We start from the raw sequence: 144,179 nt of genomic DNA, 5'->3' as shown, positions 1-144,179 counted from the left end.
CACCAGATCTCAACCCAGTAGAGCATCTTTGGGATGTGGTGGAACGGGAGCTTCGTGCCCTGGATGTGCATCCCACTAATCTCCATCAACTGCAAGATGCTATCCTATCAATATGGGCCAACATTTCTAAAGAATGCTTTCAGCACCTTGTTGAATCAATGCCACGTAGAATTAAGGCAGTTCTGAAGGAGAAAGGGGGTCAAACACATGTAGCGAATCAGCTCTACATTCTTCCACCATTAGGTAGCGAATCAGCTCTATGAAATATTAATAATCAATCATAACTTGTTATAATCGATTATGAATATTTGGATCAGTTAATCGGGTTAACTTGATGTAGCTACATTAACATTACAACCAAATACTCGGTTCATCCCGTGAACACTCAATTTTGGTTATTAATTAATTAATTAATAGAAATGTACATTTCCGGGCAAGGGAAATGTCTTTCTTACTAAGTATTAAGAGCAAGTAGTCAAAATCTATGATTAGTGACTTTAGATATGAGCTTGAGACACAGACAACTTTACATGTGACATGAACAAGACTTTATTAACTAGACTAAACATTTAAACTACTCTAACATACATATACATACATGCATACAGTTTACCAAGGGAAAGAGGGTTGAAGCAGAATACAGGAAGGCAAGAAGTTATAGCATTGTTTGAAATTCAGCAGATCAACAGCCTGAGCAAACCATCATATTAGTTCTGACACGCCCTTTTTAGAAAGGGGTGAGGATACTTAATGTATCAAATAATGAGACTAAGTTTGATACTTGCATGTCCCATTTGAATTAAACTGTCCTGATGCAATTTGTTGATGGCTTGAGTTGATCTTTGATGATGTTGTCTTGATGAGAGAGAGAACCAGTGGGAGTCAGAGACAAGGCCGTAGCCTGGCACACGCTTGGGAGTCCTTGGGGGCCTCTAGTTCAGCATCATCTTCATTAGGACTTCTCCGGAAGGCCCAAGAGAGTAAGAGAGCACAAGGCTCAGAGAACCAGAAAGCAAGAGATAAGAGACAAGAGAGGGCTAAGAGAGGGCTAAGAGAGAGCGAGGAAGTGGGCGCAGCAATTTTATACCCTTAGAAACATGTCCCACCTCTCATTGGCTCGACCAATAAGAAGGGTTTGAGTTCTAGGCGGGAATTTGGTTTATTGCTCTTTGTTATAAAATTGCCCATTGCATGTGCAAGAAAGAAAATAGGAAATATACTTGTAATACTAATATGTTGTTGTTATCGACATATCATGTACACAGTCATTTCAATCTTCAAAATACCAAGTTATAGAGACCAAATATGCCACACATATGATTTTGGTTAACCATAGTATGCAAAGTCTGAAACATTAACCCATTAGTTTGCAAGAAAACATAGATCAAGCACATTTAAGGGAAAATGTGAGATGGCACATTAGATACATGTCAATATTTATCACATGGATATATAGAATATATATATATAGGATTAACAGGGTTCATTTCTCTTTCTCAGTAAGAGAATGAAGTGAGGGTCAGCACTTCTCTGAACATTCCTTTGGAGGTCGTAAAATTCTCCTTCCATTGGGACAGGAGAATGATTCCTTTGTCAAGGCTCATTTGCATGTTTATGACAGTAAGAGATTTTGGGCTGAATGACTCAAAAGATAGTAAAACATCGCGTAATATCATTCTACAGAGATCTTATATTTGAATTCAGCTCGGACAAATCGTAAGGTTTAATTTGATACCAAGAAAGGTATATTTGGTACCTTTAAAAGTGGGTTTAACATTCTTACACTCAGGCTATTAAATATAAAGCCTCTTATTAGATATAATGAGTTCTCCTACACTACTAAACAATTCTACTAATTTTGATCTACACCAAAATACATAGCACACAGGGATTACAACATATTTAATTAAAACTAAGCTCTTTTAGGCTTTATAAGAAAGACACACATTTTTACGTTCAAAAGTTTCCCCCTTCCGGTCCACACGATAAGCACGTGGTGAGCATGCGGATGTCACATGCGGTTCTCTGTCAATGGTTCATTGTCTCTTTGTCAATACATTTATTGTGCTTGTGGAGACTAGTTGGCGCTATTTCAGTAATTAGGGGCGTTTCAACAGTAAGTTCTTGTTTGTTCGGAACCTGCCGAGTTAATGATTCCTTCATTGATTCCCCCAGTCGCTACACACAGTATTAGTATGGTGTTCCTAATAATCCTTTAGGTGAGTGTAAGTGAATATTTATAAATACATAATGTTGTTCATGTAAAATTGTATGCAAATCTAATAAAATCTATTGTACACAAACTCAAATAATAACAACAAATTTCATACAGATTCAGATTTTTTTATTTAATGCCATATCAGCATTCAAAGCTATTTTCATGGCAAAAAATCAATTACAAAAATACAAATATCATATAAATACAAAAAAAAAAAAAAAAAACCAGCAAGTCATATTATACAAGATTTTTTTAATTAAAGGTTGTATCAGCGATTTCAGGCCCAAAAATAAATGATCACATTCATCTAATCTTTCCTAACGATCCGCTATCTGCCCGCCCCATAAGCATGCCATCCAAAAACGCGTCTCTGTAGGCAGCATAGGCTCTTTTTTGGGCCTGAAATCGCTGATACAACCTTTAACATATGGCTATCCAAAACCATTTCAGGCCAAATTTCATACAAAGCGTAAATATAAACAGTCAAAAAATAAAAAAGGCAGCGATATGATATCAATATGAAATATACAGGAGCAATTTATGTAGATGTGTAAAGTTTGTGTGTGTGTGTGTGCCTGCGCAGATGAAACTACAACCTCAGAACACCACTGTTGTCACTTATCACTCACGGATGAGATCACCCCTTAAGTTGGCGAGGGCCGCACAGATTCGGAGGATTTTTTTCAATTTTGGGGGTCATGTTAATTGGTATTACTTGAGACAAGATCTTGTATACTTGTATACCTTGAGATGCTGTGACTTGTTCCTCAGTTAGCTGAGCACCCCCTCTAGTGAAAGCAGGCAGAACCAATTTGACCCTTTTTTCAAACAGCAAATCACGAAACAAGAGCCCATTTTCTGCCATGACTTCGTCTCCAGGCTTTAAATAGTCCAAGATACCAGAGTTCATTGTGATATATTTGTTCATTGTGATATAAAAGTGGCTTACCTGTCGCTTCGACATGAACAATTGCACGTCTCTTCTTCACCACTGGTCTGTCATATCCAAGGTATAATTCCGGGTTGGGATGGTCATCCGTGGGGCGTTTGTCAACAAAATGGTGCGAGCAGACATACACCTTTTTCGGTGGATGTTTCAGTTTTAGCGCAGCTAACCACTCGAAACGTCTACTCTCTGGCATTGAATGTAGCTGATACGGAACCGGACATGGGCATTCTCCTTCTAATCATATGATCGAAGCACTCAGTTTCTAAAAAGTTTTTTTATCTTCTTTGAATTGTTAAAACAACCAACAACAGCACATGTGGAACCTGAACTCATTCTCTCGCTGCTAGTAACTTACTGGTTGATCGCTACGAACCGGAAGTTGACAACCGGCGTCGTCGTCATGGCAGCGTGCATTGTTTAGAGTAGAATAAGGTGGATAGTCTCCATTTCTGGGCTGAGCCAATCATGGGTGATGAGCAACAGGTGGGGGTCATCCTGCCTAAATGGAGAGCGAAAAGGGACAAGGAAATACACAGGGAGACACAACACACAATAAACCACATTAAACATATCACTATCACAATGATATAATATACGTCCCTCAGGACGTAGCACCCCCACCATTAAGTTTACAACCATAGGTTGTAAATTTTACAAGTACAAATGTACCACAAAGAGTAAAAGAAAATATGTGCAGATATATACCACCTTAACTTAACTTGATCAACACCTTTGCAGTCCTCTTGCAACAACATGGCACCAGCGCCTGAAGAGCTTGCATCTATATGCAGTTTAAACGGCAATTCAGAATTAGGAGCAGAAAGCACAGGGGCGTTACAAAGCAGATCTTTCGAAGCTTCAAATGCCCTGGTACATTCATCACTCACAATCTCACACATCAATTTTGCTGGAACTCAGTAGGTCAGTAAGGGGGGGAGACTACCACGGAGAAGTTTTTACAAAAACCTCTGTAGTACCCAGTCATTCCCAGAAATCGACGTAACTCATGCTTATTACGTGGGGTCGGGAACATAAGGATGGCTTCTACCTTGGCAGCAACAGGTTTCATACACCCCTGACCAACTTGCCCAGATATGTGACAACAGCCTTACCGAACTCGCACTTATTGAGATTCAGAGTTAGCGAGGCTTCAGCCAAGCGGCTAAATACTAACCTAAGGTTTTTGACTTTTTGTATAAGTCTCTGAAACGTTGCGGGTGCGTTTCGCATCCCGAAAGCGAGTACCTTATACTGCATGAAGTGATCGGGTGTTACAAACACAGAAATTTCAGAAGCACGGCAGGTAAGAGGCACTTGCCAATATCCTTTAAGAAGGTCAAGCTTGGTAACAAACCTTGAGGATCCTACCCTATCAATATAATCCTCCATCCGTGGCAAGGGAAACGAATCTGCTTTAGTTATTTTATTTACCTTACGATAATCAGTACAGAAATGAAAAGAGGAGTCTGGTTTGGGAACTAGCAGACAGGGGGAACTCCACGGGTTTTGGCTGGGCACTGCAAGGTCATGATGCAACATGTATTCTACTTGTGCTTTCATAACTTCTCTCTTTCTGGGATTCACTCTGTAGGGGTGCTGTTTTATTGGCGTACACTCACCTACAACAATATCATGAAACAACACGGTGGTCCTACCTGGCACATCCGAAAACAGAGAGGGGTAGGTGTGCATTAAACTAATTACCTCCTCTCGCTGACTGTCAGATAAGTGAGAAAGATAGTTAGGCAAATCTTTCAATATCACAGAATTTTGAAAATGTTTGTCAGAATTTTGAGGGTCTTTGTCAGTCAACCCATCATCATCTAGACAGTAGTTAACAGAAGAGGGTGTAGCAGCAGAAACTATAGCTACAGGCAAAGATTTGTCAGCACGTACCAGATATCGCTTTAGCACGTTTATGTGACACTCTCGTGTTTTTCGATGGCAATCAGGAGTACAGATCACATAATCAGTGTCACTAAGTTTTCTCTCGACTTTATAAGGTCCAGAAAACTTGGCTTGGAACACGGAGCCAGGAACTGGCAAAAGAACAGCATGATCACCTGGTTTAAATTCTCGTTCAACACTCTTTCGATCAAAAAGAATCTTCATCTTGGATTGGGAATTAGTCAAGTGTATTTTTTCAACCTCCCAGGCCTTATGAAGTCGTTCTTGGAAGGAGCTAACATAGTTCAAATTAGACACAGGTGAGGAGTTTTTAGCCAGCATATGTTTACTCAACATTTTCAAGGGTCCTCGAACTGTTTGACCAAACATGAGTTTGGCAGGACTAAATCCCACAGCATCCTGCACAGACTCTCGGGCAGCGAACATGAGTAAAGGGAGACCCACATCCCAATCTCCTCCAGTCTCAACACAATAAGCACGAAGCATGGACTTTAAGGTATGGTGGAATCGCTCAAGCGCACCCTGCGACTCAGGATTGTAAGCACTCGACAACCGATGTGACACCCCAAATGCCTCCAAAGTCTGTTTGAAGTTTTGGAAGTGAATTTTGAACCCTGGTCCGTTTGGAATTCTCTCGGCAACCCAAACATAGTACAAAACTTGACCAGTTCTTTAATTACAGCTGGAGCTTTGATTGTTCATAACGGAACTGCTTCAGGGAGCCTAGTTGTGGTGCACATGATTGTTAATATGTATTGATACCCTGATTTAGACTTAGGCAACGGTCCCACACAGTCTAGAATTAACCTTTCAAATGGTTCATTCATTACATAGGTTGTAAAGAGGCAACTGGAACCTTATGATTTGGTTTACCGGCTAGCTGACATACCGTACAAGTTCTACAGAACACTGAAACAGATGATTTGAAACTGGGCCAGAAGAAATATCTGGAGACATGTTGAGATGTTTTCCTAACCCCCAAATGACCAGAGAGTACATGCTCATGAGCCAATTATAGGACTTGTGAAGGGTAACCAGAGGGTAATACAATTTGTTGTACGTTTCGTCCCTCTGAGTCAGAGAGCTGAGGTTTCCATCTACACAGGAGTATGCCATCTTCCCAGAAATAAGCTACTCTAGCCTCAGGCACATGAGTAATGTCTACTACCGCATTGATGCACCCGGCCAAGGAAGGGTCTGCCTTTTGTGCGGCATCCAGCTGCTCTCTTCCAACTTTAAGAAACAACTCTGGTTCTACTGATGACTTACCAGAGCCAGCAAGCACTTCAGGTTCTATCGTTAACTTACACTCAAGAGGTTCTGACGGGATGCTTAAAAACGTGTCAGAGAGGTCAACAACATCTCCAAACTTCAAAGACTGTGCAAGTGTCACTGCACATGCAGGGAATGCTAAAGAAAACTGAATGCAAAAGGTTGTACGGTTTGTCTGCATCAAGCTCACTTGTTACTATTGGTCGGGTAAAAACCTTGCCACCTGCAAAATCATTACCTAATATAAGGCCAACACCATTAATAGGTAACTGTGAACACACTCCAAGCTTAACTGGACCAGTCACAAGGACAGAATTTAGATTATTAACGTTATGAAGTGGTACATTATCACATCCCATTTCAATTCCACGTATCAAAACATTGGTGCCAGTGTATGATTTTGTAGAAAAGGGCAGCAGTTCCTCTAAAATGAAAGACTGAGCTGAACCAGTGTTCTTAAGAATTACGACAGGTCTGTGATCATTGTCAGAAAAGGAAACTGTTCCAGACAGGAGAAAAGGCTGCATTGATGCATCCTCTACCCTACATAAACTAGGCACAATCTGGACAAGCGCAACATTCTTAGTTTCGCATCAGCACCAATTCTGTTTCCAAGCCTGACACTCAGCAGTCAGATGATCCGGTTCAAGGCAGTAAAAACAGACACATCTGTCTCTTCCACATGAGGCAGACTTACTGTCTGAATGAACATTGTCTTTTGACACACGCGAAAACATACGCGTCGCATCTCATGTCAGTGTTTTTATTTGGAAACGACGCATTCGATGGCCGGACAGATGGAAATACATTTCGGTGTGTCAAGACAAACTCATCTGCAAACACTGCAGCATCCAGCAGTGAATTTACTTATTTTTCATTAAGATGAACAACAACACCTTCAGGCAGACAACTTTTGAAGTCCTCCAGCAAGAGCAATTCCTGTAACTGCTCAAAGGTCTTGCTGGAGAAACACCATTTTTCAAACAGTGCTCTTTTCTCTCATGCAAACTCTACTTCTGTTTCACTGATTTCGACTGTGCTCTAAACCTTTGGCGGTATGCTTCGGGAACCAGTTAATACGCTCTGAGAACAGCAGGTTTGACTGCATCATAGTCGATGCTCAATTGGTAATGATGTGTAAATCTCTTGAGTTACCTGTGAAAAACAGACGTTAAGAGAGAAAAGAGAAATTGTACACACCGCATCAATTTTTGTTCCCTTTACAAAAAGCTTCACTATGATGCTGCGCTTTGCGAAGCGCTTTTGGGAACAATACTAGTTGTGACCAAGCTGTGAATATGTGTGTAACACATCAATGAACATTGACCGGAATTTATAGCCTCGGCTGATGTAATCATTAGATGCACCTGTGGCCAGGCTATAAATGGATGTGTCACCAGGTGTTGTCAGATCCTCTTTTTTCAGAGCGATTCTGTGTGTCTGTTTTACAACCCTGTCAAAACTTTCTTTCCTCTGCTAGGAGGTAGAATTTGTTTTTTTTTTATTTTTAAAAAGAGAGAGTGACTGATAGCCGGGGCAAACGATACAAGTTTTGCTCTGTTTGTTTGGGGGAAGAGCACGCTGCAGTTGCTTTCTGGCAAAGTGCTTCGCGCTCACCTCGCTTGCTTCCAGGAGTCAGCATCCACGCTTAGTTTGTGGGGCTCTTGCATGGATTTGGCTGAGGAGCAAGAGACGGGTTTGTCCCTTTCTCTCGCTCTCTCCCCAAACCCAGCTGGTCCTTCACATGATCTAAAAGCGTGTTCCAATGCCTCTTTGGTTCATGAGGGGGACCGCAATTCTCTTCCCGCCTCCGAGCTTTTCGTCCGCGATAATAAAATCAGCGGAGGAATTGCTCAATGTGGTTACTTGTGCGGTTGCCAGACTCCAGTTGGACTGGCCACGCCAAAAAGAGACTCCCAAACCCTCCAAATTAGGGGATAGATATTTATCTAGCAATCTGGGTAAGGGAACGCCTCATCAGTCCCTTCCCTTCTTTGATAACCTCCATGAAGAGCTTTCTCGCTCATGGAGGAACCCCTAATCTTCCCGTGTTCACGTACCCTCGACGTCATTATAATCAACTATCGTGGGTGCTGAGGCATGGGGAGTTCACTTAGTTCATCTGGTTTCTCTGGGTTTGAGGCTCAACGCAAAGAAAAGCATCCTCTCTCCCACTCAGAACACTGTCTATCCTATGGAGTTCAGTCACAATGCGGGCACAACTGTCTCCTGCTAGAATTGAGTCCATTCAGATCAACCTGAGCAAAGTCAGGCTAGGTCAAGGTTGCACTGTTATCAGTATCAACGATTTACAGGTCTCAGGGTGACCGCGTCCTCTGTGATCCCTCTGGACCTTCTGCATGAGACCGTTTTTGTTGTGGCTCAAAGCCAGGGGATTTCTTCTAAGGGCCAAAACCCCTAGGCTAATAAGGGTTATGTGCCTCGTGCTTCGTTCCCTTTCTATGGGGTTCAGACCCCGTTTTGTTTGCCTTGGGTCCCACTCTAGGTGCGTCTTGTTGTCGCAGGCTGCTAACGACAGACGCCTCCCTGACGGGCTGGGTAGCGGCCTTAAGTGGTCATCCAGCTTAAGGGGATAGGAGGGTCGTCAGCTCGGTTGTCACAGTCACTGTCGAGTTGATGGCTGTATTTCTGGCCCTGAAATACTTCATCCTGAGGCTGCCATGTCTTGTGCGGGTGGGCAATACAGCGGTAGCCTCTCACATAAGTCATCAGGGAGAGCCACATTCTTGTCAGCTGTATTTCTGACGCGTCGGATTCTCCTTAGGGCCCAGGGTAAGCTCCTGTCACTCAGAGCAGTTATATCCCTGGATGCCCGTATGTGGGAGCAGATTTACTGTCCAGACAGAAAATACCAACGGGGGAGTGAAAACTCCACCCTAAGGTAGTAGTTGGCCAGAGTTTGCCAGCAAGGGTCTTGCTTCTTACTGATAGCACCACGCTGGCCAAACAGGGTTTGGTTCTCAGAGCTAATTTCTTTCCTCTGTGGCTCGCCTTGGGCGATTCCGAACAGGAAGGATCTTCTATCTCAGGCACAGGGGACAGTATTTCACCCCTGCCCCGAATTGTGGAATCTTTCATGCTTGGCCCCTAACGGTTCCAACTGAGGGACACAGGGCTTTCTCCTGAGCTTATCGAGATCATTTTAAATGCGGGCTTCTTCCACTTGGAACAAAATTGGGTGAGATCATATAGGGCAGAAGAGGACATCTTCGCCTCTATGAACAGCGCAATGTCTCTACTTCTCCCTGAGTCACCCAGCCCCCTTGGGTCTGGACGTAAAGACACATGCATGACCCAGAATGCATCTGTATGCCTTGGGCGATTCAGAACAGATTCAAAGCATTCTTTGCACCCTCACCCTGACTACCTGCCCAAGGTGCCTTTCTCGACCCTTGGCCGGTTATTTTCTAAGCCTTCTGCTCCCTGCCATTTGTAATGCTGGAGCAGCTAAGACTTTTCAGACTTTGTCCAGTCTGTACCCTTCAGACTTATGTCCACCACATTTGCTAGTGGCGTAAAGTCAGGGCAGCAATTCTTCACTTGGAAGCCATGACCAGGTGGTGGTCACCTCCTGGCAGACTATGTCACTTTGGGTGAGGGACATTACTGCTCGGGCCTACGAGGTGCGTGGTCAAGCTTCGCCAGTAGGGTTTTGGGGCGCGCACTATTAGAGGGCTCTCCTCTAAAGCCTTGGATAGAGGTCTCCCTCTGCAGCAAGTTTATGGTGCGGCAGGTTGGTCCTCTCCGCACACATTCATTAGACTTCTATAGTTTGGATGTTCTTGCCACTCCGGGCTCTTATGCCCTTGAGTCGACATCTCAAGCTCATGTCTGAGACCTTTCGCGTTCTTGTGAGCACACTTCACAACTGTAGGGGTGCGGAAAGCCCCAGTGCGGCCGCGTGGGTATTGCGTTCCCAAAAGCGCTTAGGAATGCGCAGCATCATAGTGAAGCTTTTTGTAAAGGGAACGTCTCGGGTTACGTATGTAACCCTTGTTCCCTGAAAAAAGTGGAACCAGGTCAAAATCACCAGGTCAGAAAGCTTCCTCGCTCCTCCGCTCTCGCTACCGTCGGTGGTAGAACGGTACCAGAACGCTCCCCCCTGCATGCCATGGCCCCATCCTGCAAGTCCACCGGGCCAAGACACTTCAAAATCTGCACTTGGGTAGTCCTGTTCTTGACGTGCCGCAGGAACTGCACTCAAACAGGCGATGGCCACCCCCCCGTGGTCCAGAAATGCAACGCATGGACAGGACCTGGTCGCAGTACAGGAGGCAGACAAAGCACGCTTTCTCTAAACGCCCCCGTCTCCCAGCTCCGTCCATTCGGCAACACCACTTGACGACCCCGCCCAGCAGTCCTCAGTGGTGAAGAAACAGACGGAGGCTATTTCACACATCTTGCCCTGCCGCAAACCTGCCGCCAGGGGCCATGCCCTGTCTGCTCGCTGAGGGCGTCCTCCTGCAGCTTTCAAGAAAGAAAGAAAGTGGTGCTCTGCCTCAACTAACAAAAGAGACAGCGTCGAGCTCCCCACAAAAGTTGGACGCCCCTCGTCTCACGGACCCCCTCGAGGACACGGAAGGCTCCCAGGCGCTCTTGAGATGACCGACCCAGTAACTGAGATGGTAGCTCCAGAGCTGGTAAGTTCCCCGGTGGAGGGCCGGGAGGAGAATCTTTCGTTAAATTCATTACATTCTCAATAATAGAGCTATTTCCTTTTGTCTCTGGGTCACCTGGCCCGCAAATGCCGTTCTCACGGCACTTTGCTTCCAGGTCTCAACAGTTCCGGCATGCTGGACGTGGCCACAGCCCGCCTTCAGCCCCACGATTGTTCCCCGGCCGGCCGGTTTAGACGAGTTCAGAGGACGCCAACATCAGACCTCCTCCTCAGTCACGAACCCGCCCCCTGCCGGGTGCGCAGAGCAAGGTAAGTGCTTTGAGTCTGTTCTCAGCACCAGAGCCTCGGGACGCTTAACTGCCTCCCGACGCCGTATTACCTGTTCCGCCCGGTTGCGAAGCCCTGCCGGGTACGTCCAAAATACTCGTCCCCTTGGTGCCCCTAGCACGGAGTTTAGAGGTGTGGCTTTCACTGCCCAACCCGTCACGCTGGCTGCACCGGAATATTCGACTCGGTTACGCAATTCAGTTTGACAAGCCTCCGCCCCCCTTCGCGGGTGTCCATTTTTCCGCAGTATACGGCGAACATGCCAAGTCCCGGCGCAAATAAATCGGCTCTCTGCTAATCAAAGACATGATAGAGCCTGTCCCTCCAACCGAAACGAAGAAGGGTTTCTACAGCCCTTACTTCGTTGTACCCAAAAAGGCGGCGGCTTATGACCGTTCTTGGACCTGTGAGTTTTCAACCGGGCTCTGCCCAAACTCCCGTTCAAAATGCTCACCCAGAAACAAAATTCTGTCTGGCGTCCGGCATCTAGATTGCTTCGCAGCGGTAGACCCGAAGGACGCGTACTTTCATGTCTCGATCCTGCCATGACACCGACCCTTTCTATGGTTCGCGTTCGACAGTCGGGCGTATCAGTACGAAAGTCCTCCCCTTCGGCCTGTCTCTGTCCCCTCATCCTGGCCCCCTCACGAGAGTTACTATGCACGCACAGAGACCGGGTGCTTAGGCACCTGTTAGAAATAGGTCTACATCTCAGCTCTGTCCAAGAGAGAAAATGCTGTGTGTGCATTCTCAAACATCTGTTCCATATTTAGAGGGAGCTGTGGAGGCCCCCTCCTTACTTTGTCTGTGTATATACATTGTCTGTGTGTACTTTGTACGATTGTGTATGACATTGGTCCGACAGGCTACCATGGAACTTGGAGCCTTTTCCATATGAGTCTTAGGCTCTCAAGCAAGAGAGGAGCTTTTGCTGTATGGAATTGTTATCTGTATGAGGTAATGCGTGCTCCTATTGGATAATACTGTAACCCCCCTTTTCTTATTGCAGTATATCCTTGCATGTTACACTGTAGATGAGTGAGCTATTCTTTATCCGCTCCCCAACGTTGGATGCTTTGTACTGATTCATTCACGACTCAAAAGACGGAGAGAAAAGGCACTGCTATCGTTTGGAAGACTCTTTATTTCTAACAATTGAAGGCTCGTCATCGGGAATCTCCAAACGGTAAGAATCTAATTTTCAGGGTTGATTCTTACTGTTTGCTGAGAAATAATTTTAAAGTATATGATTATAATGTTATGATAGTGCCGTATTGCGTTATTGCAAGACCGTATAGGTCATCAGAGATTGGTGACTTCTCGTGTTTTAATTAATGCGGGAAGGGTGATAAAGGACATGATCAAGTTTATTTATCGTTAGTAGTGTACGGTCTCCTCGTATTTTTGATAAATGCGGGAAGGTTATCCTCGTGTTTCTAATGAGACGCGGGAAGAACATAAAAAGAGACATGAATTCCCTCTTTTTTGTTGTGAGTAACCTCGTAAGTTTTTGATAAACTACGGGACGAACGTAAAGAAAACGTGATCAATTTTCTTCGTTGTGTGATTTCCTTACTTTTGTAAGAAGGATTGTTGCGAGATATTTCATAAAAAACCTCCGTCGTTTTTTGGGGGTTTGTGAGTGAATCAATGCACAGTTTATTTAGATTTTTTTTTTCCCCCTCTTTCTCTATTCTTCTTCTTTCTTTGCTTCCTTGACTAAAATGCTTTACTAACAATTGACACTGCAGATTTTTCTTCTTTGTTTTCTATTTGAATTTTGTTTATTCTGAATTGGAGAACAAATTTTTGTGTGGTTTCAAAAATGGGAAATAAAATAAATCCACCTTTATTTAATGAATCTCCGAAAGATTTTATGGACAGAAATAATCAAGCCTTTTTTACGGAACCATATCTATCAAATTTAGCTGGCTGTCAGATGACAAAACACAATTAGATACATTTCCGCGTGAAGGATCGTTTAAAGATACAGATATGACTGCAGCGAAAGACAAAACTTTTTTGAGTTATGATTATCTTCAGGCTCCTTTAGCGTGTGAGCCCGTGAGAAATACACTGTATCCTGATTTGAAGGCTGCGACTGCATTTCCGTTCGTGGAAACTGCAGAAGGATTTAAGGTTCATCCGTTGCCTTTTGCTGACATTATAGCTATCACTACGAATAATTTTTTAACGATGTCAATTGATGACCTTGACAAGCGTTTACGTGAGCTTTCCTCTGCTGGAGCCTTTGCTTCCTCCAAAGGAAAAACTCTGATAATGTTACAAGTTGATGCTGCGGCTCAGAAACGTCCGTTCTTTCACACAAAAAAGCCTGTTAAATGCTACTGCTGCGGTCGCTTAGGACATGTTGCAAAGTTTTGCAGACAAAGGGCTCATCTCAGTGCACAGTCAGTCTCACAGCCGGAGGGGAGAGGAAAAAGGCAGCAGCTTAATACAAACCAGATGTGTAAACGCTCAAATGTCTATGACAAAACACCCCCTCCTTCGTTTTCTCCTACTCAGAGACAGAGTGTAACTGATTCAGGGAGATATCCAACTGAATGGAATCGCGCCTGACGGTGTGAGAGCAAAAGAGTCTGAATTGTCACAACTTTCGATGCAATATCTAAATAAATCAAATGTTTTGCCATTCCTTGAATTAAATGTTGACCATAAACCATACATGTTTTTAATCGATAGCGGCGCTTCGGTGTCCTCGTTATCTTCCGATGTGTACTCAGGCTCCATCACGGGAAAGAAAATTAATTCTGTAGGGATTAATAATGTTCCTGTGAAATGCGAATTGACGCCCACCTTACCAATTACTTCTGAGGATGTACCAACATTGTTTAAAATGCATTCATTTGCAATCATACCGAATTCTCCATTCTGCCTGTTAGGTAGAGACTTGATGCATAAACTTGGTATGAAAATTGAATTTTGATCCTAACTCTTTGACACCTCTGTTTCCTTCAGTTTTTTCCATTACAACCGACACAGGAAGTGCTCTTGTTGAAGATTCGTCTGCAACTGTGCTGCTACCAGAAATTTCGGGAGTCAACCCTCAATTGTGGGCGGAACACAAGGATGTCGTAGGGTTAATAGATATCCAGCCCTACAGGGCGAATTTGATAAATACTAGGCCTGTGTTTCAGAAACCATACCCGCTTTCAAAGAAATAAGAGGAGGGGCTTAAACCTCTCATTGCTCGATTTTTGGAACAAGGCATTATGGTTCGAACTCATTCACCTTATAATACACCAATCAATCCAATTAAGAAAGCTAATGGTACTTGGCGTTTAATGCAAGACCTGAGAAAAATTCATGATTTGATCAAACCACTTGCTGCTATTGTACCAGAAGTTCAGGCTATAATTAATTATATTCCTTCAGAACATACATTTTATTCTGTTATTGATTTAAGCTCCGCATTTTTCAGTATTCCTGTTCATCGTGATACTCCGCCACTATTTTGCATTTTGTTTTCAGAATTGTCAATGCAGTTGGACACGTCTCCCTCAAGGGTTCAGAGATTCTCCGGCTGTTTTCTCCGCTGTAGTGCACGATACACTGAAAGATGTCAAGCTTCCTCCAGACACCTGTCTGCTCCAATATGCTGATGACATTCTTGTCACTGGTGCCTCTGAGGACATGTGTGCTGCTGCCTCAAAGATTGTTTGCAATGTTCTTGCAGAGGCTGGTTTCAAGGCATCTAGAGACAAACTTCAATGGGTGCAGAGAAAAGTAAATTACCTTGGACATGAACTGTCACAAGGCCAAGTTCGTCTGTCTGCGGACAGGATCAAAGCCATCGCTACATTTAAGCATCCATCCACATGGAAGCAAATGCAAAGCTTCCTGGGACTGGTAAATTACTGCCGCCTGTGGGTGCGTAATTGCTCCATGTATGACAAAATCCAGCGAGAAGCTACGCTGGGTGACAAAGATTATATTACATGGACAAATGAGATGAATCAAGCATTCAAACATTTGCAATCATCACTCTTAAGGCCGCCTGCCCTTGGCCTACCCTGTTACACACAAGACTTTCATCTATACGTGTACGAAAGTGGTGGCACAGCCGCAGCAATCCTGGCCCAAGAGCATGGGGGCACTTTCCGTCCAATAGCTTATTTATCTAAGACCCTTGATTCGGTCGCTAAGGGACTTCCGGCTTGTTTGCATGCAGTGGCTGCTACAGCAATCATGATACAGGATGCTGAAAAGGTTGTTTTGTCACATTCTCTCATTGTACATGTTTCTCATCAGGTAGGAGCCATTATGCATAATATTTCGACTCAACACATGACTGCCCAACGCCGTTCTGGCTATGAGGCTATATTGTTAGCTACTGCTAATGTAACGTTGAAAGTAACTTCTGTTATTCATGGCCCTACTGTACATTTGCATAGGTTGCTGACACAAGGTGAATTTGAGAGCGACGACCACGACTGCCTGAACAGGATCCAAATTTCGACTGCTTGCAGGCCAGACGTTTCCACGTCTGTCCTGGAGGAGGGAATCCATTGGTATATTGATGGATCCTGCTTTAAGCCAAACGACAGTACATATTTGTGTGGTTATGCTATTGTTGAATAGCCTAATAAAGTAATTGAAGCATATTCACTACATAAATCAACACAAGTCGCAGAACTGATTGCTTTAACAAGAGCTTGTCAATTGGCAAAAGGTCAATGTATCAACATATATACTGACTCCAAATATGCGTATGGCGTAGTCCATGATTTTGCTAAATTGTGGGAGGAAAGAAATTTCAAAACCTCCGAAGGAAAACCAATTTCGCATCACAACATTGTGGCCGAGCTGACTAGTGCAGCACAGCAACCATCGAAGCTTGCTGTAATTAAAGTAGCTGGTCATAAAACAGGTGAATCTGACGAGGCCAAAGGTAACAGATTTGCGGATGAAGTAGCGAAATGGGCAGCAAAAGAAGCAATACGTAGTCCGCATGTAAATGAACAAACTAGTGAAGTGCCGATGATGAATTCATCGTTGATTAATGATTTGGAAGTTAAAATCTTACAAGCGAATCCTACTCAAGATGATTTGACTCATTGGGCAGCCAATGAAGTAAAACCAGATCAAGTTGGTATTTTAAGAGATAAACAAGGTAGAATCGCGCTACCAGCATCTACTGTTGTAATGCTGTGTAGGCATTATCATGGTGCATCACATGTGTCAAAAGAGAAAGTGATACAAAATTTGAATGAATCATACTGCATTGCAAACGTTCGAAGAAATACTTTGTTGATATTGGATGCTTGCCTGGTGTGTGCGCGAACAAACAGGCACAAGGCAATCAGCCATGATGCTTTACCGCATCCTGAACTTCCTTTCCAATATTTACAGATCGATTTTACACACATGCCTCCATGAGGAAATCACAAGTATTTGCTCGTGATTATTGATCGATTTACTAAGTGGCCTGAGGTTTTTCCGTGTGGAAAAGAAGACGAAAGACGGTAGTGAAGGTTCTTGCCAAAGAAATTATACCGCGTTTCGGTATTCCAACTGTTATAGCAAGCAACAATGGAACTCCATTTGCTTCTAAAGTAACACAATTATTAGCTAAAGAACTTAGTATTAATTGGCATTTTCATATCCCGTATCATCCTCAGTCTTCGTCAAACGTGGAACGTTTGAACAAAACAATAAAAGAACGTCTTAATAAAGCGTGTTTAGATACGGGCAGAAATTGGGTTGATTTATTGCCGCTGTACTGACGGAAATGAGAATGTCTCCGTCAGCCACTACAAAAATGTCTCCCTTTGAAATTCTCATGGGTAGACCTTTCCCGACCCCTTGGGTCAGAGGTCGCGCTGGCAATCTTTCCACAGGTGACATGGAGGTGATCATCGCGGATTATGTGGATTCCCTAATTAAAATATAAAATTACATAAATGATGATATCTCTCTCCCTCTGCCTGCAGAAAGTTCTACTCATTTGTTCCGAATCAGCAGGTTCTGTTGAAGTATCTGAAACCAACGAAGGTGGGTGAGCCAAAATGGGCCCAACTACTGTACTGCCGGTGACCCGAACGGAGGTGCTGACTGATCTTCAACCACAGTGGATCCACGCAAGCCGCGTGAAGCTTGCTCCAGAGGAAGGCCTTACTGATTCAAGGTGAACGGTGAAAGCACTGGAGGAGCTGAACACGCAGCGCCAGTGCCCAACCGGAATCTTTGAATTAGGAGGACCTGAGGAGGGACTCCGAACAGTCAACATGAAAACACTCCTACTGACACTCTGCATAGGGCAGGTGTTCGTGCTTGCCTATGCCCGTCCAGCATCAACACAACAGCAAGGAGTCACAAGAGTAATTCTAATTCATAGAAATAATGTATGATGGTTTATGTTTTATGGTAATGTTAAAGGAAGATGTTTTTGTTATGAAGGTACAGGTAAACACCCGGAAACGAAGGTACATAGAATGTGATGCCTCAAGTGACCCTGAAGTATATCTAGACAGTGTTGGACAGCCAAGAGGTATTAAATGTTTGGATTAATTCTTGGCTAAAGATGGAGTAGGAATATGTAAAATATTTGGTGATAAATGCTATACATACATCCTGGGTCACATTGATGATGATGATGGTGAATTCATGAAGTTATGAAAGGAAAGGGATAAGTTGAATAAGGAATTAGCTGATAACATCAGGGAATATGGGGACATTTTCCAATGTGTTTGGGTGGTTCGCACCCTGGATGTCTTCCATTATATCGATTGCTATATGCATTCTACTTATGTTATTATCTGGCCCATGTGTGCTACAATTACTAATGCAAAAGAGTGACTGTTATGTTTGTACATATATACCAGAAAATGATGAAGATGGTCATATCATAGCTGAGGGTATAAATAATATGACAAAAATTGTTGATGAATTACAGAGAAGACAAGTGGATGATAGGAGTGGGTTTGGAGATTGGATTACAAGTTGGAAACAATTACTTGTATCTTCTTTAATACCAATTGGAGTTATACTGTTAATTCTTTCATTTATTGTTTGCTGTATTATTCCATTCATTAGGATGTTGATTTATTGTTCTATGAATACTTTTGTATCGTCTCAATACTCCTTAGCAACAGAACTATCAAGTACTAATGATTTTGAAAGAAATGTTTGATTGAAATATGTTTCATGTATTATTCTGTAATAATGGACATGCTGAGAATAATGTAATGTGATAATTATGTTATATTATAACTGTCATTATCAAAGGGGGCACTGTTAGAAATAGGTCTACATCTCAGCTCTGTCCAAGAGAGAAAATGCTGTGTGTGCATTCTCAAACATCTGTTCCATATTTAGAGGGAGCTGTGGAGGCCCCCTCCTTACTTTGTCTGTGTATATACATTGTCTGTGTGTACTTTGCACGATTGTGTATGACATTGGTCCGACAGGATACCATGGAACTTGGAGCCTTTTCCATATGAGTCTTAGGCTCTCAAGCAAAAGAGGAGCTTTTGCCGTATGGAATTGTTATCTGTATGAGGTAATGCGTGCTCCTATTGGATAATACTGTAACCCCCCTTTTCTTATTGCAGTATATCCTTGCATGTTACACTGTAGACAAGTGAGCTATTCTTTATCCGCTCCCCAACGTTGGATGCTTTGTACTGATTCATTCACGACTCAATAAAAGATGGAGAGAAAAGGCACTGCTATCGTTTAGAAGACTCTTTATTTCTAACAGCACCGCTTCAGGTCAGCAGGGAAAAGAGTGAGCTCGCCCCGGTTCAGAGCATCTCTTTTCTCAGCATGGAGTTAGACTCAGTCTCAATGTCAGCACATCTCTCCAACGAGCGTGCACAGTCGGTGCTGAAATGCCTCGCTTTTCAGCAGCGACTCAAGTCACTGCGCGACTCAAGTCACTGCGCGCCACTCACATCCCCGGCAACCTCAATGTGATAGCGGATGCGTTGTCATGACAAAGCTTTCCCAGCGGAGAGTGGAGGCTCCACCCCCAGTCGGTCCAGCTGATCTGGGACCAGTTCGGCAAGCCCAGGTAGACCTGTTTGCCTCCCAAGAAACCTCACACTGCCTGCTCTGGTATGCCGGGACAGAGGCTCCCCTCGGGGCACAGCTGGGCAGTAGGCATTACCCCCTAGTGAGCCTTCTTGCACAGGTGCTGTGCAAGGTCAGGGAGGACGAAGAGCAAGTCATTCTGGTGGCCCACCCAGACTTGGTTCTCGGACCTCACGCTTCTCGCGACAGCCCCTCCCTGGCGAATTCCCCTGAGAAAGGACCTCCTTTCTCAGGGACGGGGCACGCTCTGGCACCCGCACCCAAACCTCTGGAACCTCCACGTCTGGCCCTTGGACGGGATGCGGAAGATCTAGCCAGTCTACCATCAACCGTCATAGATACTATCAACCAAGCCACAGCCCCCTCTACCAGGCAACTTTACGCCCTAAAGTGGCGCTTGTTCGCAAATTGGTGTTCTTCCCGGGCTGAAGACCCACAGAGGTGCGCGGTTAGGTCAGTGCTTGTGTTTCTACAGGAGAGGCTGGAGAGGAGGCTGTCCCCCTCCACCCTCAAGGTGTATGCCATTGCGGCTCACCACGACACGATAGACCGCGAGTCTCTAGGTAAGCACGACTTAATTATCAGGTTCCTAAAAGGTGCCCTTTTGGGTCCGCAGTTCAGCGGAGGAACTCGCCGACCCAAGCCACTACGGGTACTCAATCTACCCTGTACTGGAATAGATGCTCCACAGGTTAAGGCCTCCTGTTCGGACTCCCCCTGTGTGTAATTCCACGGTACTGTCCCCTCACGAGCGGACTCCCATGTCTCCCTTAGGCAGTTCCAGCTGCCTCGGTCACCGTGCTGTAAGCTTCCCCCTCTACGAGGCTGGATCTACCACCGCGCCAAATTTCCCACATAGGTCCTAAGCGGCCATGTGATGTATTCACCACTCTTCGCCTTCCCTGCAGGGTAGGTGTGGTCTCTGCAGGGTCTACGGGGTAAGACCCCCTTCCCTTAATGCATGTAAGGGCCCCGGCCGCATTTTGCTCTATGCGAGAAACATAGAGAGAAAAGAGGCCCAGCCAGGCTCGGCCCGTTCCCAGGTTGGCAAGCATCGCTTTGTTCCCCTGTCTAAAGTAACCAAAAGGATTCCGATGACTTTTTTGGGGCATTGGGGAAGGGTACGTGCAGTCTGACACAGCTGTTCGCCTGTGCACGTAAAATACATACTCGGCTCAGGGCATGGCGTGATTTAAATTGGACCCCTAGTGTCACTTCTCCGACACAACGTCGAGAGAGCGAAAGACGAGGAACGTCTAGGTTACGGATGTAACCTCCGTTCCCTGATGGAGGGAACGAGACGTTGTGTCCTCCCGGCCACGTCGCTGAGCCGAGCCACTGTAGTTGCCGGACCATTTCCGGCTCCTCAGAAAATCCTGAATGAACTCTAGTATTTCCTCGCCTTTATACCCGTATGTCCAGGGGCGAGGTATAAAAATACTGTCTGCCAACTTCTCATTGGCCTTTTTTCATAGATCAGAAGCATATTTGGCACTCAATAGAGACCCCTAGTGTCGCTTCTCTGACACAACATCTCGTTCCCTCCATCAGGGAACGGAGGTTACATCCGTAACCTAGAAGTTTTCAGGGTGCTTCGAACTGTGTCAAGTTTCAACACATTCAAAATATATAAGATATTAAATTAATTAATGTCTGTTTTTCCAGCCTGTTGTATTAGTATTTATTTATCACCCCTTATTTATTTTAGATACAGTTCCTATATATTGTTATTTACACAGGGCAAATATTTATTAAATCTACTTTTGTTATGTATCATATATTAATGGAACAAACAAGGTTTTAACATCAACCTTAACAAGATCAATTGAATTGTTCATGGCTTTTTAACACTTCTGTGTACAAATATGAAGGCTGCTTATTGGATAATACAGGTAAACGTCATATTATGCGTCTACACTTTACGGAGAGTTTATGACCTACTAGTTAATTCTTACCTTAAGAACAGGTGGTGCAACCAAATTAAGCAATGACTTAGTTTCAAACTAATTAGTAGTTACTAAGCCCTTAGTGTGAACTTGTTGTAGGATTTTGCCTTAATCTGTGAAGAATCACTCTCAAATTCTTTTGATTTTGATTCCAGAAAATTAGACTTTATTATTACAACCAATGAAGCAGAGTCAGTCTGCAGAGCAACTAACCAACTCTGGGTTCTGTTCACTTAAATACATCTCCTCAAACAAGGTGGGGCTTATCCTTTTTTAAACATGCATTATCTATCATCCTCAGACTCTGGTCTGACCATATTAAGAAGTAACAGAACCACCTTTGAAAGAGATAAATTCTCCCAGTGGTCATGAGAGCCCCCATGTAATGCTTATTCTGCACACACCTTCAAATGTCACACATATATGGAGCACACATTCCATTACGACCTCAGGCCTTCATGCACACACAGTAAACTGCATGTTTGCCTGTCAGATATAACTGTGGTACAAATCAACAATGTTTACATTGATTATACCTGATAAAATCTCCTTTGACTTTTTAGAGTCACAGCCCTGAGTGCAGTTTCATAATTCAGCCGCTTTAGCTATGCTATCTAGTGACTCAATTAAGTCTCACCATTGCACTACCAATGACCCCATTATGCAACCGCACTCCGGTGGAGATTACAGAACCAAACATCTCTACTCAAATTGTTTCAAGAGCAGAGTAAAAGATTCTGTCTCCATTTTCTTTTAATATATAAGCTTGTTATAATCCTAAATGTGCAATTGGTTCAGCTTTGATTGTGATGGTTCAGCTCTAATTGTGTTTGCCATAGTCTTTTGGAGTACATAATCAAAAAATTCATCATATCATTAAAGTGTCATGTAGATGTCTTCAACCCAGATACTTTACATATCGTAGAGGATCACCCGTTGGGGAGAGCTTAGGCTAGCACTTTCACCCAGGGTATGGCTCATCTTTATTCATCTTCTTCGTCTTCATTGGAGGTACTTGAATCCTCATCCAATGTTTGTGAATCCCAATTTGGTTTTTTAATCCAACCCTGATGCTCTACTATAACTCTCCCATTATCTTGACATCTTAACAATTCCATTTGCTTAACTGTGGCTTTAATAACTAGTGACCTTAATAAAGGCAGCATACAACAAAATACTAACACTCCTATTACTATTGCAATTCCCAAAAACATTCCTAATTTAGCAAACCATGCTCCCCATGCTCCTAACTTTAAATCAAACCAATCCCACATTTGATTATCTCTTCCAGCAATTGATTCAACTTCAGTTCTTAAGCTTTTTAACTTAATCATGACTTCACTAAATGTTCCTCCTGGTGCGGTATTGTTTGGTATGAAAGTACAACACTGATCTCCAAACATAACACATACACCCCTTGTTTTGCCAGTATCCAATTTTGCCATATCATTCTACTTGTTTCATGTACTTGCTCTCCTAAAGCAGATAAAGCATCATCAGTGTAATTAATAAATCTTTGTTGATTATAGTAAATATAATTGATCCACTCTGTATTCTTATTTTGTGTATCTAGCCCTGCTTTGACCTCATATCTAGCCTTAAATTCATTAGGTATACCCCTAGGTTGACCAATTGAGTCTAAAAACACTTTAGGGTCTGTTTTATATGCTCTTTTCATTCTGTTCCTATCTTCCTTTATGAATTGTCCTGCTTCCCACTGTGCCATTGTAATTTCCTGAATCAACCGTACTCTAACACATATCCCTTTCCATCCTAGTGGTAAAGACGCCATAAGTTGTTCTTTTCCACAGACCCAGAAAAAATCTGCCACCACTAATGTTTGATCTTCATATAATTCTATTGACAGTAATGCTATAGTTTGATTTTCACACTTTTCTTGGTATATTTTTATTCACTTTCTCAATCCTTGTGCTTGAAGTTCTGGGGCTCTTACAGGTACATCTGAGTTCCAAGCATTTGTTTTATCTAGGTTCCATGTAGTAGCACATTTTCCCATAAATTCTCCCAAATCATGATCTCCTTCAGGTTTACTATAACACTCATACTCTTGGCTATAATCTATGTCATACCATTTTGTGATTTCTACCTTTCCTTTTTTTATTTTAATGTTTTCTTTTATATCCCCATATCTACACCAATCTCCCCAATGTGGTTTATTGAAGTGATCCTTAAGAATGGAATTTCCCAGAAATGCCAAACATTCTGCTGGGCAGTATGGTCTAACATGCTTTCTTAAATGACAAAAGTTTCTATTAAAGTTGGCACATTTTTGATAGTCATGCTGATTTGTAATTACCGTTACCTTATTTAGGGGTGATTTGGAGCATAGTAGGCAGTTTTCCATACCTATCTCTTTTGCTGTAAAAGTTGCCCATTCATACCATTCATTATTTTGCGCTGTTTCCCATATCTAATTTCCTAATATTTCCATTACTATTGATCTTATTTTCAATGTTTCTACATTGTTTTGATATCTTTTGTGTTTTACCTAATTCTTGATTTGTTTGCGTTATTTCTGAATTGCTACTAAGTTTGACTGAGGGCTGAAAAGTCAATGATAGGAAAGTCTGGTTGACTTCCTTAGTAATAGTGTTGGCTGTGGCTTGAGCTTGCATTGCCAGATGCAATAGGTATATGATGATCATCACGCATGTTATTGGATTAATTTCTATTGCTTTCTTCATCTTCTCTGCTTTGCTCCACTCCCTGTGTAACTCTTTCTGAACTTTTGACATTCTGTACCTTTTCCTCTTGTGTCTCTGGTCTTACCACGCTTTCTTTTGTACCATCGGGTTCAAATTTTTCTCCTTCTCCTTCCTTCCTTACTTTGGGTACCCTTGTACAGTGGTTCAAATGATACCAGGTGGTACTTCCTTCCACTTGGACTGCTGTTGGAGTAGCTGTCACCACTTTGTAAGGTCCCTCTCTCCTGGGTTTATTCCACTTTCTTCTAAATACTCTCAAATAGACTTGATCCCCTGAAACGACTGGACAAGATGTCTCTGTCTCTTTTTCAGGCTCTTTTCTCTTTTCCTGTAAATAGATAGCTTTATGTATTGCAGTTAGTTTTTTTCATATATGACCTCAGTTCCATTTGCAATTGCTCTTTGAAAGGGTCCTTTGTACGGACCTCTGCAATATGGCACAGGCATGGGTCGACCCATAAGCATTTCATGCGGTGTTACATGTGTGCTTCTGTTAGTTTGCATGCGATAACTCATTAGCGCAAGAGGTAAAGCATCAATCCAGTTGAGTTTAGTACTTTCACATATTTTGTTAAGTTTGGCCTTGAGGGTACCATTTACCCTTTCCACCATCCCTTGGGATTGTGGGTGATAAACACAGCCTAACCTCTGTTTTATTCTTAGTTGCTATAAAACTTGCTTTACAGTTTTTTGAATAAATGCTGACCCGTTATCTGAACTTGTTTCTGATGGTATTCCAAATCTAGGGATTACTTCCCTTGTTAGAAATTGAATAACTGTTCCTGCCCCCTCATCTGCTGATGGTATTGCTTCTACCCATCTGCTAAATCTATCTATTACCACAAGCATGTATCTTTTGCCTTGTACTCGCTTTATCATGTCCACATAATCCATTACTAAGTGCTTGAATGGTCCTTCTGGTATTGGTATGTGGCCTATTGGTGTGGTTGTTCCTTTCCTGACATTGTTTTTGGCACAAATTTCACATGTGGACAGAAATTCGTCTACCATTGCATGTAAGTATGGTGACCAATATCCTTGCTGCTTAATTTTTCTTACTACTTACCCCCTTGCGCAATGGTCAAATCCATGCACATCTGTAGTAAGTATGTTTAATAGTGTAGTTGGTGCTACTATCTGTCCTTCATGTGAACGCCAAATATCTTGTGTGTCTTTCTTGGCTCCTCTATGATGCCACATGGTCTGTTCATATGGACTTGCTTGTTGTTGAATTCTGATTATATCCTCTATCTGAGGTTGTGGTTCTATTAAAATTTCTGGAGCTAATACCGCCACCTTACATCCTGATGCTTTTTTAGTTTCTAAATCAGATGTGTTGTTACCCTTAATGATATAATTGTTTCCTTTTTTATGAGCCTGACATTTGATAACAGCTAATCGCTTTGGTAACATCATAGCAGAAATTAACTGACCTATGTGTGTTGGATGGGAGTTCCATCACTCTTTTTGAAACCTCTTTGTTTCCATACAGCCCCAAATAGATGACATACACCATGAGCATAAGCTGAATCAGTAAAAATATTTGCTATTTGTCCTTCTGCTAATTGGCATGCAATTGTGAGAGCTTTTAATTCTGCTAATTGAGCAGAACATGGCTGTACACAATGTTGGGATATTACTGGTATAAATTCATCCTTGTCTTTCTTTATTACTGAATAGCCTGTATGAGTTCCTATATAATATCTAAAACTGGAACCATCAACAGAGTAAATTACTTCTGCTTCAGAGATCGGTGTTGATCCGGTCGTAACCTAGTGAATGCCAATGAAATTAGCCACACAATCATGTGGCTCACCTTCATAAGCCAGAGGAATCAATTCAGCTGGATTGATTGTATTACATCGTTTAATGGTAACATCTGGATACGTCAGTAGTGATGAGTATGCAAAAATACGGGCTTGCATTAAAACAAATTTTCCTTGTTCTAGTAACTCTACAATTTTGTGATGCGTGTAAATGATTACTGGGTACCCCATAGTCAATGTGGATGGCTTCTCATAAGCAAAATATAATGCTGCAAGGCCTTGTTGGTAACATGGTGGGTAACCTTGTGCTACATTGTCCAACTTAGTGCTATAGTACGCTATGGGTTGTTTTTTCATGCCACTACATGTCTCTTGCATCAATACAGCTGATGCATAGCCATCAGTTCTGTTTGCCACATACAAGTGAAATGGTATAGTGTAGTCAGGATTACAGAGGGCAGGTGCCTGTTGTAATTCTTTTTTTATAGATTCAAACGATATCATTGCATCTGAATTCCATTTTAATTTAGTATTTAAATTTTGCAATCCTGCTTGTTTCATGATCTCTCTTAGTGGAGCTGTTTTTACTGCATATCCCTCTATCCAATCAGAACTGAAGCATGTCATTCCTAGGAAGGTCATCATCTGCCCTACTGTTTGCGGCAATGGTGTTTTACTTATGCCTTCTAAATGATGGAACTATAGCTTTTGTGCCATATGAGATCAGTCGTCCTAAGTATTCCACTTGTGGCTGGCAATACTGTAGTTTTGTTTTGGATGCTTTATGTCCTCCTTGTGCTAACTTAGTAAGTACTTTAATAGAATCTCTATGACACTGTTCCAATGATGTGGAGCAGATCATTAAATCATTTACATACTGCAGCATAACGCTGTCTATTATTAGGTCTTCTAAGTCAGCTTTGAGAACTTGATTAAATATATGTGGTGAGTGTTTAAATCCTTGTGGCATTCGTTTGTAAGTATACTGTTTTCCAGCATATGTGAATGCAAATAAGTATCTACTTTCCTTTGCATCGGAAACGCTGAAGAAGGCAGAACATAAATCATTCACGGTAAAGTATTTGGCATTAGGTGGGACATTTGTCAGCAGTGTGTGTGGGTTTGGAACATCAGCTGGCCAATCCTCTACTATATCATTTATTGCTCGTAAATCATGTACTAGTCGCCACTTAGATTTGTTTGCTTTGATTACAGGAAAAATTGGAGTATTACAATAACTGTTTGTTTCCACCAATACTCCTGCTTTTACTAGACCATCTATAGTGTCTTTTATGCCTGTTTCAGCCTCAGGCCGCAAAGGGTACTGCGATTTTCTTGGCAGACGTGCACCTGGCTTAAGTCGTATTCTTATTGGACTGGCTGACTTTACCAGTCCTACATCTGTGTCATGCTGAGACCATATCTCATTTGGTACCTGACACTTGTTGTGGCAAAAAAATTATCAACCAACCATTATCACTGCGTAAGAGACTCTCTGACTCAAACAGTCTTTTAAAATAAATGTATTCTTGCAAGAAGGACCCAGTCATTACACAGCAAACCGTCTGTGTCGTGAGAGAGTGTTTTTTATCAGGCAGGGCTGCCTTTCTTATACATTCCAACCCCCCTTCTTTCACTAAAATGACTGTACATCTCTCATAATGCATGCAAAAATGTTGCAAGGGTTCATTTTGTCCCCTCATGCACTTCATAGCTGCATTCATGTGAAAATATTGAAAAGTCATATTTATTGAAAAAGTAGTTAATCTTAGTGAGATATGACTCCAAAAAGCTGCCTAATCTTAAAAAGACGTATTTTGGCAATTGAGATCTAATTTAAGATATTTGCACATATCTTACAATACACTGCTATCTTCATTATAATGACTGTACATCTCTCATAATGCATGCAAACATGTTGCAAGGATTCATTTTGTCCCCTCATGCACTTCATAGCTGCATTCATGTGAAAATATTGAAAAGTCATATTTATTGAAAAAGTAAATCTTGGTGACATATGACTAAAAAGCTGCCTAATATTAAAAAGTGTATTTGGGCCTTTGAGATCTGATTTAAGATGTTTGAACATTTCTTACAATACACTGCTATCTTCATTATAATGACTGTTTATCTCTTATAACGCATGCAGACATGTTATAAAGATGCATTTTGAACTCTCAGTTACTTTCATGTGAAAATACTAAAAATGTCCTTTTTTTTTTTTTTTTTTAAAGTTGTTCATTTTAATGAGATATGACTCCAAACAGCAGCCAACCATAAAAAGTTGAATTTGGGCTTTTGAGAGCTGTATTAAGAAGTTTGCACATTTCTTTCTTAAAACACATATTTATTTCTTCATTATAATGACTGTACATCTCTCATAATGCATGCAAACATGTTGCAAGGATTCATTTTGTCCCCTCATGCACTTCATAGCTGCATTCATGTGAAAATATTGAAAAGTCATATTTATTGAAAAAGTAGTTAATCTTGGTGACATATGACTAAAAAGCTGCCTAATATTAAAAAGTGTATTTTGGCCCTTGAGATCTGATTTAAGATATTTGCACATATCTTACAATACACTGCTATCTTCACTACAAGAACTGTATATCTCTTAAGACGCATGCACACATGTTGCAAGGATTCATTTTGACCTATCATTTACTTCAAGGCTACTTTTTGAAAATACCTAACAGTCATGTTTTTTGAAAAAGTTGATAATTTTAATGAGATATGACTCCAAACAGCAGTCCAATCATAAAAAGTTGAATTTGGGCCTTTGAGAGCTGTATTAAGAAGTTTGCACATTTCTTTCTTAAAACACATATTTCTTCATTATAATGACTGTACATCTCTCATAATGCATACAAACATGTTGCAAGGATTCATTTTGTCTCCTCATGCACTTCATAGCTGCATTCATGTGAAAACACTGAAAAGTCATATTTACTGAAAAGTAGTTAATCTTGGTGACATTTAACTCTAAAAAGCTGCCTAATATTAAAAAGTGTATTTTGGCCTTTGAGACCTGATTTAAGATGTTTGATAATTTCTTTCAATACACTGCTATCTTCACTATAATGACTGTTTATCTCTTATAACGCATGCACAAATGTTGTAATGATGCATTTTGAACTCTCATTTACTTCATAGTGAAAATACTAAAATGTCCTCTTTTTTTAAAAGTTGATAATTTTAATGAGATATAACTCCAAACAGCAAGTCCAAACAAAAAAGATGAATTTGGGCCTTTGAGAGCTGTAGTAAGACGTTTGCACTTTTCTTTCTTAAAAAAAATATTTCTTCATTATAATGACTGTACATCTCTTATAATGCATGCAAACATATTGCAAGGATTCATTTTGTCCCCTCATGCACTTCAGAGCTACTTTTATGTGAAAATACTTAAAAGTCATGTTTTTTGAAAAAGTTGATAATTTTAATGAGATATGACTCCAAACAGCAGTCCAATCATAAAAAGTTGAATTTGGGCCTTTGAGAGCTGTATTAAGTAGTTTGCACATTTCTTTCTTAAAACACATATTTCTTCATTATAATGACTGTACATCTCTCATAATGCATGCAAACATGTTGCAAGGATTCATTTTGTCCCCTCATGCACTTCATAGCTGCATTCATGTGAAAACACTGAAAAGTCATATTTACTGAAAAGTAGTTAATCTTGGTGACATTTAACTCTAAAAAGCTGCCTAATATTAAAAAGTGTATTGTGGCCTTTGAGATCTGATTTAAGATGTTTGATCATTTCTTTCAATACACTGCTATCTTCACTCTAATGACTGTTTATCTCTTATAACGCATGCACACATGTTGTAATGATGCATTTTGAACTCTCATTTACTTCATAGTGAAAATACTAAAATGTCCTCTTTTTTTAAAAGTTGATAATTTTAATGAGATATAACTCCAAACAGCAGTCCAAACAAAAAAGATGAATTTGGGCCTTTGAGAGCTGTATTAAGACGTTTGCACTTTTCTTTCTTAAAAACATATTTCTTCATTATAATGACTGTACATATCTCATAATGCATGCAAACATGTTGCAAGGATTCATTTTGTCCCCTCATGCACTTCAGAGCTACTTTTATGTGAAAATACTTAAAAGTCATGTTTTTTGAAAAATTTGATAATTTTAATGAGATATGACTCCAAACAGCAGTCCAATCATAAAAAGTTGAATTTGGGCCTTTGAGAGCTGTATTAAATAGTTTGCACATTTCTTTCTTAAAACACATATTTCTTCATTATAATGACTGTACATCTCTCATAATGCATGCAAACATGTTGCAAGGATTCATTTTGTCCCCTCATGCACTTCATAACCGCATTCATATGAAAATACTGAAAAGTCATATTTATTGAAAAAGTAGTTAATCTTGGTGACATATGACTCTAAAACGCTGCCTAATATTAAAAAGTGTATTTTGGCCCTTGAGATCTGATTTAAGATGTTTGAACATTTCTTACGATACACTGCTATCTTCACTATAATGACTGTTTATCTCTTATAACGCATGCACACATGTTGTAATGATGCATTTGAACTCTCATTTTCTTCATAGTTACTTTCATGTGAAAATACTAAAATGTCCTCTTTTTTTTTAAAGTTGATAATTTTAATGAGATATGACTCCAAACAGCAGTCCAATCATAAAAAGTTGAATGTGGGCCTTTGAGAGCTGTATTAAGTAGTTTGCACATTTCTTTCTTAAAACACATATTTCTTCATTATAATGACTGTACATCTCTCATAATGCATGCAAACATGTTGCAAGGATTCATTTTGTCCCCTCATGCACTTCATAGCTGCATTCATGTGAAAACACTGAAAAGTCATATTTACTGAAAAGTAGTTAATCTTGGTGACATTTAACTCTAAAAAGCTGCCTAATATTAAAAAGTGTATTGTGGCCTTTGAGATCTGATTTAAGATGTTTGATCATTTCTTTCAATACACTGCTATCTTCACTATAATGACTGTTTATCTCTTATAACGCATGCACACATGTTGTAATGATGCATTTTGAACTCTCATTTACTTCATAGTGAAAATACTAAAATGTCCTCTTTTTTTAAAAGTTGATAATTTTAATGAGATATAACTCCAAACAGCAGTCCAAACAAAAAAGATGAATTTGGGCCTTTGAGAGCTGTATTAAGACGTTTGCACTTTTCTTTCTTAAAAAACATATTTCTTCATTATAATGACTGTACATATCTCATAATGCATGCAAACATGTTGCAAGGATTCATTTTGTCCCCTCATGCACTTCAGAGCTACTTTTATGTGAAAATACTTAAAAGTCATGTTTTTTGAAAAATTTGATAATTTTAATGAGATATGACTCCAAACAGCAGTCCAATCATAAAAAGTTGAATTTGGGCCTTTGAGAGCTGTATTAAATAGTTTGCACATTTCTTTCTTAAAACACATATTTCTTCATTATAATGACTGTACATCTCTCATAATGCATGCAAACATGTTGCAAGGATTCATTTTGTCCCCTCATGCACTTCATAACCGCATTCATATGAAAATACTGAAAAGTCATATTTATTGAAAAAGTAGTTAATCTTGGTGACATATGACTCTAAAACGCTGCCTAATATTAAAAAGTGTATTTTGGCCCTTGAGATCTGATTTAAGATGTTTGAACATTTCTTACGATACACTGCTATCTTCACTATAATGACTGTTTATCTCTTATAACGCATGCACACATGTTGTAATGATGCATTTGAACTCTCATTTTCTTCATAGTTACTTTCATGTGAAAATACTAAAATGTCCTCTTTTTTTTTAAAGTTGATAATTTTAATGAGATATGACTCCAAACAGCAGTCCAATCATAAAAAGTTGAATGTGGGCCTTTGAGAGCTGTATTAAGTAGTTTGCACATTTCTTTCTTAAAACACATATTTCTTCATTATAATGACTGTACATCTCTCATAATGCATGCAAACATGTTGCAAGGATTCATTTTGTCCCCTCATGCACTTCATAGCTGCATTCATGTGAAAACACTGAAAAGTCATATTTACTGAAAAGTAGTTAATCTTGGTGACATTTAACTCTAAAAAGCTGCCTAATATTAAAAAGTGTATTGTGGCCTTTGAGATCTGATTTAAGATGTTTGATCATTTCTTTCAATACACTGCTATCTTCACTATAATGACTGTTTATCTCTTATAACGCATGCACACATGTTGTAATGATGCATTTTGAACTCTCATTTACTTCATAGTGAAAATACTAAAATGTCCTCTTTTTTTAAAAGTTGATAATTTTAATGAGATATAACTCCAAACAGCAGTCCAAACAAAAAAGATGAATTTGGGCCTTTGAGAGCTGTATTAAGACGTTTGCACTTTTCTTTCTTAAAAAACATATTTCTTCATTATAATGACTGTACATATCTCATAATGCATGCAAACATGTTGCAAGGATTCATTTTGTCCCCTCATGCACTTCAGAGCTACTTTTATGTGAAAATACTTAAAAGTCATGTTTTTTGAAAAATTTGATAATTTTAATGAGATATGACTCCAAACAGCAGTCCAATCATAAAAAGTTGAATTTGGGCCTTTGAGAGCTGTATTAAATAGTTTGCACATTTCTTTCTTAAAACACATATTTCTTCATTATAATGACTGTACATCTCTCATAATGCATGCAAACATGTTGCAAGGATTCATTTTGTCCCCTCATGCACTTCATAACCGCATTCATATGAAAATACTGAAAAGTCATATTTATTGAAAAAGTAGTTAATCTTGGTGACATATGACTCTAAAACGCTGCCTAATATTAAAAAGTGTATTTTGGCCCTTGAGATCTGATTTAAGATGTTTGAACATTTCTTACGATACACTGCTATCTTCACTATAATGACTGTTTATCTCTTATAACGCATGCACACATGTTGTAATGATGCATTTGAACTCTCATTTTCTTCATAGTTACTTTCATGTGAAAATACTAAAATGTCCTCTTTTTTTTAAAGTTGATAATTTTAATGAGATATGACTCCAAACAGCAGTCCAATCATAAAAAGTTGAATGTGGGCCTTTGAGAGCTGTATTAAGTAGTTTGCACATTTCTTTCTTAAAACACATATTTCTTCATTATAATGACTGTACATCTCTCATAATGCATGCAAACATGTTGCAAGGATTCATTTTGTCCCCTCATGCACTTCATAGCTGCATTCATGTGAAAACACTGAAAAGTCATATTTACTGAAAAGTAGTTAATCTTGGTGACATTTAACTCTAAAAAGCTGCCTAATATTAAAAAGTGTATTGTGGCCTTTGAGATCTGATTTAAGATGTTTGATCATTTCTTTCAATACACTGCTATCTTCACTATAATGACTGTTTATCTCTTATAACGCATGCACACATGTTGTAATGATGCATTTTGAACTCTCATTTACTTCATAGTGAAAATACTAAAATGTCCTCTTTTTTTAAAAGTTGATAATTTTAATGAGATATAACTCCAAACAGCAGTCCAAACAAAAAAGATGAATTTGGGCCTTTGAGAGCTGTATTAAGACGTTTGCACTTTTCTTTCTTAAAAAACATATTTCTTCATTATAATGACTGTACATATCTCATAATGCATGCAAACATGTTGCAAGGATTCATTTTGTCCCCTCATGCACTTCAGAGCTACTTTTATGTGAAAATACTTAAAAGTCATGTTTTTTGAAAAATTTGATAATTTTAATGAGATATGACTCCAAACAGCAGTCCAATCATAAAAAGTTGAATTTGGGCCTTTGAGAGCTGTATTAAATAGTTTGCACATTTCTTTCTTAAAACACATATTTCTTCATTATAATGACTGTACATCTCTCATAATGCATGCAAACATGTTGCAAGGATTCATTTTGTCCCCTCATACACTTCATAACCGCATTCATATGAAAATACTGAAAAGTCATATTTATTGAAAAAGTAGTTAATCTTGGTGACATATGACTCTAAAACGCTGCCTAATATTAAAAAGTGTATTTTGGCCCTTGAGATCTGATTTAAGATGTTTGAACATTTCTTACGATACACTGCTATCTTCACTATAATGACTGTTTATCTCTTATAACGCATGCACACATGTTGTAATGATGCATTTGAACTCTCATTTTCTTCATAGTTACTTTCATGTGAAAATACTAAAATGTCCTCTTTTTTTTTAAAGTTGATAATTTTAATGAGATATGACTCCAAACAGCAGTCCAATCATAAAAAGTTGAATGTGGGCCTTTGAGAGCTGTATTAAGAAGTTTGCACATTTCTTTCTTAAAACACATATTTCTTCATTATAATGACTGTACATCTCTGTAGGGTATGCAGGTCAGGTTTGGGGAAATGTATAATTAATTTCAATGATCGTAATCAATGATTAATCAGACGATTTGACCCGGATACCCATACACATTGTAAAAACGCCCCAAAAAGGGCTTATAGTGGTCTGCTTCAAATATATATAGATAATTAAACACCACAAATTATAATTAATTAGGAATATACATTATATGCAGACAGGCTATATTAATTTAATTAGACCCTCAATGGAATTGACCCGTAGGCTACTGCAACCAGTCAGTTCGTCCAGCGAACGGCTTTGCTAAATATTCCTGATCAATTCCCTTGAAGGTCCATTCTTAGTTATAAGCATACTCATCAAAGCACGTTAACTTACTTTGATAATATCAGCTCGTAGCTTAAAATCGCACATTAAAGAGGCTTTGTCTTATGATCAACAAACACAAACAATCAAGCATATAATTGGGTTTAATACAATGAACTAGAATATATCACTACACTTGACAAACAGACACTCAACATGTAACATAAAATAAACATAAAATAAACATAAAATAAACAGAGTAGAAGCAATAAGGAAAATAAAGAGATTATTAAGGATAGCAACTTATTACAACAATTAACCCTTTGAAGCCACCAAGGAAATTACACACTCTAACGCGTTTGAATTTCAGGTGAAATAATACTTGCATAAAGGAACTCTGTGTGTCGCTGAGCAAGTCTGCACGTATGTCGGGTCCTCGTGGCGTCCTTTGAGACGGAGGATTTCGGTTCGGTGTTTCCAGAGCGTGGAGTTGAAACTCACTTGTTGAGAGAGAGTTGAAGGATTGTTCCGAGAAGTTGCAATGTTCAGCAGAAGAGAAGAGAAAAATGTAAGATGGCTTGAAGAGATCCGGGAGAAGTCCAAGGGAGGTCCAGAAGTGAAGTAAGAGGAGAGGAGTTGAAAAGGAAGAGAGAGGAAGAAGATAAGAGCTAAGAGGAAGAACTAAGCTGTAAGGAGATGAGGGAAGTAAGAGAGCGAAGGTCCGTTGTTGGTGCAATTTATGCCCTTAGAAAACGTGTCCCACCTTTCACTGGCTCGACCAATGAGAAGGGTTTGGGTTCCAGGCGGGAATTTGGTTTATTGCTCTTTTGTTCTCACATTTCTCATTGCATGTGCAAGAAAGAAAACTAGGAAATATACTTGTAATACTAATATGTTGTTGTTATCGACGTATCATGTACACAGTCATTTCAATCTTCGAAATACCAAGTTATAGAGACCAAATATGCCACACATATGATTTCGGGTAACCATGGTATGCAAAGTCTGAAACATTAACCCATTAGAGTTTGCAAGAAACATAGACCAAACAACATTTAGGAAAATTATGAGATGGAACATAAGATACATGTCAATATTTTTATCACATGGATTATATATATATATATATATATATATATATATATATATATATATATATATATATAGGATTAAAAGGGGTAATTTCTCCTTCTCAGTACGAATTTGGTGAGAATCAGCCCTGACTGAGCCTTCCTTTGGGGGTCGTAAAATTCTTCTTCCTTTGGGCAGGAGAATGAATCCTTTGTCCCGTCAGGCTCATTTGCATGTATATGACTGTGTTTATGACGGTAAGAGATTTTGGGCTGAATGACTCAAAAGATGGTAAACATAGCTGAAATACCATTCTAAGGTGACCTTATATTTATTTTCGGCTAGGACAAATCGTAAGGTTTAATTTGATACCAAGAAAGATGTACTTGGTTCACTTAGACGTGGATATACACTGTTAGGCTATTAAATATAAGATCACCTTATTAACTATAACAGGTTTTACTACACTACTAAACTAATTTCAACTAGTTTTGATCTATCATCAGACAAATAAACACACAGGGATTAAAACATATTTCATTAGACATACATTTCTAAGTTTAAAACTGAAAAACACACACATCCTCTGTTGCCAACTATTCACGTGCCCTTTTCTCACGTGGTGAAACACAGAGTATCACATGGGAGGGGGTTTTTAGAAAGCACCACGAGGATCCTCTGTCAATAGTTCATTGTCTCTTTGTCAATACATTTATTGTGCTCGTGGAGACTAATTGGAACAGTAAGTTCTTGTTTTCATGAACCTGCTGAGTTAATGATTATCCTTCATTGATTCCTCCAGACACTACATCTCTCATAATGCATGCAAACATGTTGCAAGGTTTCAATTTGTCCCCTCATGCACTTTCATAGCTGCATTCATGTGAAAATACTGAAAAGTCATATTTATTGAAAAAGTAGTTAATCTTGGTGACATATGTCTCTAAAAAGCTGCCTAATATTAAAAAGTGTATTTTGGCCCTTGAGATCTGATTTAAGATGTTTGAACATTTCTTACAATACACTGCTATCTTCACTATAATGACTGTTTATCTCTTATAACGCATGCAAACATGTTGTAATGATGCATTTTGAACTCTCATTTACTTCATAGTTACTTTCATGTGAAAATAAAGAATAAACCTCTTTTTTTTAAAAGTTGATAATTTTAATGAGATATGACTCCAAACAGCAGTCCAAACATAAAAAGTTGAATTTGGGCCTTTGAGAGCTGTATTAAGAAGTTTGCACTTTTCTTTCTTAAAACACATATTTCTTCATTATAATGACTATACATCTCTCATAATGCATGCAAACATGTTGCAAGGATTCATTTTGTCCCCTAATGCTCTTCAGAGCTGCTTTTATATGAAAATACCTAACAGTCATGTTTTTTGAAAAAGTTTATAATTTTAATGAGATATGACTCCAAACAGCAGTCCAATCATAAAAAGTTGAATTTGGGCCTTTGAGAGCTGTATTAAGTAGTTTGCACATTTCTTTCTTAAAACACATATTTCTTCATTATAATGACTGTACATCTCTCATAATGCATGCAAACATGTTGCAAGGATTCATTTTGTCCCCTCATGCACTTCATAGCTGCATTCATGTGAAAACACTGAAAAGTCATATTTACTGAAAAAGTAGTTAATCTTGGTGAGATATGACTCCAAAAAGCTGCCTAATCTTTAAAAGATGTATTTTGGCCATTGAAATCTGATTTAAGATGTTTGAACATTTCTAACAATACACTGCTAGCTTCACTATTTGACTGTTTATCTCTTATAACGCATGCAGACATGTTGTAATGATGCATTTTGAACTCTCATTTCCTTCATAGTTACTTTCATGTGAAAATACTAAAATGTCCTTTTTTTTTTTTTTAAAGTTGATAATTGTAATGAGATATGACTCTAAACAGCAGTCCAATCATAAAAAGTTGAATTTGGGCTTTTGAGAGCCGTATTAAGAAGTTTGCACATTTCTTTCTTAAAACACATATTTCTTCATTATAATGACTGTACATCTCTCATAATGCATGCAAACATTGTTGCAAGGTTTCAATTTGTCCCCTCATGCACTTCATAGCTGCATTCATGTGAAAATACTGAAAAGTCATATTTATTGAAAAAGTAGTTAATCTTGGTGAGATATGACTCTAAAAAGCTGCCTAATATTAAAAAGTGTATTTTGGCCCTTGAGATCTGATTTAAGATGTTTGAACATTTCTTACAATACACTTCTATCTTCACTATAATGACTGTTTATCTCTTATAACGCATGCACACATGTTGTAATGATGCATTTTGAACTCTCATTTACTTCATAGTTACTTTCATGTGAAAATACTAAAATGTCCTCTTTCTTTTAAAAGTTGATAATTTTAATGAGATATGACTCCAAACAGCAGTCCAATCATTAAAAGTTGAATTTGGGCCTTTGAGAGCTGTATTAAGAAGTTTGCACATTTCTTTCTCAAAACACATATTTCTTCATTATAATAACTGTACATCTCTCATAATGCATGCAAACATGTTGCAAGGATTCATTTTGTCCCCTCATGCACTTCATAGCTGCATTCATGTGAAAATACTGAAAAGTCATATTTATTGAAAAAGTAGTTAATCTTAGTGAGATATGACTCCAAAAAGCTGCCTAATCTTAAAAAGACGTATTTTGGCAATTGAGATCTGATTTAAGATATTTGCACATATCTTACAATACACTGCTATCTTCACTATAATGACTGTTTGTCTCTTATAACGCATGCACACATGTTGCAAGGATTCATTTTGTCCCCTCATGCACTTCATAGCTGCATTCATGTGAAAACACTGAAAAGTCATATTTACTGAAAAAGTAATTAATCTTGGTGAGATACCCAGATAGCAAAAAATGTCCGCACGGCTTCTTTTTGCCGCCGTCCCCAAGCTGTCGGCTATAGGTGCGTCCCACTGGCGGGGATGAAACGTTTGCCGCCGAATTCGTCACTCCCATTTCTTGCGAGATGCCGCCGGCGATCAGACGGCGGGCTACCCGCTTCATTTTCTCTGGCGGTTGCCTCGCGGCAATCGACCGCGGCCGGCCGGCGGCAATCGACCGCGGCAGGCCGGCGGCAAGCCGCTTTGAAATACAAGGACAGCTTAGACTCTCAAAATCGACCAGCCATGTTGGCTATTATTATTTTTTGCTCCAAAGCCATTAGGGTTTATAACAGATCCTTGACTCTTGATTCCATGATAAGGTAAGGTTTAGGAAATGACATTTAAATTACTTTGAAACTCTGAAGCGATTATACAGTAATATATGTAAAATATATTGAATTATTTATGCACAGGTGAAAATTGTTTACATTTCTTTGATTGATGCACATTGAGACATGCACCAATAAACCAAAAATAATTCCTTTTTGTAAAACTTAAGCTACTTGGCAATAAATATCTTTATGATTCTGATTAGGTTTTAAAATAGATATTTAATACAGGGTATGAACAATTTAGCAGAATAAATTGATGAAGTTAGACTTTTCACCAATGCCTGTATCAGTGAACAGTGAAAGACATCTGCAACATGGCCAAAATATCGGGTATACTTTAATTAGTTTTTATTAATTTGTAACCATGGTGATATCTATCATAAACATGAAAATCCCTGTTTTGACGTGAAGGATAAACTCAATGAAAAAACGAAATTATCCTCTGGTTTCACAGTTGCGCAGAAATTTCGTTTATGTCTACATTTTTTCCAACCTCAATTTTTTTTGTTATTTTACCTTTTACAGGTTTTGCAATAATGACCTGTACAAATGTTTAAGAAAGTGTTAAAGTCCCTGTAAAGGCAATAAAAAAAATCTAAACGCATTATAAATGTTCAAAATGTATTGCTAAAACACATGACAAAGACTGAACTGTGAAGTTCCGCTGTCGCCATATCTGTTTCCGGTTTACTTGCGCGTCGCCCAAAATGGCTTTTTACTCGATGTCTCCAGAATCTTCCGAAAATACGCGTCAGCGATGTTCATCGCATTGTTGATGCCTGGTCCCCTGCTCCGACAAGAGGGACAAGGGCTTTAAACTCTACATATCGAGTTATCTGCACAAATACAAGGGTAAGTATTTTAATCTAATGTAGTGTGCCGGCAGATAGCGGCTAAGCTAGTTCGCCACGTGTTCATTTTTAATGTAACGTTAGTATAGAAGCTTGTTTTTTCTTAGTTTTAAAGCAGACTGTTTGTTAATTTTTGTGATAATTGTGATATCAATTATATTAACTTGGTCTCCTCTCAGTTTCTAATAAAGTTCAGGACACCGGTGAGTCACTGTCAGGGCATTGTGTTACAGGTCCATGAGAAAAGCAGATAAACCTCACAGTTTGAGTGTATGGTGAAGCTAGAATTAATAAGACCGCAGTTATAGGCTTGTTACTTTAATAGCCCGTTGTTCCTGGGGACTCGGCTAAGGTTATTCATGTTTAATGTAACTCAAATCAAATGAAAACAGTTATTGTAGGCAGGTAAGTTTCCCTAGCTGGTCCCCTCTGTGTAAAATGCGTTCTTATTCAAGTTTTCAACTCAGTCATTCGTTTAAGATGCAATCTTGTGTTATAAGTATTAGGCTATCATGATTATACAGTGAGCAAGCTATATAAATAAGTATTTAATATAATAAAAGTGTAGAGCAACAACCGAGGGTGTAAGGTAAAGGCTGAATATTGTAGATTTATTACAATATGTTGCATGTTTGAATTAAAATACCTGTGGATATGCAACTTCCCACTAATAAAAGTTTTATTCAAAAGGAGCACACTCTACAAAGGCCTGACTGGAGATTTGCCTGATCTATCCGTCCTTCAGGTGAGTAGGGATATAACAATAGCACATTTCACTGTACAGTATGATATATCAACCAAAATCTGTATACCAATATTTCATTTTCTTTTTCCTCCCTTTTACAAACAAATATTCTGCTTCAAAGAAAAAAAATGAAATTGATGTTATCATAAGGGTTCTTCATTATGAACTTGTATGCCATGCATAACATACTGTGGATGGAAATTACAGGGAAAGTTACTGGTATGATAATTGTGGTTATATTATATTACTATTATATTTAGTGTATTGCTAATCAATATATTTTTACTTCCCAGATGACAGCGGCTCGCTTCAAGAGCAGGTGAAGCAAGTTGGGACAATGTTGAAGACATTTGCTCGCACTGGGCAATCAGGTACAACTTGCAAACAACACCTGTGGTTGTTGGTTTAATTCCCACTGGGTCCACCTGTACATGTAGTACACCTAGATATAAATGTCATAGTTTAGTAGTTGAAGGACCAGGACTGACTACTTTATTCTTTTATTCTGGGAACCCCTGTAGGTGCAGATCAAACCCTAATGCTGCGACGTCTTGGAATTTGGCGATGTTGTACGTAGCATGGACGACAAAATGCTATGCTGCAACGTTTCAGTGCCAATGTGTCTGTTGGAGAGTTTTCCCTGCCAGGGGATCTGTTACTGCCCCCTAGACACCCAGGAAGATTTGGCGTTGTGTGACAACAGTTTGAGGCAGGATAAAGAGCTACAGCAACGATTTGTAAGTGTGCCGATTTCGTTTATAACGCCATAGGGTAATCTAAAAAGTAAAATTAAGATCGTACACTGCATATTCTACAGTCTGAATCCACAGCCTGTCACATTTTAAATTTATGAGAAGCTTCAGAGAAATGTAATTTGTAACATGTTTTTTTTGTATTTTCAGCTTCGGTTTTTGGCAATCAAATGTGGGAGGGACCTAAAGACAACCGTGTGGCGAATGCTTCAGAGTATCTTCTCTAATCACCTTTCCATCAATACAACCTGGACTGGTGTAGGGGATAAAGCATGTTTTAGAGACATGTTCCTGAAGACCATTGTTCAAAGTAAGTTGGATATTTTTTTATATTTAAGTAGATGTGTATGACCTTATTACCATTCAAATGGAATGACAGATCTTTATTTTCTACAGGAGCCATCCGGAAGAACCCGGCAACCCAGGATTCCACTGATGAGGCGATCCGGGTTAACGTTACGCGTTACCTGAAAGGAGCATCTGAACATGAAGGTGGAAAAAGGCGCCGCACAGCTGAGAGGGACCCACAGCCGACCCCTTAAACCTAGGCTGACTACTGACACCCCAGCATCACTGACAACTGGAACCCTTTCTTTATCCTGCAGTCAGTAACGTCAAGACCCCTAAAAAAGCCTGCTAAAAGTGTCAGACTACACTCACCCAATCCACACAGTTCACTGTGGAAATTGCTCTTTTTTTTTCTCTCTCTCGTGTCCCTGCTTTGAGGGCAGCTCCTTGGATGAATATGGGATGGTTTGTGCTTTTATACAGGCGCACGAGGAATCACTGAAGATATGCTAATTTGCACTGCCTCATTCTGGAGGTCGGGGAAAACCGGTGATTCTTAGCCCACTATGCCACACAGTCCCCAACCTCTCCAGACATTCTGATTGGCTGTGTTCTTTATAGCCAGATTATCTGCTGTTAATTATATTTATTCCCACTTGTTGGCATGTGTAAGTTGAATGTCAAAATGTATATTATACCTGTTATCCTGCACATTCCTTGATACCAAAGATCTCAATTATTTCATATACAATTTGCTGCTTATTTCATTGTTACAGTGCTTAACTATTCTATTTTTAAATATAGCTTGTAAATCCTAGATTATACATCTAATACTTGATATTTGCACATTATCTGGTATCAAATATTCTACTTACCGTGACTTTAGTATTGGCTTATTTCATTCCGTCAGTGCTTAACAATTCTATTATAGTTTGTAAATCCTATTTCATACCTCTGATACTTGATATTGCACATTAACTAGTACCAAAAATTCTACTTTCATTCCATCACAGTGCTTAACTGTTATTCTATTGTCACATATAGCTTGTAAATCCTTGTGCCACAGTCAGCATTGCAGTTGGTATATTCTACTCCAGAGCTTTACTCTAAATTATTACCACTTAACCTATTGTTAGAAATGAGTTGTAAATATGATGTTATACCTCAATTTATTTGGTATCCTGCACTTTCTTTGGTACCAAATATCCTCATTGCTTGTGTTTACTGGTAATTCTTTTCATCCCAGAGCTGACCTCTTTATATTATTAACAATTATTGTAAGTGTTACAATAGTGTCTTTAAAAAAAAAAAAGAAATTGGAAACCTGCATGTTCTTTTGTGTGTGTGTGTATAAATAATGTTTGTATTTTTCTGTTGTTTATATTTCAGTGATCTGACATCTTGTTTCAATGACAGTTACTGTACTTTGAAATGTGGAATTAAAACGCCAAATGGAAATTTGTCTGGTTTGATCAATCATTATTCTTGATAAACTGCATGCTATAAATATATATATATATATATATATATATATATATATATATATATATATATATATATATACAATAAGCGGCGGCAGATTGCTCGAAAAAAGCGTTTGCCTCCGACGGTCCGCCTTCGATATAACGGCGGCGGCTGGCCAGCGGGCCGTCCGCGTATCGAAGGCGGTAGGAAGGCGGCTGCCGCTATTTAAAAGCGGCTGCCGCCGGCGGACCACCGTCAAAACGTGTTTGCGATATCGCCATTCTGCCGCTTCTACTGCCGCCGGCGGACCGCCGACTTATTGCTATCTGGGTATGACTCCAAAAAGCTGCCTAATCTTAAAAAGACGTATTTTGGCAATTGAGATCTGATTTAAGATATTTGCACATATCTTACAATACACTGCTATCTTCACTATAATGACTTTACATCTCTCATAATGCATGCAAACATGTTGCAAGGATTCATTTTGACCTATCATTTACTTCAGAGCTACTTTTATGTGAAAATACTTAACAGTCATGTTTTTTGAAAACGTTGATACTTTTAATGAGATATGACTCCAAACAGCAATCCAATCATAAAAAGTTGAATTTGGGCCTTTGAGAGCTGTATTAAGAAGTTTGCACATTTCTTTCTTAGAACACATATTTCTTCATTATAATGACTGTACATCTCTCATAATGCATGCAAACATGTTGCAAGGATTCATTTTGTCCCCTCATGCACTTCAGAGCTGCATTCATGTGAAAATACTGAAAAGTCATATTTATTGAAAAAGTAGTTAATCTTGGTGACATATGACTCTAAAAAGCTGCCTAATATTAAAAAGTGTATTTTGGCCCTTGAGATCTGATTTAAGATGTTTGAACATTTCTTACAACACACTGCTATCTTCATTATAATGACTGTTCATCTCTTATAACGCATGCACACATGTTGTAATGATGCATTTTGTACTCTCATTTACTTCATAGTTACTTTTATTTGAAAATACTAAAATGTCCTTTTTTTTTTTTTTTTAAAGTTGATAATTTTAATGAGATATGACTCCAAACACCCGTGACCCTGTACACAGGATAAGCGGTTGACGATGGATGGATGGATGGATGGATGGATGGATGGATGGATGACTCCAAACAGCAGTCCAACCATAAAAAGTTGAATTTGGGCTTTTGAGAGCCGTATTAAGAAGTTTGCACTTTTCTTTCTTAAAACACATATTTCTTCATTATAATGACTGTACATCTCTCATAATGCATGCAAACATGTTGCAAGGATTCATTTTGTCCCCTCATGCACTTCATAGCTGCATTCATGTGAAAATACTGAAAAGTCATATTTATTGAAAAAGTAGTTAATCTTAGTGAGATATGACTCCAAAAAGCTGCCTAATCTTAAAAAGATGTATTTTGGCAATTGAGATATGATTTAAGATATTTGCACATATCTTACAATACACTGCTATCTTCACTATAATGACTGTTTATCTCTTATAACGCATGCACACATGTTGTAATGTTGCATTTTGATCTCTCATTTACTTCATAGCTACTTTTTTGTAAAAATTCTGAAATGTCCTGGTTTTTGAAAAAGTTTAAAATTATAATGAGATATGACTCCAAATAGCAGTCCAATCATAAAAAGTTGAATTTGGGCCTTTGAGAGCTGTATTAAGAAGTTTGCACATTTCTTTCTTAAAACACATATTTCTTCATTATAATGACTGTACATCTCTCATAATGCATGCAAACATGTTGCAAGGATTCATTTTGACCCCTCTTGCACTTCATATCTGCATTCATTTGAAAATACTGAAAAGTCATATTTATTGAAAAAGTATTTAATCTTGCTGAGATATGATTCCAAAAAACTGCCTAATCTTAAAAAGATGTATTTTGGCCATTGTGATCTGATTTATGATGTTTGCACATTTCTTACTACAGAGCTATCTTAACTATAATGACTTTACATCTCTTATAACGCATGGATACATGTTGTAATGTTGCATTTTGATCTCTCATTTACTTCATAGCTACTTTTTTGTAAAAATTCTGAAATGTCCTGGTTTTTGAAAAAGTTGAAAATTATAATGAGATATGACTCCAAATAGCAGTCCAATCATAAAAAGTTGAATTTGGGCCTTTGAGAGCTGTATTAAGAAGTTTGCACGTTTCTTTCTTAAAACACATATTTCTTCATTATAATGACTGTACATCTCTCATAATGCATGCATACATGTTGCAAGGATTCATTTTGACCCCTCATGCACTTCATAGCTGCTTTTATGTGAAATACTGAAAAGTCATATTTATTGAAAAAGTAGTTAATCTTGATGAGATATGACTCCAAACAGCAGTCCAATCATACAATTCTTTATTTTTGTCTTTGAGAGCTGATTCAAGATTTTTTAACATTTCTATCTTATTACACATATTTTCATTATAATGACTGTACATCTCTCATAATGCATGCAAACATGTTGCAAGGATTCATTTTGACCCCTCATGCACTTCATATCTGCATTTATGTGAAAATTCTGAAAAGTCATGTTTATTGAAAAAGTAGTTCCCCGTCTGTCGCTCTCTCGATGTTGTGTCGGAGAAGCACCACTAGGGGTCTCTCTTTAGTGCCGAATATGCCTCTGATCTATGAAAAAAGGCCAATGAGAAGTTGGCAGATAGTATTTGCATACCCCGTCCCCGAACATATGGGTATAAAGGTGAGGAAATATTATGAGTTAATTCAGAAATTTTCTTTGAAGCTGATGGTAGTGCATGCAGTCTGCTGCGAGTCACACACCAGTTCCTGCTTTTCGTTTAACGCTCTGCATGCTGTTTGATTGATGGCGCATAACAGTTGCTTTCTCCTTCTCTGCACGGCAGTGCAGCTTTTCCCCTGGGTGCTTTGACAGCGCAGACAATAACTCTTCATTGAGTTTATTTAAAGAGTGATTTCCCTTTTTGTGTAAAAGAGTATTTCCTCTAAAAGTTCAAAACACAGCAGCGTTGAACGTCCTTTTCAAGACTGGTCTTTTTAAAGAAGCCTTTCCTATACTGTCTGCCAACTTCTCAGTGGCCTTTTTTCATAGATCAGAGGCATATTCGGCGCACAAGAGAGACCCCTAGTGTCGCTTCTTCGACACAACGTCTCGTTCCCTCCATCAGGGAACGGAGGTTACATACGTAACCTAGACGTTATATTCAAGCAAATGGCAAAAGAGGACTAAAGAGATGATAAAATAACTAATAAGAAAATTATATTTTGTAACTTATGAAAGTAAACCTTAAATGTGAAAACTTCACATTCATGTGTCTGTTTTATGTTCTGTTTGGTCCAGTTTATGAGAGAATGCTATTTTAACATTATTAAATTAAACACTAGAAAGTTGTTTTTGATTTTTCTATGATTTTAAAAATGTCTGGAGAACAATTTAAATGCGAGAGCAACGTTATCAGTGCAAACTTGATCAACTAACAAAAGAAAGGCAGAGATTTGTATTTTTGTTAGGGACTGTCTGATGACGGGATTGAGGATGGCGGCAATGATACTCTGCTGACTTTGAGGGGAAATAAGCCTCTCTTGATGTCTTCAGACAGACAGAGATGGGCCCAACTTTAGAAAACGATAGATAGCAGATAGATAGATATTTTATTTTCCTTTTATTTATTTTTTGTTTGGTATACACAGAATAGGCCTTGATTGATCATGGGAAGCTGCCTTTGAGACTAAAATTAAAGGAAAATCAACTGAAGAATGATTTGGATCATTTAAAAATTGATCTTGGGGGCAGGTGAAGCCCATGGAGAAAGGTTAAGATTAAATTGTACATCATAACTTCCTCAAATATGAATGTTAATAACTTCATATTCATGTGTCTATTCTGTGCTTCTTTTGTCATCATTATGTGTATGTTGTTTCACTCATTCTGGTACTAGTTTCTCACCACTGCAGACAGCTGGGCAAGATGATTTTATATAAGTTACTAATACTGCAGGAGGAAATCCGGAGACAAAGAAGACTGAAAATGATGTTGGCTATTATCTGATTGATCCTCCTGTGCTCATTACTGCTGGTAATCATTACTGATTTGCCACTTATAATGTGGATTAAATTTCTCTGGAAAAGTTGATGTCAGTTGATACGATCACTTTATGATTTTCTAGAATGCCATCAATGGGGTTCAATGCCTGTGTCTAAATTGTTCAGAGGGTCTAAATTTAAATCCAGCAGCTAACCACTGATTTATTGATTTGAAGAGTAAATATTACAAACTCATGACAGTTATAGAGTTGCCTATTGGGTTGGTTACTCCCCTAAATTTTCCAGAGAGTACCCTCGTAATAAAAAAATGGAGGTTAGTGGGTGCTACAAAGAGTTGATTGAGTGTCTATTTCTATTACTACTATTTCCATTTGCCATAGTTAATACGTGAAAGTATCATTTTAGAGGTATAATAATGATTACTGTTAAATGATGATGAAACATTTGGATAAAAAAATTTAAGCGTCATGAGAAATTAAAAGTACGTAGTGTATTTTACTTACCAATTATTTCAAAACACAAGAAAAGAGAATTGTTTGAATTTCCATTGTGCCGCTTTACGACTTTATTCTGTTTAAACTTTTACTTACTTTTCTGTTAGTTTAAAAAGTTGATTTATATTATTTTATTAGATAGAATGGAAGTTCCTTCACCTGAGAAAGTGTAAGAAATGGAGAAAGTAGTAATAATAAATGATTACTTAATAATAATAAAAAAAAAGGATTATAATATTTTAATAATACGATAGGTGTTGTAAATGTAAAGCTCTGCTTGAACAGGAGGCTAAAAGAAAGTTGTATTGATTATATAGAGAATGTCGAAAAAGAAAGGTAAAGCTTGTGTTTTATTAAAGATTTGAAGGTTCTATGTATGATGTTTGAATGGACAGAATCCATTAATATAATCAATTATTATAAATATCACTATTTTTACTGTTGAAGAATAAATTCAATATATTACTGTAAGATTCTAAAATGAAAAAAGAAGAAACAGCTGTAATGAGATTAGAAACAGCTATTCAAACCCCACCCCAGTCTAAAATTGATAAGTGTCTGCTTGAAACTGAAACACAAGAGCAGATTTTGAAGGAAAATGTTTTGTTTTATTTTATTTTTATTTGATTTGATTTTTATATGTAGAATTATGTGCTTTGACAATAATGTTAGTGCGATATGAAGGAGATGTTCAAACAGCTCATCAGTTATTAAAGATTTAATATATTCTGAGGCCAATCTAAAGTTAAGGGTTTAGACTAAAGATAAGCGTATAAGTTGAACATTCATCTGAAAGAATAAATGTAGATTCAAAAACTATCTAGAGACTATTATTGAATTAAGGTGATGTTTTTAAATTAAGCTTCCTTGACAGGGCTTTGTTCTGATGTTAGTTCCCATTGTCTTGGTTGATTCACCAATTACATAATTAAAGATTGGGTGCTCAATTGAAGACTTTGAGATTAACATTTCACCCTGCTGAGAAAAGATAAAATTGTTTGCTGGTTTAAGCTGGACTCCCTGCCTGGCCAAGCGGGTGCTCAAGTGGTTTAGCTGGGAGGCAAGCTGTTCTACCAAATTGACCTGCTAAAAATGGCCCAGAACTCTTCAAATCTGCCAGCTGACACCAACCAACCAGTTTATATATATATATATATATATATATATATATATATATATATATATATATATATATATATATATATAATATGTCACAAATATAAGGTGTATTGTTGTCTGTCGTGACTCATGACCACATTCATAAGATCTCAACACCTGTATTATATTACATGATGTTCTCTTCCGCATTCGAGCGAAAGCATTCGAGTCCTCCGCTGCTTTTTTTTTTTTCTTATTGTGAAGGCAAAAAAGTTATAATTATCACTGCTTAAACAAAAAGGCAATAATAATAATAATAATAGAAAAAAAAAGAAAGAAAAAAAAACCCCAGACAAATAAATAAACATAAAAAACTTAATATTTGTCCTGGTTCACGGCTCATACAAAAATGTATTCATAATATCTTAAAAAAGAAGAAAATGTATTATTATTCATAAGCTATTTTAAAGATTTAACTGAGTCCTCCACTGCCCCATCGTGCAGCTGAAGACATGACGTGTCTGTGCAAGATAGTATGCTGCTACGCAGACAGCAGTTGTGCTAGCTCTTCTGCTTTCGATGTCACCGAAAGTGAATCTGAATTTTGACCGACATATCTCCCATTTCACGCATGTAAATACTTCTACAGAATTATTAACCTGTCGGTCGAAGCAAAATGGTTGTGCTCCACCGTGTCCGTGTTTTTTTGTTGCTGTTTTTTGTGTGTGGATCGCTACGGGACGCGTTGAGCTTTTATCTTCCTGGTTTGGCCCCGGTCAGTTTCTGCGAGAAAGATGCGAGCGGTAAAGACAGCGACGTTCCCGACTGCAAAGTAAATATACACATTTCTCACAGTAATGTGATTCATGTTAATTGTGTGCTATGTGCTGTGTTTCTGTCCTATTTGGTTTCATCATGCGTGATGTAAGCTCGACATGCGGTTTGTGTATGTCAGACTAGGAAGCCCTTTATAAACATCAGAAATGTGTTTATTAACTGTTTGTACTGCCGTAAACATAATTTGTACAATCTGCGTGCCAGCTAGAGAATAGTGTTTTTCATTATCATATGTCGCTCTCTCAAACTGAGGTTTGACTTGACCTTCATTTAGATCAGCGTTTCTCAACGGGGGCGTTTTGACAGTGTTGGGGGCGGTGTGAACGAGGCAGCAGAGAGGGGGGCGTTACTCAGAGGTACTCAACAGGCGGCCTGCGCAAAAATCTTTTCAGCTCTTCTCCTTAGCCTATGTCTTCGTCTTGCTCGGAATACATAATTAGGCGCAGTTTACGCTTCCCCTCCCATCTATTTATGTGACACTCCCACTTTCCCCTTGTCCATCCCATGAATGCATATGCATGACACGAAAAGCGCATTTTGCCATTTTCAATTGCGACAGGCAATCTGCGCTTTCATCTCGGTGCGTCCCGTTTGTACATACCTCGTCATGGTTTTATGCGCACTTTGCGAAACAAATACGCCTGAAGTGGGCGCAAAAGCGTTAGTACATCTGGCCCTGAGAATTTTAATTGTAATGTGATGATCGGGTGCGGATATCTAATCGGAGAAAATCATTGGTGATGGTGAGTTTGTTTTTAACAGCTGATTCGGGTGACGTTAGAGCTGATCCGCGCATCTCTACTCTGCAATGTGTAATTGGCCGATGGGAATAATAAAGTCATAATAATATAAATATTGATTTTATATTATTTGTCTTTTTGCAGTTATTCACCTAGTATATTAATATTAACTTAAGTTCTCTCCCTCGTGTCCCGCAAAATCAGGTCTGCTGACCTGAAACGAGCAATAGCCAGGTGGTCACCCTACGTTACTCACTGTTATTCATCACAACGTTTAAGCCTCTGACAACTCATACAATGTTCATTTGAATGTAAAATAAAATTATGTCTGTGCAAATTAATGAATTCATATTTAAATGTTGCTAATAACCCACTCGGCTAGTTACCGGCAAATGATCTCCATAGCAACGCCTAAAAACAAATGCCGCAGCTGTCAGAGTGGTAGAAATGACCGTTTGTAGGCTATTCAAATTTGAAGCCTAGTATATATCGCCTAATTTCATTGGCCATTTAGGTTATTTACGTTATTGTTCACGTGATTGGTTCATCTTAAAAATTTTTTGTTTGAGCCTGAATTTGTTTGAATTTCTAAATACATTTGAAATACCTTTCAAACAATCCATGTGTTTTTGCATTTTTTTCCAAACACAATATTACTCAACTTTTACATGTAGTTTAAATACAATAAGAAACTTCTGTTTCGGGTTTTTTTTTTTTTTTTACCAAAAACTCAGGCTTCAGGTATCAGTGTTGCAATTGTTTGGCTGTAATAGTATTTCTGAAGTGTTTTTGTTTTTTTTAGGAGGGGGGGGCGTTAATAGGATCATGAAGAGGTCAGGGGGGCGTTTGTTCAAAAAAGGCTGAGAACCACTGATTTAGATAATGGTCCTCACACTGCAACAAATTTCTAAACACCAGAATAATACAGAGCCAAATCTAGGACTGTCACAATAACTACATTTGTTGGACGGCTTATTGTCCCAGAAATAATTGCGATAAACGATATTATTGTCATTTTAACACCATTTTATGCTACTGATATAATGATAATAAAATAGCATAATAATGCAAGTACACCCGTTCAAAAAGCAACGAGTTTTTTTTTAATTCTTAAGTATATTCAGACATTTGAATCGGAATGTCATAAAAAAAAAATTAAAACGGGAAGGCCCCTCTCCATCTCCAATTGCGTTTTTTTGTTCCGTACTCGGAAAACTGGATGGGATGGTTATGTTTTAGATGAGCTTTAAGGTTAGTCGTATTGCCACTTTTCTTTGCCACTGTTTTTAAACAAAGTCAGCATAACAGCAACGTTAATGGACTTGCCTCTCTCATTCGGCTTAATATTTATATTTATGTTTATCCAAAGCGACTTACAGTGTACTTATTACAGGGATAATCCCCCCGGAGCAACCTGGAGTTAAGTGCCTTGCTCAAGGGCCCAACAGTGGCATCTTGGTGGTGCTGGGGCTTGAACCCCCGACCTTCTGGTCAGTAACCCTGAGCCTCAACCAATGAGCCACCACTGCCCCCACCACTGCTTAAAGTTTAAATGTTCCCACACTGGAGCTGTGGAATGCGGCTTTGAAACAAAGTCCATTTGGACTTATTCTTCCAAACTTTCTGGCTGGAATTATGCAGTCGTCGGGAAAACACCTATTACAGGCTGTACCGCCGCTCCCTATACCCATACTACGTAGTCTGCATAGCACGGGGCACCAGAAAGTCCACTGGCTGCCCTTTCTTGCACATCATACGTTACTCAAGGAAGTTGCGGAACATAGTCGATTGAGACTGAAACAAACATTCTCACTAACATCATCTTATGAGTTCCACGGAAGATAGAAATTCAGACAGGTTCGGAACAACTTGAAGGCTTGACATAAATTTGTGTAACACTTTACAATAAGGTTCCTTTAACATCCTAATACATTACCATTATAATGTATTAGCTATAATGAACTAAAAATTAACAATATTTTACAGCATTTATCATCTCAGTTAATGTTAGTTACTAAAAAAATACAATTGTTCGTTGTTAGTTCATAGTACATGAACTAATATTAACATAAAACTTTTAATTTTAATGTGTGAAAATGTATCAATATACTATAATTATATAAAAGTGGGGTTTATTGTTAGTTCATGTTAACTGATGTAGTTAACAAACGCTAACAAATGGAACCTTTTTGTAAAGTGTTACACAATTTTCATTTTTGGGTAAATCATCTCTTTGAGAGAACAAGTCAGTTCTCACCAGTTGCAAAACGGCTGTTTGATATTGACAAAATGCTTTGAAAATGTTAACGGATAAAAAAATCCTGATAGAACCTTGCTGCTAAATCAGTTATTTTGTATTCAAAACAGATATGCATATTAAAGATAATGTTACATTGTGTGTAATTTATTAATGTTATAGTGTTAATATTATTATAATGGATATTGTTATATCCATTATAAGTATTAAAATTGACTGATTCACGTGGCAGAGAAAATACCTTGGATACATACATACATTAGATGGAGCTCTAGAAGGATGAGATGTAACTGGTGCACAAATTAGTTTTCAGCGTTTCTCTTCACTCTACAGATGGTAGGCCTATTATTACACAAAGCGTTTTTGCAATTTCTGTCTTTCTTGCTGTTTTATGAGGGAGCGCCACGATGTGACGAGACACATTTTGATTTCTCCAGTGTTACTCGCTTGTGATGAAAGCTGCTTTGTTTATTATAAACAGCAGGAGCAATAGTTTTATCGTATCACTCGATTATAGAGACGTGGTACAACACAATTGCATGTCCAATTAACAGGTTTATACCCGTCTATATTTGTAAAATCTAAAGTTCTCTTACGAGAGGTTCTCTCGTATTGCGTAAGCTAGCTTACACTACGGGAAAGATTCATCTTTTCTGAGATATTGAAGCCAAAAAATTATCCTTAATTTTTGTATCCATTGTCAACGCAGTGCGGCAGCTGCAGACCTTGAGCGGGCTAGCTAGCGAGCTCATAGGTTGCTCTGCGGCAACTGCTGCAGCCTATAGACGAGCTTGGGCGAACTCGCATCCATTGAGAGGCGTCCGCGCGCTCACTGCATCAAAGCCCGCCAAAATGGGCGTGACTTGAGTGCATATAAGCGTAGTTCGTAGGCTGGAACCCTGATTTTCATCTCTTCAGCGAAGCTCTTCACATCGCTGACCTGGAAGCCGCGTCGCCATTCGAGGGGCATCAAGCAAGCGTGGACAGCGCTAGAAGAAGCCGGCCGTCTCAGCCACCTTCAGCCATCCTGCGAGCTACGCCATCCGACGACGTATCCTTTTATTCAGCAAGCTAGTTCTCACGAACTATTCACAAAAGAGTACGAGCGTCTTTTTCAAGATGCCTCGCTCCACTTGCGCCTCATGTCGCGCCCTTCTCAGCACAGGAGACCGCCACATCATCTGCGCTCTCTGCCTGGGACTGAGGCACGCAGAGCTTGCCCTCACTGAGGGCGGATGCGATTTCTGCGAGGAGCTACCGATGTCGACCCTGCGGGCTCGACTCGAAGCGCTCAAAGTAGAAACCGCCGCGCCGCCTTACCTTCAGCCACGCAGGAAGAAGCGCCGCTCACAAAGGCTGCCGGAAACTGTGGTTGAAGCGACTGCCTCGCCGAGCCTCTCCCTCGAGCATCGCTTTCACCCTCCCGCCCCCGGGACGCGCAGTTGCCGCCGAGCGGCCGCACTGCTGCCATCTCGGATGACGAGGCGGAGGATAAGGGCCGCTGTTCCATCATGGCTTCGGACAGCGAGGAGTGGTCAGGCTCCCAAGCCTCCTCCTCGGCCCAGGAATCCAGCAGGACCCGCGCCGAGTCGAAGGGAGTTAACACGCCTCCTCACACAGGCCGTCGACCGCCTCGGGCTCGAGTGGTCACCGCCCCTGAGCAGGCACCCAACAGACTCGACGGCTGCTTTCTTCAAAGCCATCGCCGCTCTACACCCGCGGCCCGGGCCGCTCCCTTCCTGCCGGAATTACACACGGAGCTTGCAAAGTCGTGGAACGCTCCTTTTTCAGCCAGGTCCCGTTCCCACGTCTCCACCTCTCTCGCGTCGGTGGACGGCGCCACTGAGAGAGGCTACTCCTCCATCCCCCCGGTCGAGGACTCGGTAGCAGCACACCTTTGTCCACCCTCCGCGAGATGGCGTTCCAAGCCTGTGCTCCCATCTAAGGCCTGCAGAGTGACTTCCGCCTATGTTGGCCGCGCCTATTCCGCCGCTGGCCAAGCCGCATCTGCTCTGCACTCAATGGCCGTTTTACAGATCCTACAAGCAGACCTTCTTCGGGAGTGGGATGAGAAAGGCAGGAACCCAGAGGCTGTTACTGATCTACGAAGCGCGACAGACCTCGCCCTTCGCGCTACCAAAGCTGCAGCCCAAGCTCTAGGGAAGTGCATGGCCTCACTGACTGTGACCGAGAGACACTTGTGGCTAACACTAGCCGACATGGGAGAAGCAGAGCGCTCCACGTTCCTCAACGCACCGCTCTCTCCGACCGGTCTCTTCGGCTCCGCGGTGAGTGGCATTGTTGACCGCTTCTCAGAAGTCCAGAAAGCCACTCAAGCCATGAACCTCTTCCTGCCGCGTCGCGCTAGCTCCTCTGCAGGCCGCTCATGTGATCAGCCTCCTGCACGAGCCTCTTCACAGTGCCCAGTTCAACAAACTCAGACTTCTCAGCATCGACAGGGCGGCCGCCCTCGATCGCGCTCAGACAGCCACCGCAGACCGCCGCCCCCCCGCGGGCCTCGATCTAAGGTAACGCTGAAACCCGAGCAGCCGAAGTCTTCCTAACTGTGTTGAACAAACGACGGCTCAGTCCGCCGCGGCCGGACCACCGTCAAAGCTTCGCCCCCTGTCAGTCCCCTTCTCTCAGGCTACTGCAGTGGTGAATTTAGCAGCCAACAAGCCGGTGACACTGCCCGCTTGCCTGCACTCAAACGCCGTTTTCACGGCGACCCAAATAAATCTTGTAAAGAGCAAACATGTCTTATGTGTAGAAAATGTGCCCACAACTCAGTGTTCACCCCTACACACAAGCATAACACATCCAGTGCCCCTATCTGAGCATGCTCTCATAAAGCGGTTACGAACCGCTCGAGCGTCAGAGTCAATGAAGGCGCCCACAAATGCGTGCGCGCACCCATTCTCTGCCCGCTCTGTTACACGGCCAGCAAACATTCCTCTGTGTGTAAGTTCCGTGCCCATGACTATGCTTGGGCATCACGTAACAGATGTGACTCTTTCCCCATTCATTCCAATCGGGAAGTCACTCACAAAACAGCCTGTTCATGCTGTCTGCGAGCAATCATGCATAAACACACTAAACGCGCTCACACATTTTGTTCAGCGCTCTGTGTGCGGCAATCAGAGCGAATTGGCCATTCACCCTCTAGCGTTACGCTTCAAAGCGTGGGAAGCTATTCCAGGGATATCCAAGTGGGTGTTAAGCACAATACAACAGGGCTATTTGCTACAGTTCGATCGCCGCCCTCCTCGCTTCAGAGCGCAGCTCGAAACCACTGTGAACACGGAAGCAGCGTGCATGCTTCGTTCAGAAATAGCAAGCCTTCTGTGCAAAAGGGCCATAGAGAAAGTGCCACCCTCTCTGAGCTGAGTCGGGGCTTTACAGCCGTTATTTTCTTGTTCCCAAGAAAGACAGCGGCCTCAGACCCATATTAGATCTCAGGGTTTTGAACAAGGTGCTTGCAAAAAGACCGTTCAAAATGCTTACAATCAGGAAACTCCTCGCGCATGTGCGCCAGGGGACTGGTTTATTTCTCTCGATCTGAAAGATGCATACTTTCAGATTCAGATAAATCCCCGTCACAGGCCATTCTTGAGATTCGCCTCGACGGCCAGGTTTATCAATACACCGTCCTTCCGTTCGGCCTGTCCTTAGCACCCCGTACTTTCACGAAGTGCATGGATGCGGCGCTCGCACCCCTGCGGAGTCAGGGTTTGCGAATTTTGAACTATTTGGACGACTGGCTGATTATGGCACAGTCACATATGGAGCTTCTGTCTCACAGAGCAGTTCTCCTCAGCCATCTGAACAGTTTGGGTCTTGCAGTCAATTGGACCAAGAGCTCACTACAGCCCAGTCAGACAATTTCCTTCCTTGGAATAGAACTATGACGGCTTGCTTATCTACACAGCGCGCGCGCCGTGTTCAGCGACTAGCCGCATCTTTTCAGATGAACAGCCTCACGCCTCTGAAGAAATTCCAGAGAGTGCTAGGTTACATGGCCTCAGCCGCAGCAGTACTTCAGCTGGGTTTACTACACATGCGCCCGCTTCAGCATTGGCTAAACACCCGGGCGTCTCGCCGGGCTTGGGCCACAGGCCGCCAGCCCATCAAGGTGACTCAGACCTGTATTTCAGCTCTGCAGCCCTGGACAGTGGCCAAATGGTATCAGCGGGGAGTGACAATGGGAGCTGTATCTCGCCGAAAAGTCATCTCGACAGACGCGTCCAACACGGGTTGGGGCGCGGTCTGCGAGGGCTCTCCGGTTTTCGGCCTATGGTCAGTTCAGGAAAAGCTCCTTCACATAAATTGTCTGGAAATGATAGCGGTCGAGTACGCACTCGTGCGCTTTCTCCCGGTCATTCAGGGTCACCACGTCCTGGTCCGTTCGGACAACAGATCTGTGGTATCCTACCTAAACCGTCAGGGCGGTGTCAGATCCAGGAACCTATTCCATCTGACGAAACGCATACTGAGTTGGTCCCAGTGCCACCTGCGCTCGCTGAGGGCAACGCACGTGCCAGGCCACCTGAACGACGGCCCGGACAGACTGTCCAGAGACAATATTCCCCAGGGGAATGGTCCCTGCACGCTCAAACAGTCCAGACGTTATGGCACCTATTCGGCAGAGCAGAGATAGACCTCTTTGCGTCCAAAGAGAACTCTCACTGCCCAATATTTTTCTCGAAAAGCGAGGACGCACTGGCCCAGACGCCCGCTTTATGCCTTCCCTCCCGTCTCGCTATTGCCACAGGTAATGCAGAGGATCAGGGAAACGCGTCACTCGGTGCTCCTCATAGCCCCGCGTTGGGAGAATCAGACATGGTTCCCGGAGCTTACGCAGCTGTCACTGACAGCGCCGTGGCCCATCCCAGTGAGAGCAGATCTCCTCTCTCAAGCTCGCGGCACAATCTGGCATCCCCACCCAGAGCGCTGGGCGCTGCATGCGTGGGTGATCAACGACTACCCGTCGCTCTGCCAGAAGGAGTAATAAACACCATCATACACGCTAGAGCCCCTTCCAAGAGAAGAATCTATGCGTCAAAATGGTCTGTGTTCTCAAAATGGTGCACCGACAGAGACCTGGACCCGCGGACATGTGGGGTGTCGTCGCTGCTCGTATTTCTACAAGAGCTGCTGGATAAGGGCAGATCCCCATCCACGCTCAAAGTGTATGTGGCGGCCGTTGCGGCGTTCGCTGAACCCCTGCACGGCCAGTCATGGGGTAAAACGAGCTGGTCATCCGCTTCCTCAGGGAGCTAGAAGGATGAACCCCCGCGCCCCCATCGGTTCCTATCTGGGATCTTTCTATAGTTCTCGAAACTATGAAAGCCCCCCCTTCGAACCACTTCAATCCGTGGATTTGAAATACCTTTCACTCAAAACCATTTTTCTGACTGCCCTGTCATCAGTCAAACGTGTGGGAGACCTTCACGCGCTGTCTGTCAGCGCTGCGTGTCTTGAGTTTGGACCAAGTGACTCCAAGGTCATTTTAAAGCCTAGACACGGCTATGTTCCCAAGGTGATCGGTACTCCTTTCAGAGCACAGGTCATTTCCCGATCGGCGCTGTCAGCACCCGATAGCGAACGCGACGCCAATCTCCTTTGCCCGGTCAGAGCACTGAGATTGTATACTGCACGCTCCGCCGCTTTCAGACGCTCTGAGCAGCTTTTCGTTTCGTTCGGAGGGCGCACCAAAGGTCTCGCCGCCTCGAAACAGACACTATCTAGATGGATAGTGGACGCTATTGCTGCTGCATACGCGTCAAAAGACCTGCCATGCCCGTTGGGCATTAGGGTTCACTCCACTAGAGGCATGGCATCCTCGTGGGCATGGTCCAGCGGGATTTCCATTCACGACATATGTGTGGCAGCGGGATGGACTTCCCCCTCCACCTTTGTCAGATTTTACAATATGGAAGTGCCCGCTCTGCAGGCAAAACTACTAGCGGTTTAATACGCTACAGCTCCCCTGGTGAGCTGCACTGATGGGACACATTCCACACAGACCGGCACCGCCGCTCTGTCGTTCCCTTCCCACTATGTGCTTATGTATTACACAATCAATGACCCGCATTCTTGCCGGCCAAATATTATTTCCCCACTAATAAACACCTATTAGCCTCGATCTCCCCCGGGTCCCCCCTTAATTCCCTGGGGCTCATACAGTGGATGCTTGGAGCGCATGGCGTTGACAATGGGTTCCCGTAGCGTAAGCTAGCTTACGCAATACGAGAGAACCTCTCGTAAGAGAACGTATCGGTTACCTAACGTAACCTCGGTTCTCTCTAGATGAGGGAACGAGTATTGCGTAAGCTAGCTTACGCTACGGGAAAGATTCATCTTTTCTGAGATATTGAAGCCAAAAAATTATCCTTAATTTTTGTATCCATTGTCAACGCAGTGCGGCAGCTGCAGACCTTGAGCGGGCTAGCTAGCGAGCTCATAGGTTGCTCTGCGGCAACTGCTGCAGCCTATAGACGAGCTTGGGCGAACTCACATCCAATGAGAGGCGTCCGCGCGCTCACTGCATCAAAGCCCGCCAAAATGGGCGTGACTTGAGTGCATATAAGCGTAGTTCGTAGGCTGGAACCCTGGTTTTCATTGACTGAAGTGAAAAGTCGCTCGTGGCGCGAGCACGGCCGGCTACGCAATACTCGTTCCCTCATCTAGAGAGAACCGAGGTTACGTTAGGTAACCGATACGTTTAGTAGATACAGACACTGACTGCACACTGCACTCACAAGCTGCTGAACGCTGCAACAGGAGTGAAGAGAAGGCGACGCCATAGAGTGGATTCTCCACAGTTTGAAAGTGAAACATGCGGTAAAGATTACAATTGTGCTCAACCCTCAATATTGAGCTAACATTCGTTTTTGAGATTTTAATCAGGCTACTTGTCCAGTCGGGCAAGTAAAGTTCCATTTAACTTGACCATTAAAAATTTCCACTTGGCACGGATAAGCCTTAATGTTGAGGACTGTATTAAAACACCTATTAGCCTCGAGTAACACGTAATATTCACCGGTCGTGTTTGTGTGTGTGTGTGGAGGAGCTGCCTGAGCCCCACTTCTGACAAAAAAAGCAGACGAGAGCACAGATGCAGCGCGACTGGCTAAAATGTTGGTGACATGTATTGTTATGTAAACACAATGGGCAATATCGACGTCATGTCCATGTATCGTACGATAAGTCGATAACGTAATTAGCATGACAGGCCTACCCAAAGCATTGCTAGTGCACAACAGTAGAGAAGAACAGTTTCTTAATGACAGTAATGGTGTCTTCATATGCTTGGTTATGAATTAAAGTGCTTTCGAAAGAATGAATTATGTCTTAATTTTTATTACAATAATTTCATTAGTACAATAATATATAATATAACATAGAGATATTTATATATGAGAGGATATAAACTTAATTCAGCAGGCTGTCTTGTAGTCATCATGGTAACATGTCCTGATGACATGTGTCCATGCCTACTATATAGACATACACACACAGTGTAATAAGTATAGAAATAAGTATTGAACACTTCAACAGTTTTTTCAGTAAAACATTTCCAATGAGGCTGTTCACATTAAATTTTTACCAGACTTCGGTATTAACACACACATAAAGAAATCCAAACATTAAAGTCCATAAATTAAGTTATGTGTAATATAGACGAATCACACAGGAAACAAAGTATTGAACACGCTAACTGAAATGTATTTAATACTTAGTGGAGAAGCCTTTGTTTGTAATGACAGCTTCAAGAAATTTCCAGTATGAAGAAATTAATCAGCTGCAGTATTCAGGTGTGATTTTGGCCCATTCTTCTCAACATAGGCCTAATATTGTCTTTAAATCTTGAAGATTCCAGGGGGCACTCTTTTCAACCTTGATCATTAGCTCTTTCCACAAATGTTCAATTGGATTCAAATCTGTTGATTGACTGGGCCATTCTAACACCTTGATTTTTTTACTCTGAAACAATTGAGAGTTTCCTTTGCTGTATGCTTTGGATCGGTGTCCTGCTGGAAGGTCCACCCACATCATCCTGGTGGATGGCAGCAGATTCTTCTCAAGAATCTCCCGGTAAATGGAAGTGGAGCATAGTTCTAGTGGGAAGAACAGCAGGTGTACATCATCACATCATTAGCTGGGTAACTCCTAGCCAATCGCAAGTAAGCCAATGCTTTATAAGTCCGCTCACAATCTATCACATTGCTGTTTCGTTGTGCTAACACGGCAACTAGACGCGCTTTAACTTCTCCAGGCCACAACCAGTGCACAGCACGTCTCTGGAAGCCCGCCTTCCCTTTCCAACGACGTCGTCACTTCATCTCAACTACTGCCAACATCAAACCCATGGAGAGTAAACAACCAGCAAACCCGGATCTTCACCCATATCTCATTCACTCAGGAGATCTCTCTCAATCGCATTGCACGACCCGGCGCGGAAGGAGCGCGCAACCCGCGAATCCTGCAAAATCATCGGCCCAGGCAGCAGCCGGCTTCCATCAGAAATAAGCTAAGTCATTTTCATATCCATCAAATGCGTTCAGATCTAGTCATGGGTCTAGACCTTCCGTTGCCATGCTACCTGTTCATCACAAAGTTGCAATGCTGCCTGTCCATCATAACGCATTCGCATCAAAATCAAAGGCCAGTATTTCATGTCAACAGCGCATTCACTCTCATAGTATGGCAGGCAATCGCGTAATCTCATGAGGGCAACTCGGTCAAGGTGCATTCACTTGTCATTCACAGTCTGCATGCCCGAGCATTCCCCATCGGGTAATTAAGATAATTGTTCATGCATATCATCATGTACAGTCAACGCTTATCATACAGGCTCTCGTTACTTCATTCAGTAAGATTCCCCCATTTTGCGGCCGCCTTCGCCCAAATCACGTAACGGGTGCGTTCCAATCCAATTCATCATCCCTATGCCCTACTCACTAGGAAGACCGAGCCCATGATGTGAGCATTCCGAGGGAGTATGACATCACAGTTTCACCTGGTGATGTGCGCCCCCCCTTCCCGAGCACAAATCATGCAAATTACATACCCAACTTAAATGGCTGTATCTACTGGCTCCCCTGGAGTATGGACACAGCTGTAGTATCTTTTGAAAGGAGACACTTTGGGCTTAACTTCTCAAGTTTCAGAATTAATATATGTTGTTATTTTAAAGCAAAAAAACTACAATCTCAAAAAAAAAAATAAAAAAATTTTGGACTTTGAGATGGGCTCCTTCTGTTTAGAAGACTTCATATATAAGATGATATACAGTTTTACAACAGGAATGCTGCTCCGATTGCATAGTCTGTCGAAGAACGACGATGAAGTGTAATTCTTCCAGGCGAGATCTCATGTAAACATAGAGAACATATCAAGATTTATAATTGCGTACAAAAGTGCTACTGGACGTTATAGAATGAACTCTGTCACGGACAATTGACCCAAGCAGGCTGAACTGGATTCATCTGGCGATCGCTATTTCATAATAAGGTATGAAGTCCCTGTGAAGCTTTCCACTAAGGAAGACACTGGAAACGGCGTCGGCTTCAAAGGTAAGTCTCTTTAATTTTTACAAAGTCAGTAAACTGTGTTTCTCTTCTTTCGCCTTTGTGTCGGGTTTCTCTCTCTCGAGGCTCTCTTGCTGGTGCTCTTTATGCCGCTCTCCTCATGCTACTGCAATTAGACACAGGTGTTAGACATAATTTAGCTCAGGTGTGAGCGCCCTTACCGCTTTTCTCTCCCGGACGGGCGCTTGACCACGCCCCCGCTGCCACATACCCCCACCGCCCGACTCAGGCCGGGGCGTCATCCGGCCTGCCTACCACCCCCCCCCCCTTTCTGGAGAGGAAGTCAGCGGCAGCCATCTGCAGCCCCGGTCTGTGGACCACCTTGAACTTAAAAGGCTGGAGGGCCAGATACCAACTGGTGATCCGGGCGTTAATATCTTTCATGCGGTGGAGCCACTGCAGTGGGGCATGATCCGAGCAGAGGGTGAAGGCCCGCCCCAGCAGGTAGTATCGGAGGGTGAGGACCGCCCACTTGATGGCCAGACACTCCTTCTCTACGGTGCTGTACTTGGTCTCCCTCAAGGAGAGCTCCCGGCTAATGTACAGCACCGGGCGCTCCTCCCCCTCCTCCACCTGCGAGAGTACGGCCCCCAGCCCTCTGTCTGAAGCGTCTGTCTGCAAAACAAAAGGGAGAGAAGTCAGGTGCATGCAAAAGTGGCCCCCCACAAAGTGCAGCTTTAATCTGTGTAAACGCCTGTTGGCACTGCTCCGACCATTGGACCGGATCTGGAGCCCCCTTTTTAGTGAGGTCAGTCAGCGGGCTGGTGACATCCGAATAATTAGGCACAAATCTTCTATAATAGCCAGCCAGCCCCAGGAACTGCCTCACCCCCTTTTTGGTCTTGGGTCTAGGGCAAGTCGCAATCGCCGCGGTCTTGTCAATTTGGGGACGCACCTGGCCATGACCCAAGTGGAACCCCAGATACCGTACCTCCACACGCCCAACCACGCACTTTTTCGGGTTTGCCGTGAGCCCCGCCCGCCGCAGCGATCTCAGGACGGCCCTCAGATGTTGCATGTGCCGCTGCCAATCATTGCTATAAATGATGTTATCGTCTAGATAGGCAGCGGCGTAAGCAGTATGCGGTCTGAGGATCCTATCCATGAGACGCTGAAACGTGGCTGGTGCCCCGAACAAACCGAAAGGAAGCGCCACGAATTGGTGTAATCCAAACGGCGTGGTGAAGGCCATTTTTCACGGGATATTGGTGTCAAGGGGATCTGCCAATAACCCTTCGTTAGATCCAAGGTCGAATAAAACCGAGCAGTACCTAACCGATCGAGCAGTTCATCAACACGGGGTATTGGGTACGCGTCAAATTTAGACACCGCGTTGACTTTTCTATAATCCACACAGAAACGTACAGACCCATCGCTCTTGGGAACAAGGACGACCGGGCTGGACCAATCGCTGTGGGATTCCTCTATTACTCCCATCTCAAGCATCGCGTCCAATTCTTCCCGAACTATTTTCTTTTTATGTTCGGGCAAGCGGTAGGGGCGGCAACGTACCACCACGCCCGGCTCGGTCTCGATGTGGTGTTGTATGACATTTGTGCGGCCCGGTAGAGGAGAAAACATGTCTGCAAACTCGTTTTGTAGTTCGGAAACCTCTGCGAGTTGGCGCGGTGAGAGGTGGTCTCCACAAGGAACCGGGGTGTTAGGATTGCAGGCTTTGTTTACCTCCGGTCCAAGCTCCGACCTCTCCGGAACTACCATTGCCAACGTCACAGAGGCCGCCTCTTTTTCCACAATTTCAGGAGGTTGAGCTGATATATTTGATGCGCGCCCCCTCTATGGGTACGTTTAACCTCATAATCGAGATCCCCTACCCGTCGTGTGACCTCAAAGGGTCCTTGCCACTTGGCGAGTAATTTCGAGCTCGATGTTGGGAGTAATACAAGCACTTTATCTCCCGGTGCGAATTCCCGTAGCTGAGCACCCCTGTCATACAGCCGGCATTGGCGTTCTTGAGCCTGGAGCAAATTCTCCTGTGTTAATTGCCCCAGTGTGTGGAGCTTTGCTCGGAGATCAAGAACGTATTGAATTTCATTTTTACTATTAGAAGGTCCCTCCTCCCAAGCTTCACGGATGACGTCGAGGACCCCGCGTGGGTGTTGCCCGTACAGCAGCTCAAATGGGGAAAACCCCGTGGAGGCTTGCGGGACCTCTCGTACTGCGAATAACAGGGGGTCGAGCCACTTATCCCAATTCCTAGCGTCTTCGTGTACGAATTTACGAATCATATTTTTGAGCATTTATTAATTCGTTCCATCTGTCTGAGGATGGTACACGCTATTGTGAATTGACTTAATGCCCAAGAGTTCGTAAAGTTTGCGAAGTGTTCGTGACATAAAAGTAGTGCCTTGGTCGGTGAGGATTTCTTTCGGAACCCCCACCCGGGAGATTATCTTGAAAAGTGCCCCGGCAACACTACGTGCTGAGATGTTGCTCAAAGGCACCACTTCCGGATATCGCGTTGCGTAATCCACCAGGACTAACACAAAGCGATGTCCGCGTGCCGTCCGTTCTAATGGCCCGACGAGGTCCATTCCAATTCTCTCGAAGGGAACCTCGATCAATGGAAAAGGCGCTTTTGGGGTGGCCGGTGGGTTTACCAGCTGATATTCGCGGCACGCCGCACACCACCTGCGGACGTCGCCGCCAATAGCAACGGGCTATTAGAAGGAGAAGTGTCTTCCTTTCCCCTAGGTGACCGGCCATAGGATTATAGTGAGCTGCCTGGAAAACCATTTTCCGGCGGCTCTGTGGAATCAACAATTGTGTCACCTCCTCCTTTGTTTGAGCGTCCTGCGTCACTCTGTACAACCGATCTTTAATAACCGAAAAATATGGGTATGCAACGGCGACGCCCGGCCGGAGTTGTTGACCATCGATTACTCTCACTTGGTCAAAAGCGTGCTTAAGGGTTTCATTCCGCGACTGCTCCAAGGGGAAGTCCCCCTCCGGGAATTCCCTGAGAGGAGGGGCGACAACCTCGCCCCTTCCCTCGTCATTTGGAGCAGCCGAGGACGGCCCCGGCTCCGCCTCCCCTGCCAAAGCATTGCACATCACACATCTCTTCACTTTCATGCAGGACCCATCTGCACAAACTCCATCCAATACATTTCTAAAATTCGGCCAATCAGAACCAAAGATTAGCGGATGGGTGAGGCGGGAACTAACCGCTGCCTCCACACTATGTTTTTGTCCCCGGCATTTGATCGCCAAAGTCACCATGGGATACCTGTGAACATCCCCATGCACACACCTCACCCTCACACGTTTAGCTGAGCCCAAAGCCCCGGGTTGAACCAAGCGTTGGTGGATGGTGGTCTGGTTGCAGCCGGTATCCAACAATGCTTGGTATGTACCCCCCTGGATCCTTACCGGAATACGGTAGTCTGCGGGACATCGGAGAGGGCACCTCCAGCAGGCCGGCCCAGGCGCCACGGCCGCACCCATGCTGGCGGGCGCCCCCACCTGAGGAGGAGAGCGGCTGAAGGACGGGGAAGGGGTAGGCGGGTTCTCCCATGGCCGGGAAGTTGGTCTCACGAATCCTCTACGCCTGCGCGGGGCAGGAAGGGGCCCTGGGGAGAGAGCAGAGCGAGAGGGAAGAGGGGAGGGGGAAAAACAGGGGAAGACACAGGGGGAGGGGGGAGAGAGAGAGAGGGCTCATCCGCCCTTGGAATCGCCGCCATGTGGTCCTCCGCGAGTCGTACGGCTTCCTCCAGCGATGCCGGGCGGTGGCACTGGACCCACTCCGCCGTTCTCCTGGGCAAGCGTTGGACAAACTGCTCCAGTACCACCTGATCGACAAGTCCCTCGACGTCGCAGTCCCCCGCAAGTAGCCACCTCCGACAGGCATCACGGAACCGCTGGGCGAACGCAAACGGGCGGTCGGACTTATCCAGTTTCATAGCCCGGAAGAGCTGGCGATTTTCTTCTGGGGTCCGACCAACCCCTTGCAGGATGGCTTTCCTCATGTCTGCATAGGCCAGGAGGCTTGTTGCCGGCAGTTGTTGCGCCGCGAGTTGTGCTTCCCCGGACAAGAGAGGGACTAGGCGGTCTGCCCACTGGTCTTGTGGCCAACCCCAAATCTCCGCCGTGCGTTCAAACAGGTCCAGGAACGCCTCTGGATCATCTGCCGGCCCCATCTTCTGTAACGCGGGTGGGGGTAGTGTGACGCGGGTGTCCGGGGTCGCAGCTGCGGCTGGAGCGGCCTCCTGGCTGAGGAGGCTCCGGATGGCAAGCCGGACCTCTGCTTGAGCCCGCATGATCTCGAAGAACCGACAATCCTGGTCTTGCCGGAGCTCAAGCAGGGATTGTTGGTGGCTCTGATGGAGTGTAGCGAGGGACTGGAGGACTTCCGCCAGCTGGGAGGACTCTATGGGGCGACTCTTTTCCATAACTTGCAGCAAAAAAAATTTAATTTCCCGGGTTTCGGCACCAGTGTGAAGCTTTCCACTAAGGAAGACACGGGAAACAGCATCGGCTTCAAAGGTAAGTCTCTTTAATTTTTACAAAGTCAGAAAACTGTGTTTCTCTTCTTTCGCCTTCGTGTCGGGTTTCTCTCTCTCGAGGCTCTCTTGCTGCTGCCCTTTATGCCGCTCTCCTCATGCTACTGCAATTAGACACAGGTGTTAGACATAATTTAGCTCAGGTGTGAGCGCCCTTACCGCTTTTCTCCCCCGGACGAGCGCTTGACCAGGCCCCCACTGCCACAGTCCCGTTTTTGATATTGCATGTTGTCATCCGCACTTCCGGCACAATAAACAAATTGCTGTTTCTGGAGGACTGCTATCATGCAACAGAGATCGGATACCAACGTCGAACACTTAGACCTTCAAAAAGACGTATAATCTGTTAACATTAACCGCATATCCATGCATGCATATATCAGAATGCAAATATATTAAACGTAAGAAGAGTGACGTCACTCCCGATTGTAAACAAATACGTATCAACGGGTTAATATAGCCTTCACCAAGCCTTGGGAAAGAATTTACTTTGTTCGGTACAACATTCAATGAGGTTCCCAGAGCGCCTCCAAGGGCGCAATTTACACGATCCATAAAACGCAGCATTTTCTTACTCCAGATGTACTTCCATGTTCTCATCGAGAGAGAGAGAGAGAGACTGTGCCCGTACTGTGACCAGGGAGAAGTAGAGACAGAGCAACACTTCCTCACCAGCTGCCCCAACTATGAGGATATTAGAGGGACTTTTTATACTAAATTTGAAATAATTTGCCCTAACTTCATCAAATTAGACAACAAAACACAATTTCAACATTTATTAGGTGAAAAAAAGAGATTGTATCATACTAGCTGCAAGATACATTGATGCTTGTCACAAAAAGAGAGAGTCGACGACTAATTAGTGATGCGCTCACACACACAAACAAACACTTACACACTGAACTCTACATTGTTCACAGATTTTTGAAATGTTCATAAACTGTTCTAATTATTATTTTTATTTTATTTTTTTAATTTAACACTGTTAATTTGTACAATTAATTGAATTTGTACATTTAAATTTATGTTATAATATTTTATTATTTTGATGTCTTTATAATTATTCTATGTATTCCAAGCTTTGGCAATATTGTATTGTGTACAGTCGTGCCAATAAAGCAATTTTGAATGGAATTGAATAGAGAGAGAGAGAATTCTCTAGAATTCTAGACATCACACACATCTCTAACCATGCAAGCTTCCCCCCTAAAGAAACATGACAAGATCAGGTCTATTTTCACGTCGTTCCCTGGTCAGTTTGGGTCTCCTAACGCAATCTCCAGCCCCATCAGGCCTCCTCAATTTTGCCATGCTTATCATTCCTCAATGCCACTCCGCCGTTTTTCCGCCTCCTCACACTAGCTCATTCCATAGACGGCCTAACCTACCCACCAATCGATGATGGCTGCCAAGAATATCCGGATGACATGCCCCTATTCGGAAATGGCTCAGGGGAATGGCCAGAATTGTACTTTCTTCAATATAGCTTCCTACGCTCCAGACACTCTCTTTGTAAGTAATCCCGTTGCTAGATATTTCATAATTGAATGTATTTAATAAATGTTCTCGATCTACAATCCCAGTCTCGATGTGGCTCAGCGGAGGGAAGAAAGAAATGACACAGAGACCCAAGCTTCAAATCCTTCCTCGCCATTCGTACAGCACTTCATCATACGGTCCAGCAAACAGCCTTCCCCTCTACCCTCCAATGAAATGGTTCTTTACCCTATATGGGGTAAAATATATGTTTGAGTTCAGAAATAGGAAATACATTCCCAGAACCACTGCAGCCTCATTCCGCGATGACACAGCAAGCTACATCTACAAAAGAATTTTAAAATAGGCCTTTCTTATTCCACACCCATCATCACGGCCAGCGTCATATGGGTTCCCTCCAGAAACTCAAACGCATCGTAGTCGTGCGACTATTCCGCAGTCGTTTCTACAATCAATAAAGTCTGGCCCTCCTCGAACCATCATGTGCCCTATGAGAAGTCTGAAATGGCAGAGCATTTCCTGTAACTTCATCATCCCAGCCAGACACATTCCTGGGTTTTTCAACGTAGTCTCTGACCCCCTCCCTCGCTTCGCAGGAGTTCCACAGACCAGCTCGACGGTATACCGTTCGAGGTATACTGGAATCTACAATGAAGATGCTCGGCCGCTGCTCTCCCCAATCGTACCTGAAATGGTCAACTTGACCCAAATCATCAAACAAGCTCAACTCCCCATCAGCCATAAGTTCTCATGCATATCTGGTGGTGGTTGGAGTCTCTTCCCCAGCTCATCCTTACCTACACAATGATTCAATTCAAGCAAGCTCACCATTCGCAAGGACAGCACATAACTATGTCCCCCCTCGACGAACTTCTATAATCTCAAGCACAGTTCCTTCGCATAGGTATTGCTCAAACCAGCCGCCCTTGCCGGAAGCTCGCACCATAACGAGATGGCTTTCAACAAGGTATGGCACGACAACATTGCCATTATCGTATGGCGTTATGTATGCTGTTTACTCTGGCAAAGATAACATCAAACAACTTTCCCTCGTCGGAGGGTTTTCATATCAAAGTTGTTTTCTTTCAACGAAGGGACTGCACGCAACGTCGACATTATCGTATGGCTCTACTCATGTTGTCCCCCTCGGCAAAGATGCCTCAAACAACTTTTCCCTCGCCGGAGGGTTTTCATATCAAATGTCGTTTATCTTTCAACAAACTACACTGCACAGCAATGCCGGCCTAAAGTGAAGATTCTGCTCAACCAGGGGCTCTCGACGGAGTGCCCAAAATTACACTCGAGGACAAAGAGGAAATGCACAGGGATGAAATCAAACTCAAAAACTCAAACTCGCAAAGGCTTCACACAGAGGTATTGCAAATTTCACGTCAAATTCTGACGCTCGCATCTCTTAATTCCTCCTCCAGAATTAACGCCCAACACAAGACCTGGTTCGTACCAAACTGGATCATCTCTTTTGGGGGTAGTATACTACTTTCTCTCTTTTTGGGGGTAGGCTCCTCGCCCCTGCCTCCTATCTCTGGCAGGACATGACGGTTCCATCAAATAAATGGCATCTCAAACTTCACTCAAGCCTGCGTGTCTTCCCGATAGAAATGGCTTCATTCATCGTTCCTTCAATTATATGTAGTCTGCCAGTACCATGCGATGAAAAACAGCCCCACAACATGATGCTTCCACCTCCAAACTTCACTGTTGGTATAGTGTTTTTAGGGTAATGTGCAGTGCCATTTCTTCTCCAAACATGGTGTGTAGTATGACAGCCAAAAAGTTAAATTTTTATCTCGTCTGACCAGACTACACTCAGTATTTCATAGCCGTGTCCAAATGAGTTGTAGCAAACTTCAAACAAGCTTCGACATGCCTTTTCTTTAGTAATAGAGTCTTGTGGGGTGAGTGTGCATAGAGGCCATGGTGGTGGAAAGCATTGCCTATTGTTTTCTCTGTGATGATGGTACCTGCTGCCTCCAAGTGTTTCTGGAGCTCTTTCCGAGTGGTCCTTGGCTCTTGGGCTACTCTTCTGACTTTTCTTCTGACTCCCTGGTCAGAAATTTTGTGAGGAGCTCTTGTGCGTGGCCGGATGATGATGGTGTGATGTTGCTTCCACTTGCGGATAATGGCTCCAATGGTGCTTACTTGAAGATTCAGAAGTTTTGAAATACGTCTGTATCCGATTCCATCAATATGTTTCGCAACAATAAGGTTGCGAAGGTCTTGGGAGAGCTCTTTTGCTTTTACACATCATAAGATGTTTCTTGTGTGACACCTTGGTAATGAAAAGCCTTTTTATAGACCATCAATTTACTAACCCAGTTGATATTCATTTGCACAGATAGGAGGTATAATTACTTTCTAACTACTTACGGATTTCAGCTGGTTCCTTGCCTTACCTTGTCTTGGAAAACTGCTTTTTTTTGTGTCTTCAATACTTTTTTCTAGTGTCATTCCAATTTATTACACAACTTTATTTATGGAATTTAATGTTGTGAATTTTTTACATTTGTGGATGTCTTGAGTTAATATTGATGTCTGGTGAAAATGTGAATAGCCTCATTAAAAATATATTTACTGAAAATTTTCCCACCGTATATATATACACTACCATTCAAAAGTTTAGGGTCATGTACTATAATATGTGAGCAACGTGTGTACATGTTTGTATTTTTGAAAAATTATGTTTATGCAAATTAAGTCATTGAAATAAGGCCATATAACACATACTAAACATTTGTTCACAAGACTTTTGAGAGTCTAGAGTTTTTGCTACAAAATTATGTGAAAACCATCCTGACCATTCATTCATCCATACAAAACGTCTCTGGTTACATGTGTAACCCTTGTTCCCTGAAAAAAGCGGAACGAGATGCTGCGCTGCTAAGCACTACAGGGAACAACTCTAGCTGTGAACCGAGCTGAAATAGTGTGTGTAACACGTCAATGAACATTGACTGGAATTTATAGCCTCGGTTGATGTAATCATTAGATGCACCTGTGGCCAGGCTATAAATGGATACGTCACCAGGTGTCGTCAGATACTTCTTTTTGAAGAGCAGTCCTGGGACGTCCCAGTGCGGCAAAGCAGCGCAGCATCTCGTTCCGCTTTTTCAGGGAACAAGGGTTACACATGTAACCCGAGACGTTCCTTTACAAAAGCTTCACTTTGATGCTGCGCTGCTAAGCGCTACGGGGAACGCAATACCCACGCCGCCGCACTTGGGGCTCTCCGGACCCCTACGGTTGTGCAGTGTACTCACAAAAACGCGAGAGGTCTCAGACATGAGCTTGAGATGTCGACTCAAGGGCATAAGAGCCCGGAGTAGCATAAACATCTAAACCATTCAATTTTGATGAATGTGTGCGGAGAGGACCAGCCTGCCGTATCACAAACTTGTTTAGGCATGGGCTGAGATGTCGACTCAAGGACATAAGAGCCCGGAGTAGCAAAGCATCTAACCCATAAAGTTCGATGAATGTGTGCAAAGAGAACCCGATCGCAACACAAACTTGTCATAAAAACTGATGAATGTGTGCGGAAAGGACCAGCCTGCCGCATCACAAACTTGTTCAGGCATGAGCTGAGATGTCGACTCAAGGGCATAAGAGCCCGGAGTGCAGAACATCCAAACTAGAAAAATCCAATGAATGTGTGCGGAGAGGACAACCTGCCGCATCACAAACTTGCTGCAGAGGGAGACCTCTAGACAATGTTTAAGAGGAGGAGAGCCCTCTGGTAGAGTGTGCCCTAAAACCTACTGGCGAAGCTTGACCGCGTGCCTCGTAGGCCCGGGCAATAATGAGGATGCCTCTATGAGGGCACCCCGCCCACCAAGCCGTGGCAAACCGCAGTGGCCACATAGAACCTGGCAGTGGCGAGGCAAGTGCCCACTGACAGTTCTTTCTACAGAAAATCCAGAACTGAAGCAAACTGGCAGTTAGCTGGTTCTGTAATAAGAACTTAAGTAGATGGAAACGGAAGCAGGTGCATTTGTGCTATGAATGCGTTACTACGATCAGCCCCTCCATGGTGACTCGTGGAGAAGTAGAGGAGACATTGCGCTATCAGCAGAGGCGAAGAGGTCCTCTTCTGCCCTGTAAAATCTACCCAGATCAGTTCCAAGTGGAGGGAGCCCTAGCACTTGAAATGGTCTCGATAACCTCAAGAGAAACCCTGTGAACCTCATTCGGTACCTTTAGGGGCCAGAAATGAAAGGTTTCACAATTTGGGCCAAGGATGAGAAGGTCCTCCCTGTTCGGAATCGCCCAAGGCGAGCCGTCGAGGAGAGGAATTAACTCTGAGAAACATATCCTGTTCGGCCAGCGCAGCGCCATTAATAGGAGGCAAGACCCTTGCTGGTGAACATTGCCAAGACTCCCGGGAGCAGAGAAACCGGGGAAAGAAACGCATACAGATGCATTCTGGGTCATGTATGTGTCTTAACGTCCAGACCCAAGGGGGCTGGGTGATTTCAGGGAGAAGTAGAGGAGACATTGCGCTATTCATAGAGGCGAAGAGGTCCTCTTCTGCCCTAAAATCTCACCCAAACTTGTTCCAAGTGGAAAAAGCCAGGCATTTAAAAAGGTCTCGATAACCTCCGGAGAGAGCCCTGTGTACCTCAGTTGGTACCCTTAGGGGCCAAACATGAAAGATTCCACAGCTCGGGGCAGGGATGAAATATTGCCCTGTGCCTGAGATAGAAGATCCTTCCTCTTCGGAATCGGCCAAGGCGAGCCGTCGAGGGAAGAAATTCGCTCCGAGAACCAAACCCTGTTCGGCCAGCGCGGTGCTATCAGTAAGAGGCAAAAACCCTTGCTGGCGAACTCTGGCCAACTACTACCTTAGGGTGGAGTTCTTATCTCCCCCATTGGTATTTTCTGTCTGGACAGTAAATCTGCTCCTAAATACGGGCATCCAGGGATATAACTGACCTGGTGACAGGAGCTTGCCCTGGGCCCTAAGGAGAATCCGACGTGTCAGAAATACAGCTGACAGGAACGTGGGTCTCCTTGATGATTTATGTAAGAGGCTACCGCTGTATTGTCCACCCGCACCAAGACATGGCAGCCTCAGGAGGAGGTATTTCAGGGCCAGAAATACAGCCATCAACCCGAGACAGTGACTGTGACAACCGAGCTGACGACCCTCCTATCCCCTTAAGCTGGATGACCACTTAAGGCCGCTACCCCGCCCATCAGGGAGGCGTCTGTTGTTAGACAACAAGATGCACCTAGAGTGGGACCCAAGGCAGAAAACCGGGGTCTGAACCACATAGAAAGGGAACGAAGCCTGAGGCGCGTAACCCTAATTTAGCCTAGGGGTTTTGGCCCTTGGAAGAAAACCCCTGGCTTTTGGCCACAACAAAAACGGTCTCATGAGCAGAAGGTCCAGAGGGATCACCGTGGACGCGGTCGCCCTGAGACCAGGGAATCGTTGATACTGATAACAGTGCAACCTTGACCTAGCCTGACTTTGCTCAGGGTGATCTGAATGGACTCAATACTAGCGGGAGACAGTTGTGCCCGCATTGTGATTGAACTCCATACGATGCCCCGATAGACAGTGTTCTGAGTGGGAGAGAGGACGCTTTTCTTGGCGTTGAGCCTCAACCCCAGAGAAACAGATGAGCTAAGATGATGTCCCTGTGCTGAACTGCCAGTTCCTGGAACTGCGCTAGGATCAGCCAGTCGTCTACATAATTCAGAATGCAGATGCCCCGGAGTCGCAAGGAGCCAGCGCTACATCATGCATTGTGAATGTGCGGGTAAAAAGGGCTAGGCTGAGTGAAAGAACCTGACCCTGGAAGACTTCGCCCCCGGAAGTGAACCTCAGGAACTTTCCATGTTGTGGCAGAACTTCTAAATGAAGTATAGAAATGCATCATAAGATCGATGGTGACCAGCCAAACGAGTTGTAGGGCTTGAGACACGACCGTCTTGACAGGCATCATCTTGGACTTGAACACCCACGGGTAGTTCAAGCTTTAAGATCTAAGCCAGACGCTCACCCTCCATGGGAAACGGGAAGTTATTTATTTAGTGTAATAACCTAACTCTCTCTCTGGAAGGGGAACACATACCATGGCCCCTTTAACCAGGAGATTGAGTTTTTTGTTTTTACAAAAAAAAAAGAAATCCAGTTTACGGTAGTGAGAACATGCCGTTGAAACACGGAAAAGCGGCGAGTGAATTAAATCCTGACACCCTTATAAGACCCACAGAAAAGAATATATCCGGCAGAAGTTTCCACGCTGCCAGGATCTCTGAGATGGGTATTATATTTGAACACTTCCTGTTGAGGGGTTGTCGGGTGTTTCGCGTCCTGAATAAAATGCAGGAACAGCGAAAACACCCAATTTTGACGGAAGCCTCTGCAACCCGAAACACCAAGAGGTGGCGGGAATGGAGGGGCTTTGAGGGGGTACCAGGAGGGGTGAAGTGAAGTGAAGCCCGAGGGGAGCTACCCCCTAATCTAGGCGCAAGACTGTCAGGGTTTTCTCTTACTAGAAACGATAGCCCTGAGGTCTTGCTTCGAGGGCTGGCGAGGGAGGCGAGACTGTCCCCAATCCCTGGGAGGAGGAGCATGACTCGCCACGCTTTGCTTTTGAGACAGGACTGAGGCGGGTCTAAGGCTTGCTCGTCAAGCGCAGAACCCACACTCAGGTCACCCGGGAGGTCATTCTGGTACGCCTGTAAAACAGCATAGTGTGCAGAGCAGCACCAGCCTGACCTGCTGCTTGATAAGCCCTTCCCACTAAAGTGGAGGTTGTCCTACAAGGCTTTGAGGGGAGAGAGGGCTTCTTAAGTGACGATGCCGAGCCCGGCGAGAGAGAGCCCGCAAGCGTCTCTTCGACCGGCGGCATCACTGAATACCCCCGTGCCTCAGCACCCATGATGGTCGAATATAATGAAGTCGAGGGTATGTGAACACGGGAAGAAAATATATATATATATATATATATATATTATTTTATTTTATTTATTTTTTTTTAGGGGTTCCTCCATGAGCGAAAAAGCTCTTCATGGAGGTTATCAAAGAAGGGAAGGGACTCATGAGGCGTTCCCTTTCTTAGACTGGAAGATCAAATCTATCCCCTAATTTGGAGGGTTTGGTGTCTCTTTTTCGCGTGGCCAGTCCAATCTGGCAACCGCTTGAGTAACAACATCGAGCAATTCCTCCGTAGATTTTTTTATCGCGGACGGAAAGCTCGGAGGCGGAAAGGGAATCGCGATCCTCCTCATGATCCGAAGAAGCGTCGGAACGCACTTCGAGATCATGTGAAGGACCAGCTGGGTTTGGGGAGAGAGTGAGAGAAAGGGATCAACCCGTCTCTTGCTCCTCAGCCAAATCCATGCAAGAGCCCCACGAACGATCTTTCTTTTTTCTTTTTCGTGAGTGCTGACTCCCGGAAGCAAGCGAGGCGAGCACGAAGCACTCTGCCTGTTAAAGCAAATCGCAGTGCTCGCACCCGCCCTGCTGCAACGCAGAGCAGCGTGCTCTTACCCCCAAACAAACAGAGCAAAAACTGAAGTGTGTCCTCTTCAGCTATAGAGCAAGAAGAGGGAACACGCACCGTTTATGACTTTCAGTCATTCTCTCTTTTTCTTTCTTTTTTAGAAACATATATATATATATATATATATATATATATATATATATATATATATATATATATATATATATATATATATATATAATATTTTCTAAACAGAAGAGAGAAGAAAAAGAGAACAACGTTCACTGCACACTGCCTAACTGATTCTAACTCCTAACAGAGGAAAGAAAGTTTTGACAGGACACAGAAACAGAATCGCTCTGAAAAAAGAGTTTCTGACGACACCTGCTGACTTATCCATTTAGAGCCTGGCCACAGGTGCATCTAATGATTACATCAACCGAGGCTATAAATTCCAGTCAATGTTCATTGACGTTTTACACACACTATTTGAGCTCGGTTCACAGCTAGAGTTGTTCCCCGTAGCGCTTAGCAGCACAGTATCAAAGTGAAGCTTTTTGTAAAGGGAACAATATAGTAATTTAACTTTTGTAAGACACTTTTAGTGTTCGAAAGGTCATGTGCGAGGAGGCGTGAACGATCATGAATATTGATTGTAATTCACACCTGAGGAGACAAAGACCCCTCCCCTGGGCCTATCACTGAGGAATGTGACAAAGACAATGAATGTGAGGAGACTTAATGATCAAAATCAAGTTTTACATTAAAGAGGTAATCTGACTATACATTTTCTTTACTTAAAGATTTATTTTAGACCTACACTATCGTTTAAAAGAAGTCTCTTCTACTCACCAAGACTGTATTTATTTGATCCAAAATACAGTAAAAACAGTGATGTTGTGTTTTTTTTACAATTTAAAAGAATAGTTTTCTGTTTGAATATATTGTAAAATGCAATTTGTGATCAAAGCTGATTTTCATCATACATGGCATCATAACTGCAGTCTTCAGTGTCTCATGGTCCTTCAGAAATCATTATAATATGATTATTATATGGCATATTTAAAGTGCATTTTACTCATTTACACCTGAACACATATTTGCGAGCACAAGCTTTGTTGATGAAAACGAGGCAGCATAAACACTAGTTAAAATATAATCTAAACATTCATATTATTTTTATATCATATTACATATCATATTTATATCATACTGCATTCAATTTCAATGCCTGCTTTTGCCAAAACAGCATTTAAATGTAACTAAAACTTGCCTAATAGGGCGTATTTCAATACTCTGAATCCTGGCTGGTAAGTCTGGAAACAGTCCCACTAGTAAAATATGTACATGTTTATATAAAATAGCATGTCAACTAATGTAAGTAAAACTAAATTGCTTAACCATCCAAAATTGAATCCTCAGCTGGATCAAGTCATTCTTCAAAATACAAACGTTAATCAGAGTCCCGCTCTTCTGAGGAAAACGTTAACTCTTTGTCACCATCCAGGAGTTTCCTTGCTTGTGTATCTTCCAAACGCACTGAAAAGTGAACGAACTTGATGTTTTTAAGGCACAGTCGGGGGACGTTTACCATTTGCATTGATCGCCTCAGCACATTACCGTATGAATAGCGCCCTCTGCCCGTGGGTGTGATCACATTAGGGATAATTAGCTGAGCCAGGAGAAACTGTACATTGCTTTGTTTCATAGAGATTACATTGCAGGAGAATATTATTTTTAAATTTTAATTGTTTTATTTAAAAGTAGACATTTTAAGCTTTCTTTAGAAATATGTTTCATGTTTGTGTGATAAGTATTCGCTGAGTTTCAGTTTGACTTACATTTTTATGACACTTCAGAAATATGCTTGCGAACACAGATACTGCTGAAAGCTCATTCTTTTTATTTTCTTTATTTAACAAAAGCACAAGGTTTTGTTGTTATTGTGAGTGCACACAAATAGTAGACCCTTTATAGTTTCTAATGTTGTCTTACAATTGTCTGTATGCCCCAAAATGATGGAATATTTTATGTTGTTTCCCCTGTAATTCCGAAAAAATCCAGCAGGACGCACTGGCGCATCCGTCGACCCCAGAGGGTTAAACCTCTGGGGTCGACGGATTTTAGTAGTATATTTTAGTAGTATATTGAGTTTGATTGCCTGTATTTTAGTTATACCGATCCAAAAATGTGTTATAATCACCAAATTTCTAATATCATCCGAAAAAGATGTCGTGTTACACGAATCATGGAGTAAAGGAAGGCTTTCTTGGAAGAACCACAGCATTTTCTTGTTCCCAGACTTTGCAAATTCGACAAGAGAGAAATGTGATTGACTCAAGGAATGCAAGAAACTCTAACATCAACAGAATGTCGCTTGTGCACTGATGTTCCCGGCCAAATGGAGCATAGTTGCTAAGGATGGCCATAAAATATTTACATACCCATTTACATTTACTTGCCCAGCAAGCAGTGTCCTTCACAAAGTCAATGGACTAAGTTATTTTGTGGTACTCATGTTGCCAAGTGGACCGACTCACTGAAAATTCACTTGACCGTGTGAGGAAACTGAGATCCTTTTTTGTTTCTTTTTTGTGCTGGTTCCGTCTAGCGGCTGGAGTTTGTTTTGTGTCAAGTCAATTTTATTTGTTTAGCGCCTTTCACAACACACATCGTTTCAAAGCAGCTTTACAGAATATTAGCATTAACAGACGATAAGAACTGTAATGTCTATAAAGTCGATTAATCATCATTGTGTAATTTAGATAAAATACAAATTTTAATAGTGTTTATAAATAATTAAATGATAATTGTATTAATAACCCCAGTGAGCAAGCTGTAGGCTGACTGTGGCAAGGAACACAAAACTCTATAAGATGTAGATTAATGGAGAAAAATAACCTTGGGAGAAACCAGACTCACTGTGGGGGCCAGTTCCCTCTGGCTAACATTATGAATGTAATGTAAATATTAATTATGTATAGGTAAAATCATGGTTTAAAATTATTAAACTAAGTGATAAGGGTCATTGATTAAACATAGATTGTGTTTGAACTGTAAGATTAATGACCAAAGTCTTTGAAGTCCATCTTGATTAATTGCAGAAGTTCACAGATGCAATTGTCCTTGTTAATTGGCTGATGAAGGCTTTTGTTGGCAATTGTTAGTCTAAGCATTTCATTTCAGGATCGTAGTCCATAAATAGACCGAGGTGATGCAGGTTGGAGTTGGCATAATTTCATCCTCCTGAAGTTTTGTGTAGTTACACTCCTTCGGGACCGTGTTGTGGATGAATCTGCACAGTCTTTATTCTTATTCCTCCTATTGGTTGGAGTTTGTTTTCTAGATTATCTTTTGTTGTGTTATTCTGTCTCACATAATTTGTATAGAAACACCGGATTTGAGCAATCCGACAGCAAAGTTGTTGTGGGGGCTCTCTTAGGCGTATATGGACTGTTTGAGTTTAGAAGACATGTTTTCTTTAGCAATGATAATTACACTGATAAGCATCTACAAATGCTTCAAACAGATTAAAGAAAAATAATGAAGAGCCATTATTGTTTTAGCAGAAATTCAGGGGCAAAGGTTGACTTTGACTAATATTTACTCACCTAACGCTGATGATCAGGGCTTTTTTATATATTTTGAAAGGATGTTGCAAGCCGCTGGTACCCCTCATGATACAATATTGGGAGGAGACTTTAATGTATTGATGGACTCATTGATCATAGTGAGCAAAAGTGTGTAAACCCTCTAAAGTAACATTGATGCTTCACAGGATGTGTAATAATGTTGGTCTTACAGATATTTAGAGACTTTTGAATTAGGGCTGGGATAAACGATTATTTTTTTAACGATTAATCTAGCGATTATTTTTTCGATGCATCGATTAATCTAGCGGTTCATTTTTCCAGTTCGATTTCGATTATCTCCCCATTAATTGACTAATAGCAATTTATACATGTTGATTTACATATCTCAATGAAAAAAAAATGAATTCCTTAACATTGCAATATATGTTTATTGCTCTTAAAATTCCAAAATAAAAGACTATACAAGTGCAAAGTAATGCATTCTTAGTCAGAGTTAGCATTCAATAAAACCTTGAAGCCTTGAAAGCACATCGGCCTAGCGCAATAAAAAAATAAAAAGGTCATCCAAAATACTTGTTTAGAGCAATTGAAAGATTACAGTAACCAATGTAAACTTGAGGGCTTTAAGCTAATACAGAAGTGCTTTTCCAACAAAAAATAAATAAAAATTAACAGCGACAGTGGGAGCCAGCAGCCTGTCATGGCGTCCTTCCTGAACCAACAGAATTGAACATTTATGTTGAAAACACATAGTCCTAGCTTACTGAAAAAAGTGCATCTTTTAATTCTTCATTCACATAAAAATAACAACAACATATAGTAGTAATACACTCTGCCACTCACCTTTTTCTTAAATTCAAAAATAAAATTCAAGTAAAAGTGTACAAGAGCAAAATAATGCATTCTGATGTCTAGCATTCAATAAAAAATTAAAAAGGTCACCCAGCCACACTTTCTTAGAGCTATTGAAAGAATACAGTAACTATTGTAAACTAATACAGACAGTGCTTTTCTAACAAAAAATAAATAATGAAAATAAATATTCAGAATTCAACATTTATGTTGAACATACTGAAAAAAAAGCATCTTCATTCACATGCAAATAACAACTTACACTCTGACACTTTCCTTTCACCTTAAGAATACTGTGCGTGCGTGCGTGCGTGCGGCGCCTCTTCAGGTGCTGGTGCATTGCCGTGGTGCTAGAATGGAAGGCCATCTCCATTTTGCAAAGACGACATATCACGGAATTGTTTCCTTTAATGTAAAAGAATTCCCATACTTTAGAGGAACGAGTGCCTTGCACTTCTGATAGTCTGAGGAGCCACTCGTGTTGCTAATACTCTCGGGCGCCGCCATCTTTGTTTTGGGTCTGACGAATCGATGCGCATATTTTGCGTCAACGTATTTTTTGCGTCGACCCATCTGGTAGGGACTATACATTTTTTTTTCATCATTCCTTAAGATTTACCATCCACTTTCCCTGATCCAGCTAGACGTAAAATTATTGTCAGACATTTTGGCTAACCGTTTAATTAAAGTTATGCTATCTCTTTTTCGTTTTTTTCGGGCCCTTAGCTCTTTTGAAAACATTAGGCGTTTCATCAATATCATGTGGTCAGTGGCGAATGATCAGACTCCAGTCGCTGCCATCTCACTTGACACCGAATAGGCGTTTAGTATGGTAGAATGGGATAATCTTTTTAAGGAGTACTTTTATTGGATGGATTAAGTTATTTCATAGACAGCCGGTAGTGGTGGTACAAACAAAGTTCAGATTATTTTATTCTGGATAGGTGTACCCGGCAGGGTAGTCCTCTTTCATCATTATTGTTCTGTCTTGCCCTGGAACCATTAGCAGCCACAATAAGAAAAGTTGATTTTCCAGGGGTGGTGGTGGGAGGTATGGGTCATAAGCTTTTGTTTTATGCAGATGATATTTTATTATTTGTCTCCAACCCCACTGGATCTATGCCTTGCCTCTGCAGGATTATTAATTCCTTCTCTAAATTCTCAGGATACAGTGTCAATTGGTCTAAATCCGAAGCTTTGGATCTGACAGCGTACTGCCCGTAACTGCTTTTCAGGTGGGCACCTTTCAGTGGCTCAAACGGGGCATTAAGTATTTTATTCCCAGCAAATTTGTGTGATTTCGTTAATTAATTTTGACCCCTTGATAAAAGGTTTTCGAGCGACGTGGGCAGGTGGGCTTTATTACATTTATCTATGATCGGGAAGGTTAATGTTATTAAAATGAATTGTATTCCAAAATTCAACTACCTGCTACAATCTCTCCCTGTAGATGTCCCCCTCTCTTATTTCAAGCAATTTGATAGCATAGCAAAGTCCTTCATTTAGAATGGTAAGCATCCCAGATTACATTTCAATAAGTACATAGGCCAATTGACAAAGGTGGGCTTGGCCTACCCAAAATTTTGTTTTATTATTATGCATTCGGTCTCAGACATTTGGCTCATTGGTCGGTTCCACCTGAGAGAGCCCCTCCCTGGTTTTGTATTGAACAGGAAGTTCTTGCCCCATTTCGCCATTGCAAAGCCTTTCTATTAAACTAACCGGAGAAGTTAAGTTACTCCCCGTTATCTTGCATTTGCACTTTGTATGGACAATAGTGTTCAGATTGTTTAACTCTGACATTTATTTAAATGTTGCATCGAGCATATGGCTGAACCCTAAATTATGTATTAATTAGTCCCCTTTCTGCTGGTCAGAGTGGATTATGAGGGAGGTTAATACAAGAGCCCGGCCGATATGGTATTTTGGAGACCGATACCGATTTTAGATGGGGAAAATTCACCGATTACTAACCTGGTGGCCGTATAGCTTATTTTTAAGCTGGTACGAAAACAGACCGTTTCTATATGGATTGTGCACCGATTTTGCACCAATATGACTATGCAAAGGTACTCAGAATGCTGCTTTCTTAAACAAATATTTTTACCAAATAATATTTTACATTATTATTATACATTTTCAACAAATTCTAGAAATGAACACTGAGAAAATAAAGAATAAATAGCTAAATAAACATCAGTACTGTATGTTCAGTATCCATCAGTTGCTGACCATTTAAATAAAGAATAGATTAAAATGATAGCTAAACAAACACCAGTAGTACTGTTTAGTATCAGTTAAATGCTGACTATTTTAATACTGCCAGTCAATTAAACAAGAAGCATTTACACCTGCCCATGCAAGAGATAAACAGCAGCAGCGGTGTTACACCTTGTTCTGTTATACAACTTCAGGGAAAACTTTCAACATGGAAAACCAGACTTTTAAATATTACATTTTGTAAATGCTTATATTAATTTAATTGCTCGGTTGAAGGGGGTACCAAACTGCAAATCCTGATCAAATCATTTTGGTGAATGCATGTTTACACATTAGCTTCCACTCAACTGACAAGCTATGAAAGTAGCTACAAGCTCGTTATCAAAAGATGGACTTTATTTTCTTTCCTGCATTGCGTCTCACCAACTAGGTAACAACGTAGCATGATACCAACACTCAACAAACACAATTCACCACAACACTGTTGTCTACTGAGCTGCAAAAAGATGCTCTGACAAACTATAGCTGGCTAACATGGCAATTGGATGTGATAAACATGAGTAAAATGGTTGTCAGGGACAGGGTTAATGTTATATTAGTTATATTGAAAAGGGAAAATGATGGGATCATTTTTTATTAACTTTCCAGTATGTATTTCACAAACTAGTTAGCAACCTACCTTGAAAACACCGCTTAAATCTGCACCGCTTCATTCTGCACTGTCGGAGCATGCTCTGCTGGACAAACTTTGCTATGACACCAATTCTAAAGCATTGTTTTCTGCATTATATGTTCTGAATTTTTTTTTTTATATCTGCGCATATTCGCAGATATATCTGTGAAAGGCTAATATCGGCCAATAATATCGGCTGGGCACTAGTTAATACGCTCGGTGACCTATATGAGAGTGGAGTATTGAGATCCTTTTTGGGATTCCCAGATCTCAGTTCTTTAGGCATTTACAGCTGCACCACCTGCTCTTTACTATTTTTGGAAGTAGCATGCAGAGGCAAATACTCTGGGAGTGGTGATTACTGCTTTTGGAAAAGGTCATGAGGCATCAGTGTATTACTCCCTGCTAATTTCTGAATACTCTGGTATGGGGGAAAACTTCAAGTCTACATTTAGTGAAGCAAGGGAGCATCTGATGCATTTTAAGTAGGGATGCACCGGAATTAAAATTCTGGGCCGAAACGAAACTCCAGGATGCACTTGGCCGAAAACCAAAACCTATTTAAAATTGGACAGAAAATATATTAAAACAATATTAAATATTATTCTTCATTCAGTTCTTTAACAATCAAATTTTACAGATTTTATTAACAATTATCCAAATAATGTAAAGTTTTAGAAAACTATTATATGCAAAACAACAGTGAGTTAATGAACAGCTAGCATCTTTCAAAAAGTTTAAATATGCAAGTCTTTTTAATTAAAACAACAGGCAAAACACAGAATGGCAGAGGGCCTCTACTCTGTTTATGTAAACGTATGTCTTCTTTAGGTGAAAATTATTGTGCAAAACAACAGTGCATGACAGCAGTAACAGAACTAAATCCAACCTCAGAGTGTAAACAGATGTATCCTCAAGTGATGCAGGGCTACACAAATTTTAATGTAATTGCTATACACATCATATTGGACCGCATTCTATTTAAGTACAAGTGACAGGCTTCAAGAACAAAAGTTGCTAAACTTTCTGACAGTCTCTCCTGTCAGAACGCTCAACAAGAACATGAGATTCTGCACTGAACAGTCTCACACTCTCTGTGCTAGTGCTTGGAGCAGATAAATACCTGTGTGCAATCCGAGCAAGCAAAGGAAAGCGGCCTTTGTTTATGTGACTGTAGTCAAGGGGATTGTCGCTTCTGGCAATGGATAGTTCAGCTAGATACGTCTCAAGTTGTGGTGTAGCTGCACTAGTTGTGGCTCTTCTGTGGATCGGGGCACTTTCCTGTAGAATCTCTTGCTGTACTCTGTATATATATCTCTTGAAATTTCTGCTGAACAAACACTACAGATCGCAAATTTGATGTCCTTATCAGAAAGAAGAATTTCCACACCGCTGACATGATCAGCCTTTGTTGGGTAACGCTGTGATAAGGGCTAGATCGATCCAGTATGAAATCTGAGCACTGAGGGGCGGGGCGAGGATGTATATATTTTCGGCCTTTTTTCTCTTTCAGCCAAAATTTCGGTGCCTCCCTGATTTTAAGATTTTACATTGATTCTATTGGACACCCCCTCTAGATTGTATAGGCTTGGTCTTAAAGACACCTACCGGCTGGCAATGCTAATAAGAAGACGGGGACACAACCCATGTTTTTTGGTGGTGTGTTAAGATCCAAGAATTTTGGTTGAGTGTTCAGAGACTCTGTATCTTAGGAGATGGGGCGGTCATTAATATAGGGGATAGACATTTAAAAAGTTGGGTCCTAGCCAGAGTTATGATCGGCAGACTGATCATTCTCAGGATGTAAGTCAGCTTAATGTATATAATTTGATTCTGTATTTTATGTTCTGTTTATTTGTTTTATTCAATAAAATTGTTAATAACAAAAAAATACTGTGGACATATCTACACTGGTATATAACCTTTGTCTTTCTTCTTTTTGACAGTCAGTCATTGAGCTGTTTGTGAACAGGCTGGATTCTGTGGAGTCTGTTTTGCCCTATGAATATACAGCGTGAGTATTGCCAGACATACGTTATAACCGGGGCACCTGTGCTACACCATTTTGAAGAATAACACTGAAAAAATGTACTCTTTCACACAGGAGTCACACCAGGCTGTGCTTGTGCATGGTGTTAGTCACTGTCAAACCTTATATAGGTTTTGCAGGACTAACTATATTTTGCCTTGAACTTTACAATAATAAGTGGAAAATCTGAAAAGGCTGAAATAGAGCAGGGTTTTGAAAAGGTGGTAGAGAGAGGGCTCATGAGGAGGATGGAGAGGGAGGGAATAAAAGTTTGAATGGGGATATTTGTCTGCACACTGAAGAATAACACAGGCCTTTCAGTCAAACCATGTACAGTGTAATGTAATGGAGGCAGAAATGTTTTACTCTTCCTCAGAAGACATTCAATATGCACTGCATACCTTGCTCTATGTGCTCAAACCCCTATGGGTGTCCTGTCTGCATAATTACCCATATAAGAGCTTTCAATTAATTTAAAACTTTTTTTAATGACAAAAACACGCAAAAAATGTAAAAACGTTTTGCTCAAGGTAACTTGGCCCCCTGTTTAGCCAAAATGACCATCGTTATGTTTGAAGGAAAAAGGGTGAAGCTTGCAAGCCGAAGAACACCATCCCAACCATAAGGGAGGGAGGGGGGGCAGCATTGTGTTGTGGGGGTACTTTGCTGCAGGAGGGACTGGTGCACTTCACAAAATAGATGGCATCATCTCTCATCTTGGAAAATGATGTGGATAGTTGAAGCAGCATCTCAAGACATCAGTCAGGTTACATTTCGGTCTCAAATTGGTCTTACCATAAATAGTTACTAATATAAATTGCACAACCCTTTTTTTTTCTTTATGTAGAATTGGAGTGGTGTGAATATTAACTAAAGAAGTTTACAGATGTATAAAGTAAATATATTAAATGTAATATAGTAATTAAAATAAAATCTGAGCGTGGTATTAATGGCTGTTTCCAGAACACTTTTTCAAGGTTAGATTGATTGCTACGGGCAATAAAGGAAGATATAAAGGAGTGACAGGCAAAGGTTTTACAATCAGTGTAAACATTTGTCAGATCACCTGCAGTGATAAAATATTAAAGAATAAACCCATCTCTGAAGAGCTCTTTGGCATTTCCTCCATTGTAAATGATTTGGGTTAAACTGTCATGCCTTGAAAGTGGATATTTTATTAGGTTCTGTTAGAAGTTTTTAGTTTTTTTTGGTGTATGAGGGTATATTCTGTATTCTTAGAACATATGTGTAAGGCACATTCCTTGTGTGTGTGGTTTTGATGGTTTGGTGTGACCTGAAAGCTTATTACAATCTAGTACCCTTTTTTTCCCTTACCTTTTCTTATCTTTACTCTATCAGGTTTGATTTTTGCGCTGATCATGCTGAGAAACGTCCATCTGAGAACTTGGGTCAGGTGCTGTTTGGAGAGAGAATTGAGCCGTCCCCATATAAGGTACATCTTGTATACATTAACGCTCTATCTCTCTGTCCTCTTTGCTGATTATGGCACATTGCACTAACATGATTCTATTTATCATTGCTTTTTAATTCAGTATCCAGAGCTTGTTTTTTTCCTTCTAGTTTTACTTCAAGATTAACGAGGAGTGCAAGAGTGTGTGCATTAAACCTTACAACACAGAAAAATCTGAAGATAAAGCAAAACTGGACTTCTTTAAGAAGGGCATGCTCCTTAATTACCAACACCACTGGTGAGGCAGTTACTCAGTCATCCAACTGCAAAAACACATAGTGTCTCATCACTTTTATTTGCCCTAACAGTATGTGTGTTACAATTAGTTGTTCTGTGTACCCTGTGTGATGTAAACTGTTTCTCTCAGGATTATTGATAATATGCCAGTGACCTGGTGTTATGATGTAGAGGACAATCAGAAGTTCTGTAATCCCGGCTTCCCCGTTGGCTGCTACATCACAGAGACAGGGCGGGCCAAAGATGCCTGTGTGGTCAATGTGAGTAAAACGAACACTTCAAAACGTAATACTTTTTAAGCAATTGTTCACTCAAAAATGATAATTCTGTTACTATTTACTTCATATTGTTCCAAACCCATGACTTTGTTTTATTTTGCAAAACACAAAAGGAAATATTTTAAGGAATGTTGTGATCACTAATTTACATACAATAGCAGTTGATTGTGCCTCACTTTAAAGTTCTTTAAAGCTTTAAATTTAGGTCTTTATTAATTAAGATAAAATGTTTTTTTACTCATGTATACTGAGCCCTAAGGATGGGACGATATGTTTATCTCATGATTAGCTCGATATACGATAAGAGGTTCACGATTAGATATAATCTTGATTCGATGTAACACTTAAATTACAAAATATTACAGATTTATTAATTTATTTCTGAAAAATGTTTGAGCAAAATGCACATTATAATTTCTTATACTTTGCTGTATAAGAAAAGTTCACAAACAAATAAGCTTTCAAAAATATTCAGAAATTCAGTATTGTCCCTTCCCTACTGAGCCTAAATCAATTATGGTGTCATGTCAATAACATCAAATGTTATTGGTTCTTGTGTGTCATGATTAAATATCATTATGTCATTATTTCACAAGAAAAGATTATATTTAATGTTATTTACATGTCGATGTACTTCATTTGGGCATTTGATTTGATCAATGATTTAATTTAAAGAGAATAATATGTTAAATTCCAGGCTGTTCATCATATAAAGTGAATGCATGCCCTCAGAAGACTTTGATTAAGATCTCTTAAGTCTCATGGACTTACTTTCATAACACTTTTGGGTGCTTTTTTAAAGCTTTAAAGTGTGGCAGGCACTATCCACTGCTAATGTGATAATTCAGCGATCGCCACACATTTTAAAATACAGCCTTTTGTATTCTGCAGAAAAAAGAAAATCATATGGGTTTGGAACAACATGAGGGTGAGTGTTCTAATGAGAGAATTATAATTTTTGTGTGAACTATTCCTTTAAACAAAGCTTCATAAACTGCATGTTATGTTGAACACAGCTGTTACATTTTTAAACATAATTTTTCATGCAGGCTGACTTCAATGACAAAGACACCTTCTACATCTTCAACCACATGGACATCACAATCTTCTACCATGTGGTGGAGAACGAGGCTGCTGGTGCCAGACTGGTCGCGGCTAAATTAGAGCCTAAAAGGTATACAAGGCACTATAAATGCTTATTTACATTCAACAGGAGTGATCCCAAAACCTTCTAGCTGTATGAAAGAATATAGAGCAGATTGTTGTTTTACTGATCTTTAGCCCAAAGTTTCAGACTGTTTATTTATCTTTACATTGGCAAACATAGATCTAAACAATGTTTAAACTGAACATGACTCCAGCTCCATGTAGCAAATAACCAATCCCAGGTAAACAAGACAAGCAGTCCAACCAATAAACAGGCAACAGAAAAAGGCACAGTTTAGCCATTTAACAGCATGACTATGTTGGTATTTGACATGAAATGTCAAGCAGTGACAGGAATAGAACTATTTTAAATTCTATATATAAGCAGTATATTCTCTCTCTGTGTGTGTGTGTGTGTGTGTGTGTGTGTGTGTGTGTGTGTGTGTGTGTGTGTGTGTGTGTGTGTGTGTGTGTCTGTGTGTGTGTGTGTGTGTGTGTGTGTGTGTGTGTGTGTGTGTTAATTTTTTGCATCAAATTGTGATTAATTGATTTAGATTAATCTAATATCAATTGAGGCTATATAGAACATTTTAACTTTTAAAAATGAATTGTCATATAGGAGTGAATTCAATTGGTGGAAACCTGACCATTGTCAACAAGTAAAATTTACTTGTAAATTAAAACTTAGTCTTGATGTTGAAAAAAGTTTAGTTACGTTTATTGCCATTTGCCCATTTAAAGAAAATGTTATTTAAAATGTACAAATTTTAAGGTTTTAACAAATCTAATTCTTCCACACTGCCCCTTTTTAAAAAAAAAAAAAGATAGGTACTGTGACATTAAAGGAATAGTTCACCCAAAAATGAAAGTTCAATAAAATGCAAGTGAATGGAGAATTCTCTTTTGAAGCTCCAAAAAGACACAGACAGTCAGCAAAAATGTCATTTACAAGACTACAATGGTTACATTTATGTCTTCTAAAGCGACATGATCACTTTTTGTGCGAAAATAGATCAATATTTAAGTACTTTTCAGTGAGGGTAAGCTTTACGAGAGGGTGGAGTCCAAGCAGTCTCTGTGTGACTTATTCCGTTGCCTTGATACAGAAGTAATCTCAAGTTCTCCACTCAGTTGAGTCATCCAGGATAAGCACAAATGCACCATTGTGAGTAAAGAAACAGATAAATACAGATCTAATCCAAAACCAACCAAAACACTGTACAGCGTTCCTCCTCACTTGTGAACTGCTGTGATGCCTGTACCTCATTTCTTGCATGTTTCAAATGCCAATACGATTACGCCACACCTGTGTACCGCCACTGACCTGAAGCATGATTTAGAGTTTAAAAGGTACTCTGTTTTTGCACCAAAAGTGATTGTGTCTCTTTAGAAGACATTAAGTCATATGGATGACGTTTATGCTGACTTTTTGGAGCTTCAAAAGAGAAATCTCCATTCATTTGCATTTTAAGGTCCTACTGAGCTAAGATATTTTTCTTCAAATGTGTTCTGGTGAAGAAAGAAAGTCATACACACCTGGGATATCATGAGAGAATTTTCATTTTTGGGTGAACTATCCCTTTAATTGTGAAAAGCATATATAATATAATTCCTGAATTGACAACCGTCAAACCGACAGTGGCCCGCAGTCAATTTTATATATTTAGAGAGCATAAACATTCGCTTTGGCTGCCCTGCCAACAACGCTATCGAAAATTCGGGGACGGTCTGACGTATTCAAATAGGCGGCAACGTTCGTTCAGTGCTTGGTTTTGTGAACTATATTTAAAGGGGCCACAAAACATCCAGATATGTCGACCGGTATCTTTTTGACGACATATCATAAGTAGTGTATATCCTCATGAAATATTATTATATAAACCATAATATCCACTTCATCAACTCACCTGGCACACTAACAAATTCAGACACCTTTGTCCACTCATCGTTTTTAAAATTTTATTAATATCCCTGTAAGCAAACGGGGACAGATCAAATATTACGGGAAAACCCGCCACGGCAATAATCAGTTTCTCCTCCATGTAATGTTTGGTGGGAACCAAAGTTTACACGGTTGTGTTCTCTAGACTTCGCTAGAGCGGAGCACTTCTATACTCCAATAGGTTGCCGCCGAACCATGTCAAAACTCATTACCATAATGTTGGCTGCACTTGAACTTTCCTCTAACGCCCACAATGCCAAAGACTCTGTGCCGCTTCTCGCCACGAGAGACGATTGCTGTCATAGAAAATGAATGACTTCCGGTCGATTTGACGCTCTCGACGCCTTTGGTCTGAATGCACGGTAATGCTGTCACAAAGACAGGTGTTATATTTAATGCCACCTATTTGAATGATACATTTTAGGAAATAAGGACATTTTTTGTCATTTAATTAAAAACTTACTGCACCTTTAATGTCAAATGTTAAATGTTAGTTTTGAACTTGACAAACTGAATATGCATGAGAGAATATTGGTATTCATATATAAATGTGGACTTTCTTTGATGTTTTTGTCTGTTTAAAGTTTTAAGCATAGTAATGTGGAAAAGCCAGACTGCACAGGGCCTCCCATGAGCCTGAGCAACAAGTTTACTGGAGAGATCAAGATTCCCTATACATACTCAGTAAAGTTTGTGGTCAGTCCCCTTTAACTGGTCTTTCTTTCTTTCTTTCTTTCTTTCTTTCATTCTTTTGTGTTTTTTTTCCCTGAAATATTAAGGTATACGAAACCCTTCAAAAAGCAATAGTACTAAGCATTTAATAACATGTAGAGTATATAGTATAATATATTTTAAATGTAAGATTGTATTCAATAAAATTATCTAACTACAATACTTTTGACACAAACTAACAATGACCTATACTTTTACAGCACAGAGTTGGAAGTCAGGCACCTTAGACAAACACATTTAAACTCAGATTTTCACAATTCCTGACATTTAATCGTAGAAAACATTCTGTGAAGCTTTCCACTTATGAAGACACGGGAACTAGCGTCAGCTTCGAGGTAAGATTTTTTAATTATACACTTTCCGTTCGATACACAATCGTATAACACACGTTGTTTTAGTTGCTACTCTGGGTGTAGGCACTCTCCCTCTCGAGGCTCTGTGGCTGCTGCTCTTTTATGCCGCTCTCCTCATGCTTACTGCAATTAGACACAGGTGTTAGACATAATTTAGCTCAGGTGTAAGCGCCCTTACCGCTTTTCTCTCCCGGACGGGCGCTTGACCACGCCCCCGCTGCCACATACCCCCACCGCCCGACTCAGGCCGGGGCGTCATCCGGCCTGCCTACCACTCCCCCCCCATTTCTGGAGAGGAAGTCAGCGGCAGCCATCTGCACCCCCGGTCTGTGGATCACCTTGAATTTAAAAGGCTGGAGAGCCAGATACCAACGGGTGATCCGGGCGTTAGCATCCTTCACGCGGTGAAGCCACTGGAGTGGGGCGTGGTCCGAACAGAGGGTGAAGGCCCGCCCCAGCAGGTAGTAACGGAGTGTGAGGACCGCCCACTTGATGGCCAGACACTCCTTCTCCACGGTGCTGTACTTGGTCTCCCTCAAGGAGAGCTTCCGGCTGATGTACAGCACCGGGCGCTCCTCCCCCTCCACCACCTGCAAGAGTACGGCCCCCAAGCCTCTGTCTGAAGCGTCCGTCTGCAACACAAAAGGGAGAGAGAAGTCAGGTGCATGCAAAAGCGGCCCCCACAAAGTGCAGCTTTAATCTGTGTAAACGCCTGTTGGCACTGCTCTGACCATTGGACCGGATCTGGAGCCCCCTTTTTAGTGAGGTCAGTCAGCGGGCTGGTGACATCCGAATAATTAGGCACAAATCTTCTGTAATAGCCAGCCAGCCCCAGGAACTGCCTCACCCCCTTTTTGGTCTTGGGTCTAGGGCAAGTCGCAATCGCCGCGGTGTTGTCAATTTGGGGACGCACCTGGCCATGGCCCAAGTGGAACCCCAGATACCGTACCTCCACACGCCCAACCGCGCACTTTTTCGGGTTTGCCGTGAGCCCCGCCCGCCGCAGCGATCTCAGGACGGCCCTTAGATGTTGCATGTGCCGCTGCCAATCATTGCTATAAATGATGATATCGTCTAGATAGGCAGCGGCGTAAGCAGTATGCGGTCTGAGGATCCTATCCATGAGACGCTGAAACGTGGCTGGTGCCCCGAACAAACCGAAAGGAAGCGTCACGAATTGGTGTAATCCGAACGGCGTTTTGAAGGCCGTTTTTTCACGGGATATTGGTGTCAAGGGGATCTGCCAATAACCCTTCGTTAGATCCAAGGTCGAATAAAATCGAGCCGTACCTAACCGATCGAGCAGTTCATCAACACGGGGCATTGGGTACGCGTCAAATTTAGACACCGCGTTGACTTTCCTATAATCCACACAGAAACGTACAGACCCATCGCTCTTGGGAACAAGGACGACCGGGCTGGACCAATCGCTGTGGGACTCTTCTATTACTCCCATCTCAAGCATCGTGTCCAATTCTTCTCGAACTACTTTCTTTTTGTGTTTGGGCAAGCGATAGGGGCAGCAACGTACCACCACGCCCGGCTCGGTCTCGATATGGTGATGTATGATGTTTGTGCGGCCCGGTAGAGGAGAAAACACGTCTGCAAACTCTTTTTGTAATTCGGAAACCTCTGCGAGTTGGCGCGGTGAGAGGTGGTCTCCACAAGGAACCGGGGTGTTGAGATTGCGGGCTTTGTTTACCTCCGGTCCGAGCTCCGCCTTCTCCGGAACTACCGTTGCCAACGTCACGGAGGCCGCCTCTTCTCTCCACAATTTCAGGAGGTTGAGGTGATATATTTGACGCGCGCCCCCTCTATCGGTACGTTTAACCTCATAATCGAGATCCCCTACTCGTCGTGTGACCTCAAAGGGTCCTTGCCACTTGGCGAGTAATTTAGAGTTCGATGTTGGGAGTAATACAAGCACTTTATCTCCCGGTGCGAATTCCCGTAGCTGAGCACCCCTGTCATACAGCCGGCGTTGACGTTCTTGAGCCTGGAGCAAATTCTCCTGTGTTAATTTCCCCAGTGTGTGGAGTTTTGCTCTAAGATCAAGAACGTATTGAATTTCGTTTTTACTATTAGAAGGTCCCTCCTCCCAAGCTTCGCGGATGACGTCGAGGACCCCGCGTGGCGTCGCCCGTACAGCAGCTCAAATGGGGAGAACCCCGTGGAGGCTTGCGGGACCTCTCGTACTCGCGAATAACAGAGGGTCCAGCCACTTATCCCAATTTCTAGCGTCTTCGTGTATGCAATTTACTGAATCATATTTTTGAGTGTCTTATTAAATCGTTCCACCAGTCCATCTGTCTGAGGATGGTAGACGCTAGTGCGAATCAACTTAATGCCCAAGAGTTCGTAAAGTTCGCGAAGTGTTCGTGACATAAAAGTAGTGCCTTGGTCGGTGAGGATTTCTTTCGGAATTCCCACCCGGGAGATTATTTTGAAGAGTGCCCCTGCAACACTACGTGCTGAGATGTTGCTCAAAGGCACTGCTTCCGGATATCGCGTTGCGTAATCCACCAGGACTAACACAAAGCGATGTCCGCGTGCCGTCCGTTCTAATGGCCCGACGAGGTCCATTCCAATTCTTTCGAAGGGAACCTCGATCAATGGAAGGGGGCGCAAAGGCGCTTTTGGGGTGGCCGGTGGGTTTACAAGCTGACATTCACGGCACGCCGCACACCACCTGCGGACGTCGCTGCCAATGCCTGGCCAATAGAAACGGGCTATTAGACGGAGAAGTGTCTTTCTTTCCCCTAGGTGACCGGCCATAGGATTATAGTGAGCCGCCTGGAAAACCATTTCCCGGCGGCTCCGTGGAATCAATAATTGTGTCACTTCCTCCTTTGTTTGAGCGTCCTGCATCACTCTGTACAACCAATCTTTAATAAGCGGAAAATATGGATATGAAACGGCGACACCCGGCCGGAGTTGTTGACCATCGATTACTCTCACTTGGTCAAAAGCGTGCTTAAGGGTTTCATCCCGCGACTGCTCCAAGGGGAAGTCCCCCTCCGGGAATTCCCTGAGAGGAGGGGCGACAACCTCGCCCCTTCCCTCGTCATTCGGAGCAGCCGAGGATGGCCCCGGCTCCGCCTCCCCTGCCAAAGCATCGCACATCACACATGTGAGGCAGGAACTAACCGCTGCCTCCACACTATGTTTTTCTCCCCGGAATTTGATCGCCAAAGTCACCATGGGATACTTGTGAACATCCCCATGCACACACCTCACCCTCACCCGTTTAGCTGAGCCCAAAGCCCCGGGTCGAACCAAGCGTTGGTGGATGGTGGTCTGGTTACAGCCGGTATCCAACAATGCTTGGTATGTACCCCCCTGGATCCTTACCGGAATATGGTACGCTCCAGCCCGATCGGGGGCAGCCTGCGGGACATCGGAGACCCGCACCACCGTCCCTATTTCCATCAGCGGACACTGATCCCGGAAGTGGTCCGGGTCTCCGCACCTCCAGCAGACCGGCCCAGGCGCCGCGGCCGCACCCGTGCTGGCGGGCGCCCCCACCTGAGGAGGAGAGCGGCTGAAGGACGGGGAAGGGGTAGGCGGGTTCTCCCACAGCCGGGAAGTTGGTCTCATGAATCCTTCGCGCCTGCGGGGGGCAGGAACGGACCCTGGGGAGAGAGCAGAGCGAGAGGGAAGAGGGGAGGGGAGAAAAACAGGGGAAGACACAGGGGAAGGGGAGAGAGAGAGAGAGAGCTCATCCGCCATTGGAATCGCCGCCATGTGGTCCTCCGTGAGTCGTACGGCTTCCTCCAGCGACGCCGGGCGGTGGCACTGGACCCACTCCGCCATTCTCCGGGGCAAGCGCTGGACAAACTGCTCCAGTACCACCTGATCGACGAGCTCCTCGACGTCACGGTCCCCCGAAAGCAGCCACCTCTGACAGGCATCACGGAGCCGCTGGGCTAACGCAAACGGGCGGTCGGACTTATCCAGTTTCAAGGTCCGGAAGAGCTGTCGATGGCTCTCCTCAAGTCGGTATAAGCCAGGAGGCTTGTTGCCGGAAGTTGTTGTGCCGCGAGCTGTGCTTCCCCGGACAAGAGAGGGACGAGGCGGGCTGCCCACTGGTCATGCGGCCAACCCCAAATTTCCGCCGTGCGCTCAAAGAGGTCCAGGAACGCCTCCGGATCATCTGCCGGCCCCATCTTCTGTAGCGCGGGTGGGGGCAGTGTGGCGCGGGTGTCCGGGGTCGCGGCTGCGTCTGGATCGGCCTCCTGGCTGAGGAGGCTCCGGATAGCAAGCCGGTCCTCTGCTTGAGCCCGCATTATCTCAAAGAACCGACGATCCTGGTCCTGTCGGAGCTCAAGCAGAGACTTTTGGTGGCTCTGATGGAGAGTTGCGAGGGACTGGAGGACTTCCGCCAGCTGGGAGGACTCTATGGGGCGACTCTGTTCCATAATTTGCAGAAAATTTTTCAGCTAATTCCCGGGTTTCGGCACCAGTGTGAAGCTTTCCACTAAGGAAGACACAGGAACCAGCGTCTGCTTCGAGGTAAGATTTTTTAATTATACACTTTCCGTTCGATACACAATTGTATAACACACGTTGTTTTAGATGCTACTCTGGGTGTAGGCACTCTCCCTCTCGAGGCTCTGTGGCTGCTGCTCTTTTATGCCGCTCTCCTCATGCTTACTGCAATTAGACACAGGTGTTATACATAATTTAGCTCAGGTGTAAGCGCCCTTACCGCTTTTCTCTCCCGGACGGGCGCTTGACCACGCCCCCGCTGCCACACATTCCCTCTCTTTAGATCAGTTAGTATCACTATTTTAAGAATGTGAAATGTCAGAATAATAGTAGAGAGTGATTTATTTCAGGTTTTAATTTTTTTCATCACATTCTCAGTGGGTCCGAAGTTTACATACACTTGTTAGTATTTGGTAGCATTGCCTTTATATTGTTTAACTTGGGTCAAACCTTTTGGGTAGCTTTCCACAAATTCTCACAACATGTTTCTGGAATTTTTGCCCATTCCTCCAAACAGAACTGGTGTAACTGAGTCAGGTTTGTAGGCCTCCTTGCTCTCACACGCTTCTTCAGTTCTGCCCACAAAATCTGGATTGAGGTCAGGGCTTTGTAATGGCCACTCCAATTCCATGAATTTGTTGTCCTTAAGCCATTTTGCCACAACTTTGGATGTATGCCTGGGGTCCCATTTGCAACCAAGCTTTAACTTCCTTGCTGATGTCTTGAGATGTTGCTTCAATATATCCACATGATTTTCCTTCCTCATGATACCATCTATTTTGTGAAGTGCACCAGTCCCTCCTGCAGCATAGCACCCCCACAACATGGTGCTGCACCCTCATGCTTTACCGTTGGGATGGTGTTCTTCGGCTTACAAGCTTCAGCCTTTTTCCTCCAACTATAACGATGGTCATTATGGCCAAACAGTTACATTTCTGTTTCATCAGACCAGAGGACATTTCATTTCAAGATCTTTGTCCCCATGTGCACTTGCAGCAGTGGCTTCTTCTTTGTTGAGCAGCCTTTCTGGTTATGTCGATATATGAATTGTTTTACTGCGGATATAGATGCCTGTCTACCTGTTTCCTGCAGCATCTTTACAAAGTCCTTTGCTGTTGTTCTGCGATTGATTTGCACTTTTCGCACCAAACTACGTTCATCTTTAAGAGACAGCATGTGTCTCCTTCCTGAGTGGTATGATGGCTGCATGGTCCCATGGTGTTTATACTTGCATACTATTGTTTGTGCAGATGAATGTGGTACCTTCAAGCATTTTGAAATTGCTCCCAAGGATGAACCAGACTTGTGGAGGTCCACAGTTGTTTTTCTGAGGTATTGGCTGATTTCTTTTGATTTTCCCATGATGTCAAGCAAAGAGGCAATGAGTTTGAAGGTATGCCTTAAAATACATCCACAGGTACATCTCCAGTACAGGACACCTCCTTTCAGAAGCTAATGTCTAGGCTTGACATAAAACTTAAAAACATTTTCTGGAATTTTCCAAGCTGCTTAAAGGCACAGTTAACTTAATGTATGTAAACTTCTGACCCACTGGAATTGTGATATTGTCAATTCAAAATAAAACAATCTGTCTGTAAACAATTGTTGGAAACATTACTTGTGTCATGCACAAAGTAAATGTCCTAAACAACTTGCCAAAACTATAGTTTGCTAATATGAAATCTGTGAATTGGTTAAAAATTAGTTTTAATGACTTCACCCTAAGTGTATGTAAACTTCTGACTTCAACTGTTGTAGTATCTTAGTTAATTGTAATTTTAACATTTTTTTTTAAATTAACAGTTGTTTGTTTACATTAGCTAATGTATTATGAACTAGCATGAATTAACAACAAACAATTAAATATTTGTACATTAACCAAGATTAATAAATATTCTAAAAACACATTGTTCATTGCTAGTTCTTAAAGGGTTAGATCACCCACAAATGGGTTATTCACCCTCATGCCATCCCAGATGTGTATGACTTTCTTCTGCAGAACACAAAGACTTTTAGATGAATATTTCAGCTCTTTAGGTCCAGGCAATGCAAGTGAATGGTGGCCAGAAATTTGAAGGACCAAAAAGCATATAAAGGCAGCATATAAGTAATCCATAAGACTTCAGTGGTTTAATCCATGTCTTCAGAAGTGATATGATAGGTGTGGGTGAGAAACAAATCAATATTCTAGTCCTTTTTTTTTCTATAAATCTCCCCTTTCATGGTCACATTCTTTTTTTTTTTTTTTGGTGACTTGCATTCTTCATTCATATTGCCACCTACTGTGCAGGATGGAGAATTTATAGTAAAAAAAGGATTTAAATATTGATCTGTTTCTCATTCACACAACTTCAGAACATTAAAACACTGGACTCATATGGATTACTTTTGTGCTTCCTTTGTCCTTTTTGGAACTTCAAAGTTCTGGCCACCATTCACTTGCATTATATGGACCTACAGAGCTGAGATAAAGAAATTCATTTCTGGGATGGCATGAGGGTGAGTAAATGATTTTGTTAATTTTATTTTTGGGTGAACTATCCCTTTAATAATTAATGTGTTTACTAATGTTTAAAAATTGTATACCTTTCCTTGCTCTTTTATGTGCAGTGTTCCACTTTTTTTCCACAAGGAGGCATACTTGGATAATGTCATGTTTATAATGGCTTATTACTGCTGAAGATCTCAACTGTTTCTTACTGTTTTTAGGAGGATAAAACCATTCGCTGGGCTTCTCGATGGGATTATATTCTTGAGTCTATGCCACACACCAACATTCAGTGGTTCAGGTGAGAGCATGTTTGACACAGTGATTTGCCCTGTCCCAAATTGTTAACTTGCTCACACATATCCATAAAGTGATTCAGAAGGATGCTCAAAAGTGCTTCCATTGTGGCCACAATGCTGTCCTTTAAATACAGCTGTTGTTTAGGATTCTTGTGAGTTTAAAAAAAAAATGTGGGTAAAAATGGAGGCCATGTTTGGCTCAGGGCCTAAATCCTAACTAACTCATTCTGTTTTCTAGCATATAATACTCACACTCAGATGCTATGTTCTTTTTCTTCAGTATCATGAACTCTCTGGTGATCGTGCTCTTCCTCTCGGGGATGGTCGCCATGATCATGCTCCGAACGCTTCATAAAGACATCGCCCGATACAACCAGATGGACTCTGTGGTAAGTTCAGCCCTGCATTCAGATGTCATTGTCTGGTATATATGATCATTCCTCTTGTATAACCAATTGTGTGTTTGTATGTTTTTAGTAGAGCACTGTTTTTGTCTGCCATATAGTAGGCCATGTTTATGGTTTGCATGTATGTATGTATGTATGAGTGCATATTACTCTGTGTGTTTGGTTGGTTAGTTAAAGAGCATAACTTAATGTGTGTTCATGTATGTGTCACTCATGTTTATGAGGTCTGCATCATCTGCTGCCAACAATGACGGTCACACAGATCTGCCTTCACCTTTGACATGGTTCTCCCTGAATACACACTTCCCATTCAGATCCCTTCATCTCCTGGTATACTTGTCACCACCTCCTCTTGGTCTCTCTTATCACCCTAATGCTGGGTTCAAGGTCTCGCACGGTCACGTGATGCACACAGCTGTTACATTTACATGATCTCTCTTTTCCTCTCTTGCCCCGTGGTCCCTCCCCCCGCCACAGACATCAGTCTCATTAAGGGCAGAATGAGAGTGACAAAGTGAATCATTGCTCTAAACAACAGCCAGCATCTTTCCTTTGTTCTTTGTTCGCTGTAATTGGGCTTTAGACCTAAACTCAGAACAGACAGGTTTCCGTTAACTCCTGCTATTGTTAAAGCCTTACATTTACACTCCATATTTTCCAGGAGGATGCTCAGGAGGAATTCGGCTGGAAGCTTGTTCACGGAGATGTCTTCAGGCCTCCCAGGAAAGGCATGTTGCTGTCTGTCTTCCTGGGCTCTGGGACACAGATCTCCATAATGACCTTTGTTACACTCTGTAAGTTTTTGGGTTTGCCATTCCTGAGCAATAACATCAAAATCGAGCACTAATGGATAGAACGAGGTAAAGTTTTTCATCATTGACAAGACTATTCACAAAACTGTCTTTTGTTAATATTTACCAATTTTCTGCTCTTGGAATAGCACAGGGTTCCAGATAGTGCTGCACGATTAATCATATCGCAATCGCGATGTCAGCCTGTGCGATTATATGACAGCACATTCTGCGATTTTATTAAATAAATAAGTGCATGTGTGGACGTGACAATCCATTCTCTCTGAGAGCTGTTTGCCCATTTACTACACCGCTAATAAAAACATGACCAGTCAGTCTCAGTTTAGGGAGTGGCACTTGTGGTCATGAGTTTCTGGTGTGCAGCGTGGAAATCAGGTGACGATAGATGCCGAGCAGACCGACACTGAACTGGTGGTCAGAAAAAATAACACAGAAACACAGATCACAGCTTGACAATATGTCTTTATTTCATCAATAATGAAAGTTAATATAATATGGGAGTGTGCCATGTAAATAAACACAATCTCCAAAACTGTCATTAGCTGTACGGTCCTTCAACCAGTCGCGGAAGTGACCGAATCTGAGCGGGAGTCGAGACCGGGAAAGATTTAAAGTTCCGCCGGCTGATGCGCACTCTAACACGGAGGCGCTCTTCTCACACCCCTGCTGTCTGCAGCTCGCAACATGCTGCATCATTGATGAAATCATCATAATATCAATCTTATGTGAAAATAACATTAAAATGTGTGTGTATATATATATACACAACAACAACAACAGTTTTAGTGGTTTGATTGAGTGAACCACACTTTTATATCCAGTTTCCTTTTCAAAAGAGTTTATACAAAGTACATGTTACATCCTGCTTAAATGTCCCTGTTTGTTTGGACAATCTTATTTTCATGAAAATGTGTATGTTCTTATTTATAGTTCTATTTTATATAGGTGTAATATTGAGAAAATAACAAGTTTGCAGTAATGCGAAGATATTTAATTTTGTACAAATATTTTAATTTGAAAACACTAGCATTTATAGTTTTTGTTGCTAGTTTGTGTGTTTGAGTGGAAAAATACACATTTCAGCATGTATTCTATTTGTAGTAATCTATTTGTGCATTTTCCTTGATAACCAAGCAAGTTGAATCATGATAGTATACCATTTGTTTATTATATCGCAATATTAACCTGAATAATCACAATATGACATTTTCCCCAAATCGTGCAGCCCTAGTTCCAGACTAATAGGGTTCCTTCTGAGTTCTAACCATCTGAGAGACAATAAAAACAGTATGTGGAACAATTAAAGATAAATAATAATGATGACAAGAATATGTACCTGACTTTTCCTATAACTCTCTTTTTGAAGAGAACCTAGAATGATTTTCACGATGTAAAGGAATAGTTCACCCAAAAATGCTAATTCTGTCATAATTTACTCACTGTCATGTCATTCTAAACACAGATGACGTTCTTATGAGGATCTCCAAAGGAGATATTTTAATATATATATCTTGGTTAGTGTATAGCATCTCATTTTAAAGTTATAAAATGACCCCCAAGTATCACAAGTGGCCCATGGAACTCGTGCATCATATTTCAGGTTTTCTTAAGGCATGCGATTTACACAATTTAAGGGGTTAGCTCACCCAAAAATAAAAATTCCAGATGTGTTTGACTACTTCTTCAGCAGAACCGAAATGAAGATTTTTATAAACAGATTTCAGCTCAGTTTGTCCAAATGTAAATGGGTGTCATCAGTCTGCTTGCTGTTTGACTGTCCAAAAAGCAAATTTAGGCAGCATAAATGTAATGCTGATTTAAGTAGGTTTTCAGTAAAAATCTTGATGTCCGTTGCCCATTTATGAGTGATTGAGAGTTGCTTGTTCACATTTGTGGCACTTGTGTTGTTGAAAAATGACTTAAATTTCAGTTTGTTTCTCACCAAAACATATTGTATGCTTTCATAAGACTTGGAAAATGACGCACGAGTCGCATGGACCAATAATGGATAATTTTGCTATTGTATTGTAAAAATACATAGATATATTCTTTAAAATGTCTCCTTATGTGTTCTGCATATGAAAGAAGGTAATTCAAGATTGGAACGGTACAAGTTTGAGTATTTTATGACAGAATTTTCATTAATGTTTAAACTGTTCCTTAAATGGTTCTTAAATGTCTGTATTCTCCGACCGATTTGAACTTCAAGTGACATGTACTCTGTCCATATGCACAATGATTTGTCCAATACAATGTCAGGTGATCGCCTCCAGATCTCCTTAATAGAGAGAATCATTTCTTTCAACTTTTATTTCTTTCATCACATTCCCAGTGGGTAAGAAGTTTACATACACCTGTTAGTATTTGGTAACTTTATATTGTTTAACTTGGGTCAAACTTTTTGGGTAGCCTTCCACAAACTTCTCACAATAAGTTGCTGGAATTTTGGCCTATTCCTCCAGACAGAACTGGTGTCACTGAGTCAGATTTGTAGGCCTCCTTGCTTGCACACGCTTTTTCATTTCTGCCCACAAATCAGATTGAGAACAGGGCTTTGTGATGGCCACTCCAATACCTTAATTGTTGTCCTTGAGACATTTTGCCACAACTTTGGAGGTATGCTTGGGGTCATTGTCCATTTGAAAGACCCATTTGCAACCGAGCTTTAACTTGCTGATGTCTTGAGATGTACCTTTAATATATACACAATTTTCCTTCCTCATGATACCATCTATTTTGTGATGTTTCAATCCCTCCTGCAGCAAAGCACCCCCATAACATGATGCTGCCACCCCCATGCTTCACAGTTGGGATGGTGTTCTTCGGCTTGCAAGCTTCACCCTTTTTCCTCCAAAAAGATCTTTCTCCAGTGTGCACTTGCAAACTAGTCTGGCTTTTTTCATGGCGGTTTTGGAGCAGTGGCTTCTTCCTTGCTGAGCAGCCTCTCAGGTTATGTCGATATAGGACTCGTGGTACTGTGGATATAGATACTTGTCTACATGTTTCCTCCAGCATCTTCACAAGGTCCTTTGCTGTTGTTCTGGGATTGATTTGCATTATTTGCACTAAACTACACTCATCTCTAGGTGACCGAATGTGTGTACTTCCTGAGCAGTATGATGGCTGTGTGGTCCCGTGGTTTTTATACTTGTGTACTGTTGTTTGTGCAGATGAATGTGGTACCTTCAGGCATTTGGAAATTGCTTTCAAGGATGAGCCAGACTTGTAGAGGTACAGAGCAAAGAGGTACAGAGTTTGAAGGTAGTCCTTAAAATACATCCACAGGTACACCTCCAATTCAGTACACCACCTATCAGTAGCTAATTGGTTAATAGTCTAAAGGCTTGACAGACATTTTCTAGAATTTTACAAGCTGCTTAAAGGCACAGTTATCTTGGTGTATGTAAACTTCTGACCACTGGAATTGTGATATAGTCAATTAAAAGTGAAACAATCTGTCTTTAAACAAACACTGGAAAAATGACTCATGTTATGCACAAAGTAGATGTACTAAATAACTTGTCAAAACTGTAGTTTGCTAATATGAAATCTGTGGCGTGTTTAAAAAATGTGTTTTATTGGCTTCAACTTAAGTGTATGTATGCAGCATATTTGAGTCAAGAAGCTTGTAGATTTTTTTAAGCTAAATTTTGTTGCGTTTGTTGAATCTCCACCTCAAACCTTTTGAAGTTTATGAGAAGTTTTTTAATGACATATACACACTCAGACTAACATGCTCAAAACACTAACTGCAACCCTGAATTTGACGAGACCCATCTCTTCCCCCCTCTCTCTCCATCTCTTCCTGTAGTTTTTGCATGTTTGGGTTTCCTGTCTCCTGCTAATCGCGGAGCTCTGATGACATGTGCGGTGGTGCTGTGGGTGCTGCTGGGTACTCCAGCTGGTTACGTGGCCGCTCGCTATTACAAATGTAAGTGTGCACCAGGGGTTCCACCTTTTCGTTATATTTAGTTAGTGTCAAAAGAGCCCTTTACACAAACAGGCAGGCATACGCACCCCTGCTGCTTTTTTGCTTTAGTTGTGTTCCACGGCTTGTGTGGAAAACATGAGAGCTTGCTCTCTTTTTCCCAGCCCGCCGTGTCCTGCTACGATATCCATTGTAGATCCATCTGCTGAGTGCTATAGTCCCCTCTGATCATTTTGCCTGTTCTTCCACTATACTGTTTTTCCAATATATTTAGATCATGAGTCTGTATTAACTGCAGGTTAGCTCTGTGTGCTTATCCATTCTTGGAAGCTTGTATTCCTGTGTTTGTGGACGTGAAAACGCCAAGATAAGGAGGAGTGACATACAGAAAAAACAAGTTAGTCCTGCTTCTGACTGGAGCACATGTTGTATTCTTCTATGCTGTCTATCCACCACAATGCATGTGTGCTATTATCTTTGGTGGGATAATTATAGATATAGTCTGGCCTGAAGCAGCCATTAGATTTTACCTGTGATACATTCCTGTAGAGTCAGTCGCAATATAATGCACTTTAAAATAAGTTTAAATGTCACATCTGAGAGATGTAATTTATATATAGTAAAGATTTAAATATTACTAAAAGGTCCAACACATTTTTTCCTCTGTGTCAGATATATTTTCGAAGATCTGAAATTGCATTCTTTTAACAATATATGTAATTAAAAACATGATTTAAAAAAATTGCACAAAGTTAAGAGATAAAGGCGATAAAAGGCTGTAAATAGACTAAAATAGATGTTTATGAGAAAATAGTTGCTAGTTTTGCAAGAATTTGTGAGGTTAATTTAATCGTGTCTTAATAAAAGGGGTTTGCAAAACAACGCAAATGTCCTGTCTCGTCACTTCAGTTTGCAAATGCTTTGAGCACATATTACTCTTGGTTTTCAGGGTTATATACCTTAATCATTTAGTCTAGATGGACCAACTCAACACAATTCTTTATAAGACAGGAATGTAGACCAGGCACACACAGCCGCAATCATGTTTCTCAAGCGCTCATCTTACTTGCACACACATACATGAGTGCTGGAAAGCAGTTGCCAACAAGATGTGTGTATCTTTTGTGTTATATCGATTGTGCCGTTATTTGGTGTTATTGATACTGTAGAAAGACAGAGATCATTAAAGGAATATTCCAGGTTCAATACAAGTTAAGCTAAATCAACAGCATTTGTGACATAATATAGATTACCACAAAAATTTTGTTTAACTTGCCCCTCCTTTTCTTAAAAAAATAAAAGTAACAATCTGGGTTACAGTGAAACCCTTACAATGGAAGTGAATGGCAACAAATCAAGAAACGTCTGTTATTCAACAGATAACACTACTATTACATCTTTTTTTTAACTTTGTGGTTTAGTACTCAAATTTGTATCCTTGATGATATGAGGTCAAATAATTGAGCCCCCCCTCCTCTCTCTCTCTGTGTCTTTGTGTCTGTCTGTCCAGCTTTTGGTGGGGAGAAGTGGAAGACCAATGTGCTGTTGACAGCATTTCTGTGTCCAGGGTGAGTAAATAGTAGATTTATGCCATTTTTGCTTAATTGTGAACTTGAACTTTTAGAAGATTAGTTAAAAACTGGTGAAAGTCAAGTACTTGTGTCTTTTACTTTGACATGTACAGTTGAAGTCAGTAGTTTACATACACATTTAGGGTGAAGTCATTAACCCTCTGGGGTCGACGGACGCGCCGGAGCGTCCTGCTGGATATTTTCGTCATTACAGCAGAAACAACTTAAAATACTCCATCATTTTTGGGTATACAGATAAGTGTAAGACATCATTAGAGACTATAAAGGGTCTACTTTTATTTGTGTACACTCACAATAACAACAAAATCTTGTGCTTTTGTAAAATAAAGAAAATAAAAAGGGTGAGCTTTCAGCAGTCTTTGTGTTCACGAGCATATTTCAGAAACACGTCACTAAAATTAACTTAAACTCCACGAATTCTTCTCACACAAACATGAAACATATGTCTAAAGAAAGCTTAAAATGTCTACTTTTAAATAAAACAATTCAAATTTAAAACAAATATTCTCCTGCAATGTAATCTGTATGAAACAAAGCAATGTACGGTTTTCCTGGCTCAGCTTCATTATTTGTAATATGATCCCACCCACCAGCAGAGCGCACCATTCATACGCTAATGTGCTGAGACGATCAAGGGAAATTTACACGCCCCCGACTGTGAGATTTAATGTAAACACAACTCAACTTTTCTGTGTGCTTGTAAACTCCTGGATGTAAGGATGAGTTAACATTTTCCTCAGAAGTAGAGCGGGACTAAATTAGTTAATTAAGTCAATTAGTTTTCATAAGCTGACATGCTATTTTATATAAACGTACATATTTTACTAGTGGGACTGTTTCCAGACAGGATTCAAAGTATTGACGTATGAAATATGTCCTAATAGGCAAATTTTAGTTACATGTTAGTGTTGTTATTTACATTGTATGCTGTATGATATAAATATGATATGTAATATAATATAAAAATAATATGAATGTTTAGATTATATTTTAACGTGTTTATGCTGTCTCGTTATCATCAACAAAGCTTGTGCTTGCAAATATGTGTTCAGGTTAAATTGGTAAAATACACTTTAAATATGCCCGTATTAGAAAATCAGCATATTATAATGATTTCTGAAGGATCATGTGACACTGAAGACTGCAGTAATGATGCTGAAAATTCAGCTTTGATCACAAATTGCATTTTACAATATATTCAAATAGAAAACTGTTCTTTTAAATTGTAAAATGAATTCACACAATGTTTTTACTGTATTTTGGATCAAATAAATGCAGTCTTGGTGAGCAGAAGAGACTTCTTTTAATGGTAGTGTAGGTCTAAAATTAAGTAAAGTCTTTGTGTAAAGAAAATGTATAATCAGATTACTTCTTTTAACTTAAAACTTGATTTTGATCATTAAGTCTCCTCACATTCATTCTCTTTGTCACATTCGTCATTGATAGGCTAAAATTATCTTACAAAAGTTAAATGACTATATTGTTTTGTATGAATGAGTGAGCAGAATGATTTTCAGATCATTTTGTAGCAAAAACTCTAGGCTACAAGATCCAGTTCTCAAAAGTCTTGTCGACAAACGATTAGTATGTGTTATATGGCCTTATTTCAGTGACTTACATTTTTAGTTTTTTCAAAAACCACGCATAAATTTTATTTTCTCAAAGATACAAACCTGTACATACATGTTGCTCACATATTATTGTAGCCCAGTTTGTGCTGAATACAGTGTTATCAGACTTTAGCCATTAATATGTTTTTAAGCTACTGAAAAAAGCACAAATGTCAAGGCATGTCAAAACTTCTCCAGGGCCCAAAACACCATCAGAGCCCAGAGGGTTAAAACTCATTTTTTTAACCTCTCCAACTGTAGCTTGTGTAATTGTAGCCTGTTAATTTGTGTGCTTTTCAGGGTGGTGTTTGCTGATTTTTTTGTAATGAATCTGATTTTGTGGGGTGAGGGGTCTTCAGCTGCCATGCCCTTTGGTACTCTGGTGGCCATCCTGGCTCTGTGGTTCTGTATCTCTGTGCCCCTCACCTTTGTTGGAGCATACTTCGGCTTCAAGAAGAGTGTAAGCTTCATCTACTGTTAAAATCTCTTACCAATAACTTCTCATTAATTTTTTTACCTTTATTTCTTCTCATCACACCATCAGAATCAAACCATCTCAGTTATCCCTTTTATATTCCGTTAATAAATATTTATCTGTTTTTAATCGGTTATTTCTGTGTCATTTCAGGGGATTGAACATCCAGTGCGGACCAATCAGATCCCCAGACAGATTCCAGAGCAGTCTTTCTACACTAAACCTCTTCCTGGCATCATCATGGGTGGAATCCTGCCATTTGGCTGCATCTTCATCCAGCTTTTCTTCATACTCAACAGTATCTGGTCAGTGCCAATGTCGAAAGCAGTTTTTAATACATTTTCATGAACACCAAAACATGAAACCTAATTTACATTTAGCCTTTAGTTTGGCCTTTACAAAAACCCCTTTTAACATGTTGATGTTTCGTTTGAAATTTTGTTGCAGGTCTCATCAGATGTACTACATGTTTGGGTTTCTCTTCCTGGTCTTCATCATCCTGGTCATCACCTGCTCTGAGGCCACTATCCTCCTATGCTATTTCCACCTGTGCGCTGAGGTGACCACACACACGTCGTGCTCTTTGAAAATTCATATTTACTTTATTTTCTTATATTCACATTATTTACTATTGTGTTTGCATTCTCTGTCTGTTTATCTGCACAATTGTCTGTCTGTAATCTCCAGAAATGACCAATAAACTACTTGACTTTGACATATTTTGGGTAATAGTTTTTTATTTATTAATTTGTTTTCATTGTATCTCTTGTCTCTTAGGATTATCACTGGCAATGGCGTTCCTTCCTGACCAGTGGATTCACAGCGGTCTATTTCCTGGTCTATGCTATCCATTACTTCTTCTCAAAGCTACAAATCAGTGGACTGGCCAGCACTGTCCTTTACTTTGGCTACACCATGATCATGGCCCTCATCTTCTTCCTCTTCACAGGTGTGTGTGTTTAGGCATTGAGATGAATAGAGAGATCTGTGTTTGTGGAAGTTTATACATATGTCTGTTTTTGTCTTTGTGTGATCAGGGCTCTGTAAATGTGCATTTTTCATGAAACCTCATCAAATACTTGCTCTTTACTGCTGGAAAAAGGGACACACTAACATGGGCTTGGAAGTAGGGCTGGGTGATATGGCAAAAACATAAAATCTCGAATATTTCTTTTTTATTTATTTACAATTCATGATCACGATTTGATTTTTCAACTTTTAAATGTACTCAACTAAAATGTTACTCCAACATGTTCTTATTTAGAATGCAAGGCAACCTGGTTAGATAAATCAAAGTTATTTTCTTTATAGGAAACATAGGTCTGCAACACAAATAGTATAAAATTAGAAAACTGCAAAGTGCTTCTTACCCAATGTAGGTATTCATTTTTATGTAAACAAAGTCTATCTAGAAGGTTAACTAGAAATCAATATCTAGAAACTATCAAGTTTATCTAGAAAGTACTCATTGTTTATCAAACAATTTGTTTGCAAAACCCCTTTTGTCCAGATTTGGATTTCGAATGTAAAAAAGTTTTTTCCAGTTTAGATCGGGAAATTAACTTGGATGTGAAAAACATTTACATAGAAATTTTTTATAAAAATACTCTTGTGCAACTTGCTGCGTTTGCCTCTTAAACATAGGTATGTTAGGTAACATCTAGTGAGCGGCAGTTCTGCAGACAGAAACACCTTGTTGATGAGAGAGGTCAACAGAGAATGGCCAGACTGCTTCGAGCTGACAGAAAGGCTACAGTAACTCAGATAACCTCTCTGTACAATTGTAGTGAGCAGAATAGCATCTCAGAATGCACAACACGTCAAACCTTGAGGCGGATGGGCTACAACAGAAGAAGTCAATGTCAGGTTTTACTTCTGTCAGCCAAGAACAGAAAGCTGAGGCTTCAATGGGCACAGGCTCACTAAAACTGGAAAATTAAAGACTGGAAAAACATAGAATCATGTCTGATGAATCTCGATTTCTGCTGAGGTACACAGATGGTAGACCCACTGCAGCCTGATCTTTTATGTTCTTGGCTGACAGAAGTGGAACCCGACATGGTCTTCTACATTTGTAGCCCATCCGCCTCAAGTTTTGACGTGTTGTGCATTCTGAGATGCTATTCTGTTCACTATATTTATACAGAGGGGTTATCCGAGTTACCGTTGTTTTTTCTATCAGTTCGAACCAGTCTGGCTATTCTTCGTTGACCTCTCTCATCAACAAAACATTTCCGTCCTTAGAAATGCTCAATGGATGTTTTTTGTTTTTGGCACCAGACTGTTGTCCATGAAATTCCCAGGAGATCAGCAGTTACAGAAATACTCAAACTAGCCCATCTGGCACCAAAATCATGCCATGGTCGAAATCACTGAGACCACATTTTTCCCCATTCTGATGGTTGTTCTGAACATTATTGCATTGCACTACTGCCACACGATTGGCTGATTAGGTAATCATATGAAGAAGTAGGTGCACAGATTTACCTAATAAAGTGGTCGGTGAGGGTATATCGTGGCATCTTTGCCTATGTTGTGACAATCTACACTCTGTATATATACCAAAAATGTGGTGGTGTCTTCAACAAAACATTACACATCATTAATTCTACAGCTTGTAGAGAATTTTTTTATTATTTAGATTTGCTTGTTAGAAAATTAGTTTGTAAACTTATTCTTCTCACCCGTGATGGGTGGAGGGCAGACCAGTTCAAAGGTACGTTCAGCCACTTACAGGGGTAAAATTGCTTGTTGATTAGCGCCACCTATTGTAACGGTGTGAATGAGTTAACAGCAAACATTCATGCGGCTTTCAATGTTAAAGGGCCATTTGTCACCTTTTCACCTCTCATAAGGGTCATTCGTCGCCTCTTATAATCGCATCTCCTTTGGTGTGAAAAGCCCTTTAGACTGGGTAAACATTGTAGAAGCCTGAGCGAAGCATGTAAGAAAATGTCTCAATACTGAATTCAAGGCCCTCAGCATCATTTTGAATTCAAGGAGGCTGATGATATTGTACTTCAGAAAATATTGTGAAGTAATGTTGAATTTAATTGAGTTTTAGTAATCTGTTTTTTAGTAAATTACTTTTTCTATTTTGCTTCCAGGTACAATTGGATTCTTCGCCTGCTTTTGGTTTGTCACAAAGATATATAGTGTAGTGAAAGTGGATTAAATTAAACCAATCTAGGATGAGACCAAACTCCTCTCCGACCAGTGTGTGATCCAAGAGGGGAGGGACCAGAGCACTGTTTAACTTAATTTGTTGCCACGGTGACCCTGCTTCACACCAACAACTCTAAATGAACACTACAAATTCCATTTACTTTGCTGTGTACATGTGCGGTAGAAATGCATATTCAACCATTTGAAGAAATCAACACGTCAGCTTCTTTATTTGGAACTCAATACAGCAAGCACGTGCTTTGACAATTGCGACTTAAACAAGTTATTGTGATTTGGAGTTGTCTTGTAAATATTACTTTTTTTTTCTTTTGTAACATTCAAATGAAAGAGTAATGCATAAATCATAGCTCAAGTTTGTCTCAAAATCTCTGAGGTGTCACAAGATTGATTTTGTAAATAGCATTTTCTACAAGTGCATCCATCCATCCATCCATCGTCAACCGCTTATCCTGTGTACAGGGTCGCGGGGGGCTGGAGCCTATTCCAGCTAACATTGGGCGAAAGGCGGGGGACACCCTGGACAGGTCGCCAGTCCATCACAGGGCTCTACAAGTGCATAGAAAAAGAAAATACAGTCAGGTCCATAAATATTGGGACATCGACACAATTCTAATCTTTTTGGCTCTATACACCACCACAATGGATTTGATGGGCACATATACAAACAGTTATAATTCCTACACCGTTCACCTGATTTGGATGTATATACCCTCAAATTAAAGCTGAAAGTCTGCAGTTAAAGCACATCTTGTTCGTTTCATTTCAAATCCATTGTGGTGGTGTATAGAGCCAAAAAGATTAGAATTGTGTCGATGTCCCAATATTTATGGACCTGACTGTAGGTTTTAAAAATCAAGGAGCGAATTAGAGTGAGATAGTGTGAATAATTTTCTTTTCATCATGTTAATACTGTACAGTTATTGCTTGCATATACTTGTGTATAACCAGTTGGGGGAGGGGGGTTGTCTGTTTAATGTTTTTGGTTTGATCATATTTTGCTTAGTTTCTTTTTTCTTTAGTTTATGTCTCTCTCTCTCTCTCTCTCTCTCTCTCTCTCTCTCTCTCTCTCTCTCTCTCTCTCTCTCCTCTCTCTCTCTCTCTCTCTCTCTCTCTCTCTCTCTCTCTCTGTTTATGCCTCAACAAACTGTGTGCCTCATTATCACAGGGGGAAACCTTTTTCTTTATTTGCCCTCCATTTGCTCTGTTGGGGGAAGAATAGGTTTGTGAAAATCAAAGTGTCCTGTCTATACATGAGATACTGCATTAAATTATTTCCTTTGTATATCTGCACAGCATTTAAACATGTGCATCCATAAATTATATAGCTTCGTTGGCCACACAAATTTGGTTTTATCTTCTCTGAATTTGAAGTAATGAGAGTACAAGATAAACATAAGTATGATAGAAATAAAATCTTGTCTCCAATGTTTTAATGTTTTTTTAACATTAGCATCTAAATTAAGAAAAAGTACACTTTCACTTTGGAGGAATGGAAGAGTGTCAATACTTGATGAGAATGTCATCTGATTGGTGGATATTTCAAAGAATGTCTAATTTCTGTTGAGCATTTTGGCAGAGATTGAGCATTCGTAGCATCCCATCTTACTACCTACATGGGTTCAGTCCTCAGAACAGCTCTCTACAGTCATGCAGTGACCATTGTAAATGTCAAAGTCATAGAAATTTAAATTTTAATAGAATTTAAAATAATACTTTTTAATTTTTTCATTTGTCAACCAGTTGTGTAGTTTTAGGGGCCAATTCGCCCAAAGATAAATCTTTTGTCAACTCATGCTCATGTTGTTTATAAACAATCATTAAGGCAGAATATTCGCCCCTTGAATTTGATTTTCTGGGACATTTCTTACCTTTTAAGACAGCATATTTCATTATTTTATTTAAATTTACTTCAATAGAATTGATTCATTTTAATAATTTCCAGATAAAATATTCTAGAAAGAGAGTACTAAGACTTATACCAAATGTTACAATGCATTACAAGTGTTTTTTTTTTTCTTTTGCCGCCACATTTAAAATGTCTGTATTATTTTGGTGGCATTTTTGCGGCAAGTTACTGTTCATTTCTAATGTAGTTCATAAGACTTTTTCTGTGGAACACAAAAGATGTTTATTTAGACTCATTTCCTAGCTGTTGCTTTCCATGTAATGAATTTGGATGGGGACCAGGTACAGCTATGGTCACAATTTACACACATATATACAGAGGTTAAATTGGGCCGGAGCGCAGCTCCGCCTCCTCAGGTCCACAACACACCCTGCCGGAGCTCAGCTCCGTCTCCTTCACCACCAAATATTGTTATTCCACTTAAATTATTTTTCATCTCCTGACTCCTGGCAAATACATGGCATATGAGACTGAGTAATTAGCAAGACTACACAGAGACACCCACGACTGAGTAATTAGCAAGACTACACAGAGACACCCAGGCTACATGGAATTATCAGACGTCATAAATGCATTAATCGCTGGTTCAGCACCCCGCCCACAGCCATCAGGGGAATACTGTCACAATTCTAAGACAGCGACGTTACCATGGAATCCCGCTAACGGCTAGAGCGATCGAATATAAAAATAGCATGTAGCTAGAACATGTTATATAACTAAAGCATGTTAGTTTACATGTTAAATGAACTACTAAATGAAGAATAACATCAGCTGCGTGAGCATCTAAAGTAATATATTGATTTTTAACAGTTTGCATATACTGTAGGTGCACGCCAGACTGCTCCTGTCTGTACATGAGCCCATTATTATCCCATTTGTTACCTAATATATATACACATATTACACAGAAGGAAAGGCTCCTCATTACCATGGTTAGGTCAGTGTGCTAGTCTTAAATAATAGTAATAATAATAATAAATGAATGTATTTATGAAAAATAAATACTAGCTGAAACACATCTTGAAACTTTAAACTGCCACTGTTGATGTCTAATAAATTTTACCTTTAGATTATTTCATTTGAAACTGAAATATTTTGTCAAAATATAACAGTTACTTTTACTGAAAAATCCTGAAACAAATTTGTAAAGTTGATGTGTGTAATTATTAATATTTGTAACTATTTTGGTAAAGGGGCCACATCGGGTTTTAAGTAGTGCATGGGGGGGCCACATTGTAATGCTTTTGTGATACAATGTTCTGCATTGATTTGGTTTTTGTAACTTTTAAGGCCAGAAATAGTTGTGTAGGCCTACTCAATTTTCTGAAGTGTATCTGTGACTAATGGGACTATTCTGCAATTGCCTAAAGTATTATATTGCTCTCAAAGATAGATACTTTTCTATCAGGCATTACAAAACTCAATAAAGGCGGAGATTATATTTTTTTTTTTCCAACTCTACTTCCCTGTTAATTTATTATTCAGTTTTACTAATAATAATAAAAAAAAACTTTATAGAACGTTTAATGTTTCTTGCAAAGCGGGCGAGTTTACTCTTTTTTTTTTTTTTTCGTTACCCGTTTACATGCTAAAAGTGTCATGATGCGTTTCTCCTCGATGGTTTTCAACACTCAACAGAATAACACAGGCTGCATGAATATGATAAATAATTACTGCAAGAGTTACATTTACATACAGGTGCGAAGGGACTTCAACGTTTCTAAATTGTACAAATAAAAAATACATTTAGCTACATATTCGTCTCTGGCTTGCAATATTTTCAAACATGTTCTGTTGAAATCCGTTGCCTGTTAACATTCAAGATAAAAAAATAGAATAAAATAAGTGAATTGTAAAGTATTTGTCTTTGTTTGAATAACTACTCAACCCTACCTTACACATTAATACTGGAAAAAGAGCCCCATTGGTGTAAAAACCCTAAGTCATTTTACGGCGGGATTTTGAATGATGACCATTCACGGTAAATAAGGGCTCCCCCTCCCTACAAAAGCCAATTTAACCACTGCATATATATATATATATATATATATATATATATATATATATATATATATATATATATATATATAATACACATACATACACACACACACATATATATATATATATATATATATATATATATATATATATATATATATGTGTGTGTGTATATAATGTGTGTGTGTGTGTATATATGTGTGTGTGTGTATGTATATGTACGTTCTCACAAACACCAATCTGCTACAACATTAAAACCACCTGCCTAATATTGTGTTGGTCTAGGGTGACCACCAGAGGACCTGATTTTGTGGAACAATGCTGGACATGAAGGAGAGATGAATTACTATTATTGTACTAGGTGAATAAATATTGATTTGATATTAGATGTCTTTTTGCAGTGATGTTAACATGCTTTAAATTGCTAATTGGCTTTATAAAATATAATTGGCTCTGTGGACATCATTCAGTTTGGCATAAGGTCTATGACACAAACTAATTTTAACAGCACGGACCTACTCAATCTAAATATAATGAAGTGAAAATAATAATCTAATCGTTAAAAAGCACATTTCCAAATAAGCACATAAATTCCATTAGGAACAATAGAAAGATTAAATGCGTTTTTACCGGATTCAGTGCATCTTGAATTTGTATTTTTTTGTCTGATCTGGCAGCTTTGAGTAGGGCCTTCTCGTTCATTACATGACTGTAGAACTCCTGGCAGGTGTATCTCAAAGCCAAAGATAGTAGAGCTGTCATGTTTGGGGCACTGACGTGCTTCAGCAGAGCTGTCCACTTTGTTGCGATTTTCCTTTACGCGTGGCAAAAGAACACAGAATTCATCATACAGCTGGTTCATGTGCAGTTAAAGCTCACTTTTAATGCTTCAGCTGCTCTACGGAGGTCTTGGAAGCTAAATTCCCTTTTGATGGCCAGGCACGAGATGTGCTTTTGGTAGTTGCCATCAGTGAACTCAAACCACTTGTTTAGGTAAGCAAGCGCTCGTTGATACAACATAAGAAAGTCCTGCTCTATAACAGCAATATGTGTAGTGGGAAACTGTTGCAGGAGAGTGCTGGTCTCCAATCCAAAGAATCGATCCTTTTCCCTTTGCCCGAGTATCAATTTGAGATTGGTCATCAACTGGAATAGCTAACACACAGTTGTCTCATCTCCCTCAATCTTAAGCACTGCGTAAAAAAAACAACTTTGAGGCTATTTTGCAAAAACATCAGCTATGCTTGGAGTTCACAGGGCACGTCCTCTCCATCCTTGCCATTTGCCAGCAATTTCCAAAGTGCTGATGGACAGCGCTCTTCTCCAAGAGATAAAAAATTGCATTCTTTTAAACAGCCGTGTAGGCCTTCTCCTCGTCCACAAACTCAAACACTTCCTTTAATTGTTGCACACGTTTAGCTGAAGACGAAAAGTGGTTTTAAACCTTTGTGACTATGTTCTCAATGTCCATTCTCATCTCATCGCCTGCATGCCTCCCACAGTTGTGCAGAATATGGGCCACGCAGTTGGCCTTGATAATTGATGCATTACTGTCCGTCAGTTCTTTATACACCGAGTTATGCACACCATAATTAATGCTGGCGTTATCAGCAGAGTATGCAGAGATCCTTTCTAATCCCAGGTTTCTCGAGCCTTGAAACGACCTGGTTAAAAGTCGCATCAGAGTTTTCATTGCAATCATCATAAAAGTCCAACAGTTAGTTCTGCACTCCTAGGTCGGGTGTGTAATATCTTCATGCTAACGGGAATAACTTCGTTGTTCCAAGGTTTGATGCATCAGACGCAATTGGGAAATGTGGAAGAGAATCCAGTCTATCTGCTATCATTGGCCTATTTAACTGTTTCAAGCATGTTTCTAAAGATGCTGGTGCAAGCACACCTGTAACAATGGATGCACTCTTAGTTCTTCCACAATCAAGCTTCTTTGCTATTTCTGAATCGGGGAAATGACCGGGGCTAATTTAGCAGTCGCCTGACCGATACGATAAACCATGATGCACATTATGGTAGACACTTGTCACTTCAGCTGATTTTATTTTGGTTGCTATCTTTTGGTGGAGAGAAAAAACTTGTCATGCTAGCATTAACATTTCTTTGTTGTGCATTTCTCTTGTGACTTTCCCCATCTCCATGCCTCCTTAAATCCACCTCACCTCCATGCATGATGGTGAAACTTCGGTGGTATACACTGCACTCTCCATTTTTAGGGTCACCTGTAACTGATTTTAACCATGTATGTTTTTTCTCCCATTCTTTATTATAAGAACAAAGATGCTTTTTCTTCTCGGGAGCTCCAGATAGATAAATTTTTCTGTGCAGTTTAAATTTTTTCAGTGTTTTCCCACTCTGGCCAAAAACGGCTGTGTATGTGCAGTGTTTTCATATAAATTTTTTTTATTGTGGAATTGTAATTTAAAGGACGATGAAATAAAATGATGCAGAAATAATAATAATAACAAAAAATAATGCAGACAAAATTTAATGCGGGACACTGCTTATGACTTGCGGGACGCGGGGCAAAGCTTCCAATGAAGCCAAAACAGCGCCAACCTGCATCTAAGAATAACATTCTGAGAAGATATTCTTCTCACCACAATTGTACAGAGTGGTTATCTGAGTTACCGTAGACTTTGCCAGTTTGAACCAGTCTGACCATTCTCTGTTGACCTCTCATCAACAAGGCATTTCTGTCCACAGAACTGCTGCTCACTGGATGTTTTTTTTGTTTTTGGCACCTTTTGAAAATACCAGGAGATCAGCAGTTACAGAAATCCTCAAACCAGCCCATCTGGCACCAACAATTATCCATGCAATTATCTAATCAGCCATGTATGGCTGTAGTGCATACATTAATGTTCACATCAACCATCAGAAAGGGGGAAAAAATGCTAAACAAAATTTGGACCACAGTAACTGCTGATCTCCTGGAATTTTCATGCATAACAGTCTGTAGAATTTGCTCCTAAAGGTGACAAAACAAAACAAAAAAATCATGCAGTGAGCAGCAGTTCCCCATCTGTTGCTTACTTCCACGTTGTGTCAAAGAAGTGACACTAGGGGTCTCTCTTGAGAGCCTCGCGCATCTCTGAACTTGAGAAAAGGCCAATGAGAAATTGGCAGACAGAATTGTCATGTCCCGCCCCCGGACATACGGGTATAAAGGGAGGGAAATGAGTCTGTCCATTCAGATTTTTCCTTCAGAGCCGAGCGGTTGTGTTATCAGCGAGCTGCATTCACACACTGTTCACTTCATCTCTTCAAGTGCGTATTCTGTTGGATCTACAGCGCATATCAGTGGCTTTCTCCTTCTCTGCACAGCAGTGCAGCTTTGCCACTGGGCGCTTCGACAACGCTTTTAAAAAAAATAATATTTATATTAAAAGTGTTTATTTCTGTAAAAGAGCAATAAACAGTGGCGTTGAACGTCCTTTTCAGGACGCGTATTTATAAGGATAAACTGGAACGGCACTCCAGCCGCCCCCCTCGTCGCTCCTTCCCACGGGATTGAGGACGACCCGGCTGGTGATGGAGGCGATTTGGGGATGGCAGCGGGCTCAGTTTCGCCCGGGTACATCCCCACGAACCACCCGCCCCCTGACACGCTCGTTGACTTCCGCCCGGGCTCGGGGTGACAGAAGCTCGCCTCAAGGCCAGTCTACTCATCCCATTGAGCCTCCCGAGCTGGATGATGAGCTCACCGTTGCATCGGAGTGTGTTCCGGCGTCTGATGCGGAAGACTCGATTGGGCTGCCACCCTCGGGTCGGCACGGCCAGTCTGAGGCTGACACCCAGATGGCCGACATGTTTGCCTGGGCTGCCGTCAACGTGGGGCTGGACCATAACCCTCCGTCCTTCCCACAGCTGGATGATTGGTTCCTCGGGTCTTGGTGCTGCTCCAAACCCCATGCATGGCATGGCCCCTCCTGCAAGTTCACCAGGCCAAGGCACGCAAAGATCTGCACTGAGGTAGTCCTGCCCCCGACGTATTGCAGGAACTGCAGTCAGCAATCGACCTCGCCCTCAGGGCCATGAAGGTCACGGCGCGGACACTCGGGCAGGCGATGGCCACCCTCGTGGTTCAGGAATGACACCTGTGGCTGAACCTGGTCGAGATGCGGGACGTGGACAAGGCACGCTTCCTCAATGCCCCCGTCTCCCAGTTCGGCCTCTTTGGCGACACTGTTGAGGACTTCACTCATCAGTTCTCAGAGGTGAGAAAACAGACGCAGGCCATCTCTCACATCATGCCGCGCCACTAGCATGGGCAGTGCTCCGTCTGCTCGCCGAGGGCGTCCTCCTGCGGCTTCCAGAAAATGCGCAGCTCCGCCTCAACCTGGCCCCAGCTCTCAGCCCCAGCGCCCCACCGGGTATGTAAAACAATCGTCCCCTTAGTGCCCCTCACATGGAGCTTGGACGCATGGCTTTCATTTCCCAACCTGTCACGCTGGTTGGCCAGGACCATCCCACTCGGCTATGCAATCCAGTTCGCCAGGCCCCCACCCCCTTTTGCCGGCATCCGCTTTACCTCGGTGCATGGTGAAGATTCCAACACCCTGCATGCTTCGACCCTTCTACTCAAAGTCGCGATAGAATCTGTCCCTCCAGCCGAGATGAAGAAGGTTTTATACAGCCCTTCATCGTACCCAAAAAAGGCGGCGGCTTACTACCGGTCTTGGACTAGCGACTTTTCAACCGGGCCTTGCACAAACTCCCGATCAAAATGCTCACACAAAGACACATCTTAACTTGCATCCGGCATCAAGATTGGATCACAGCTGTAGGCCTGAAGAACACATACTTCCACATCTCTATCTTGCCTTGACACCGACCCTTTCTACGGTTCGTGTTCGACGGCTAGGCATATCAGTACAAAGTCCTCCCCTTCGGCATGTCCCTGTCCCCCCGCGTCTTCACATAGGTTGCAGAGGCAGCCCTTGTCCCACTAAGGGAAGTGGGTATCCACATACTCAACTACCTCGATGACTGGCTCATCCTTGCCCACTCCTGAGAGTTACTATTCGCCCACAGGGACCAGGTGCTCAGGCACCTCAGCTGCCTAGGGCTTAAGGTCGACTGGGAAAAGAGCAAACTCGCCCCGGGTTCAGAGCATCTCTTTTCTCAGCATGGAGTTAGACTCTGTCTCAAAGATGGCATGCCTCACCAACGAGCGTGCGCAGTCAGTGCTGAAATGCCTTGCCTTATTCAAGCCAGGCGTTTCTTTAAAAATATTTCCAGAGTCTCCTGGGGCATATCATCCTCCGCGGAGTTCGCGCCGCTGGGGTTGATGCATATGAGACCACTTCAGCACTGGCTCCAGTCTCGAGTCCCAAGATGAGCATGGCGCCACGTCACGCACTGTGTGTTCATCACCCCTGCCCTGCCACCAGACTTTCAAACCCTGGACAGACCTCTGTTTTCTGCGGACAGGAGTCCCCTTACAGCAGGTGTCCCGACGCGATCTGGTCACCACAGACGCCTCCAAACAGGGTTGGGGCACCATGTGCAATGGGCACGCAGCCGCTGGCTCCTGGAAAGGGCCTCCGCTGCGTTAGCATATCAACTGCCTAGAGTTCCTGGCTGTATTTCTTGTATTTCTACAGAGGTTCCTCCTGCTAATTCGGAGCAAGCACATCTTGATCCAAGGCGGCGTGCACTCCAGTCACATATCACAACTCGCCCGCCATCTCCTCCTCTGGAGCCAGCAGCGACTCCGATCACAGCTGGACCTGGGGGCTGCCCAAGTACACATTCCCCCAGTGAGCCTACATGCACGGGTACTGTTCAAGGTCAGGGAAGTCATTCTGGTGGCCCCCTACTGTCCCACTCAGACTTGGTTCTCGGATCTTTTGCTCCTCGTGACAGCCCCTCCCTGGAGAATTCCCCTGAGGAAGGACTTTCTATCTCCGGGACGGGGCACCCTCTGGCATCCACGCCCAGACCTCTGTAACCTCCACATATGGCCCCTGGACGGGATACGGAATATGTAAGTGGCCTACCACCTGCCTTCACAGACTAGCCACTCTCACGGCCCACCACGACACAGTGGACGGCAAGTCCATGGGTAAGCACGACTTCATTATCAGGTTCCTTAGAGCTGCCTGGAGGTTAAACCCTCCCCGGACAAGCCTGTTCCCCTCCTGGGATCTCTCAGTGGTCCAATCGGGCCTCCAGAGACCCCACTTCGAGCCGCTAGAATCAGTCGAGCTCAAGGCCCTCTCCCTGAAGACGGCCCTCCTGAATGTGCTAGCTTCCATCAAGAGGGTTGCGGACCTGCAAGCGTTCTCTGTCAGCGACACCTGCCTGGAGTTAGGTCTGGCAGACACTCATGTCGTCTTAAGACCATGACCTGGCTATGTGCCCAAGGTTCTTACGACTCCCTTCAGAGACCAGGTAGTGAACCTGCAAGCGCTTCCCCGATAGGAGGCATACCCAGCCCTTTCGTTGCTGTGTCCAGTACTTGCACTGTGTACTTATGTGGACCACATGCAGAGCTTTAGATGTTACTATCAGCTCTTTGTCTGCTTTGGTGGACAGCGGAAAGGGAACGCTATCTCAAAACAGAGGCTTTGACACTGGGTTGTTGACAACATAGCATTGGCCTATCACACCCAGGCCGTGCCCGCCCCCTTGCAGGGTTCGAGCACATTCAACGAGAAGTGTGGCATCCTCAGTACTGACTCGGTTTCATCCTGTGTTCTCTCAAGTCCGAGCCAGTAGAACTCGGTAATGTGGAAACAACTGACCGGTTATTCCGCTTGCATCCAGCGCCTTTAACCTTCCAATGAAGTGATATTGTGCGCTCTTATCCCGGGAGACCCCACTAACTCGGCTCCCTAGATGACTCATCCCTAGCCCTCTGATTTACGAATTCAGCGGAGGAATTCCCCGACCAGACCCACTACGCGTACTAAAAATACTCTGTACTGGAATAGGTGCTCCACAGGATGGGCCCCTGTATGTCCGGGTGCGGGACATGCAAATTCTGTCTGCCAATTACTCATTGGCCTTTCCTCAAGTTCAGAGATGCGTGAGGCTCTCAAGAGAGACCCCCTAGTGTCGCTTCTTTGACACAATGTCTCGTTCCCACACATCTAGGTTACAATAGTAACCTAGATGTTTTGTGGACGTAAATGCCTTGATGAGAGTGGTCAACGGAGAATGGCCAGACTGGTTCGATCTTACAGAGTAACTCAGATAACCGCTCCATACAATTGTGGTGAGAAGAATAGCATCTCCGAATGCTTTTGGGATATGCGGGCTGGCTCTGTTTTGGTGGCAGACACTCATGTCGTCCTAAGACCGTGACCTGGCTATGTGCCCAAGGTTCTTACGACTTCCTTCAGAGACCAGGTAGTGAACCTACCTGGTCTCTGGAGATGGCGGGCGAGTTGTGATATGTGACTGGAGCGCACGCCACCTTGCCGATGTATGTACGCTACCGTCATGGTGCTGTTTGAATGGATCAAGACGTGCTTGCTCCGAGTGTCGCTTCCCCGATAGGAGGCAGACCCAGCCCTTTCGTTGCTGTGTCCCTGCATATTTATGTGGACCACACGCAGAGCTTTAGACATTACTAGCAGCTCTTTGTCTGCTTTGGTGGACAGCGGAAAGGGAACGCTATCTCAAAACAGAGGCTTTCTCACTGGGTTGTTGACAAACATAGCATTGGCCTATCACACCCAGGCCGTGCCCGCCCCTTGCAGAATAGCATCTCAGAATGCTTTTGGGATATGCGGGTTGGCTCTGTTTTGGCGGCATGAGGGGGCCCTACACAATATAGTGGTTTTAATATTGTGGCTGAACTGTGTGTGTGTGTATGTATGTAAATGTGTGTATATACTATTTTTTTTAACCACCAAACTATAGTTTTGGCAAGCTGTTTAGTTGTTGTATCTACTTTGTGCATGACACAAGAAATTCTTCCAACAATTGTTTACAAACAGATTGTTTCACATTTACCTGACTACAGTCAGGTCCATAAATATTGGGACATCGACACAATTCTAATCTTTTTGGCTCTATACACCACCACAATGGATTTGAAATTAAACGAACAGGATGTGCTTTAACTGCAGACTTTCAGCTTTAATTTGAGGGTATTTACCAAATCAGGTGAACAGTGTAGGAATTACAACAGTTTGTATATGTACCTCCCACTTTTTAAGGGACCAGAAGTAATGGGACAATTGACTGCTCAGCTGTTCCATGGCCAGGTGTGTGTTATTCCCTCATTATCCTGTTTACAAGGAGCAGATAAAAGGTCCAGAGATCATTTCAAGTGTGCTATTTGCATTTGGAATCTGTTGCTGTCAACTCTCAATATGAGATCCAAAGAGCTGTCACTATCAGTGAAGCAAGCCATCATTATGCTGAAAAATCAAAACAAACCCGTCAGAGAGATAGCAAAAACATTAGGTGTGGCCAAATCAACTGTTTGGAACATTCTTAGGATGAAAGAACGCTGAGCTCAGCAACACCAAAAGACCCGGAAGACTACGGAAAACAACTGTGGTGGATGACCAAAGAATTCTTTCCCTGGTGAAGAAAACACCCTTCACAACAGTTGGCCAGATCAAGAACACTCTCCAGGAGGTAGGTGTATGTGTATCAAAGTCAACAATCAAGAGAAGACTTCACCAGAGTGAATACAGAGGGTTCACCACAAGATGTAAACCATTGGTGAGCCTCAAAAACAGGAAGGCCAGATTAGAGTTTGCCAAACAACATCTAAAAGAGCCTTCACAGTTCTGGAACAACATCTTATGAACAGATGAGACAAAGATCAACTTGTACCAGAGTGATGGGAAGAGAAGAGTATGGAGAAGGAAAGGAACTGCTCATGATCCAAAGCATACCACCTCATCAGTGAAGCATGGTGGTGGTAGTGTCATGGTGTGGATATGTATGGCTGCCAATGGAACTGGTTCTCTTGTATTTATTGATGATGTGACTGCTCACAAAAGAAGCAGGATGAATTCTGAAGTGTTTCGGGCAATATTATCTGCTCATATTTAGCCAAATGCTTCAGAACTCATTGGACAGTGCTTCACAGTACAGATGGACAATGACCCGAAGCATACTGCGAAGCAACCAAAGAGTTTATGTGAAAGAAGTGGAATGTTATGCAATGGCCAAGTCAATCACCTGACCTGAATCCGATTGAGCATGCATTTCAATTGCTGAAGACAAAACTGAAGGGAAAATGCCCCAAGAACAAGCAGGAACTGAAGACAGTTGCAGTAGAGGCCTGGCAGAGCATCACCAGGGATGAAACCCAGCGTCTGGTAATGTCTATGCGTTCCAGACTTCAGGCTGTAATTGACTTCAAATGATTTGCAACCAAGTATTAAAAAGTGAAAGTTTGATTTATGATTGTTAATCTGTCCCATTACTTAAATGTCCCTTAAAAAGTGGGAGGCACATATACAAACTGTTGTAATTCCTACACCATTCACCTGATTTGGATGTAAATACCCTCAAATTAAAGCTGAAAGACTGTTCACATCTTGTTCGTTTAATTTCAAATCCATTGTGGTGGTGTATAGAGCCAAAAAGATTAGAATTGTGTTGATGTCCCAATATTTATGAACCTGACTGTATATCACAATTTCAGTGGGTCAGTCTTTTACAATAACTGTGTTATTTATACAAGTTATACAAGTTAACTGTGCTTTTAAGCAGCTTGGAAAATTCCAGAAAATTATGTCAAGCCTTTAGGCAATTAGCTTCTGATAGGCTAATAGGCTCTATGCACGTCGCAGTTCCGGGTTCGCGTGTACTAGGCTATCAACTTCCGGTTCAACTTCCTGTTTATACACAGACAGATATGGCTCTCTTTTATAGTCGTTGTCTTCAGGACTTACCTCGTCTGACGGTAAATGATGTAGACCGACTCGTAAAAAAATCATGTGCTGCTCCTAACAGGTTTCGAGTGGTGTGATTTTGTTGTATGTGCGCAGGAGGACATGCTTGTTGAGCATATATACAAAAATATTGATGTAATGCGCACCATTAGAGACCGAGCAGATCTGTTTTTTTTTTTTTACCACTACCTACTGAAGTGTTTGCATGTTTAGGTCATTTTTAGATAACCAGTGAAGTATTTCTCAATTTCTACAATTGTACAAATGTTGCTTTATTTAATGATTGTGTGTTACAGTGTGGCCACATACCACTGGTGGTCCATTCAATTACAATATACAGCATTATATTTATTGTATTCTTATTTATTTACACTTTATATACTATATAATATTTACATACCGTAATTTCCGGACTATAAGCCGCAACTTTTTTCCCACGCTTTGAACCTCGCGGCTTATACAATGACACGGCTAATATATGGATTTTTCCCGCTTTCAAATTTTATAAAAAAAAATTAAAAAAAAAACATTCTGTGACGTGCTCAGTTTTTTGGCGGTGCGAAGCTTTCATTAGACCAATGAAATTGCCGAACGGGTTAAGGTCAAAACAACTTTTTTTGTTTACTGTTTAGATTAAATCGAGCGTGCTCAAACTTCCCATCATTCTGATTACGGTAGTAATTTTGTCACCCTCACCATGGCAAAGACATGGAGAAACGCATATGATGCTGCTTTCAAGTTGAAGGCGATTGATCTGGCTGTTGGAAAAGGAAATAGAGCTGTTGCACGGGAGCTTGGTCTTAATGAGTCGATGATAAGACGTTGGAAACAGCAGCGTGAGGAATTGACTCAAAAAGTGCAAAAAGACTAAACCTGAGGCTATTCAACTCCGACACCGAAGGAGATGACTTCAGTGGCTTCAGTGCACAGGACGAGGAAGATAGTGACCAATGACTTTCTTGGTAGGCTACTGTTTACTGCAAATGTTTTATTACAAGCCGTGTGTGGCAGCGGGGGCGTGGTCAAGCGCCTGTCCGGGAGAGAAAAGCTGTAAGGGCGCTTACACCTGCGCTAAATTATGTCTAACACCGGTGTCTAATTTCAAGTGCCCTGCTTCACGTGTCCTTCTTGGGAAAACTGTCACGTGGGCACCAGTGTGACAGTTTTCAGCAGGGCACTTGACGTTCCAGGTAAGGCTTTTAATGGCCACAGCAATGTTTACAATCAATTTTATAAAGTTTCTCAATTCTTCTATGCGCCAACACTAGACTGACGTGTCACTCTCTCAGTTCTGTGGCTGCTGCCTTTTTATGCCGCTCTCCCCATGCTTACTGAAATTAGACACCGGTGTTAGACATAATTTAGCTCAGGTGTAAGCGCCTTACCGCTTTTCTCTCCGGACGGGCGCTTGACCACGCCCGCTGCCACACCGTGTTTCGTTAAAGCCTATTTATTTTTGTTACAAGCCGTGTTTCGTTAAAGCCTGAGTAAAGTTCATTTGTTTCAATGTACCAGTAGGCACCTGCGCTTATAGACAGGTGCGGCTTATTTATGTTCAAAATAATGTTTTATTTAAAAATCAGTGGGTGCGGCTTATATTCAGGTGCGCTCAATAGTCCGGAAATTACGGTATATACACAAAATACTCATATATATTATTATATTTTACAAAAGTATATGTACAATATTTACACCGTAAACCGGATTTCTTTTTTTTTAAAAACAAAAAACTCAATCTCCTGGTTAAAGGGGCCATGGTATGTGTTCCCCTTCCAGAGAGAGAGTTAGGTTATTACACTAAATACTTCCCATTTCCCATGGAGGGTGAGGGGTGGCGTCTGGCTTAGATCTTAAAGCTTGAACTACCCGTGGGTGTTCAAGTCCAAGATGATGCCTGTCAAGACGGTCGTGTCTCAAGCCCTACAACTCGTTTGGCTGGTCACCATCGATCTTATGATGCACTTCTATACTTCATTTAGAAGTTCTGCCACAACATGGAATGTTCCTGAGGTTCACTTCCGGGGGCGAAGTCTTCCAGGGTCAGGTTCTTTCACTCAGCCTAGCCCTTTTTAGCTGCACATTCACAATGCATGATGTAGCGATGGCTCCTTGCGACTCCGGGGCATCTGCATTCTGAATTATGTAGACGACTGGCTGATCCTAGCGCAGTTCCAGGAACTGGCAGTTCAGCACAAGGACATCGTCTTAGCTCATCTGTTTCTCTGGGGTTGAGGCTCAACGCCAAGAAAAGCGTCCTCTCTCCCACTCAGAACACTGTCTATCGGGGCATCGTATGGAGTTCAATCACAATGCGGGCACAACTGTCTCCCGCTAGTATTGAGTCCATTCAGATCACCCTGAGCAAAGTCAGGCTAGGTCAAGGTTGCACTGTTATCAGTATCAACGATTCCCTGGTCTCAGGGCGACCGCGTCCACGGTGATCCCTCTGGACCTTCTGCTCATGAGACCGTTTTTGTTGTGGCCAAAAGCCAGGGGTTTTCTTCCAAGGGCCAAAACCCCTAGGCTAAATTAGGGTTACGCGCCTCAGGCTTCGTTCCCTTTCTATGTGGTTCAGACCCCGGTTTTCTGCCTTGGGTCCCACTCTAGGTGCGTCTTGTTGTTGCAGGCTGCTAATGACAGACGCCTCCCTGATGGGCGGGGTAGCGGCCTTAAGTGGTCGTCCAGTTTAAGGGGATAGGAGGGTCGTCAGCTCGGTTGTCACAGTCACTGTCTCGGGTTGATGGCTGTATTTCTGGCCCTGAAATACCTCCTCCTGAGGCTGCCATGGCTTGGTGCGGGTGGACAATACAGCGGTAGCCTCTTACATAAATCATCAAGGAGACCCACGTTCTTGTCAGCTGTATTTCTGACACGTTGGGTTCTCCTTAGGGCCCAGGGCAAGCTGCTGTCACTCAGGTCAGTTATATCCCTGGATGCCCATATATGGGAGCAGATTTACGGTCCAGACAGAAAATACCAAAGGGGAGTTAAGAACTCCACGCTAAGGTAGTAGTTGCCCAGAGTTCGCCAGCAAGGGTTTTTGCCTCTTACTGATAGCACCGCACTGGCCGAACAGGGCTTGGTTCTCGGAGCTAATCTCTTCCCTCGACGGCTCGCCTTGGGCGATTCCGAACAGGAAGGATCTTCTATCTCAGGCACAGGGCAATATTTCATCCTGCCCCAAATTGTGGAATCTTTCATGTTTGGCCCCTAAGGGTACCAACTGATTGACACAGGGCTCTCTCCTGAGGTTATCGAGACCTTTTTAAATGCCAGGCTTTTTCCACTTTGAACAAGTTTGGGTGAGATCTTAGGGCAGAAGAGGACCTCTTCGCCTCTATGAATAGCGCAATGTCTCCTCTACTTCTCCCTGAAATCACCCAGCCCCCTTGGGTCTGGACGTTAAGACACATACATGACCCAGAATGCGTCTGTATGCGTTTCTTTCCCCGGTTTCTTTGCTCCCGGGAGTCTTGGCAATGTTCACCAGCAAGGGTCTTGCCTCCTATTAATGGCGCTGCGCTGGCCGAACAGGATATGTTTCTCAGAGTTAATTCCTCTCCTCGACGGCTCGCCTTGGGCGATTCCGAACAGAGAGGACCTTCTTATCCTTGGCCCGAATTGTGAAACCTTTCATGTCTGGCCCCTAAGGGTACCGAATGAGGTTCACAGGGTTTTCTCTTGAGGTTATGGAGACCATTTCAAGTGCTAGGGCTCCCTCCACTTGGAACTGATCTGGGTAGATTTTACAGGGCAGAAGAGGACCACTTCGCCTCTGTTGATAAAGCAATGTCTCCTCTACTTCTCCCCGAGTCGCCCAGCAGCCCCATGGAGGGGCTGATCGTAGTAACACATTCATAGCACAAATGCACCTGCATGCGTTTCCATCTACTAAAGTTCTTATTACAGAACCAGCTAACTGCCAGTTTGCTTCAGTTCTGGATTTTCTGTTGAAAGAACTGTCAGCGGGCACTTGCCTCACCACTGCCAGGTTGTATGTGGCCACTGCGGCTTGGTGGGCGGGGTGCCCTCAAAGAGGCATCCTCATTATTGCCCGGGCCTACGAGGCGTGCGGTCAAGCTTCGCCAGTAGGTTTTAGGGCACACTCTACCAGAGGGCTCTCCTCCTCTAAAACATTGGCTAGCGGTCTCCCTCTGCAGCAAGTTTGTGATGCGGCAGGTCGTCCTCTCCGCACACATTCATTGGATTTTTCTAGTTTGGATGTTCTGCACTCCGGGCTCTTATGCCCTTGAGTCGACATCTCAGCTAATGCCTGAACAAGTTTGTGATGGGGCAGGCTGGTCCTCTCCGCTCACATTCATCAGTTTATATGACAAGATTGTGTTGCGATAGGGTTCTCTTCACACATTCATCAAACTTTATGGGTTAGATGCTTTGCTACTCGGGCACTTATGCCCTTGAGTCGACATCTCAGCTCATGCCTGAACAAGTTTGTGGTGTGGCAGGCTGGTCCTCTCCGCTCACATTCATCAGTTTATATGACAAGTTTGTGTTGCGATAGGGTTCTCTTCACACATTCATCGAACTTTATGGGTTAGATGCTTTGCTACTCCGGGCTCTTATGCCCTTGAGTCAACATCTCAGCCCATGCCTAAACAAGTTTGTGATGGGGCAGGCTGGTCCTCTCCGCACACATTCATCAAAATTAAATGGTTTAGATGTTTATGCTACTCTGGGCTCTTATGCCCTTGAGTCGACATCTCAAGCTCATGTCTGAGACCTCTCGCGTTTTTGTGAGTACACTGCACAACCGTAGGGGTCCGGACAGCCCCAAGTGCGGCGGCGTTGGTATTGCGTTCGCCGTAGCGCTTAGCAGCGCAGCATCAAAGTGAAGCTTTTTGTAAAGGGAACGTCTCGGGTTACATGTGTAACCCTTGTTCACTGAAAAAAGCGGAACGAGATGCTGCGCTGCTTTGACGCACTGGGACGTCCCAGGACTGCTCTTCAAAAAGAAGTATCTGATGACACCTGGTGAAGTATCCATTTATAGCCTGGCCACAGGTGCATCTAATGATTACATCAGCCGAGGATATAAATTCCAGTCAATGTTCATTGACATGTTACACACACTATTTCAGCTCGGTTCACAGCTAGAGTTGTTCCCCGCGCTGCCATCTTCCTTGCATAATGTGATGTCTCTGTGAACTTTAAATCCTGAAATTGGGAGGGCACTCCAATTTTGGCAGGTTTTATGATAGCATTGCCAAAATGATAATCCCTCCAGGTAAACCCATTTTATTAAAGCTACAATAAAATAGTTTTGAGGAAACAGCTTCCATAGGAAGATATGTCCCTAGTGTAAATGAGATGTCTCTGTGAACTTTTAATTCTGAGATTAAGAGGGCACTCCAATTTTGGCAGGTATAATGTTAGCATTGCCAAAATGATTATCCCCTCTGTTAAACCTATTTTATTAAAGCTACAGTAAAATGGTTTTGATGACACAGCCTCCATAGGAAGATATGTCCACAGTGTAAATGTGATGTCTGTGTTAACTTTTAATGCTGAGATTGGGAAGGCACTCCAATTTTGGCAGGTGTAATGACAGCATTGCCAAAATGATAATCCACCAAGGTAAAACCATTTTATTAAAGCTACAGTGAAATGGTTTTGAGGACATAGCCTCCATAGGAAGATATGTCCCAGGTGTAAATGTGATGTCTCTGTGAACTTTTAATTCTGAGAATGGTAATGCACTACGGTTTGGCAGGTTTTATGATAGCAATGCCAAAATGATAATCCCCCTGTTAAACCTATTTTATTAAAGCTACAGTCCAATGGTTTTGAGGACACAGCCTCCATAGGAAGATATGAACCCAGTGTAAATGTGATGTCTGTGTTAACTTTTAATGCTGAGATTGGGAAGGCACTCCAATTTTGGCAGGTGTAATTATATTTTTGACAAAATGATAATTCCCCCAGGTAAAACCATTTTATTAAAGCTACAGTCAAGTGTTTTTGAGGACATAGCCTCCATAGGAAGATATGTCCCCAGTGTAAATGTGATTTCTCTGTGAATTTTAAATCCTGAGATTGGGACGGCACTCCAATTTTGGCAGGTGTAATGATAGCATTGCCAAAATGATAATCCCCCCAGGTAGACCTATTTTTTTAAAGGTACAGTCAAATGGTTTGGAGGTACTCTGTGAATTTTTAATCCTTAGACTGGGAGGGCACTCCAATTTTGGCAGGTGTAATGATAAAATTGCCAAAATGATAATCCCCCCAGGTATAACTATTTTTTTAAAGGTACAGTCAAAAGGTTTGGAGGACACAGCCTCTATAGGACGATATGTCCCAAGAGTAAATGTGATGTCTCTGTGAATTTTTAATCCTGAGACTGGGAGGGCACTCCAATTTTGGCAGGTGTAATGATAGCATTGCCAAAATGTTAATTCTCCCTTTTAAACCTATTTTATTAAAGCTACAGTAAAATGGTTTTGAAGACACAGCCTCCATAGGAAGATATGTCCCCAGTGTAAATGTGATGTCTCTGTGAATTTTAAATCCTGAGATTGGGACGGCACTCCAATTTTGGCAGGTGTAATGATAACATTGCCAAAATGATAATCCCCGTTAAACCTATTTTATGAAAGGTAGAGTGAAATGGTTTGGAGGACACAGCCTCCATAGGACGATATATCCCAAGGGTAAATGTGATGTCTCTTTGAATTTTTAATACTGAGATTGGGAGGACACTCCAATTTTGGCAGGTGTAATGATAGCGTTGCCAAAATGATAATCCCCCAGGTAGACCTATTTTTTTAAAGGTACAGTCAAATGGTTTGGAGGTACTCTGTGAATTTTTAATCCTTAGACTGGGAGGGCACTCCAATTTTGGCAGGTGTAATGATAACATTGCCAAAATGATAATCCCCCCAGGTATAACTATTTTTTTAAAGGTACAGTCAAATGGTTTTGAGGACACAGCCTCCACAGATAGATATGTCCCAAATGTAAATGTGATGTCTCTGTGAATTTTTAATTCTGAGATTAAGAGGGCACTCCAATTTTGGCAGGTGTAATGATAAAATTGCCAAAATGATAATCCCCCCAGGTATAACTATTTTTTTAAAGGTACAGTCAAAAGGTTTGGAGGACACAGCCTCTATAGGACGATATGTCCCCAGTGTAAATGTGATGTCGCTGTGAATTTTTAATCCTGAGATTGGGAGGGCACTCCTATTTTGGCAGATGTAATGATAGCATTGCCAAAATGATAATCCCCCGTTAAACCTATTTTATGAAAGGTAGAGTGAAATGGTTTGGAGGACACAGCCTCCATAGGATGATATGTCCCAAGTGTAAATGTGATGTCTCTTTGAATTTTTAATCCTGAGATTGGGAGGGCACTCCTATTTTGGCAGATGTAATGATAGCATTGCCAAAATGATAATCACCCCAGGTAGACCTATTTTTTAAAGGTACAGTCAAATGGTTTGGAGGTACTCTGTGAATTTTTAATCCTTAGACTGGGAGGGCACTCCAATTTTGGCAGGTGTAATGATAAAATTGCCAAAATGATAATCCCCCAGGTATAACTATTTTTTTAAAGGTACAGTCAAAAGGTTTGGAGGACATAGCCTCTATAGGACGATATGTCCCCAGTGTAAATGTGATGTCTCTGTGAATTTTTAATCCTGAGACTGGGAGGGCACTCCAATTTTGGCAGGTGTAATGATAGCATTGCCAAAATGTTAATCCCCCTTTTAAACCTATTTTATTAAAGCTACAGTAAAATGGTTTTGAGGACACAGCCTCCATAGGAAGATATGAATCCAGTGTAAATGTGATGTCTGTGTTAACTTTTAATGCTGAGATTGGGAAGGCAATCCAATTTTGGCAGGTGTAATTATATTTTTGACAAAATGATAATCCCCCAGGTAAACCCATTTTATTAAAGCTACAGTCAAATGTTTTTGAGGACATAGCCTCCATAGGAAGATATGTCCCCAGTGTAAATGTGATGTCTCTGTGAATTTTAAATCCTGAGCTTGGGACGGCACTCCAATTGTGGCAGGTGTAATGATAGCATTGCCAAAATGATAATCCCCGTTAAACCTATTTTATGAAAGGTAGAGTGAAATGGTTTGGAGGACACAGCCTCCATAGGACGATATGTCCCAAGTGTAAATGTGATGTCTCTTTGAATTTTTAATCCTGAGATTGGGAGGGCTCTCCAATTTTGGCAGGTGTAATTATATTTTTGACAAAATGATAATACCCCAGGTAAACCCATTTTATTAAAGCTACAGTCAAATGTTTTTGAGGATATAGCCTCCATAGGAAGATATGTCCCCAGTGTAAATGTGATGTCTCTGTGAAATTTAAATCCTGAGATTGGGATCGGCACTCCAATTTTGGCAGGTGTAATGATAGCATTGCCAAAATGATAATCCCCCGTTAAACCTATTTTATGAAAGGTAGAGTGAAATGGTTTGGAGGACACAGCCTCCATAGGACGATATGTCCCAAGTGTAAATGTGATGTGTCTTTGAATTTTTAATCTTGAGATTGGGACGGCACTCCAATTTTGGCAGGTGTAATGATAGCATTGCCAAAATGATAATCCCCCGTTAAACCTATTTTATGAAAGGTAGAGTGAAATGGTTTGGAGGACACAGCCTCCATAGGACGATATGTCCCCTGTGTAAATGTGATGTCTGTTTTAACATTTATGGTTGAGATTGGGATGGCACTCCAATTTTGGCAGGTGTAATGATAGCATTGACAAAATGATAATCCCCCAGGTACACCTATTTTATTAAAGCTACAGTAAAATGGTTTTGAGGACATAGCCTCCATAGGACGATATGTCCCAAGTGTAAATGTGATGTCTCTTTGAATTTTTAATCCTGAGATTGGGAGGGCACTCCAATTTTGGCAGGTCTAATGATAGCATTGCCAAAATGAAAATCCCCAGGTAGACCTATTTTTTTAAAGGTACAGTCAAATGGTTTGGAGGTACTCTTTGAATTTTTAATCCTTAGACTGGGAGGGCTCTCCAATTTTGGCAGGTGTATTTATAGCATTGCCAAAATGATAATCCCCCAGGTAAACCTATTTTATTAAAGCTAAAGTAAAATGGTTTTGATGACACAGCCTCCATAGGAAGATATGTCCCCAGTGTAAAAGTGATGTCTCTGTGAATTTTAAATCCTGAGATTGGGACGGCACTCCAATTTTGGCAGGTGTAATGATAGCATTGCCAAAATGATAATCCCCCTCTTAAACCTATTTTTTGAAAGGTACAGTGAAATGGTTTGGAGGACACAGCCTCCATAGGACGATATGTCCCAAGTGTAAATGTGATGTCTCTTTGAATTTTTAATCCTGAGATTGGGAGGGCACTCCCATTTTGGCATGTGTAATGATAGCATTGCCAAAATGAAAATCCCCCAGGTAGACCTATTTTTTTAAAAGTACAGTCAAATGGTTTGGAGGTACTCTGTGAATTTTTAATCCTTAGACTGGGAGGGCACTCCAATTTTGGCAGGTGTAATGATAACATTGCCAAAATGATAATCCCCCAGATATAACTATTTTTTTAAAGGTACAGTCAAATGGTTTTGAGGACACAGCCTCCACAGATAGATATGTCCCAAATGTAAATGTGATGTCTCTGTGAATTTTTAATTCTGAGATTAAGAGGGCACTAAAATTTTGGCAGGTGTAATGATAGCATTGCCAAAATGATAATGCCCCCAGGTAAACCTATTTTTTTAAAGGTACAGTCAAAGGTTTGGAGGACACAGCCTCTATAGGACAATATGTCCCCAGTGTAAATGTGATGTCTGTGTTAACTTTTAATGCTGAGATTGGGAAGGCACACCAATTTTGGCAGGTGTAATTATATTTTTGACAAAATGATAATCCCCAGGTAAACCCATTTTATTAAAGCTACAGTCAAATATTTTTTGAGGACATAGCCTCCATAGGAAGATATGTCCCCAGTGTAAATGTGATGTCTCTGTGAATTTTAAATCCTGAGATTGGGACGACACTCCAATTTTAGTAGGTGTAATGATAGCATTGCCAAAATGATAACCCCCGTTAAACCTATTTTATGAAAGGTAGAGTGAAATGTTTTGGAGGACACAGCCTCCATAGCACGATATGTCCCAAGTGTAAAAGTGATGTCTCTTTGAATTTTTAATCCTGAGATTGGGAGGGCACTCCAATTTTGGCAGGTGTAATGATAGCATTGCCAAAATGATAATCCCCCAGGTAGACCTATTTTTTTAAAGGTAGAGTGAAATGGTTTGGAGGACACAGCCTCCATAGGACGATATGTCCCAAGTGTAAATGTGATGTCTCTTTGAATTTTTAATCCTTAGACTGGGAGGGCACTCCAATTTTGGCAGGTGTAATGATAGCATTGCCAAAATGTTAATCCCCCTTTTAAACCTATTTTATTAAAGCTACAGTAAAATGGTTTTGAGGACATAGCCTCCATAGGAAGATATGTCCCCAGTGTAAAAGTGATGTCTCTGTGAATTTTAAATCCTGAGATTGGGACTGGCACTCCAATTTTGGCAGGTGTAATGATAGCATTGCCAAAATGATAATCCCCCAGGTACACCCATTTTATTAAAGTTACAGTCAAATGTTTGTGAGGACATAGCCTCCATAGGAAGATATGTCCCCAGTGTAAATGTGATGTCTCTGTGAATTTTTAATCCTGAGAATGGGAGGGCACTCCAAATTTGGCAGGTGTAATGATAGCATTGCCAAAATGTTAACCCCCTTTTAAAGCTATTTTATTAAAGCTACAGTAAAATGGTTTTGAAGACATAGCCTCCATAGGAAGATATGTCCCCAGTGTAAAAGTGATGTCTCTGTGAATTTTAAATCCTGAGATTGGGACGGCACTCCAATTTTGGCAGGTGTAATGATAGCATTGCCAAAATGAAAATCCCCCCAGGTAGACCTATTTTTTTAAAGGTACAGTCAAATGGTTTGGAGGTACTCTGTGAATTTTTAATCCTTAGACTGGGAGGGCACTCCAATTTTGGCAGGTGTAATGATAAAATTGCCAAAATGATAATCCCCCCAGGTATAACTATTTTTTTAAAGGTACAGTCAAAAGGTTTGGAGGACACAGCCTCTATAGGACGATATGTCCCAAGAGTAAATGTGATGTCTCTGTGAATTTTTAATCCTGAGACTGGGAGGGCACTCCAATTTTGGCAGGTGTAATGATAGCATTGCCAAAATGTTAATTCTCCCTTTTAAACCTATTTTATTAAAGCTACAGTAAAATGGTTTTGAAGACACAGCCTCCATAGGAAGATATGTCCCCAGTGTAAATGTGATGTCTCTGTGAATTTTAAATCCTGAGATTGGGACGGCACTCCAATTTTGGCAGGTGTAATGATAACATTGCCAAAATGATAATCCCCCGTTAAACCTATTTTATGAAAGGTAGAGTGAAATGGTTTGGAGGACACAGCCTCCATAGGACGATATATCCCAAGGGTAAATGTGATGTCTCTTTGAATTTTTAATACTGAGATTGGGAGGACACTCCAATTTTGGCAGGTGTAATGATAGCGTTGCCAAAATGATAATCCCCCCAGGTAGACCTATTTTTTTAAAGGTACAGTCAAATGGTTTGGAGGTACTCTGTGAATTTTTAATCCTTAGACTGGGAGGGCACTCCAATTTTGGCAGGTGTAATGATAACATTGCCAAAATGATAATCCCCCCAGGTATAACTATTTTTTTAAAGGTACAGTCAAATGGTTTTGAGGACACAGCCTCCACAGATAGATATGTCCCAAATGTAAATGTGATGTCTCTGTGAATTTTTAATTCTGAGATTAAGAGGGCACTCCAATTTTGGCAGGTGTAATGATAAAATTGCCAAAATGATAATCCCCCAGGTATAACTATTTTTTTAAAGGTACAGTCAAAGGTTTGGAGGACACAGCCTCTATAGGACGATATGTCCCCAGTGTAAATGTGATGTCGCTGTGAATTTTTAATCCTGAGATTGGGAGGGCACTCCTATTTTGGCAGATGTAATGATAGCATTGCCAAAATGATAATCCCCCGTTAAACCTATTTTATGAAAGGTAGAGTGAAATGGTTTGGAGGACACAGCCTCCATAGGATGATATGTCCCAAGTGTAAATGTGATGTCTCTTTGAATTTTTAATCCTGAGATTGGGAGGGCACTCCTATTTTGGCAGATGTAATGATAGCATTGCCAAAATGATAATCACCCCAGGTAGACCTATTTTTTTAAAGGTACAGTCAAATGGTTTGGAGGTACTCTGTGAATTTTTAATCCTTAGACTGGGAGGGCACTCCAATTTTGGCAGGTGTAATGATAAAATTGCCAAAATGATAATCCCCCCAGGTATAACTATTTTTTTAAAGGTACAGTCAAAAGGTTTGGAGGACATAGCCTCTATAGGACGATATGTCCCCAGTGTAAATGTGATGTCTCTGTGAATTTTTAATCCTGAGACTGGGAGGGCACTCCAATTTTGGCAGGTGTAATGATAGCATTGCCAAAATGTTAATCCCCCCTTTTAAACCTATTTTATTAAAGCTACAGTAAAATGGTTTTGAGGACACAGCCTCCATAGGAAGATATGAATCCAGTGTAAATGTGATGTCTGTGTTAACTTTTAATGCTGAGATTGGGAAGGCAATCCAATTTTGGCAGGTGTAATTATATTTTTGACAAAATGATAATCCCCCAGGTAAACCCATTTTATTAAAGCTACAGTCAAATGTTTTTGAGGACATAGCCTCCATAGGAAGATATGTCCCCAGTGTAAATGTGATGTCTCTGTGAATTTTAAATCCTGAGCTTGGGACGGCACTCCAATTGTGGCAGGTGTAATGATAGCATTGCCAAAATGATAATCCCCGTTAAACCTATTTTATGAAAGGTAGAGTGAAATGGTTTGGAGGACACAGCCTCCATAGGACGATATGTCCCAAGTGTAAATGTGATGTCTCTTTGAATTTTTAATCCTGAGATTGGGAGGGCTCTCCAATTTTGGCAGGTGTAATTATATTTTTGACAAAATGATAATACCCCAGGTAAACCCATTTTATTAAAGCTACAGTCAAATGTTTTTGAGGATATAGCCTCCATAGGAAGATATGTCCCCAGTGTAAATGTGATGTCTCTGTGAAATTTAAATCCTGAGATTGGGACGGCACTCCAATTTTGGCAGGTGTAATGATAGCATTGCCAAAATGATAATCCCCCCGTTAAACCTATTTTATGAAAGGTAGAGTGAAATGGTTTGGAGGACACAGCCTCCATAGGACGATATGTCCCAAGTGTAAATGTGATGTGTCTTTGAATTTTTAATCTTGAGATTGGGACGGCACTCCAATTTTGGCAGGTGTAATGATAGCATTGCCAAAATGATAATCCCCCCCGTTAAACCTATTTTATGAAAGGTAGAGTGAAATGGTTTGGAGGACACAGCCTCCATAGGACGATATGTCCCCTGTGTAAATGTGATGTCTGTTTTAACATTTATGGTTGAGATTGGGATGGCACTCCAATTTTGGCAGGTGTAATGATAGCATTGACAAAATGATAATCCCCCCAGGTACACCTATTTTATTAAAGCTACAGTAAAATGGTTTTGAGGACATAGCCTCCATAGGACGATATGTCCCAAGTGTAAATGTGATGTCTCTTTGAATTTTTAATCCTGAGATTGGGAGGGCACTCCAATTTTGGCAGGTCTAATGATAGCATTGCCAAAATGAAAATCCCCCAGGTAGACCTATTTTTTTAAAGGTACAGTCAAATGGTTTGGAGGTACTCTTTGAATTTTTAATCCTTAGACTGGGAGGGCTCTCCAATTTTGGCAGGTGTATTTATAGCATTGCCAAAATGATAATCCCCCAGGTAAACCTATTTTATTAAAGCTAAAGTAAAATGGTTTTGATGACACAGCCTCCATAGGAAGATATGTCCCCAGTGTAAAAGTGATGTCTCTGTGAATTTTAAATCCTGAGATTGGGACGGCACTCCAATTTTGGCAGGTGTAATGATAGCATTGCCAAAATGATAATCCCCCTCTTAAACCTATTTTTTGAAAGGTACAGTGAAATGGTTTGGAGGACACAGCCTCCATAGGACGATATGTCCCAAGTGTAAATGTGATGTCTCTTTGAATTTTTAATCCTGAGATTGGGAGGGCACTCCCATTTTGGCATGTGTAATGATAGCATTGCCAAAATGAAAATCCCCCAGGTAGACCTATTTTTTTAAAAGTACAGTCAAATGGTTTGGAGGTACTCTGTGAATTTTTAATCCTTAGACTGGGAGGGCACTCCAATTTTGGCAGGTGTAATGATAACATTGCCAAAATGATAATCCCCCAGATATAACTATTTTTTTAAAGGTACAGTCAAATGGTTTTGAGGACACAGCCTCCACAGATAGATATGTCCCAAATGTAAATGTGATGTCTCTGTGAATTTTTAATTCTGAGATTAAGAGGGCACTAAAATTTTGGCAGGTGTAATGATAGCATTGCCAAAATGATAATGCCCCCAGGTAAACCTATTTTTTTAAAGGTACAGTCAAAAGGTTTGGAGGACACAGCCTCTATAGGACAATATGTCCCCAGTGTAAATGTGATGTCTGTGTTAACTTTTAATGCTGAGATTGGGAAGGCACACCAATTTTGGCAGGTGTAATTATATTTTTGACAAAATGATAATCCCCCAGGTAAACCCATTTTATTAAAGCTACAGTCAAATATTTTTGAGGACATAGCCTCCATAGGAAGATATGTCCCCAGTGTAAATGTGATGTCTCTGTGAATTTTAAATCCTGAGATTGGGACGACACTCCAATTTTAGTAGGTGTAATGATAGCATTGCCAAAATGATAACCCCCGTTAAACCTATTTTATGAAAGGTAGAGTGAAATGTTTTGGAGGACACAGCCTCCATAGCACGATATGTCCCAAGTGTAAAAGTGATGTCTCTTTGAATTTTTAATCCTGAGATTGGGAGGGCACTCCAATTTTGGCAGGTGTAATGATAGCATTGCCAAAATGATAATCCCCCAGGTAGACCTATTTTTTTAAAGGTAGAGTGAAATGGTTTGGAGGACACAGCCTCCATAGGACGATATGTCCCAAGTGTAAATGTGATGTCTCTTTGAATTTTTAATCCTTAGACTGGGAGGGCACTCCAATTTTGGCAGGTGTAATGATAGCATTGCCAAAATGTTAATCCCCCCTTTTAAACCTATTTTATTAAAGCTACAGTAAAATGGTTTTGAGGACATAGCCTCCATAGGAAGATATGTCCCCAGTGTAAAAGTGATGTCTCTGTGAATTTTAAATCCTGAGATTGGGACGGCACTCCAATTTTGGCAGGTGTAATGATAACATTGCCAAAATGATAATCCCCCGTTAAACCTATTTTATGAAAGGTAGAGTGAAATGGTTTGGAGGACACAGCCTCCATAGGACGATATATCCCAAGGGTAAATGTGATGTCTCTTTGAATTTTTAATACTGAGATTGGGAGGACACTCCAATTTTGGCAGGTGTAATGATAGCGTTGCCAAAATGATAATCCCCCAGGTAGACCTATTTTTTTAAAGGTACAGTCAAATGGTTTGGAGGTACTCTGTGAATTTTTAATCCTTAGACTGGGAGGGCACTCCAATTTTGGCAGGTGTAATGATAACATTGCCAAAATGATAATCCCCCAGGTATAACTATTTTTTAAAGGTACAGTCAAATGGTTTTGAGGACACAGCCTCCACAGATAGATATGTCCCAAATGTAAATGTGATGTCTCTGTGAATTTTTAATTCTGAGATTAAGAGGGCACTCCAATTTTGGCAGGTGTAATGATAAAATTGCCAAAATGATAATCCCCCAGGTATAACTATTTTTTTAAAGGTACAGTCAAAGGTTTGGAGGACACAGCCTCTATAGGACGATATGTCCCCAGTGTAAATGTGATGTCGCTGTGAATTTTTAATCCTGAGATTGGGAGGGCACTCCTATTTTGGCAGATGTAATGATAGCATTGCCAAAATGATAATCCCCGTTAAACCTATTTTATGAAAGGTAGAGTGAAATGGTTTGGAGGACACAGCCTCCATAGGATGATATGTCCCAAGTGTAAATGTGATGTCTCTTTGAATTTTTAATCCTGAGATTGGGAGGGCACTCCTATTTTGGCAGATGTAATGATAGCATTGCCAAAATGATAATCACCCCAGGTAGACCTATTTTTTTAAAGGTACAGTCAAATGGTTTGGAGGTACTCTGTGAATTTTTAATCCTTAGACTGGGAGGGCACTCCAATTTTGGCAGGTGTAATGATAAAATTGCCAAAATGATAATCCCCCAGGTATAACTATTTTTTAAAGGTACAGTCAAAGGTTTGGAGGACATAGCCTCTATAGGACGATATGTCCCCAGTGTAAATGTGATGTCTCTGTGAATTTTTAATCCTGAGACTGGGAGGGCACTCCAATTTTGGCAGGTGTAATGATAGCATTGCCAAAATGTTAATCCCCCTTTTAAACCTATTTTATTAAAGCTACAGTAAAATGGTTTTGAGGACACAGCCTCCATAGGAAGATATGAATCCAGTGTAAATGTGATGTCTGTGTTAACTTTTAATGCTGAGATTGGGAAGGCAATCCAATTTTGGCAGGTGTAATTATATTTTTGACAAAATGATAATCCCCCAGGTAAACCCATTTTATTAAAGCTACAGTCAAATGTTTTTGAGGACATAGCCTCCATAGGAAGATATGTCCCCAGTGTAAATGTGATGTCTCTGTGAATTTTAAATCCTGAGCTTGGGACGGCACTCCAATTGTGGCAGGTGTAATGATAGCATTGCCAAAATGATAATCCCCCGTTAAACCTATTTTATGAAAGGTAGAGTGAAATGGTTTGGAGGACACAGCCTCCATAGGACGATATGTCCCAAGTGTAAATGTGATGTCTCTTTGAATTTTTAATCCTGAGATTGGGAGGGCTCTCCAATTTTGGCAGGTGTAATCATATTTTTGACAAAATGATAATACCCCAGGTAAACCCATTTTATTAAAGCTACAGTCAAATGTTTTTGAGGATATAGCCTCCATAGGAAGATATGTCCCCAGTGTAAATGTGATGTCTCTGTGAAATTTAAATCCTGAGATTGGGACGGCACTCCAATTTTGGCAGGTGTAATGATAGCATTGCCAAAATGATAATCCCCCGTTAAACCTATTTTATGAAAGGTAGAGTGAAATGGTTTGGAGGACACAGCCTCCATAGGACGATATGTCCCAAGTGTAAATGTGATGTGTCTTTGAATTTTTAATCTTGAGATTGGGACGGCACTCCAATTTTGGCAGGTGTAATGATAGCATTGCCAAAATGATAATCCCCCGTTAAACCTATTTTATGAAAGGTAGAGTGAAATGGTTTGGAGGACACAGCCTCCATAGGACGATATGTCCCCTGTGTAAATGTGATGTCTGTTTTAACATTTATGGTTGAGATTGGGATGGCACTCCAATTTTGGCAGGTGTAATGATAGCATTGACAAAATGATAATCCCCCAGGTACACCTATTTTATTAAAGCTACAGTAAAATGGTTTTGAGGACATAGCCTCCATAGGACGATATGTCCCAAGTGTAAATGTGATGTCTCTTTGAATTTTTAATCCTGAGATTGGGAGGGCACTCCAATTTTGGCAGGTCTAATGATAGCATTGCCAAAATGAAAATCCCCCAGGTAGACCTATTTTTTTAAAGGTACAGTCAAATGGTTTGGAGGTACTCTTTGAATTTTTAATCCTTAGACTGGGAGGGCTCTCCAATTTTGGCAGGTGTATTTATAGCATTGCCAAAATGATAATCCCCCAGGTAAACCTATTTTATTAAAGCTAAAGTAAAATGGTTTTGATGACACAGCCTCCATAGGAAGATATGTCCCCAGTGTAAAAGTGATGTCTCTGTGAATTTTAAATCCTGAGATTGGGACGGCACTCCAATTTTGGCAGGTGTAATGATAGCATTGCCAAAATGATAATCCCCCTCTTAAACCTATTTTTTGAAAGGTACAGTGAAATGGTTTGGAGGACACAGCCTCCATAGGACGATATGTCCCAAGTGTAAATGTGATGTCTCTTTGAATTTTTAATCCTGAGATTGGGAGGGCACTCCCATTTTGGCATGTGTAATGATAGCATTGCCAAAATGAAAATCCCCCAGGTAGACCTATTTTTTTAAAAGTACAGTCAAATGGTTTGGAGGTACTCTGTGAATTTTTAATCCTTAGACTGGGAGGGCACTCCAATTTTGGCAGGTGTAATGATAACATTGCCAAAATGATAATCCCCCAGATATAACTATTTTTTTAAAGGTACAGTCAAATGGTTTTGAGGACACAGCCTCCACAGATAGATATGTCCCAAATGTAAATGTGATGTCTCTGTGAATTTTTAATTCTGAGATTAAGAGGGCACTAAAATTTTGGCAGGTGTAATGATAGCATTGCCAAAATGATAATGCCCCCAGGTAAACCTATTTTTTTAAAGGTACAGTCAAAAGGTTTGGAGGACACAGCCTCTATAGGACAATATGTCCCCAGTGTAAATGTGATGTCTGTGTTAACTTTTAATGCTGAGATTGGGAAGGCACACCAATTTTGGCAGGTGTAATTATATTTTTGACAAAATGATAATCCCCCAGGTAAACCCATTTTATTAAAGCTACAGTCAAATATTTTTGAGGACATAGCCTCCATAGGAAGATATGTCCCCAGTGTAAATGTGATGTCTCTGTGAATTTTAAATCCTGAGATTGGGACGACACTCCAGTTTTAGTAGGTGTAATGATAGCATTGCCAAAATGATAACCCCCCGTTAAACCTATTTTATGAAAGGTAGAGTGAAATGTTTTGGAGGACACAGCCTCCATAGCACGATATGTCCCAAGTGTAAAAGTGATGTCTCTTTGAATTTTTAATCCTGAGATTGGGAGGGCACTCCAATTTTGGCAGGTGTAATGATAGCATTGCCAAAATGATAATCCCCCCAGGTAGACCTATTTTTTTAAAGGTAGAGTGAAATGGTTTGGAGGACACAGCCTCCATAGGACGATATGTCCCAAGTGTAAATGTGATGTCTCTTTGAATTTTTAATCCTTAGACTGGGAGGGCACTCCAATTTTGGCAGGTGTAATGATAGCATTGCCAAAATGTTAATCCCCCCTTTTAAACCTATTTTATTAAAGCTACAGTAAAATGGTTTTGAGGACATAGCCTCCATAGGAAGATATGTCCCCAGTGTAAAAGTGATGTCTCTGTGAATTTTAAATCCTGAGATTGGGACGGCACTCCAATTTTGGCAGGTGTAATGATAGCATTGCCAAAATGATAATCCCCCCCAGGTACACCCATTTTATTAAAGTTACAGTCAAATGTTTGTGAGGACATAGCCTCCATAGGAAGATATGTCCCCAGTGTAAATGTGATGTCTCTGTGAATTTTTAATCCTGAGAATGGGAGGGCACTCCAAATTTGGCAGGTGTAATGATAGCATTGCCAAAATGTTAACCCCCCCTTTTAAAGCTATTTTATTAAAGCTACAGTAAAATGGTTTTGAAGACATAGCCTCCATAGGAAGATATGTCCCCAGTGTAAAAGTGATGTCTCTGTGAATTTTAAATCCTGAGATTGGGACGGCACTCCAATTTTGGCAGGTGTAATGATAGCATTGCCAAAATGAAAATCCCCCCAGGTAGACCTATTTTTTTAAAGGTACAGTCAAATGGTTTGGAGGTACTCTGTGAATTTTTAATCCTTAGACTGGGAGGGCACTCCAATTTTGGCAGGTGTAATGATAACATTGCCAAAATGATAATCCCCCCAGATATAACTATTTTTTTAAAGGTACAGTCAAATGGTTTTGAGGACACAGCCTCCACAGATAGATATGTCCCAAATGTAAATGTGATGTCTCTGTGAATTTTTAATTCTGAGATTAAGAGGGCACTCCAATTTTGGCAGGTGTAATGATAGCATTGCCAAAATGATAATGCCCCCAGGTAAACCTATTTTTTTAAAGG

The 144,179-nt window shown here is 41.4% G+C and overlaps 1 protein-coding gene and 1 long non-coding RNA gene across 2 annotated transcripts; both read left to right on the top strand.

Moving 5' to 3' along the window:
* Nucleotides 1–40,334: 40,334 nt before the first annotated feature.
* LOC127651246 (uncharacterized) lies at nt 40,335–41,434 on the top strand. The gene is made up of 3 exons (XR_007971556.1): nt 40,335–40,391; nt 40,685–40,762; nt 41,294–41,434. It is a non-coding gene; the product is annotated as an uncharacterized LOC127651246 (long non-coding RNA).
* Nucleotides 41,435–49,066: 7,632 nt separating this feature from the next.
* Nucleotides 49,067–111,364, top strand: LOC127651229 (transmembrane 9 superfamily member 2-like). Its single transcript, XM_052136969.1, has 17 exons — nt 49,067–49,381; nt 84,753–84,820; nt 86,195–86,288; nt 86,417–86,544; nt 86,674–86,803; nt 87,871–87,995; nt 90,494–90,605; nt 98,192–98,271; nt 98,550–98,658; nt 99,338–99,470; nt 103,300–103,419; nt 104,927–104,984; nt 106,919–107,078; nt 107,247–107,398; nt 107,541–107,652; nt 107,871–108,042; nt 110,201–111,364. The coding sequence occupies exons 1-17, from the start codon at nt 49,226–49,228 to the stop codon at nt 110,266–110,268; spliced, it is 1,977 nt and encodes a 658-aa protein (XP_051992929.1). The 5' UTR covers nt 49,067–49,225; the 3' UTR covers nt 110,269–111,364.
* The last annotated feature ends 32,815 nt before the right edge of the window (nt 111,365–144,179 follow it).

Source organism: Xyrauchen texanus, chromosome 11, assembly GCF_025860055.1.
Source record: "Xyrauchen texanus isolate HMW12.3.18 chromosome 11, RBS_HiC_50CHRs, whole genome shotgun sequence".
Lineage (NCBI taxonomy): Eukaryota > Metazoa > Chordata > Actinopteri > Cypriniformes > Catostomidae > Xyrauchen > Xyrauchen texanus.
Note: the sequence above shows the minus strand (reverse complement) of the source record. Positions and strands in the feature narration are given on the sequence as shown.

Bases quoted from the DNA above. Each gene is read 5' to 3' on its own strand.
- LOC127651229 (XM_052136969.1), top strand. From the start codon at position 49,226: ATGGTTGTGCTCCACCGTGTCCGTGTTTTTTTGTTGCTGTTTTTTGTG. The intron at 98,272-98,549 runs GTGAGAGCATGT...CTTTTTCTTCAG, and splicing joins ACCAACATTCAGTGGTTCAG to TATCATGAACTCTCTGGTGA. The intron at 99,471-103,299 runs GTAAGTTTTTGG...CTCTTCCTGTAG, and splicing joins AATGACCTTTGTTACACTCT to TTTTTGCATGTTTGGGTTTC.